Here is a 142,605-nt window from a genome sequence, read left to right on the forward strand (position 1 = left end):
GTGCCCTTTAATTAATATGTACCTCAGTTTCGGGGCACCTGGGGGGCTCAGTCCCTTAAGCATCTGACTCTTGGTTTCAGCTCAGGTCATGATCTCAGGGCCGTGAGATTGAGCCTCCCCCCATCAAGCTCTGTGATTAGCCAGATGTCTGGCGGAGATTCTCTCTCTCCCTCCTCCTCTGTCCCTCCACCCCTCTCTGAAGTAAAAAAATAAATCTTTAAAAAATATGTACTCCAGTTTCCTCAGCTGCCAAATAGGGTAATAATAATACTAATTCCATAGGCTTTGTGGGAGTTAAGATGGAGGAGTAGGGAAACCCTTGGGTTGTTTTTTTTTTTTTTTTTAGATTTTTAAAATTTATTTATTTGACAGAAAGAGATCACAAGTAGGCAGAGAGGCAGGCAGAGAGAGAGGAGGAAGCAGGCTCCCCGCTGAGCAGAGAGCCCGATGTGGGGCAGATCTCAGGACCCTGGGATTATGACCTGAGCAGAAGGCAGAGCCTTTAACCCACTGACCCACCCAGGCACCCCTACCCTTGGTTTTTTTTTTTTAATATTTTATTTATTTATTTGACAGACAGAAATCACAAGTAGGCAGAGAGGGAGGCAGAGAGAGAGGAGGAAGCAGGCTCCCCGCTGAGCAGAGAGCCCGATTCAGGGCTCGATCCCAGGACCCTGGGATCATGACCTGAGCCAAAGGCAGAGGCTTAACCCACTGAGCCACCCAGGTGGCCCTACCCTTGGGTTTTTGATAAAGATTAATACCATAGATACAAACAGGGTAATACACAATAATGCTTACACATATGAGCTTGTGTTCCTTAAATGCAAATGTAAGGTTGTATGTCCTTTATTAGTCATTGTGTTTTCTCAACTGGTCAGATGGCAGACCATCACAGTGGAGTCAGAAAAAATGATGAAGGTGAGAAACCAGAGAGAAGAGTCCGCACTGATGTATGGATGACCAAGAGCCTTCCTCACACTCACCTGTGTCTGGGGTAGTTTTATAATAATTGATTGGTATTGGCTGACTGGCTATGATAACCTAGTGTACTTTGAGAAAGCTATCTATATTATTAACTAGGGACTGGAATGTGAAATTATGTTCAAAAACCTTTTCTCTCTTGATTGTCCTAGCTCAAGTCTTGGAATACCTAGGCTGTCATTCAAAGAGTCATTCATTTTTTTTCTAGTTTTGTCTTAAAAGTATGGACTCTGAAGCCAAACTACCTAGACTCAAATTCTGGAGGTACCATTTGATAACCATGTTGCCTTAGGCTATTTATTTTACCTGTCTGTGCCTTGATTTCCTCATCTGTAAAATGGCCACAGTAATAGTGTCTCCCTCATAAGATTGTCATGAGGGTTGAGTGAATATTCCCCCATGGTACTGGATATTTTTATCTTTCTACCTACACATACTGTCTCCCCAACTAGGTTGTAGCACATTCCATTGAGGCCAAGACCTGTGTCCTAATCATCTTTGGAGCCAATGTCCAATAGGCATTCCTTGTTAATTATGAAGAAACCTAAAGTAGTATTTTTCCTTTACACATCAACATTGAAAGACAGATCCCTGCAACTGACATGAGGTGGGTTTTAGTTGACAATTTCTGTTTAAACTGAAAGTAGGTCAATGAAATGGGTCACCTGCCACCTTAGCTTTACAAAACAAAACCAGACATTTCTCGAACAATAATGACTACCTTAACTACAACTTAGAACCCAATGCACAGCATGAAGTTTTGACTTCATTTTGAAGCAATTTTAAAAGGTCAAAGTGTTTTTAGCAAAATAAAGGATTTCTACTGCGGTTTTGATAATCTAGGACTTTTAGGTTTGCTTCCTAAAGAAAGTGTGTTGCTCTGGAGAGCATGTAATTGGCTACAGATGGATCTATCCTGATTTGTTGCCTAGTGACGGCCAAAGGAAGTCACCCTATGGTGAACCGCAAGTCTGTTTGCCATTACAGCTACGCACAAAATGGCCTCATAGCGATGTTTGATGAAAGCAAGGCAGTGCTCATTTGATCTCAAAATGGTTTCCTTGGGGAGGTCCTACATTCTGAACCCCTGGTTTGCTCTGGGGTGCCTGGGACTACCAGCAAGATTTGGGATGACAGAGGAAAGAGTCCCATGGCTCCAATGAAGCCCCCTAGTTACTCAGCATCAGCCCCTACAAATCTGGGGCTTTCAGAAACTCTGGGGGAACTGATTATTCTGTATACACCCCCAAGATTACCTAACTTCCTCAGGGGTCTGGACCCAATTAGAATCTACTCTTTAATCAACTCCTATCCTTCAGGCTCTTTGACTCCCTTACTCTCCACATACGTAGTGTAAGTTTCCTAGGGCTTCTGTAACAAGCACCACCAACTGGGTGGCTTAAAATAACAGGAATTTATTGCCTTACACCTCTGGATGCCAGAAGTCTGAAATTAAAGTGTTAGCAGGGTTGTGCTCCCTCTGAAAGCTCTAAGGGATTCCTTCCTTGCCTCTTAGAGGCTTCCAGTGGGTTGCCAGCAATCTTTGGTGTTGCTTGGATTATAGGTGCCTCACTCCAATCCTCTGGCTTCACATGGCATTCTTCCTGCATCTTTATGTTGTCTTGCCTCTATGCATGTCTGTCTCTGTATCAAATTTCCCCATTTATAAGGACACAGAAAGTCCTGTTGGATTAAAGTTCACACTAATGACCTTGTTTGAACTGGATTACTTCTGTAAAAGATCCTATTTCCAAATAAGTTCACATTCTGAAGCCCTGGAGATAAGGACTTCAGCATCTCTTTTTTGGAAGGTACACAATTTAGCCCATAACACACTGTTTGTTGTTGTTTTGGTTGGGTGGTTGGGTGGGTGGTTGGTTGGTTGGTTGGTTTTTTGGGTTTGCCTTTTTAAAAATCTCACCAAATTTAAGTCCCCTGATTCTTCCATTCTCTCCTACTCAATTAACCCCTTTCTGTCTTTAATTCTTTCCCAATCTAGACTAAATGTACAATACATCATTTGATGACTCCCTATCCTAACCACCTTGTATTTCTATTCCATTTCTCCAAAACTCTGATCCCATATCAATCCAAATACCTCTGCCTTCTTTCTGCCTCCTTATCTAGGGCTGCTGAACACTGCAAGAGAAAATCCTGCAACCACATTGATGGATGGACTACAGATTCATGGTCTCCGACCTCAACTCAGTCCTTGATGCCATCCCTCAATTCTTCTCTGTATCCTAAGTCAGCAGACTCAATCTCTCTCTCTAGATCTCTTTATGTTGTCTAGATTCTGTCAGAGTTCTCCAGATTCTGTCAGAGTTCTCTTTAGAAACATAACCAATAGGATATATCTCTATTATCTATCTATCCATCTATTGAGAAAGAATGATTGTAAGGAATTAACTCACATGACTGTGGAGGCTGACAAGCTGGACAAGCTGAAATTTGACAGGGTCAGCCAGCATGCTGGAGACCCAGAGAAAATTTGATGATGCAACTTGAGTTCAAAGGCAGTCCATTGGCAGAATTCCCTCCTCCCGAGGGGACCTTGGTCTTTTGCTCTTAAGGTCTTTGACTGATGAGGCTCACCCATATTATGTAAAGTAATATCCTTTACTCAAAGTCCACTGATTTAAACACTAATATCATCTGGGGAAAAAAAAAATTCATAGCAACATCTAGACTAGTGTTTGGCCAAATATCCTGGTATAGTGACCCAGCCAGGTCAAAACATAAACTAACCATCACATTTTTCCATGCCCCACAAGAACTATTTGAAACCTTCTCTAATTTTAAACCTCAGTTGTATCTAAAGGACTTTCCTTCCGACTCCACAGGGAAAATGGACATTGTTGGGCAAGAACCCCCTCAGCTCTCTACCTTCCTGGCCCTAAAAACTCCCCCACTTCATCAGCCATCCTTGTCTCCTCTCTCTTTGTCACAGCAGAAGATGGGTTGCTTCATCTGAGTCCAGTCCATCCATCTGTGCTCTGGGTCTTGATTACCACTGCATTTTCAGGATCTATATAATGTGGAGAATATGGTAGCCCCTCAAACACTTGTTGACTGACTGATTGAATTCTTTTCTGATTCCTCTCTTCCATTTCCACCCTTTACCCTCTATTTTCAATCTCTTCTCCACCCTTTAATGTTTCTCACCAGCATTTAAACAAACCCAAGTCTTTCCCATTAAAACAATACCAACATAATCAACATCTTGACTCTGGCACTCTCTATTATTCTTTCTTCTTCCTTCATGGTCATGCTTGTCAAAAGAATCATCTGTATTTGCTGTCTCCAAATCTTGCTCTCCTATCCACTCCTCAACTATTGCAATCTGGATTCTACCCCTATTGCTCAGTCAATATTGGTCTTGACACAATTCAGTCCTTTTCTTTCTGGTCATCTCCCTATTATTGAATGCTGTTGACCACTGTCCTCCTTCCCAGTGATCTCAAAATTATCTTTCTGTGATATGACTTCTTATCTAGGTTGGATGCCTGGATAAATTCCAATCCTTCTATTGCTTTCTTGCTCAATTTCTGCCTCCCTCTTACCCTTTGGTCTTACCTACTTGGAAGAATCCCATCACACTGCTGTTACCGAAAGACCTTATGGTTTCCTCCACTGTGTTCATTTTTCCTCACCTGTAAAGAGTAATAAACCCAACTTGTTCAACTACAGGTGTGCTCCTGGTAGTCACTGGCTAGAGGGCACTAACACTTTCAAACCACCTAAATATTTGGGGCATAAGCACTAGCAGACATCAGAAAAACTAAAATTGAAGTATGGAAAATTTTCACTCATCCACCGCCATCTCACAATCCAACATTACTTGACACACATTCAGTTGAACTTATCACAAGAACACAATGATTCCATTCTTCCATCATAGACTAGTGGAAGAATCCCATACAGAAATTGGTTCCTATAAGTGTGGTCTGGTAAGGGCCAGTCTGAATAATGTAGAATTGACTAAAGAAAAGTTGGGTGGAGGACAGAGAAAAGCTCTCTGTCTTGTGTTAGAAAATGGAGAACCTGGTTATATTACTTCAATACAGGTATCCTTTTGGTTGCTCCTTGTGGCATTCAAAGAGGTACTATAAGGAAGAGACAAGTTTTGGATGATGAGGTTGATCCATCTTAAGACAGACAAAGATGAAAATACAGCTGTCCTAATAGGACCCCTGCATCCTAATTCCAAGATGGTTGAATCAGACAACAGTGCAACGTGGACAAAGTCCAGTTATCTGCCCCAAGGTGAAGGTAGAACCAGTTAAGGCAGAAACCTAAGAGGAGCCAAGCCTGATCCTCCAAGCCTTTTCTATGCAACTCAGGCTGGACATTCCTTGCCTGGAAAGGATATCAATTATCCCCATAAACCCTCTCCATCCCAGGTTATTGTTTTGAATTATCCTATAGCAGAAATCAAAGGTCATTAAGCTCAAAGCCAGGGGATTGGTCTTAGCAACAAGGACTGAAAAGCCACACACCCTGAAATCTATTGTTTGGTAACTGTCTTCTTTAATCATTAGTCTATAACATTGACCAGAAGCAAAGAGATCCCCCACCTCCTAATTTGATAAAGGGGTCATCTTGCTGGAGAAATTTCCAGACTCAGAATCAAAGATCTGAAGGCTTACCCCACCATATACTTACCCTACCATCAGGAAGGAGGCTGCCACACCCCCAGAAGAGGACTCCTTCCCTGTACCTTATTCAGATGTGGGCAGGACAAGGAGGGACAAGGTTTATCTTCACAGAGAGCAGAAACCAGGGGCAGCAGAAATGTGGCTCAAGCAACTCACTCTTTCATCAGAATGGGGAGTCCCTGCTTTCTCCTCTCTAGCAGAGTGTGGAGAGATATGTGGCATTTTGAGGACCACCATGAGTGATTTCTCCCCTTCCTTTTCTTTTTTTCAAATGATTTATTTATTTATTTCAGAGAGAAGGAGAGCACGGGTGAGGGGAGGAGAAGAGGAAGAGGGACAAGCAGATTCTCCATCGAGCACGGAGTCTGATGTGGGGCTCAATGCCGCCAGGACCCTGAGATAATGACCTGAGCAGAAATCAAGAGTCGAAAACTTAACCTACTGAGCCATGCAGGCTCTCCTCTCCCTTTCCTTTTCTAAATCGACATGGTATTACAGATATTCTGTTATCTTACTCTCATCTTGTATTGGGACTATTGGGAGTGGGTCACGCTCTCCTTTAAACTGCAGGCGAAATTATGAATTAAGAAGTGCCACATCTGGGGGCACCTGGGCGGCTCAGTTGGTTAAGCAACTGCCTTCGGCTCTGGTCATGATCCTGGAGTCCTTGGATCAAGTCCCACATCAGGCTCCTTGCTTGGTGGGGAATCTCCTTCTCCCTCTGATCTCTCCCCTCTCTTGCCCTCTCTCTATCATTTTCTCTCTTTCTCTCTCAAATAAATACATCAATAAAATATATTTTTAAAAAGTACTACATCTAGAAATGAACAAAAGCAAAGACCATCACCTGGAGGTATTGCACTTGAAACTTGATAAAAAAGAAGGATGAGACTTTGGGTTGTCTCCTTTGAGAAAAGGGTGAGTGCCTTTGGCACAGTGAATATGATAGTGACACAGGGTTCATTTTTGCAAGTAAACGAACAGAAAGAAGAGCATGTGTGGATGCTGGGCAGCTGCGGGGCCTGGAGGGGAGGGGTTGGACTATAGTACATCAGTTGTTTTGCATACTTTATGAATCATTTTTCCATATTCTGGTGAGATCGGTGTCAGAGGGATGACAATCCGTTTATGATGAATTTTCAATCATCTGGGCCATTTCCTTAGGATAGAATCTCCAAAATGGAAATCACTAGGTCAGATGTTACAAACAGCTTCATGGCTTTTACTAAATATTTGAAAACTGCTTCCCAAGAGGGTTCAAACAATTGGCTTCCCTACAAGAAGATGCGAGACTGTTCCTGGATATGTCATCAACCATTTCTGAAGTTTGATGCTCCATGAACACATCCTTCAGCTTTGAAGGTACAGGTGAGCCTCTATGGTGATGATCCTCCACCTAGACTAAGAATGGTCTCCCGAGGGGCGCCTGGGGGGCTCAGTCAGTTGAACATCCGACTCTTGTTTTCAGCTCAGGTCATGATCTCAGGAGCAGGAGCTAGAGCCCCGTGTTGGGCTCTGCACTCAGCAGGGAGTCTGCTTGAAGATTCTCTCCCTCTGCTCCTCCCTCTGTGTGCTCTCTCTCTCTCTCTCTATCTCTCAAATAAGTAAATAAATAAATTTTGTTTTAAAAGAATTGTCCCCCAAAGGTTTATTTGATTCATGTGATAAATTTGCACCTCCAAACAGGATCTTCACCCAATTTCCTTCAGGTCAATTCTACTGCCTTTACCAGAGAAATTAATGCATCTACTTCTCCTCTGAGGGCAGCAATTTTCCGGTTGCAGCTCTGAGCATCATGCCACTTCCAGTCCTTTCCTCTCCAGCATTTCATTCAATCATAATGATCTGAGACATCAAAATCTACTCTACTGTCATGTGGCAGGAGGCATCTCAGGGCCCCAGGTAGATACACTATATAGATGACCAGCTTAGTTCCATCTTACTTGCACAAATTAGCTCCAAAGTCACACTTTCCTGACTTTTGGAAACATAAACAAAGGTTTTAAACCTGAAACTCTGAAAGATATATGCTCGGGAGTGTCATTAGTCCCAAACTCACAGTCTGCAGAGAAGGAAATGGGATCTCAAAGGGCTAAGGGCAAAGTGCACACAGTTAGTGAGCCATGAACTTGGGATGCCAGTCAGTGCTCCCTGTATGTTATGCTTCTGCATTGTTCCAGCCCATTTCACTCCAGGCTGGGTAGCGTCTCTCCCTCAGCCCTGGCGCTTGGTCCTATCTTTGCCGACTCCAGAGGCAATTCCCCTGAATCCAATAGCAACAGGATCTATGATGGTTCCTAACATAGCGGTTACTTATTGCCTGGGCCACACATCCAGAAACACCGAGCTTCCCTCTCCTCTTAGGCTCCACAGCCTAAGACTGGGGTTACTTTCAAAGCTAGGACAGATCCTTCTCCCTGAAGATCCTTTCCAGGTCAGGAGCTTGGAAGCACCCTTCTGCCTTATCATGTTTTCCTCCCACCAGCTCCTCTCCCAGGGCTTCATCTGTAGGGAAGGAAAAATTCTTTCCCTACTCTTCAAGTTCTTCCAGCTGGAATAAGAATTAAATTGACATGAGACAGATCAACAGGAGACAAAAAAAAAAAAAGTTTTATTAATGTGCACGGAGGACCAGTAATGAAATTAAGACCTAAAGAAATGACCAAGGCAGGAAGTTTTCATCCTTTTTAGAGAAAGAAACAATAAATCTATGAGGCACGGGCAGGGCAAAGAAAACTTAACTTTGGGAGCTTCCAGGAGGAAGGAATCCTAAACAGAATTTGGGCCAGGGTCGTACGTTAGTACAAAGTAACAAGGGTTGTTTCTATAACCTCTGTGCTCTGAAATTCCCAGCTGTGGCGATAAAGATGTCTCTTTGCCTCCTGGTCCAGGAAAGGTTCCTTTCACATGGGATATTTGGTTTGTGCTTTCAAAGGGACAGAGGAGGATCTGAGTGTTCTCCTCATGCAGGCTATCTCTTCAATAACTTTTATTTAAAATGATGAAGTTGCCAAAAATCTTCAGGTACAAGGATTATCCCAGACTCAACAAGGTCTTTGAAGAATCTCGGGAGGAGGTGGGGGGAAAGGAATGCCTTTCATCGGTCTGGTACTTCCTACTTTCAATCCAGCAAACCCTCAGATCAATGGACCTTATATTTCTTTTGGCCACGAGCCACTTCAGGAAACTGATGAAAGCAGTGGACCCTCTCCCAATTCACATTAGCCCCAAACTGCATCTACAGCTTTAGGGCCATCAAAGAAGATCCAAAGCCTATCCATGGTCAACAGGTCACTGTGGGGGATTTGATCACAGTGGTTACTTCCTGGTCTTAAGCAGAGATACTTTCCAATAATTATGGGAGAATTTGAACCCTGCAGGTTACTTCCTGGTCTCAAACAAAACATGAATAACTGTTGTGTCTGGAGTGGGAGGCGGGGGATTTTATTCCTGGCAGGTTTTTTTCTTCAGCTCATTCATACAGACAGCCTTCGAAATAATTGTGGGGATATTATCACAGCAGGTGGCTACCCAAAGCCCTCGCTAATGTACCTCTTGGGCCCTCGATGCATTATTCTCAATCAAAAATAGTTTCAGCCTCCAGATTGGCCTATCACAGTGGGCACAGAAATCTGCTTATGATGGCTTCTGGTTAGCTGTTAGTATTTTTTTTTAAGATTTTATTTATTTATTTGACAGGGAGAGAGAGATCACAAGTAGGCAGAAAGAGAAGGGGAAGCAGACTCCCTGCTGAGCAGAGAGCCCGATGTGGGGCTGGATCCCAGGACCCTGAGATCATGACCTGAGCCGAAGGCAGACACTTAACCCACTGAGCCACCCAGGGGCCCTTAGCTGTTAGTTTGAAAGATAAATTGAAATAGTGATTTCTGCAAACAGTAGTAGAGCCAGGCTGCCTGATAACCCCGTGCCCTGGTTGTTTCTCCCCTTGCTACAGTTATGTCCCTGAAAACCACCATGGGAGGAGAATTCACACCGGACAAACTTAGAATCTTATAGGGGAAGTAGAGTCAGGAACCAAAGGTCAAATTGTGAGTTTATAAAAGCTGTTACAAACTTTTCTATTCTTTTCTTTTCTTTTTCTTTTTTTCTTTTTTTTTTTTTTTTTGGAATCTCACTAAGACAAAATGTAAAAGATGGCATATCAAATAAAAAGGACATGGTTGTTTTATACAGGTCTTCAACTAGAAACAGTCATAAATAGTTCTATGCAGTTTCTATCTACCATTCTTTAATCACTAGACCATTTTCAGGAACTCCACCCCCATTTGCTCTTTTGTTTTACTATTTATTTTTAATTTAACACTCTTGTGAGGCGCCTGGCTGGCTCAGTCAGTAGAGCATTCGATTCTTGATCTCGGGATCGTGAGTTCAAGCCCCATGTTGGGGTAGAGTTTATTTAACAACAACAAAAAGTAATACTCTTCTAACAATTTAATAGGATAGAAATGCTATAAAGTGAAAAGCAAAGGTTGCTCAAATCTCAATCCCCAATCACATCATCACTATTAACAGAAGGATATTTGGACTGCTTTCCATTTTGGCTTTTTTTTTTTTTTTTGGCTTATTTTCTAGGTGCCTGGTTTTTATAGTTAGAGAGATTATAAGGCTAGATTTGAAGACTCTCTTGAAGCTGGGGAAAAGGGGACAGGAATAGTCCAAGTTAAAAAGACACTAACCCTCTGTGCTTGCTGTGGTTCAGCACTTTTTCTCGAATCAAAGCTCCTCAGGTTGTTGCAAGCCTTGGGCGAGCATCCGGAGTCCTGAACATGTTGACTTTGACCATTGCTGCCAGTGTGTTTGTGGCTTTTTGGAGGAGCAGGCTCATGAAGGTCCTCACGCTGCCATTCCAGACTGATAGGAATAGTCCAAATTCTTAAGACCTCACTGGACGGATGGAGGCTTGTGCTGATCAGCAGCCACGCTACTAATAAGCCACGTCATCACACCAGCAAAAGGACTGGGACAGAGACATGCATCTGGCATTTGGGAATGCTGCCCATGAGACCTCTCATCCAGATGGTGAACGGTACAGAAAGAACCTCACTCACGGTCACACCTTGCCAGCTCCCTTTCTTTCTTGCACAGTTAGAGACGTGCATGGACTTGAGCTGGGAAACATTCCTAACAGCTGCTTAACATAAGTCACTCACTTCCAACAAATCATGCCCCGAATGCTTCAAGTCATTTCAAGGGGTCATGGGCTCCTCCCAACTCCACACCCACAATCCCCTTTCTGCCCTTCCACTGCGAGGCTTCCAAGAGCCCTGAGGCCACTCAGACCAAGCCCAGGAGGAGGAGGAAAGAAGAGCTGGTCTTTGTTTCCTTCCCTCCTCACCTTCTTCTGGTAGACTTGCATTTCAGGTGTGTATGAGGTCTGGGCCTGCGGCTGGCCCCAGGGTACCAGGACCTGGGATCATGATCTGAGCTGAAAGCAGAGGCTTTAACCCACTGAGCCACCCAGGCACCCCAATAAATAAAATCTTTAAAAATAAAATAAAATAAAATAAAATGGTCTTTAGAAGGAACAAGGCTGAAATGTCTGTTGCCGGTGGCAGGGATCTTGCCTGACAGACGGCTTTGGCGGAGGCAGAAGCAATTGGGGATTGCATGGCCAAGAAAGTGGACCACAGTCCCCACATTGCTCATCCCAGAACCTGCCAGAAACTGGAATCCTAGTCTCGAACTCAAACCCACCTGGGAACACCCTAATTGCCAAATGTCTAGCCTCTAAGGATTTGGCCCAGGAGGCTGCCCGACTCATCAAAAACAGTTTTTAACAAGGACTGGTGTGAAGAATGTGTTGAGGGGGGGAATAATGGGGCCATTTTTGACCCCAGTTCTGCAGGAACTTGGCACTAGGTAAGGTAGTTATAGAATAAGATGCAAGGACACGGGACAGGGTCCTGCTAGTGGCGCCAGGCAGAAGGCTGGGGCTTGGTTGAAGAAACAAAGCATGTGCCTGGCCTCTGGGACCCAGGGAGAAACCTGCCTTAGGGTACAGACATGCCTGGACTCAAGGTCAGGCAACCTCTCCCCCCACCTTGGCTCTCCCATCCGCTCCCGTTGTCTAGCTCTGTGCCTGTGCCCATGAGCCTGCTTTAGTTCAGTTGTAAAACCAGGAAGCTCACTAATGGGGCCTCAGAGTCACCAGCCCCCAGGTGCTGCTGTTGCTACCGGTCCCCAGACCATACTTGAGTAGTGAGCAAGCCTAGGGGACTGCCCGGTGCGGGTGGCTCACGGACTGGTGTGGGTGAAAGGCCAGAGGCCAAACTCCCATGGCCACATGGCCAGCCCCCCAAGCTTCAGCCTGAGCGGCATCCCTTGGATGTATTTCACATATTAAGCTTCCACCTACATATTGTTTTACATATTAAGTTTTTTCCACCTTGTTTGAAAAAAAGAGGGGTTCCTTTTGTTTATTTTTTAAAAGAGCTTGAAAACCATTGGATTACAGCCCTTCTAGGGTAGAAGATACTTTAGCCAACTTTTATTTTGGAAAATTTCTCTTTTTTAACATTTTATTTATTCATTTGACTGACAGAGAGCACAAGGAGGTGGGCCAGAGGGAGAGGGAGAAGCAGACTCCCCACTGAGCGTGAAGCCTGACACAGGGCTTAATCCCAAGACCCCAGGATCAAGACCTGAGCCAAAGGCAGATTCTCTATCGACCAAGCCACCCAGGCACCCCAATTATGGGAATTTTCAAACACACAGCAAATTCAAAAGAAAAGCCTAACAATCTCTGGTGTACCCACTACCCAGCCTCAGCACGTACCACCATTTTGTCAACCTCATTCCACACCCAGCTGACAGGAACTCTGAAAACCCAGGCACAGTACAGCCCCAGTCCGGCATCTGGCGGCCAGCTCTGTTGAATGAAACAATTTCTACGATGATGGCTGACTGGATCCTCATTTATGCTGTAATGAGACTGACTTTAGACAACATGAACTGTAGCTTCTAAAGGACACATCTCTAGAATGAAAGAGCCAGCACGTGGAGCAAAAAGGCAAAGACCAAGAAGGCAACATACCATGTGTTTGCCATGTTTGACCAGCCACAGATTTAGGAATTCAAGGTCTTCAGCATGACTGATCAGAACAGAGATGGTTTCATCAACAAGGATAATTTGCATGCTATGCTCACTTCTCTAGGGCAGAATCCAACTGACGCACACCTCAATGCCATGATGAAGGATGCCCTAGGGGGCCTGTAAATTTCACCTTGCTCCTCATGATGTTTGGTGAGAAGTTGAATGGCACAGATCCAGAAGACGTCATCTGAAATGCTTTTGCTTGGTTTCGTGAAGAAACAACAGGCATGACTCAGGAACATTATCTGAGAGAGTTGTTGACGACAATGGGAGATCGGTTTCTAGACAAGGAAGTATATGAGCTGTACAGGGACTATTGATAAAAAGGGAGATTTCAATAACATTGAGTTCACATGCATCTTTAAACATGAATCAATGGACAAAGATCACTGAAAGAACTCCAGATAAAAACTTCCAACTGCCATGCCCTACTTCCTTTTCTCTCCTAGATGCTTACCTTCACTCTCACAGAACCTGTTGAATGAGATCAATTTTCACAACTTTGCCTTTTTAAAAAATGTATTTATTGCAGATCTTTCTGCACTTAGCACTGGTATAATAAGACTGGAAACAGGGGTGAGGTTGTAAGTTATATTGAAAAAGATCGCAGGGGTGCCTCAGTTGAGCATCTGACTCTTGCTTTCAACTCAGGTCATGGTCTCAGAGTCATGAGATCGAGCCCCACATTGGGCTCTGTGCTAGATTGGGAGTCTGCTTGAGAGATTCCCCCTTTCCTTCCCCCTCTGCCCCTCCTCCCCTCACCCTGTTTGTGCATGTGTGCACTCGCTCTCTCTCCAAAAAAAAAAAAAGAGAGAGAGAGATTGCAAATAAAAAATCAGCAAATGTGAAAGCCCAGGAAAATATATTCATATTTCTGGTTTTGCTGGATTTTTATATTTTTATATAATGAAAATGATGTATTTTGAAATAAAGATTATTCTGACTCAAATAGAATATAATGACAAGTTAAACAAATGAGTGGTTAGGGCACCTGGGTGGCTCAGTCGGTTAAGCATCTGCCATTGGCTAGAGTCATGATCCTGGGGTCCTGGGATCGAGCCCCTAGTCCGGCTCCTTGCTCCACTGGGAGCCTGCTTCTCCTGCTCCCTCTGCCCTACCTTGTACTTGTGCACACTCCCTGTCAAATAATCAAATTAAATTAAATTAAAATTAGTGAAAGCTGGGGATAGTCTTTTTTCCAGATTTCCAACCTCATATAATTCAAATTTCATGGTAAAATGGATTTTTCACGTATGTGGGACAATGTTCTTCAAAACTTTTAAGTACATTTTCACTGCGTGCATTGAAAACTGGTTGTGCCTTTAGTTTTTTCTATGCTTCTAATAAGTTATATGTTTGAACTACTGAATGATAAATATAAGATGTATCTGAGAAAATATTCAATATTTTATTGATTTAAGATTCTTTTTTAAAAGATTTTATTTATTTGTCAGAAAGAGAGCACAAGCAGGGGGAACAGCAGGCAGAGGGAGAAGCAGACTTCCCTCTGAGCATGGAGCCCTATGTCGGCTCGATCCCAGGACCTGGGATCCTGACATGAGCTGAAAGCAGATGTTTAATCCACTGAGCCACCCAGGCGCCCCTTGATCTAAGATTCTAAGAATCAGCAAAATTCTGAACATTTACTATGCACAAGGTATTATACATACATGATTTTCACTGACTCTCCCCAACAACTTTGTAAGATAGATTTTTATTAGCTCCATATTTTAAATGGGGAACTCATTTGTTTCTTTTTCTTAAAGATTTTTTTTTTAAGTTTTAAGTACAATCTACCCCTCATCATGGGACTCAAACTCAAACCCCAAGAACAAGAGTCCCTGCTCCACCAACTGAGCCAGCCAGGCACACCATTAAACGGGGAGCTAATTTAAATGAGTCCCAAGTAGTTGAATAATTGGTCAGCGTCACTATTAGTAAGTGAGAGTTGGATTTCCAACGGAGGGCACCGAAGTCCAGAGCTTATAGTGCTGGAGCACTGTGCTGTCTCTACAAAAAGCCCCAAATGCCTAGAAGAGGCAAGACATTTCCACTACACTATAACATGATTCTGTAGTTACTATTGAGCTTTAATATAATTGGGATAATTATATGAGTAGAATTTCAGAAAATTCTATCCCAGGTTTTAAAAAAAGCAGAAGACAATAGATTCTAAGCAATGCTATTGTATGTTGAAAGGCAGTGCGAGTATTGTGGTCCGAAAACCATGTCGACAAGGGTGCTATGAGCTCACGTAAAATCCTCAAGGCCAAACAACTTGAGAAATAGATGAGAAAATTTTTGAAAAGGAAAAAAGTGCCTTTAAAATGAAGTCTCCTATTGCTGTTCAATATCTCTTCCCTCTTCTGAAAATGTCTAATTGGTGTTGATTTTTAACTTTCTTTTAAAGACTTCTATTAATTTATTTTAGATAGGGAGAATGTGGTAGAGGGAGCACGAGTTGGGGGGAGCAGTGCAGAGGGAGATGGGGAAGATGGCTTCCGCTGAGCAGGAAGCCCGATGCAGGGCTCGATCCCAGAACCCTGGGATCATGACCTGAGCCAAAGGCAGATGCTTCACCAACTGAGGCACCCAAACGTCCCTTGAGATGGTATTTTATCTGTCTAAAATCAATCCATTTACACATTGTTTAGGACTTGTGCTTTATAGCTTGGGTACCTACACAAATCTCTGCTCACTTACTACCACCTAGTTTTTCTGGACTTCCACTTCCTCATCAGTCCACTCTTGTGGTCTAGGATAGGGCTGCACAGTTCAGAAGAGCTTTCCCATTTATTATCCAAACTCACAGCCTGGAGGTAAGTAGACTTGAACCAAGCTAAAGTTTAGAACTGCAGAAGCACTTAATCACAGTTCCTCAAGTACAGGAATTCGTATCTGGTTCCCTTTTCCACTTACGAGCTTAAAGGCACCAGGAAGCAGCGCAAAACCACATGAAGAATCACCGTATGCTTAAGGAAAAGGGAAAGAAAACCCAGTGGGACTATCTTGATCATCATTAAGCCAATATTTATCAATCACCTGTTACGTGCCAGGCCCGGTTCTAAGTGTTGGGAATAAATGGGGGGCAGGACAGACAAGGACACTGCCCTCCTGGGGTAAACATTCTCTAGTTGAGAGACAACCAAGAAGCAGGCGGGGCACAGGGTGGTCAGCAACACCTCTTTGAGATGTCACATTAGGTAGAGGTCCAAATGAGAAGGAGGTCCCGTGAAATGATCAGAGTGAGCCTCTCCCTCCAAAAAGGACAGCTCCTCTCAAGGCACATCTGGGAGAATCACTGGCAGAACACAAGAGAACAGCAGAAGGAAGGGACCTACTGTGTGGCCTAAGTGCCGAATCCTAGGGCTTAAAGCAGCAGAAGAAACATGCTTTCTGGTTTTTTGTTTTCGTTTGGTTTGTTTTTTTTTCCTTTAAATTCAATTAATTAACATATAGTGTATCATTGGTTTCAGAGGTAGAGGTCGGTGATTCTTCAGTCTTACATAATACCCAGGGCTCACTATAAGCTTCCATTTTAAAATACTCAGCCCTGGAATGCTGGGTGGCTCAGTGGGTTAAAGTCTCTGCCTTCAGCTCAGGTTATGATCCCAGCATCCTGGGATGGAGTCCCGCATCGGGCTCTCTGCTCAGCGGGGAGCCTGCTTCCCTCTCTCTCTCTCTGCCTGCCTTTCTCCCTCCTTGTGATCTCTGTCCATCAAATAAATAAATAAAGTCTTTAAAATATTCAGCCCTAAAAAAAGAAACAAAAACAAAACAAAACAAACAAACAATTCAGCCTTGCTACTGTATGTAGGACAGAGGGGCAAGCATAGAAGCGAAAAGGCTTCCAGTTTAGAGGCTGTCGCTATCCCCCAGCAAGACACAAGGGCAACTTGGACTCAGGAAATGCTTTAGGTGATACCTGTAAAATGCCTTTTCTTGCCTGCCCCATTTCCTCCCCTCTATGCCTTCTGACCATCTTTCTGGCATAATTTTAACCTCATTTACTCTATTGCTTTGCTTAAAGCCAGATTGAAAGATCGAGGGGAGGGACACCTGGGTGGCTCAGTTGGTTAAGCCTCGCACTCTTCATTTCAGCTCACGTCATGATCTCAGGGTAGTGAGATGGAGCTCCAAGTCTGACACTGCTCTCAGCAGGGAGTCTGCTTGAGATTCTCTCGGCACCCCACCGACTCACCACCGACTCACCACCGACTCACGTGTTCTTACTCACTCTCTGTCTCTCTTTCTAAAACAAATAAATCTTTTTTAAAAAAAGATTGAGGTGGTGCACCTGGGTGGCTCCATGGGTTAAAGCCTCTGCCTTAGGCTCAGGTCATGATCCCAGGGTCCCGGGATCGAGCCCCGCATCGGGCTCTCTGCTCCGCGGGGAGCCTGCTTTCTCCTCTCTCTCTGCCTGCCTTTCTGCCTTCTTGTGACCTCTCTGTCAAATAAATAAATTAAATCTTAAAAAATATAAAAAAGATTGAGGGGTAAAAAGCTTTCAAGATTAAAAACAAAAAGGCTGGGGTGGCTCAGTCGGTTAAGCATCTGTTTTTGACTCAGGTCATGATCCCAGAGTCCTGGGATGGAGCCCCGCATCGGGCTCCCTGCTTCTTCTCTCCCTCCTCTTGCAGCTTCCCCTGCTTGTGCTCTCTCTCTCTCTCTGACAAATGAATAGACAAAATATTTAAAAAATAATAAAGATTAGGAAAAAAACAACTTAATTGTTTCTTGGGTGCCTTATGTCTGAAGCTGTTGCCTCTCACCTACATTGTCTATAAAGAACACTATGGGTGCGCCTGAGTGGCTCAGTGGGTTGAAGACTCTGTCGTCGGCTCAGGTCATGATCCCAGGGTCCTGGGATCAAGCCCTGTATGGGGCTCTCTGCTCAGTGGGGAGCCTGCTTCCTCCTCTCTCTGTCTCTGCCTGCCTCTTTGCCTACTTGTCTGTCAAATAAATAAATAAAGTCTTTTAAAAAAAAAACACTAAGGAATCCAGTACTAGAAGGTACCTATGCCAAGGCCTTGTTCCTCTTCAGCGTCCAATAAATATTATTAGCGATGATGATCAAACCAAACCAAATCAAATGAGGATCAGCAGCAAAGAAACATAAAGATTATCTTTGGTTTCTGAAACGCTGGGATTCCAAATTCTTCCCCCACAACAAACAAGGCGGGCTGGAGCGCCGGCGGGCTGGAGCGCCTCCCGGCTGGGCTGGACACAGAAGTGGGGAGTAAGTGGGCCCTGCATAGAGAGCTCTCAGGAAGCAGGGACAAGAACTTCGAGGCATGGCAAGGCCTGGTTCTCCCTGGCAGGAGAAAAGTTGAAATCACAGGAAGGAACAGAGTCGGGGCAGGAATGTGGCCAGGCTCTTGTGCTTCAGAGCTCCCAGAGGCACTGCTGAGAGAGACAGACAGACGGACAGCACCCAGAGTCTTGCTGCTGTGGCTGCTGGGGGCCAAGCGGTCAGGCACGCTAGGACGCAGGACGTTTCCAGCAAGGCCGGGCCCAGAGGAGACCTGGGAGCTTCGGGGCCCTCCCTGCAGACGGGAGCTGCAGGACAGCCATCAGAGTCACAGGCGGCTGTCTTTCCCAAAGGGGGACCCGTGTGGACAGAGGGAGTGCCCTCTGCTTCAGGTTCTCCTTCTCTCCTTTTCCATCCCTGTTGTCCCTCCCAGTCCTCCACCCCGCAGCGCAGGGCTGGCCGAGGAGAGGGGCCAGCCGAGGTGCGGACACCGCCAAGGAAAGCCAGATTGAAAGATCGAGGGACCAGAGCGCTAGGGACGGTGCTCCCGGTGTGCAGGGCGCCCCAGCGGCTGTGACCTCCGCGGCCCGTCCCCTGCGCCCGGCACCCCCGCAGCATGGCGACATCCGGACCCCGAGACAGCCTGCCTGGAGGATGTGGCCCGTGCTCCTCTCGCCGGCCACGAAGCTGGGGCTCAGGGAGCCGCCGGGCTCTTCCCACGGCCACTGGGAAGCTGTCCCGCTGCTGGACCCAGCGACGGAGTCCACGGCCTTGACACCGACACTGGGCTTCCTTTTGGCTTCCCGGAGAAGGAGCAGCCTGTATGACCGGCTACGAGGAAGGCTCCTAGCCAATAGAGACCAGTCCTCCTTCCCCAAGACCGCTCCCACGCGCCGGGCTCCGTGCCCAGGGCTGACTCCCTGACCTGCCTGACTTCCCCGATTGCTCACAGGACCTCGGAATTACCAATCCGTGTGCCCAGGAAGAACGTGAAGGGCGGAGAGTACGAACGAGGGGCCTGGCACCCGCCTCATAGCCCGAAGAGCCGGGGTTCCAGCCCCGCGGCTCTCCGCTCCCAAGCCGGCTGGAACCGCAAGGCGCCTCCTTTCTAGACGGGACTGGCCGTCTCCGGGTGCTGATGGAGTTCTGAACAGACCTGGGGACACCGGGGGCCCCGGCTCCCCACGCTGGGTCGGAAAATCACGGTGGTAGCATGCATGTCATCGGAAGCACATGGTCCTTCCTGGGTCTTCTTCGCTCGAGATCTTGCGTCTCGGGTAACGAAAACCTACAAATGTCAGCCTCGTGTTTTACCCATTTACAGGAAGCGAATGCTGCCCAAGCGGGATGACCGGCTCTTTGCTCCGGGCCCGGTCTGGCTTGTGCTACGAGAGCGCCGCCACCTGCTGGCGACTCCCTTGAACTACAGCAGAAAGCCTGGACGGGGCGGGTCGGCGGGCAGGGGCCCAGCCCCGCAGAGCAGGTTTGGATAAGGGGAAGGGAAGCAGGTCTTGGGGCGACTAAAGGAGGTCGGGGATGTGGGTCTCAAGGGGAGCCTGCAGGGCATCTGCTTTAGCCGGTTCACTGTGATGCCCGGGGTGATCGGGCCTGACTTTTTCTGAAATTTGACGTCAGGGAGAAGCCGCCCCGCGGTTCAGCTGAGCACCGCAGTCCCTGCAGGGGCATAAGGGGTGGTTTCCTCTCTGACACGCACGGCACGGCTTTGAGGTAAGTGCTCTCTGTGATGTGAGCTTAGGGTCAAGTTGCATTTTTACGGGCGTGTTTTTCCAGGGATGCCAGGACTTTCTTGAAAATAGGATCGTCTCTCTATTGGACTGCCTGGGTGCTTCTATCAAAAGCCCGTCCTCCGCGCAGTTCTGAGCATATTCTGAGCTCTCGGTTCTGTCCACTGATCTCTATCTTTCCGCAGTAGCACAAGGCCTGGATGAAGGCTGTGAGTCTTGAAATCAGGTACTGAAAATCCCGAAACTCGGTTCACTTTCCAAATTGTTTGGCTCTCCTCAGCCCTCTGCATTTATGTGCAAACGTTGGAATCACCTCGGTCATCTCTTTAAGAAGCCCTGATATCACTTTTCCTTTCCAATCAGAATGCTTGTATTTGGTGGTGGTGGGGGGGAATGAGGAACTTAGTGCACTGGCTAGGATCTCCCCTATAATGTAGAATAGAAATGGCAAAAGGGCACAGCCTGCATTGTTCCCGAGGGCAGAGAAAATATTCATTCTCTCACCATTAAGTGCTATGCGCACGGTAAGATTGGGTAGACCCTCCTTACTGGGCTGAGAAAATGCCTTTCTATATACCAATTTCGCTGAAAATGATGCTCGTGGACGGGTGTTGGATTTTGTCAAATCTTCTGGCACCTACTGTAAGGGTCAGGTTTTCCCCCTTCTTATATTAATATGGAGTAAACTGTGAATTGACTTTAAGATGAAATCAACGTTGCATTCCGGGAGAAATCCCACTTGGTCCCGGTATGTATCTCCAGGGTGTTTGGACCCAGCCTTGCCTGGTCTCTCCACTTTCCATTCACACAGCATGTGGTCCCAGTGGCTGAGAAAAGAGAATTGCATGGTTGGGGGTGAAGAGCCACCAGCATGTTCTAGGGCCGCAGCCTGGCTCGAAAGCCTTCCAGGACAGGCTCTCATCTTCCCAAGGCCCCCACCGAGGAGCCCCCCGGCCCCCTCAAGCGCACACAGGGGCACCGGCCCCAGCCCATTTCTCTACGGCCAGCATATTGGCTGTCTCAGCAGGAGCGGAGGAGACAGACCCTCCTTGCCCTCCACCTCTCAGTGGCCACGAGAGCCGGTCTGCTGCCTCCCCACTGCCTGGATGGTGGCAGGGGCGGGCCCTACAGGAGGCAGGCTTAGAGGTCTGGAGCTTGGGGCCCCTGCGACGGCAGCAGTGATCCTTGTGGGTACAGAGGCTGAGGCACAGAAGCAGGAGGCACGGGCCCTGACAGGCTGCTGTGACCACAGAACATGCACAAGGTGGACACTGTGAGAGAGGCAGGCCTTCTGCTTTGTTTCGTGTGGCGGGCCACGCGGGTGCTGGTGACCTTGGGACCTTGCTCGGCCTTGGGACCAGGGCTGTGGCCTTCCTCCACGGGAAGGTGGACCCTCAGAGGGCGACAGCCTAAGGCAGCTCGGTGCCCTGCCACGGACTATCTCCGTCCTTCTGACCCCACTCAAGGATCTTCTCCAGAGGGGCTCCCCTAACCCGGTCCCGGCTACAAGGGTGGCTCCATCTCGTGGTTATGGGGGAGGCGTGTGCCCCAGTCCCCGACAGCTGGGTCTGCATTCTCCTAAGCCTCTGATTTTCCTGTCCCACCCCAGTGCTGACAATGCTGGCAGAGAAGCCTGTGGGGGGAGGGCTTCCCCTCCCCTGCATGTCCCCAGCATTTCCAGCAGACTCCTTCCTGAGTCCCCACATGCTGGGTCTCCCTGATTGGAGGGTGCATTTGACTTTGTTTCCCAAACACACGTGTCTTTGACGCCAAGTGGTCAAGTCCTAGGTCAGTTGCTGGAAGCAGGCTTGGGGCCACATGGAAGGGGCTGCGCTTTGTATCCTGAAATCCTGCCCCAGAGTTGGGAACTGAAGGGGGCTGACTCAGGGGACACCAGGGCAGGCATCACTATGTCAGGGGCACCCACGAACACCGAGAAGTTTTGCTGGGGTAGACGGCAGTCCTACCCTGACACATGGATCCGATGAGCTGAGCCCGTGTCTCTGCCAAGCACCGGACTCAGGGCCGTCCAAGCATTATTGCCACACGGCCCTCAGAAAACCCTGCAGGGAGGTGGCAGTGTCATCATGTCCCCGTTACAGCCGGGGGCAGGGGACACATGCCCAAGGGTGAGGGGGCACCCGGTGGAGTCACCCAGACCCCGAGGCCCAGCAGCCATTGCCTGCTGTGGGCCTCCACCATCCTCCTCAGGATGAGCACATGGCAGGCCCAGAGCAGAAAAGAGTCCGCTCTGTGGTTGGTGTCATCCCCCCAGCAACAGCCTTCCTGGTGCCTGAATCTGCCGGCAACTCCTCTGCCCCAGAATGTGAGGGCCGCAGAGGAGGCCGAGTCTAGGGGACTGGGCCGTGGAGCACTGCTGCTTAGCCCTCTTCTCTCCCCTTCCTCCGAGGTGGAGTCGCGGGGGCAGCGCACGGAGGGGAGATGGGATGGGGGCTGCAAACCTGCCCAGAAAGGGTGGGAAGGAGGCCCGTGGAAGCTGGGACCCCAGAGAGGAGCAAACGGGAGTCTCCCACAAAGGCTGCCCACAGAGGGTCCTCAGCACAACGGTGGGAAGCAGCCCAGAGACCGAAGATACCTCGGGAGTGCTCCCCATGGGGGAAGCCAGCTGCAAACACGGACAGGTGGAGACAGAGGGGATCCTGGGACGACCCCTGTGCTCCACATGAGAACCACACAGACCCTGTCCTCTCATGGTTGGTGACAGACATGGGAATAAGATCTTCTAAACTCTGAACTCGAGTTTCTCCAGTAACAGGGGGCCACGGAACCTTGGAGGAGTGGCGGAAGCAAAGGCATTTCCCATTTGCAGCCAAGCAAACCAAAAAGCCACACATGGAACAGGACAAAGAGGGGCTGTGGATTGTGGGAAAGCCTGTGCACCAGGGAGACGACCTGTCCCGGCCCCAAGTGCAGCAGCCACAGCAGGGAGCACTGGGGAGGAGGACACAAGAGAACAAGGAGGCCAAGCGCTGCAGACAGCCGGGAGGCAGGTGCACTGCGCCAGGAAACTGACCCATGAGCCTGTCTTGTCGGCGTTCGTGTGAGGACGTGGCCACGCACCCACCTGCCGGGATCAGGGGTCTGCACGAGGCCCTCACTGGGGTCAGTCCCACGTGCTGTCCAGGTGGGCTCAGCCACACCACACTCTCTCAGGGCTGCGACCTGGGTGGGAACCGCTCCTCATGGGGGGCGAGGGGTGGAAAGTCCGCTCCAAGGACAGGGCAGGAGGTGAGGAGCCTCCAGTTGCTCGGGTCATGCTCCTGGGTCATCCTGGGACCACAGCTTCGCCATGACCTCCTCCAGACGTGGCCGTGGGGATGATGGGCGAGAATCAGGGAAGAAAGCCCCCAGCAGGGCCCCGGGGACTGGGCAGGCTCTCCACACCTGCCTGTTCCCTCCGCTTGCTTTTCTCTCCTCATACACACGAGGCTGCTCCGCATGAGGCCCGAACAGATGTTGAGCAGCCACCGGCTCCCTGAAGGCCCACGGCCACCCTGAGGTCTCCCTACTGGCAACACGAGAGTACACGTGGCCACGCAGCAGACCGAGGAAGAGCTCGGCTCAGAAGGCCACCCTGAGCCAGAGCGGAAGCTGCCTGCCTTCCTCCGCAGCATGGAAGGGTGGTCCTCCCTCCCCAACGTGCCTGGGACCCCGAGCTCTGGTCTGACCCTCCTCTCTTGGTGGCGCCAGGCTGCGTGACCCCTGGACTGGGTTTGGGACCAACAGGGACTGAACAGAACCGTCTGGACTAAGCAGAGGGAAGCTCAGGGTGCTGGCAGGGACTGGGGTCAGTCCCTTCTGTGGTGGCAGGTGTCTGAAGGCTCTGCTTTGTCAGGGTGCTTTGGCCCCTACTAGTTCCCAGCGGGCAGAGCACCCCCAACGCCCTTACCCCAGGCTGTGAACCTCCGGGGACCATGACTCTGCACCCTCAGGAGCCCTCCCCCATGGGGATGGGTCGGGGGGCTTCCCTTCCTCAGCCCCTGGGCCCCCCGGGGACCCTCCCCATGGCCAGGCTTCTCTGGGGACTCACTAGGCTGGGGCTCTGAAGGCACAGTTCGGGTCTCAGCCGGGGGGAAGGGCAGCAGGCTTCTGGTCCCCAAGGTTTTATCTTTTCCAAAACTGGGCGCCCACCTCGCCAGCAGGGAGGCCAGGGGCACCTCCCCACCTGCTATGGCAGACGGACCCCGGGTGACCCAAAATGATGTGCAAGGAGCTTCCTTCACCCCATCACCCCAAGCCCACACTCAAGCTTCCACTGTAGTAAGCACTTTCTGAGGCCGGGCTCTGAAACAGAGAGAACACCTAGGTCTCCGGTTATTCAAATAAAGGTTGAGAACGAGACAAATCGCCACTGTCTGGCCAGGCCCGTGCAGCAGCCTTCTCCTCTAGGGCCCCTGGCCTGCAGGTGGTCCCCCAGCATCACTGGGCAGGCCCCCACCCTGCAGCCCTCCCTGGCTCTCCCTCCCCTGCTCCCAACCCCCCAGGGGACCCCACACCAGGAGAGGAGGCCTCCAATTTGACTGGATTTTATTGAACTCAGGGAGGGGTGTTTCTTTTTAACTTAGAGGGACAAGATTTGACAACAGCAGGAACGCGAGCATTTCTCTGAGCAGCCCGTGCTGACCAGGACAGTGAATCACACACAGGAAAGGGACAGTCATCTTCTTCAGCCTGTGTCTCGGATTTTGCAGAAGCTCTGCTGTCTGGAACACAGACTGCAAATAAATAAAGTGCATGGAGAGCCTGTCAGGCAGCCAGGGCCCAGTGCGGGCGGGGGTGGGGGGTGCAGCTCGATAAGTACTCAAGACCAAACCCTACTTAAGGCCAATCCTGTCCGAAAAGCAGGGGCAGGACCACAGGCTGAAGAAGTGCAGCCCCTGACCAGTCCCTCAGGGGCCCTGCTGAGACTTCCTGGGCCCCCGGGGCAGGCTGGCATGGGCTGGGGTGCCCCACAGGGCAGGGCTCTCAGGGCAGGGCCCTGAGGCTTCCCCCTCTCTCTGTGAGGAAGAGGATTCCCAGGCCCCAGGCAGCCCCAGCCGGGGAGCGAGTCACCCTGAGGGTGAGACGGGGCCTTGCAAGGGGCACATCTGTGGATCGGCCCTAGGTAGGCCCCACGGGGCTCTCGCACGCTGTCCCATCTGTGGATGGAGTCGGCAGGCCGGCAGGCTCCCAGACGTGGTGCTGGGTGGAGAGGATTGGGGTACAGCAGGTGCCACCGGGACCCGGGACCGCAGAACCCTTGGCACGAGGTGAGAGCCATCACACCCTGTCTGTGGGAAGCTGCAGGGCACACATGGTGGCCTCATTGGGCCTCGGTCCCCGGGGTGAGGCAGGCAGAGCTCTTCGCTCAGGACCCGTCCTCTAGAGGGCGACTAAGGAGGGCAGAAGGGTGACACAGGGCCACTCTGTCCCTGGGGCTGGACAGACTGCTTCGGTTTTCAGTCCCAGGAATTTGGAGCCTGGGGACCGAGAGCAACTGGGGACAGAGTGGCTGGGGGACCGGGGTCTTTCCTGGCCCCCTTGAGGCCATAGCTGGCCATCCCGGTGGGCCAAGGAGCCGCACATCTGGGGCCTCAGGGCCAATCAAGCCCATCCAGAGGACGTTCTCTGGCCCGATCCCAGACTGGGGGGTGACGAGCCCGGGGACCCATCTCAGGTTTATCCCTTCACCCTCCTGGTTCCAGCCTGTGCCCAGGGGCCCTGCCACCACCCCACCCCCACTCTGCCACCCAAACCGAGAGGCCCGTGCCACCCAGCTGCCGAGGAGCTCTTGGTCCAGCCTGGGGTGGGGTGGCAGGGGAGGCCAGGCTCTGTGGGTGGAGCCCTCCGCTCTGCAAGGCATTCTAGGACTCTCCCCTGTGTCCATCTCAGCTCTGACGGTCTTCCCTGGGGCCTCCCACACCACCCCAAGAAGAGCCAGTTCCCCACATTCCCTACCCTGGACCTCGTTCTCTCCCCCTACGTCCCCCAGGGGGGCCTTGAACTCCCCTCCCCCACAGAGCCAGATTTTCTCAAAGACGGGGCGCAGATTCAGCCCCACTCCATTGTATCTGTAGGACAAGGACACATCTCTCCCAGTCCCAGAGCCAGCTCTTCCAATCATCAGGTGGGGAGCGCAGAACGCCCTCAAAGTGTCGTCGCTAGGAGATGCAGCGCTGAGGTGACAGGGTCACGTCCTTCCCCATGCCAGAACGGGACCACCGGCTACCCCAGCAGCCGGTGCCTCTGCCTGGAAGGTCCTTTCTCTCCTCCCGGGCTAGGCCCTTTGCCCAGCAGCTCCCCAGGCAGCACTGGGCCCAGGGGCCGCCTCTGGGCAGGGATTGCAGTCTCTCGACAAGGCCACGGAAGGGGTGGGTCACCACCTACAAACACTGGTTCCTGAAAGACAGAGAGATGGAGACTCCACAGTGGTCCCACAGAGTGTGGGGCGCCTTTCCCCAAGGGCTGCCTCCTCGCAAGCCGCTGCTCCACCCGCTCTCCGCTCCCCAGCCTGCGAGCTGCCCTGGGCTCAAGGAGACCCCCATTTCCCTGGCTCCTCTGGGCGCACAGGGACTGCTGGATGCGGCCTTCAGTGGCACCAGGAGGGCAGACCTAGGGGCAGACCTAGGGGCCGGTGGGAGGGTGGCGGCAGGGATAGGGTCGAGCGGCCTTCCCACTCCTCTGGGTCTCCAAATGGCCAAGTGCCCAGCGCCAGAGGACGCCCCCAGGACGGGAGGGGAGCCCCAGGCACAGAAGGAGCAGGCCCCCAACACAGGGCTAGAGGCAGCTGCCCAGACCCCAGGGGCCTGAGGGTTTAGAAGAGGCACCCACCAGGGCTTTGGCCAAGAACACAACCCCCCTCCCTGTCTGGCTCCCCAAGGGGCTGAAAGGTGGCAACATCTTTTCCTTCTGGAGCCTTCCCCGGCGCCTCCCCCAGCCCATTCCCCTCCATTCCCTGGGGTTCAGGTGGCAGCACCAGGGCCTCTGGGGAGAGCAGGGCGGGATGGGCTGACGCTCCGAGATGCCCTCGCCGCCCCCACCCCACCCCTCCGGGAATGAGGACCAGAGAGTATGGGGCGCCTGTGGCCTCTTGCCTGGGCAGCTCAGGGGCTGGCTTCCTGGGGTCCCGTCCACAGTGCCCCCTGCCACCGAGACGTCATGGCAAGCGCCGCCGCCAGCCCGCGGGTCCAGCCTCTGGCCTCCTACCTTGTGGATCGGGGCCAGTCAAGTCCCTGCTGCAGAATTTTTCCTTGCGGCTTCCCGGGCTCTGGCCAACGTGAGGCAACAGGTCGGCCGCCCTCGAATCGTTTTTTGGTTTGTTTGGTTTTTTCCCCTCGAGCCCGACAGTAAGGGCCCGTTTGCAGAGTTTCTGTGCAATAGGTCACCGGCCACGCCGCGGGCGGGCGGCCGGTCGTGGCCGGGGCCCGGCCGGGTGGCTGGGCGGCCGGGTGGCCGGCGCCCCCCCGCGGAGGTCTAGGGCCCGCGGGCCCGGGCCGCCCCGCCTCCTGCCCCCGCCGCGTCCCGCCGGCCGTCCTCCATGCCGGCGCCCCTGCCCGGCGCGGCCCGGTGCGCGGGACCCTCCGGAGGGGGCTGCGGCGGCGCCCGCTCACTCGATCCGCACCTGCAGGCGGACGTTGAGCATCACCGAGGCCACCACGTAGAAGTAGGGGAAGTTCATGCGCAGCCGCCAGGCCAGGTCGAAGAAGGTGATCAGCGTGCGCGTCAGCCCCTTGCAGAAGGCGCCGTACGAGCCGCGGGCCGCCGCCGAGCGCGACAGCCGCACCGCCAGGCCCGACAGGGCCGCCGCCGCCGCCGCCGCCGACAGAGCCGCCGACGCCGCCATGGGTCCGGGCCGGCGCAGGCCCCGCCGACCCAGGGGAGAGCGTGCGGCCGGACAGGTGGACGCAAGGCCTGAGGCGCCCCGCCGGCCGCCGGTGCCCTCCCGCCCCGCCCCCGTCACTCCTTCCCTGGCTGGGTCCGGGATGCAGCCTCCGCGGCCGCCTCCACGCCTCCGCCGCCGCCCCTCCGGAGCAGCCTAGGGCGAGCCCCGCCCCTCGCCGGCTGCCGGGGCGGCCGCCGCCAGCGTAACCCCGCCCCTCGTGTGGCCACGCCCCCTCCCGGGCTCCGCGGAGCGGCCGCCGCCGGCCCGGGACCGCCCACAGGACCTCCCCGCCAGCGAGCCCCGCCTCCTCCTGGGCGCCCAAGGGCAGAGCTCGAGGGCAGGAAGGGGTTGGAAGGTGGTATCCCCGGGGATCGCTTTTGGGGCGTGTCCTTGAGCGGACGGAGTGTTTGGACCACCATGCTCTTAAGGTGCAGATGGCTTACTGGGAAGGCCCCGCATGTTTACTGTATCCCCCTTCCCCGCTGTCTCCGCACAAAACCCGGCCAGGCAACCCATTGTACCTTTCTTTAATCCGCGTTTCTCTGCTAATTCAGCGGCACTGAAGTTTCACCAAAGCATGGGCGCGTTTTTTTCTTTTTCGTGTATTTGCTAGTCATGTGTATTTCTTTTTTGGTGAATTGACTCGTTACCCTCATTGTCTTTACCTTTCACCCCACAGTGATTTCTAAATACTCCTCTTAAGTGTATGTTTGCCCTGGACACGGCACAAGGTCTTTTCCTGTTTTCATTTGCCCTTGTTCGGGGCTGTTTTCCTTGCTGGTGGGTTTAAAAGCCCTTTCATGGTTTCATCTTATCTTTATTCTAAACCAAATCCAACCACAATCGACCACTTTTCAAGACTATTGAAATGATCAAGCTTCATTATAGTCATGACTTTTTAAAAGCTGTCTGCAAAAAGTAGATTCATCATGACCTCATCCCTGTTTTCAACAAGGAGGGCTGGCCTGAGTATTCAGGCTCTCTCAAAATGCCTATCATCATCACACTTGAACATGTGTGGCATCTCTGTAACAGGAACACAACGAGTTATATACACTGGCTGAACAGTGGTCATGCCTACATGGTCATGGAGAAAAAAGACAATTTCTTTTTTTTAAGGATCATTTATTTATTTTATTTTATTTTATTTTATTTTAAGATTTTGTTTATTTATTTGACAGACAGAGATCACAAGTAGGCAGAGAGAGAGGAGGAGAAGCAGGCTCCCTGCTGAGTAGAGAGCCCAATGCAGGGCTCCATCCCAGGACTCCATCGCAGGACTCTGGGATCATGACCTGAGCCGTAGGCAGAGGCTTAACCCACTGAGCCACCCAGGCGCCCCCATTTATTTATTTTAGAGAGCACTGAGCAGGGGAGAAGCAGAGGGAGAGGGAGAAGCAGACTCCCCGCTCAGCAGAGAGACCCATGCGGGCCTGGGTCCCTGAACCCTGACATCATGATCTGAGCCAATATCAAGAGTCCCATGCTTAACGGACTGAACCACCCAGGCACCCCAAAAGAGAATGTCATAAACATTATGTTTTTGTGTGGCATCATGACTTTATCCACAACATAACCATGCGTGGGTGTGAATGCATATAAAATGCCAGGGCAGATGTATCAAATTACTCAACATTGTTTACCTCTGATTAAGTCAATAGAAAGGAAGATGCACTTTTTACTCTCTGTATATATGTATGTATATCCATTTGTATATCTATATTTGTGTAGTGCCACGAAAAAAAATTAATCATTTGAAAAAGAAGGGGCCACAGTAAAACAGGTTTAAGCCAAATAGAAACCCTTTGTTCCAGACTGAATCCAGCCTCATTCATATGCATCGCTTGTGCCTTCTAATCATTTCTGAAACCCTTCCTTGGCCTCATCTCATTTATTTTTAACATTTTATTTTGAAATAATTATGGACTCACAGGAAGTTGCAAAAATAGTACAAAAGAACCTTGCGCCCAGCTTCCTCAATGGTTACATTTTCTATAGATGCAGTATAATATCAAAACCAGGAAACTGGCATTGATACATTACTGTTAGGTAGACTATAGGCCTCATTCAGCCTTCACCATTTTCAGAAACCTCATCAATGTGTGTGTGTGTGTGTGTGTGTGTGTGTGTATCTCCATCCATTTCATCCCATGTCGGGATTTCTGTAATCACCACTACAATCAGTACTCACTAAGCCATGTGTACATATTTTGCTAGAGTGGTATCTATTTCACTTTGGAGTGACTGTAGTACTATGTGTTTAATTTCAGTTTCCACATGTTCATTGTTAGTATATAGAACTGCAATTGAATTTTTAGTTTTATTTTGAGATAATCATAGATTTACATGCGGTTGTGAGAAAAAGTACAGAGAGATCCCACATACTTTTTCCTACTTTCACATAGTCATAACATCTCTCAAAAGTGGTACAGTATCAAAATCAGGATTTAATACATCTATCTGTTTTGTTTCTGTCTGTCTTGTTTCCCCTGGTTTACTTGTTTGAATGTGTGTGTGTTTGTGTGTGTGTGTGTGTGTGTAGAATTGCTCTATGCAATTCTACCATGGGTATAGATATAGCATATAGTTCATTTCTTATTTTTTTAACAAAAAGCTATAGCTTAAGGATTTATTTATTTATTTGAGAGGGAGAGAGAGAGTGTGCACATGCACAGAGGGAGGGCAGGCGGAGAGAATCTCAGGCAGACTCTCGGCTGAATGCAGAGCTCGTCTGGGGGCTCCATCTCATGACCCTTGAGAACATGATCTGAGCCAAAACCAAGAGTCTGGTGCCCAACTGACTGAACCATGCAGGCGCCCCTATAGTTCATTTCTTTTTATTGCCAAGTAGTGTTCTTTGGTATAGTTGCTTCATAGTTTGTGTGTCATTCACTCATGAAGGCCATCAGGGTTGTTTCCAGTTTTTGCCACTATGGATAAAATTACCATGAGTATTTGTTTATAGGTTTTCATGGAAACAAAAATTTTTATCTGGATAAATCCTCCAAAATTCAATTGTTGGGTTGTATAGTAAGGACATGTTTGGTTTTCCAACTCTGCCGAACTATTTTTCCAGAGTGGCTGTAACATTTTATTTTGCCATCATCAATTTATGAATATATCCAGTTTCTCTGCAACTTCGTCAGCACTGGGTATTATCACTGTTTGTTTGTTGTTTTTGTTTTCATTTTTGCCATTCTGACGGAGTGGTCTTTCATTGTGGTTTTTATTTGTATTTCCCTGATGGCTAATGATGGCAAAAATCTCTTTATGTGTTTATTTTCTATCTGTATTTCCTCTTTAGTGAGATGTCTTTTGTCATTTTCTAATGGAGCCATTTGTTTTTTATTATTAAGTTTTGTGAGTTCATTATATATTCTACATATGAGTCCTTTGTCAAACACGTAGTTTGCAAATATTTTCCTTCCAGTCTGTAGGTTGTCTTTTCATTCTTGATTCACAGAGCTAGATTTTTAAATTTTGATGAGGTCCAATTGATTCATGTGTGTTTATGTGTTTAGAAAACCTAACCTATGCTATAAATAGTGTTAAACTTAAAGACCACTTACAGGGAGAATTGACATTATTTCTGTTTGAAGTCTTCCAATCCATGAACACAGTGTGTCTCTTTATTTATTTATGTAGATCTTTGATTCCTTTCACCAAAATTTGTAGTTTTCTGCATTTGATCCTATACAAGTTTAATAAATATATTCCTGGGGCACCTGGGTGGCTCAGTGGGTTAAGCCGCTGCCTTCGGCTCAGGTCATGATCTCAGGGTCATGGGATCGAGTCCCACATCGGGCTCTCTGCTCAGCAGGGAGCCTGCTTCCCTTCCTCTCTCTCTGCCTGCCTCTCCGTCTACTTGTGATTTCTCTCTGTCAAATAAATAAATAAAATCTTTAAAATAAATAAATAAATAAATAAATAAATATATTCCTAAGCATTCCTTCTCTTTGAAGCAATTATAAATGATACTTTTTAAATTTCAGTTTCCACATGCTCATGGTTACTATGTAGAAATTTTGTTGAATTCATTAGAAGTGTGTTGTTTATTTTCCACATGTTTGGATATTTTCTGGTTAATTTTCTGCTATTAATTTCTAGTTTGAGCCCATTGTGATCAGGAATCGAACTCTGGATGTTTTCAATTCTCTTAAATGTTTTTAGGTTTATTTTCTGATTTTAAGAAGAGCACTACTCTGCCATGTCTCCAGAGGAAGTCAGTGTGGATGATAAAAGAACTAGATCCATTTCTTGTGATGAATGACTGAAAGAAATGTTCATAATTTAGAGAACATAGACATAAAGGAGATGTGACAGCTCTTTCAAATACTTGATGGTCCGAAAGTCTGGGTCACTCAGTCGGTTAATTGTCTGCCATAAGCATCTGCCTTTGGCTCAGGTCATGATCTCAGGGTCCTGGGATAGAGCCCCACATCCAGCTTCTCCCTCTCCCTCTGCTTCTCCCCCTGCTTGTGCTCTCTCTCTCAAACAAAATAAATAAAATATTTTTTAAAAGTCAGAGATGTCATGGACAACCTGCTTCTCCCTCTCGTCCCCACTTGTGCTCTCTGTTGCTATCTCTCTCTCTCTCTCTCTCAAATAAATAAATAAAATATTTAAAAATACATACATACATACATACATACATACATACATGTACCTGAAGGTCAGGGCACCTGGCTAGTTTGGTCGGTGGAGCACATGACTTTGATTGGGGGAGGGTGGGAGGTTATGGGGGTGTTGTAAGTTGGAGCCCCATGCTGGGTGTAGATTACTTAAAAATGAAATCTTTTTTAAAAACACTTGAAGGTCTACTATGCTCAAAAGGGATTAAACTATGGCTTTACTATGGGGTGCCTGGGTGGCTCAGTCATTAAGTGCCTGCCTTCAGCTCAGGTCATGATCCTGGGGTCCTGGGATCAAGCCCCACATCAGGCTCCTTGCTTGGCAGGAAGCCTACTTCTCCCTCTCCCACCCACCCTGCCTGTGTTCTCTTTCTCACTGTGTCTCTCTCTGTCAAATAAATAAATAAAATCTTTAAAAAAAAAAAACACTGTCTTACTATTCCATGTTTTAGAATTTAGACCAATCAGCTGAAACTGTTCTTGGCCAACATAAGAAATGGACAGCCCTAAGAAGTAATGAGGCTCCCATCATCTTGAGTGTCCTAGAACCATCTGTAAATTAATCATTGGTCAGGGATATTGTTAAATTAAGCTTTCTGATGGGGCCATTAAACTTCAGTGGCCTGAACAATCCTTTACAATTCCAGGCTCTTTTGCTTCCAAGTTCACTCATGTTTATGTTCATTACAAAGTTAAGCAATTCTATTTTGTAATTTATTTGGAAGCATATTTTTTGTATAAGAAGCATAAAATTATGCTTAAAGGTGAATAAATCTTTAATGTAAAATTTGTAGTGGCACTCTTGTAGACAGCATAGAGTTGGATGATGTTTGTAAAAAAAAAAAAAGCTACTCTGTTAATTTCTTTTTTTAAAGATTTTATTAATTTGAGAGAAAGAGAGCACAAGAAGGGGGAAAGAGCAATGGGAGAGGGAGAAGCAGACTCTGGGGGAGCAGGGAGTCCGACATGGGGCCCCTGGGATCATGACCTGAGCCGAAGCCCCTTTTGATTGTCATTCTTACACCACTTACATTTAAAGTAATTATTGATATGTTAGAGCTTAAGTCTGTCATTTTACTGTTTTCCATTTGTTCATTTTGTTTCTCATTCCTCTTTCATTTTTCTTATCTTCTTATAAGATACTTGAACATGTTTTAGGAATCCCATTTTTATTCAGTTATAGTGCTTTTTAGTATATCTCTCTGTATAGATGTGTATCATTTTGTTTTCTTTATTTTATAGTTTTAGTATTTATTTCATAGTTTTTCAATGTAATATACCTGTGTACCTATCACAGTTTACTGGTATCAGCCCTTAAAGCTGTGGAGTGACATAGAGAGAATTTACTTCAATTGAGGTCCCTTCATCCTCCTCCCCTTTAAATAGAAATAGGTTGGCTATTTTCCTCTATGTATACTGAGTCCACATCAGATGATGTTGTAGCTTTTGCTTTAACCATAAAACAGGATCTTGGGTGCGTGGGTGGCTCAGTTGGTTGGGCGACTACCTTCAGGTCAGGTAATAACCCTGGATTCTCAGGATTGCGTCCCTCATCAGGCTCCCCGCTCAGCAGGGAGTCTGCTTCTCCCTCTGGCCTTCTCCCCTCTCGTGCCCTCGCACTCTCTCTCAATAAAACAATAGCAGCAGCAACAACAACAAAACAGGCTCCTAAAAACTCATGAGGTGATGGTGATTCTATTCTATTTGCTGCTACCTTTTCTCACTCCATCCATCTGCCTTACTGCCGGGAGTGCCATCCTCCCTGATTCCCTGTAGCCATTCTTTAAGGGTAGGTCTTCTGGCAACCGATTCTCTTGGGTTTCCTTCATCTGAGAATGTCCTTGATTTGCCTCATTCTTGAACGATATATGTGCTGAATATGGAATTGGTGGTTGATGGTAAGTGGAAAAGCAGAAGTCTAGATCTGTCTGTTGTCAGGAGGGGGTCATGGAAGGGGGACTGAAGGGCGGCGCCCCACCCACCCTGCTGAAACTGAGAGGAGGAAGGTGGGTATTGTCCAAAAGGTGTCCCGTTGGGGTGCCTGGGTGGCTTAGTCAGGTGGCTGGGTGCCTGGGTGGCTGAGCTGCCTTCAGCTCAGCTCGCGATCCCAAGGTCCTGAATTTGAGCCCAGAGTGTCACGCTCTCTGCTCAGTGGACAGTCTGAGTCCCCCTACCCCCTCATTTTTGTGTTCTTTCTCTCTCTCTCTCAAATAATTAAATAAAATCTTAAACACACACACACACACACAAGGTGTCCGATTCTGCTAGGTCACCCTTTTCCCAGCCTTGAGCCAGGGAACAAGCTTTTCTTGAAGCTTTTCTTCGCTGGCAGTTCAGGGCTGCTGGCTTCTCCAGCAGCACATTAGGCATATATGGCGGGCGAGGGGCAACCCAAGAAACTCATTGTCGTGTCCTTCCTCAAATCTCAAGTTCCCCGGGCAGCCTTACTTCCAGGTTTCAGAGTTTTTCTATGTTTGAGGAGCCATCAACATACAATGAAATGCAACTCTATTATTTTGAGAAGTTCTGTTTAAGTGATACATCTGTGTAGTCCTCACTACAATCAAGATAGGGAACATTCCATCACAACAGAAAGTGCCCTGGTGCCCCTCCCAGTCCCTCCTTCCCCCCACACCCACACCTAGGCCATCCCTGGTCTGTTTTCTGTCATCACAGATTTGGCTTCACCACCTTGAATGTGGGCAAGACTCACTGACTTAACATTGAACAGCAATGCTCGCTAGTGTCTTTTTTTTTTTTTTAGTGTGAGTCTTTTTAATTTTAGCCATCCTAAGGGGTGCGTCTGATATCTCACTGTGGTTTTCTTTTGCATTTCCCTTATGACTAATGATGCCAAGTATCTTTTCATAGGCTTGTTTGCTATTCAGTATCTATTTTCTCTTAAAGTGGCCATCCAAATCTTTTACCCCCTTTTAAACGTTAGGCTGTCTATTACTGAGTTGTAAGAGGCCTTTACCTACTTTAGATACCAAGCCTTTCTGGGATAGATGTTTTGCAAATATTTTGTCCCAGGCTGTAGCTTGCCTTTTAATTTTTGCTGTGTATTTCTGTCATGAGCACAATATGACAAGCACACGTGGCTTGTGTCTTTCCACAGTGTCCACTTTATTGCGTCCTCGAGCAAAGCTAACATAATTAAAAAACAGGTTCAGCATCCCACACTCCATGACATTTCACCACGTATTTGACTTGGCGTCTTACACGGCACAAAAAGCAAAGCACAAGACAAGTCACAAGACAAGTAAGATAGAATGGTGGGGGGGGGGGAGGGTAGGAAGCTAAGGAAACAAAAGGGAAGTCAGTCTGTGTGTGTGCAGTTGAGATAAGGCTCCAGTTCAGGTCAGCTCTCGGGGTTCACTGTTTCTGGTGTTCCAGCAGCCAAGGATCTCAGGTCTGTTCTGAGATCGACTGGGCAGAGCCTTCTGCTGAGTGTGTCACCTGCTGATGCTGGTCTCGCGATATCTGATCTTAGCTGTTCCATCATTGCTTGACACAGGCCCCTGCTTGACAGGAGTGACTCCATGTTGCTCTGGACAGTTTCAAAGACCAGAAGTTTTTAATATTGATAAAGCTTCATGGATCAGTGCTTTCTTTGGGGTGCATGGTGTTTGGTCCTGTGTAAGAAATCTGTGCTGGTCCCAAAGTTACCACAATCTTCTTGTATGCTTGATTTTCGAAGTTTTTTAGTCTCGGGGTTTCACTTTGCTCTACTACCCATTTTATTATTCGATTAAATATTTATTTATGTATTTGAGGGAGACAGATTGAGAGAGAGAGCATGTGCCCACACGGGCGTGTAAGTGAAGGGAAGGACAGAGGGAAAGAATCTGAGTGCGGAGCCGGACAAAGGGCTTGATCCCACCACCTAAGAGATCACAACCTGAGCCGAAACCAAGAGCTGGATGCTTAACTGACTGAGCCACTGAGGCACCCCGATCTGTTACTCCTTTTATTTTTTTTTTCTTAAAGGTTTTATTTATTTATTTGACAGAGATCTCAAGTAGGCAGAGAGGCAGGCAGAGAGGGGGGGGGAAAGCAGGCTCCCTGCTGAGCAGAGAGGCGGAATACAGGACTCGATCCCAGGAACCCGAGCCGAAGGTAGTGGCTTAACCCACTGAGCCACCCAGGCGCCCCTCTGTTACTCATTTTAGAACAATTTTTGGTCTTCCTCCATCCAGCATGAGTGGTGGCTGGGCACTTTTGACCCACCATGCAAAGGTCTGTCAAGAGAGTGGGAGGGTGGGGCTTCCCAAAGCTTCTGCACGCAGGCAGAGAAATTTCCCGCTCTGAAAAATAATAATATGTGTGTACAGCCTGAGATAAAAGATAAGGTTCATTTCATTTATCAGACACCATTATTCATGTATAACTGACATCCCATATATGCGGAATGTTTAACATGTATAATTTCATCAGTTTTGGCACACGCATATCCCTTTGAAACCATCACCGTGCTCAAGTGACTACGTCCATCACCCTCGAGTCTCCTCTGGCCCCTTTGTAATTTCTTCCTCTCATGGTTTTCTAAGCTCACCTAACCACTGATGCATTCTGTCACAACAGATTCACAGGAGGAAGTCCCCACTCCACCAGAAGCTACAATGTTGGACGGACATAGCCGCTGCCAGAGACGCAATGACAAGTCAGGGCTGCAGGAACAGTTGATGGAAAAAGTCCAGCACTGGGGCACCTGGGTGGCTCAGTCAGTCAAGCGTCTACCTTCGGCTCAGGTCATGATCCCAGGGTACTGGATCAAGTCCCACATCGGGCTCCCTGCTCAGTGGAGAGTCTGCTTCTCCCTCTCCCTCTCTCTGCCTGTGGCTCTGCATACTTGTATGCTCTCTCTCTGTCAAATAAATAAATAAAATCTTTAAAGAAAAGGTCCAGCACTGGTCAGCCTCTGGCCTTCTCATGTGAGGAGAGTAGAACCAGAACTGTTGATCGAGACCAGCCAGACAAGTAAGTGCATTTCTATGTAGTGAGAGGTGAGGGGCGTTGGGCAGAGGGTAGCCCCTCTCTCCTGTTTCCTGGGCCATCATTAAAGATGGTGCTGAAATCCCATTTCTGGGTCTCTAGACATGGGAATTACCAGCAGTGGTAGGGTCACTACTGGGCATTTCTACAACCTACTTTTTTATTGTGTGGTGACTCCTTTCTCCAGTTCTTATTCATGTTCCTCTGTCAATTGTGGGTGCTACTGTTACAGACATCTTGAGGTTATTAAATGGTTCTCATTTAAAAATAAACCTCAATTTGAACTCTTAAGCACCCAAGTTTTGTTTTGTTTTGCATTATTATGTTCTGTAGTGTTCAACGATCTATCAGTTGGGTGAAACACCCAGTGCTCATCACCACACGTGCCCTCCTCAGTACCTGTCACCCAGATACCCCCTCCCCCCACTCCCCTTCCCCGTTCAACCCTCAGTTTGTTTCCTGAAGTCCAGAGTCTCTCACGGTTTGTCTCCCTCTCTGATTTCTTCCCATTCAGTTTTTCCATCCCTTCCTCTATGGTCCTCCATGCTTTTCTTTGGCACCCAAGTTTTGATCTTTATTTTTCTCCTTTTTTCCCAGAAAGCCTTGCCATAGCAGGAAGCAGCAGGAAGATGGGCTGGATGGGATTGTGGGAGTACCACTCAGGTGCCTTTGTTGCAGGGGCCAGGATGTGAATCCAAATGTCCTTCAAAGCCAGCTCTATCTAGGAGAAAGGGAAAAGATGGGACTGGCGGACCAAGTGGAGAGCAGGGAGTGGTCTGCCCAGCCTCTCCCTGCAGTGGTGGTGTGGGGTGGGTGCTGCTGGGGGTCTTGGAGGCATAGGCTGACAATCAAAGTAATAAGTACATGAGTATCACTCTAATCGTCACCTTTGATAGATCGTCCATTTTTATTTTTTTTATTTAATTTTATTTTTGCTTTGCAGACATTGATGGAACCACAAATCATGTCTTATTCACAAGTCCCCCATGTCTGCCGCGTCTGGAAGCCCCTTGGCTCATTCCCTGGAAACCTCAGCTTCAAGCATGAATTTCCTCAGCCATGAAATGGGAATCACACTGTGCTGTGAGGAATGTTGCGAGGACCCGGGGTGATTATCTTTGAAAGGTGCGTAGCATGCAGGAGATAGTCAAGGTATCAGTAGCCTCATATCCTTAATCTATATTTGGGGCAGCACATGAATGGTGCCTAGTCAAGCATTTCTTCCTACCCCGTCTTCTTCCCACTCCCTGTCTCCCACCCCCCCACACCCACTCCCCACCCAAGCTCTTCACAATCAGTCATCATTTCCTTTCATTGTTTGTGTCTTTTCCCAGGGCCAGCCGCTTTCCTTGGGGATGCAAAGGGCTTCTCTTTGGAAACCACGCTTCTATAATCTTGCTCTGAAACAAGAGGTGGCCCAGGACCCCAGGCTTCTTCTTGTGCTGAGCCCCATTCCGTCATGCACCACTTGGACACTTTAAGTGGAGGCTTCTGTGGCTCAGAACCCAGCACCTGGGAGGACTACCCAGGATGGGGACACTGCACAGGCCCACGGTGCCTGTTAACAGGCAGTGGCAGAAAGCGTTCTGCTCTTTCCCTTCTTATATAAGGTCACTTCTTTTCTGGGCAGTCATTAATGCAATGAAGATTGCGTGAAGACTTGACACTTTGAGACTCAGGTTAGACTCAGTAACGAACTGTTAGGAAATGTTCTCAAAGAGAACTTTGACCTTCATTCTCAACAGACATCTCTAGCTAGTCTGGTTTTCTGGAGGCACGGGTTTGATTGCCAGGGTGACGTCATACCTCTGAGGTCAGGAAAAGCTACAGAATTGGCAGGTCCTCCGTGCAAAATGAAAAGGAGAAGTCTCCTTTCAGGAGTTACTAGGCATTCCAAGAAACCAATAGCAAAGCCTCAAACTGAGCCCGGGGCTTTGCTTCTGCACCTGAGATTCAAACCTGTATACTTCTATCTGACCAGAAATCAAACACCTGACCTCAGTTTGACAGAGGACGTTGACATTGAAAAGCCTTTAGATTTATAACAATTGATTAAATAATGTAAAAACCTAGGAACGTGGGGATCATTCTACTTTCCACCTGTGAAAAGCTGAGGCCTTATGTATTTAGAAAAAGTTGAAGCCTAAACCACTAATTTGAACTGTGGCAGCCAAGTTCATGTGCCAGGTGCCTTGATGGTGACCAAGGGCCAGTTACCACCCAGATTTATCATCGGCTCTTGACTAAAATGTTGCTTATTTGCTAGGGCAAGAAAGTTGTGAAAGAGAAATGTATCTTTAAAACCTCTTTTACCAGGTGTCTGGGTGGCTCAGTCGGTTAAGCATCTGCCTTCAGATCAGGTCGTGATCCTGGGATCCCAGGATTGAGCCCCATGTCGGGCTCCCTGCCCCGTGGGAAGTCTGTTTCTCCCTCTCCCTCTGCTGCTCCCCCTGATTGCACTCTCTGTCTCTGTCAAATAAATAAATAAAATCTTGAAACAAACAAAAACTCTTTTACCTTATAAACTCAGTCATCTTGAGTGCCTTTATCGTAGGCTGGGGGAAGGCCTCCCTGACTGATTTGGTTTAATGAGCAATCCCACTGAGAACTGGCATTTAAAAGAGGGCAGGGGTGCCTGGGTGGCTCAGATGTTGGAGCATCTGACTCTTGATTTCAGCTCAGGTCATGATCTCAGGGTCGTGAGATCGAACCCCGAGTTGGGCTCTGAACTCAGTGTGGAGTCTGCTTGTCCCTCTCCCTCTGCTCCATGCCCCACTCGTGTGTGTGCACTAAAGAATTTAAATAAATTGGGGCACCTGGGTGGCTCAGTGGGTTAAAGCCTCTGCCTTTGGCTCAGGTCATGATCTCAGGGTCCTGGGATCGAGCCCCGCATCAGGCTCTCTGCTCAGTGGGAAACCTTCTTCCTCCTCTCTCTCTGCCTGCTTCTCTGCCTACGTGTGATCTCCATCTGTGGCAATCCCAAAACTGGAAGACCACTCCCCCAGGGAAAGGGAAGGAGGTTACTTTCCCCCTTGGATCACTCTCAAGGAGTTGACTCTTAGACAAGCTTTTGACTTTTCACTCATGGACATCCCGCTCAGTGGGTGTTTCCTCACTGGTGGGACTATTCATTTGCTATAAATTAGGGGTGATGTACCCCACAGCAAACAAAGTACCGGATTAAGTGTGTTGTCCTTCTCTTTATTATCATCCTTATTGACAAGAGAATGAGGCCTTAAGACAAGGGCATTGACTTAAACCCTGTGGACTACCTAGCGGGGGAGGCCCTTTTGCTAGTAACTGATGAAACAGCACAACGTCCAAAAAGTCTGGATGTGCTCAATTTTTGTCCTTTTTAACATTTTAGCTTTTCAAACAATAGATGTGATATGTGCTTAGGTAGAAGGTCTAGAGGCTTCAGAAGTATATAATGAGATTTTAAATCACCAAAAATTGGGGTACCTGGGTGGCCAAGTTGGTCCAGTGTCCTACTCTTGATCTTGGCTTAGATCTTGATCTCACAGTGGTGAGTTTGAGCTCTGTGTTGGGCTCCATACTGGGCATGGAGCCTGCTTTGAAAAAAATATAAATAAATAGAATAAAATAAAATAAAATCACCAAAAATCCACCTACCTAGAATTATACCCACTGTTAGCATTTTAGCATATTTGGAGTTAAGCTTCCCTAACTCTCCAGTTAGACTGGGCGGAAAGTCTTTTTGTTTCGACCATGCTATTGCATAAAGTGGCACAGACTAGCCTAGTAAAGGGCAGATTTCCAAAAAGCAGACTTACAAGCTTCTGCCAGAGCTCTCTGATGATGCAGTAATTGAGGTCTGGGCAAGGACTTCACCAGAGGGGGGCAGCTAGAAGCGTTGTGGGAAAGGTGCAGAGAGAGACCAGACTGTTCCTAGGGCACCAAGGAACCAGCGTAGCCTCCCACTCAAGAGGGTAACTCTATCCCTTCTCTAAATGAACCATCTATGGGGCACCTGGCTGGTCCAGTAGGTGGAGCATATGACTGATCTCAGGGTAATGAGTTCCAGCCCCATGTTGGGTGTGGAGCTTACCTTGGACAAATAATAAAAATAAACATAAATAAATAAATGAATAAATAAATAAATACATATACTATCGACCCAACAAATCCCAATTTCTTGTTTTTGCCATCTTCCCCTTGGCTGCTGAGTAGCTGTCTCTCTCGGGATCCTTGTGAGGTGAGGGTATATGCCAACAGTAGAAGACGAGAAGAAATTATATGTGGGGGCAGGGGTGGAGGGGAAGGCACTCCTCCCCTCTGCCCTCTGCTGGAAATTTCAGGCCTGTACTTGCTGCCCCGAGTGCCATCTTCAGTCCTCCTAATGACTAGGTTGTTTTTCTGGACCTTAGGTTCAACCACAGGTGGGAAACATTAGCCTTGGGGGCAGAAATGTAGCTGTGTGTATTCTTTCCTGAGAGAGAAGGGGTTCCTATTAAACCAGTCAACACAGGAACCCACAAAGCAACTGTTCTTTTGAAAGAGGCACTAGGGCCGCCTGGGCTGCTCGGTCAGTGAAGCGTCCAGCTCTTGATTTCCACTCAGGTCCTGATCTCATGGTCCTGAAATCGAGCCCTGTGTCAGGCTCCGTGCTGAGCGTGGAGCCTGCTTGGGATTCTCTCTCTCCCTCTTCCTCTGCCCCACCACCTGCTCACATGTGCACTCTCTCAAAAAAAAAAAAAAAAATCCAAAAAAAGCAAAATGTTTCAAAAAAAAAAAGAAAGAAAGAAAGAAAAAGAGGCCCTAACTTGCTGGAAATGACCATTTGATGGTGGTGATGGTAACAAGGAGACAGCCAGAGCCCCCAATGACTCAAAGCCTAACTAAGACCAAGAACTGTACTCAACTCCTCATCTGTCTCAATCTTTTCAAAGCCCCTATGGGATACACAACCACGTTTATCTCCCTTTAATCTCCCCAGGAGATTGACTATTCCAGCATTAATCATTACATTTGATACCCGCCTCGGTCCAGTCGCTGTCTACGTGCGAGCTATCACACATCGAACCTTAGTCTTCTCTAGTAGCCATTTTGCTGCCCGTAGTCTCCTGTGGGACTGTAAAATTATTCCAGCAGCCATTCTCATGGCTGTCAGGCTACAGCGAACCCTCCCCTTACTGTAGCCTCTCTTGTTGTGTTTGCTACCTCACAGCGAAGCTCCTTATTCAGGAGACCGCACTGTGCTAGCCGCCTCCCACTGCGCCTTGACCTCACTGGGGTGCTCATCTTTGTTCCTGGCCCACAGTGCAGTGTGAGCCTTTGAAGTGGTTGTCTTCATGCCTGTGGTCTTGCACTGAATGAATTACCTTATTTCAGCCTTCATTGCCATGCTGGGGTCAAACACACAACTTCAAATTATTCTGGCGGTCATTCTCCTCGTTAGTATCTGCTGCCGAACACTGTTCCTACCCCAGCAGTCCTCTTCCATCGTCATGCTGTTTGTCTCACCTGAATGTTGCCCCCTTATTCCAACAGACGTCTTCTTGGTAGTTATGCCACACTGAATGTTTTTTTTTTTTTAAGATTTATTTATTTTTATGTGTGAGAGAGAAACAGAGAGCAGGAGGAGGGGCAGAGGGAGAGACAGAGAGTCCCAAGCAGACTCCACACTGAGCACGAGCCTGACTCGGGGCTTGATCCCACAACCCTGAGATCACGACCTGAGCCAAAACCAAGAGTCTTACGCTTAAACAAATGCCCCACCCCGGTGCCTCTGTGCCACAAAGAATCTTAACCTATCCCATCAGTAGTATTCTAGATTGTTGACACACTTTAAACCTAACCATATTCCAGTGATGTTAATGTTTTGGGGGTCAAACTGAGCTTTGGCCTTTCCCCACCAGTACTTGGTGGTTTGTGTTGCCTTGGTGAACCTTAACTGTATCCCAGCACTTATCCTCATCCTGGTTGCCACTCACTGGACCTCAAACTTATTTCAGCATCTTCTTTGTTAAGAAACCTGGACTGGATCATCCCATGGAAGAACCAAGCAGCACTCGTACATTTTGGAGGATCAGAGGTTTATTTAACACCAGCGGGCTCAGAGGATAGTGATCTCCAAAGGTCTGAGCCCCGAGCACAAGCAAGGGGGGTAATTGATACACTTCTACTTCTGCATACTTCACACTTTTGCTGCACAAGGGAAGCAGAGCAGGGAGAAGAACCCATAAGAACCCTGGGGCAGGGACTGGGACTCCCCCACTGGCTCACTCAGCCATCTTAGGAAACGGATTTTTCCTCTTCTTCTTCATGGTCTTATTTAGACTGTATAATTCACTCTATCCCAGCAATCGACTGAATGCTTCATATCTCCCATGAGGCAAAACATTCTTCCACCGGTCATCGTCACCCATTTTGTGTCATACTGAAGCTCACCCTTACTCGAGCCGTCCCCGTCATGCTGGCTGTCTCATGAGGAGCTTTCATCTAACACCCGTGGCCATGTCGACGCCTGTTGTCCCTTGTTCAACTGTAACCTGATTCAAGCAATCATGATTCTGACAAGGTTCAATCTTATGACACTTACCCTTACCCTGAACCCCAGGGATCATCTTCGGGTTTGTGGACTCCCACCGAACCACAGCGGTGATGACAGGGGTCAGCTTCAGGCTTGATGCCTCACAGTCAACCTTATCCATACTCCAGTGGTCTTCTGCATCACTGTAGTCTCACATGACCTTATCCCAGAGGCCATGTTCACACTTGTCTTCTCACACTGAAGCCTAACCTCCTCCAGCAGTCATCTTCATCTTGTTGCCTTGCACTGAAGCTGTACCATTTTCGTAATTCATCAACTTGCTTCTTGGTTGTGCACTGAAGCGGACCCTTATTCTGGCAGATATCATCATACACAGTGCCACGTGTTGAATGTTAATCATCCATGTGCTTGTGTGTCACACTGAGCCACATCTTCATTCCAGCAGGAATCAGATCAGCGCAACTCATTTCTCACAGCAACTACCACTGTCTTCCAGCACTCAATTCCTAGCTTTTCTTTTTTCATTTTAAGCATAGTTTATGTATTATTCAAACTGGTTTTTTTTGAGTTCTAGAACTCTGTCTTTTTTTGATTGAAGTCTAGTTGGCATAGAACGTTACATTAGTTTCAGGTGTATGACATAGTGATTGGACCAGTCTATACATTATGCTGTTCTCTGCACAAGTGTGGCTTCCATCTGTCACCATGCAACACTAATCCAGTACTGCTGGCTATAGTCCCCATGCTGTGCCTTCCATCCCTGTAACATTCATTCCATAACTGGAAGCCTAGACCCCCCATCCCAGCTTTTTGTTGCATGCTAAAAATAACCTGAATTTAGTGGTTATCTCTATAATCACTGACTCACACTGAACATGAACCTCATTCCGGCTGCCATCTTCATGCTGTTGTCTCACTCTGATCCTTAACCATAATCCATCAGCCATCTTCTTGGTTGTTGGGTCACACTGAACATTAGCCTATCCCTGCAGTGATCTTCTAGCTTATGGTCACACTCAAACTCTTTGCCTTCCTCCAGACAACAAGTTCATGGTTGTTGTGTCTCACTAAACTTTATTCCCCCAGTAACCTTCTTTCTTGGTGTGTCACACCAAACCTAACCTCAGCCAGCAAACAGCTTGATGCTCTCTGTCTCACACTGAGGAGTAAATTCACTCCGGCATTTGTCATTAGCTTTGTGTTACGCTGGAACAATCCTCTCTCGAGCAGCCATCTAATGGCTTTTGTCGCCCAGTGAACCTGAACATTCCCATAGACATCTTCAGGATTGAGGACAGGCTTTTTCCATTGCTCATCTGAATGCTTAGTGTCTCACACTGGACCATAACCTTGATCCCACTGATCATACAAGGAACAAGTGGTCGTCTTCGTTCTTCTGCTTTCTTTTTTTTTTTTTTAAAGACTTTTTTTTTATTTGTCAGAGAGAGAGGAGCAAGAGTGAGCACAGGCAGACAGAGTGGCAGCAGAGGCAGAGGGAGAATCAGGCTCCCCGCCGAGCAAGAAGCCCAATGTGGGACTCGATCCCAGGACATGTGGGATCATGACCTGAGCCGAAGGCAGCCGCTTAACTCACTGAGCCACCCAGGCGTCCCTCTCGCTTCTGCTTTCAACCTGAATCTTAATTTCACTCCACTGGTCACCTGTTTTCAAACCCTGAACCCTCAGTTTATTCCGAGTGCCACGCATACTGGCCGTCTCACTCTGAACGTTAATCTACTTCATGGAAGTCATTTTAAAAAGTAAATGTGAGGAAGTGGGAGGTTGGGGGAGCCAGGTGGTGGGTATTATGGGGGGCGTGGAGCACTGAGTGTAGTGCATAAACAATGAATTCTGTTACACTGAAAAGAAATTAATAAAAAATAAAGTAGATGTGACTTTATCTGTTTGGTGCTTAATATTTAAAATAAAATTGCTGTAGTTTAAAAATAAATTTTTCCATTCTCTTTTAGAGGCCCCCTCCAGGGGCGCCTGGGTGGCTCAGTTGGTTAAGCATCCGCCTTTGGCTCAGATCATGATCTCCAGGTCCTGGGATCCAGCTCCAAGTGGAGCGCCCTACTCAGCCGGGAGCCTGCTTCTCTTTCTCTCCCCTGCTTCTCCCTCTCCCCCTGCTCGTGCTCTGTCAAATAAATACATAATTTTAAAATATTTTTTAAAAATATAAATCCTGCAGCACAAATTAACTCAGTAGGGAGTAGTGAAAACAATTATATTTAAAATACATTTAGAAAACGGGGTGCCTGGGTCAGTTAAGAGTGCGACTCTTGGTTTTGGCTCCAGGGGTGATCTCAGGGTTGTGAGATCCAGCCCTGTGTCCAGCTCCGTGCTCAGCACAGAGTTTGCTTAGGACTCCTGCTCCCTCTCCCTCTGCACCTCTCTCTCAAACAAATAAATAAAATCTTTAAAATACATTTAGAAGGGGCGCCTGGGTGGCTTAGTTGGTTAAGCATCTACCTTCGGCTCAGGTCATGATCTCAGAGTCCTGGGATCAAGCCTTTCATCGGGCTCTCTGCTCAGTGAGGAGTCTGCTTCTCCCTCCCCCTGCCCTCCACTCATGCTCTCTCTCACTACCTCTCTTTTTAAAAAATAAATAAAATCTTAAAAATATAAAAATGTATATAAGTAGGAAAAACTGTCCCTTGTTTATTTTTACCCCAAAGTTTCTTCTATATTCAGTAAGAAAAAATTGTTACTTTTCCGAAGTCTATGACAGCGCTAATGAATTTCTCACTTTAACATTCACATTTCATTTTGTGATACATGGGTTCGGTATTCATGATGCATTTTCGCATCGAATAATTTCAGGCTGAGCCCGCGCTGCGTCCGCAGAACCCGAGAAAGCTAGTGCTGCTACTACTGCCCTCTAGTGGGAGCGTCTGGCACAGGCCCGCCAGCGCAGCCACGGAAGCCACAGGAGGGGGCTGCCCTCGTTTCTTGGATTTTTTCTTCTTCGGCCTTGGGAACGCCAGGCACGGCAGAGGAAAGCTCAGTCTTTTTCTTTTCTTTTCTTTTTTTAAAAGATTTTATTTATTTACTTGACAGAGATCACAAGGAGACAGAGAGGCAGAGAGAAAGAGGGAAGCAGGCTCGTTGCTGAGCAGAGAGCCCGATGCGGGGCTCGATCCCAGGACCCTGAGATCATGACCAGCTCAGTCTTTTTCTATAAAGGGTCTTCAGGAAAGGATTCCTCCACATTTATGGGGCCTGATGACATCTGCTGATTCGGAAGACTCCGCCGTCTCTGTAGCTTCTACTGCCCGAACAGTGTGCGTTTGCAGATAGAATAACCGAAGGCTGCGGCCTCTGTTGCTCGCGGGTCACAGTCACGGACGCCCCTGCCTGAAGGTAACTTCGCACTCCAGACTTATGGCTGGGGAGCCTCGCCCAGCACCTGGGCCGGCTGCAGAAACGCGAGCTGAAGCAGGGCTTGAATGCGGACCAGTCTGACCTCTGCACTGCACCCCACGCTACCTCCCCCGCCCCGCCACCTCCCCACCCCCGTTAACCACCGCCCCCCCACCCCACCACCCCGCTGAGAAACACCTGGCACTAGGCAGAACCTTTGGCAGAAGGGCGAAAGGGCTTCTGGTTGGGCCCTAGGGGCCTGGCATCGTGTGTTGAAAGGGTAGATTCCCTCCTGGACACCAGAATCTGTTCCAAACTGTTGAGATTCAGTTGTTTCCATGATCATTTGTCTTAATATATTTTTTCCTGCCAATTTTGCTCCTCATTAAGGCATTTGTAATCAATGCTATACTCCTTCTTCAGTTCATTCAATGATCCAGGGGTGACGTGATTTCTGTAGGGGACCTGGTCACTGAGTACAGACAGAGGAGGGGGAGATGAGCTGCCCACTGTCCCTTGGGAGCAGCACCCTGCCCCCGGCCTCCCAGGCAGCTCCGATGTGCTGTTGTCGCACACTGGACATTCTCATTATTTGAGTCTTGGTCATCATGCTCCTTGTCTCTCCACCGGGAGCTGTTCCCAGTATTATCATCATTCTTGTTGTCTCACAATCACCCTTAAACTTACTCCACTGACCATCCCCGTGCTTATCTCACTTCTAACTTAAACTTCTCCCAAGGCCAGCTCCATGCTATGTCGTAGAGTGAACCTTACCCTTTCCTGAGCTGGAATCCAAGGGCACCTGGAGAAAACACGAGGGCCCCAGCACGGTCCCAGGCCAGGTCTGCAGGCTGGCTGCAGGAAGCTGCTATTCCTCGGTGCCCCCCAGGGCCCAGAGCTACAGGCTGCTGCAGGCGCAGGAAGAGGCTTGATAGCAGGAGAATTGCTAAATGTCCTGAACCACACAGAGCTCCCATCCAGCATGATTATGCCAGGAACCACTAGACCATGACCAAGAAGCAGACCACCTCTGTATAAGTTTATTCGATGTGGTTTCAAGTCTTAAGTAAGACACTCCTGAGGGCTGCCTGGGTGGCTCAGTGGGTTAAGCCTCTGCCTTCACCTCAGGTCATGATCTCACGGTCCTGGGATCGAGTTCTGCGTCGGACTCTTTGCTGGGCAGGGAGCCTACTTCCTCCCCTCTCTCTCTCTCTCTGCTTGCCTTTCTGCCTAATTGTGATCTCTCTCTGTCAAATAAATAAAATCTTTAAAAAAAGACACTCCTGAAACCAATATTGCACAGTACATTAACTAAAATTTAAAATAGACTTTTTTTTTTTTTTAAGTAAGATTGGGCACCTGGGTGGCTCTGTCGATTAAGCATCGACTCTTGGTTTTGGCTCAGGTCATGATCTCAGGGTCGTGAGATCGAGCCTCATGTTGGGCCCAGCCTGCTTAAGATTCTCTCTCTCCCCATCTAAAAAAAAAAAAAAAAAAAAAAAAAAAAAAAAAGACAATCAAATCCTATAAACCCACCTGAAACCATGTATTGTTTACTCCTCAAGGGAACAAGGCTGTTACACTATCAGGTGCAGACAAGAAAGGGTAAATGAGTTTTGTAAAGCGAAATGCAGAAGACCGAGGCTTCACAGGTAAAGCTCCAATAAGCAATACGCCTTTGAGGCAATGCAAGGGTCCCTCTGAGAAGATCCAAACGACAACTGGGTTGGGACTGCCAACAGCCAATGGCTTTTAGCAGAGGAGAAAAGGAGAGTGAGCCATTTTCTCGAGGGCAAATCAAGTTCTCCATACTAAGGACTAAATCCTGTGGTAACACGCACCTTTACTATGAACGAGTGACTTGTACTAAGAGGCTTTCTGGCATCACTTGAGGAATGGAATTTTCAGTTCCACCTTTATACCAATATGAGGACCCCTCGCCTTGTTGTTTTTTTAAGATTTTATTTATTTATTTGACACACAGAGAGATCACAAGTAGGCAGAGAGGGATGCAGAGGGAGAAGCAGGCTCCCCATCGAGCAGAGAACCCAATGTGGGGCTCGACCCCAGGACCCTGAGATCATGACCTGACCCAAAGACAGAGGCTTAACCTATTGAGCCACCCAGGCGCCCCAACCCGTCACCTTGTATATGGGCTATGGTCTTGGTGCGATGGCTCTGTTAATCCAAAGAGTTGTTGATGCTCTTAACATCAGAGGCCTTTAAAGAGATGAATCAGAACAGAGATCCACGAGAGACTTAAGACATAGCTTCTGAGGGAAAACCAGACTCCAAAGTATGGAGATTTCACTATCAGAATGCAGCACATGGAGAAGTAGGTCTGAAAGGAACTTGAAGATTGCCAGAGGAGGTAGAAGGAGCGCCCTGGCTTGAATTCATCCCTCTCAAGGAAGGTGGTGTGAACACAACACATTTATTCCACTTCTTATAGCTCCTCAGCAGCTGGAGTGGTTGAAGGCTGAGGGATGTTAAATTCAGGGGGTGGTTTGGTTTCTGTATTTCACACTTTTGCCTTCTCTAGATGCATGAAATCTAGGTCAGTTTATGTGGGAGTCAGAGCAGGGGCTTTGGTGAAGCTCAGAGAAAAGGAATCTTGGGGCGCCTGGGTGGCTTCGTGGGTTAAAGCCTCTGCTTTCGGCTCAGGTCATGATCCCAGGGTCCTGGGATCGAGCCCCACATCGGGCTCTCTGCTCAGCGGGGAGCCTGCTTCCCCCTCTCTCTGCCTGCTTCTCTGCCTGCTTGTGATCTCTGTCTGTCAAATAAATAAATAAAATCTTTAAAAAAAAAAAAAAGGAAAGGAATCTTGTTTTGAAAGGGATTATGACAAAGTGAGTAGTTCAAGGGACATAAAAAATCTGGCGTGATGTACAGCGTATTATTCATCCCAGACATTCTTCTTTAGCACATAGCACTTCAAAATGCCGACTATGTGTGGGTGCCTGGGTGGCTCAGTCCGTTGAGTGTCCAGCTCTTGATTTCAGCTCAGGTCATGATCTCAGGGTCATGGGATCGAGCCCTGCATCAGGCTCCACGCTCAGCTTGGAGTCTGCTTGTCCATCTTCCTCTGCTTCTCCATCACTCCCCCATCACTCTCTCTCTCTCTCTGTAAAATAAATAAATAAAACTTTTTAAAAAAGATTTTATTTATTTATTTGACAGATAAAATATTTAGGGCCACCCAGATGCCCCTAAATAAAATCTTTCTTAAAAATTATTTTAAAAAGAACACAAGGACGCCTGGGTGGTTCAGTGGGCTAAGCTGCTGCCTTTGGCTCAGGTCATGATCCCAGGGTCCTAGGATCGAATCTTGCATTGGGCTCCTTGCTTGGCAGGGAGCCTGCTTCTCTCTCCACCTCTGCCTGCCTCTCTGCCTGCTTGTGAGCTCTCTCTCTCTCTCTCTCTCTCTGACAAATAAATAAATAAAATCTTTAAAAAAAAAAAAAACAAAAAGAACACAAAATGCAGGCCATATTGAAAGGTGAAGAGGTGGTAAGGCGTCCAGGAGAGGGAGGCTCATGGATGGGATCTGCCTAACACATGAGTAATAACCTAATCCCCTCAACATATGAATCAGGATTTCAGGCAATCCTTGGAGATAAAACTTCAATTTTGCGTATCAGTGTTTCATGTATATTGGGTGTTGTGATGGGTTTCCCTCATTCAGAGGAAAGAGAAATATTATTTTCATATCTTTCGATCCGCAAAGAATGTGAAATTCGGCCTTGTAAGACCTCTGAGAAGTCTGGTCTGACAAAGCAAGATGGAAAAGGCTGGACAGAGACTAACTTATCCATCACTCTGGTAAGAAAAGCAGCTACCACCACCCTTCAATCCCAGTAGTTAAAATTCCAGAATTAGGGGACCGGGGACATTGATAGCTGGGCACCTAGGAACAACTGCTATATGACATGCAGAACATAGTCCAAAGAAACCTTTCACCGAGGGAACAGGGGGTCCAAAAATGCAGGGAGGCAGAACGGGGAGCAAGCCAATCTCTTCTGTCTCACTGCCCCTTCACACACATCAAGGACACCCCTGAAGATACTAAAGTAACTGAAAGGTTCCAGACTGTTTTCTAAGTGTCTGCCTTACATCTAGAACCCTGGTTTTCCAGGGCTTTAGGATACGAACTAAATTTTATCCCATATAACTCTTAAAAAAAAAAAAAACAAACCTAAATGGGGGCACCTGGGTGGCTCAGTCAGTTAAGGTGCCCGACTTGGTTTCGGCTCAGGTCATGGTCTGAGTGTCCTGAGACTGAGCCCCTCCTGGAGCTTCCCCATCCCTCTCCCCCTGCCTTTCCCCTCCCCTGCTCTCACATGCATGCGCACATGCGTGCACATGCTCTCAAATATTTTTTTTAAATATAAATGAATCTTTTTTCCTAAATGAACTTTAAAAGCAGAAATAGGATGAACCTAATATTCTAATCACAGTGCGGCAAAACGGGAAAAGTTAAAAAGAAAATAGCAGGGCGCCTGGGCGGCTCAGGTCATGATCTCAGGGTCCTGGGATGGGCCCGCATCAGGCTCTCTGCTCAGCAGGGAGCCTGCTTCCTCCTCTCTCTCTCTCTGCCTGCCTCTCTGCCTACTTGTGATCTCTCTCTCTCTGTCAAATAAATACATAAAATATTTTAAAAAAAGAAAATGGCAATATCATATAGCTTTGAATCAAAGAGGAATTATAATGAAAACTGCAATTATGAATAATTCTGAAATCATCAGTAATAACACCGTGGTGATTAATTTAATGTGCCAACTTGACTGGACTACGAGATGCCCAGAGAGCTGGTAAAACATTATTCCTGGACTTGTCCGTGAGGGTGTCACCAAAAGAGATCATTAGCATTTTGACTCTGTCTCAGTAAAGCGATTTGCCTTCACCAGGCGGGTGGGCTGCACCCAAACTTAAGGGCCTGAACAGAATGAAAAGGTGGAAGAGCAAATTGCCTTGCTCTCTTCTTGAGTTAGGATGTCCTGTTCCTGCTCTTGAACACTAAAGCTCCTGGTTCTGTGATTTCCAGCCTCTGGGACTTACACCTGCGACCTCCCAACCTTGGACTGGGAGTTACCACATCGGCCTGGGAGTTACATGTTCCAACTAGAATTGAATTGTATCAGCAGCCCCCCTGGCTCTCCAGCTAGCAGACAGCTGATCACGGGACTTCTCGATCTTTGTGAATGTATGAGCCAATTCCCATAATCAATCTGTCTCATTTTCTTGCTACACACACACACACATACACACACACACACACACACCATGGGTTCAGCTTCTCTGCAATGTCTCTAATACAGACATTACCGATGAAACTATAGAATGTGGGGCGCCTGGGTGGCTCAGTGGGTTAAGCCTCTGCCTTCGGCTCAGGTCATGATCTCAGGGTCCTGGGATCGGTCCCGCATAGGGCTCTCTGCTCAGCAGGGAGCCCGCTACCCCCCCTTCCCTCTCTCTGCCTGCCTTTCTGCCTACTTATGATCTCTGTCAAATAAATAAATAAAATCTTTTTTTTTAAAAGAACTATAGAATGTGACTAAAGCCATATTTAGAGGAAAATCTGTTAAGTGTTTTTATCATTAAACAGAATGAAAGCTTATACCGTGTAAGGCCTGGACAAGAAACATTTCATTTAACCCTCAGAGCACTTGTGAGGTGGCTGATGGTTTTTGTCCTTCATGGCACTGTGGAGGTAGGGACTGTATTTTGCTATTACCTTTTGGAAACGTTCAGAAATAGAATTAGGAACATCCACTGGGACATCTGTTTCCAAGAACTACTTCACCTATTTCTTGACTCAGTGCCACAAATATGGGTTAATGCCTGTTACATACAGGATACTAGAACAACGATAGGTAACAGACATTCTCTCACCAGCAAAATCCAGTTGTGCGTTTAGGCTATAGATGGGCGGGGGGGGGGCTCATGTGATGATGGCAGCTAAGCCTCCCAGCTAAAACTGACTGTATTAAATGTTCAGCACTGTGGTAGGGACTGCGACGTAGGGTGGGAGCAGGAGTCAGTCGCAGTGCCTGTCGCCACAGCTCAAGGAAGTGGTCCTGAGTTGCGCAAACCACTATATAAATATGACTGAAGCAGGAAGAGCATACACATTTCCACTTTATTAAAATATTGCATAGATACAGAGCAGTTGGGCACATCCATTCTAAGGCACTGTCCTGGTTTGAATGCAAGTCCACAAGAGAGAAAAGAGAAGCCGTTACATTCCGTATTGTTCATCTCTACATTCAGACTCCTCCCACGTTATGTGTTTATTGCTACTGGGATCTCAACGTGAACCCCACACTTATAGCAGCATCATACAGGGACCCGGATGACAAGAATTAAAGACACACCCTGGCTCTAGCACTTGGTATGATTTGGCACTTAATTCCAAACTCTCTTGCATTGTTCTCCATGTGTTTCCCAACTCTTGTTTAACTAACGATATCATAAACTCCTTATGAACCGGACTCATGGATTCATGTCTTTACTGGTTTCCATTAAGCCTGGAACAGGAGTAGTTGGGCACATAGTAGTTGCCCCCGAAATATGTATAGTCAATATCACTTCCGAGAACGACAATGGAATAGAAAAAATATATATATACTTTCCCTCATTCTTGATTAGGGAAAGGATGACTGGTGTCTTCAAAAAGGGAAAATTCTTGAACGTCCTACCTCTTGTGTTTCGTAACAAGGAACTAGGCTGAATGATTATTTTCAGGTACCAACAGCTATAACTGACAAAGAGAGTTCTTCCCTTGTTATAGGACTTTGAGTCATTACCATGATTACATGAGAATGTTTATATAAGTAGCAATATGTGTGTGTGTTTATAAGTAAATTCCAAAGAGGCTGAGAATCACTGAGTGATGTACAAATGATCTCAAGTAGTGACCCCCACCTCCTTAATGATGTGTGTATTACATAAAAAAAAATGTATATATGTAGAAAACTTTTCATAACACCCCTGAAACAACTGGAAATAACTAGGTTTGGGAGCAACAAGACTATACTGATAGCTACAGATATATTTGTTAAAGACAGTGTGTTCCAAGGAATATTTGCAGGATACTAGTTCCGTGGGTTATTACTGGGTGTACATGACAAAGGGTTCTGGGGTCAAATAGGCTGGCAAAACACTGTGCCAAAAGAGGTGCTTTTTTCCACCTTTACCGGAGGGCCTCTCAGACACTCCCACAGGCTGATGGGCACTGTGAATCTAGAAAGTGGAGACAGCAGGGAGTCCTGGAGTTATTTGTAAAATATCTTGCAGAACTAAGTGCCCTATGACATACAGTTAGGGGGCCACTGAATTAAAGAATGGGTAAAATTTTAAAAGCACTAAGAGACGCATTGGGTGAATACCAAAGGAGAGTACAAAGCAAAGGACACTGGTTCCTCAGTCAGTCTAAATTGAATCGGATTCTACATCAACCGTCAAATGGACTCTTCCACAAAGAGCTTACTTACTCTATGAACAAAAGAAATCCTCAATGGAATACTCAGTTCTATGTAGCATCACCCCAGACCGCCAACTAAGCAGACTAGCAAACTCTGCACAACTCATAACTAAAGGTTAAAATCTTAATTTCCTTAAAAATAAAAACTTCCAATGGACATAACCCCATTCTTACCAGGCACATGTGTTCCCAACACATTTCTATCATTTGACAAAATACACTGTCTCCTTTCTTGCTACTTAGGACACATAAAGCTTTGAACTAATATAATCGCCTTTAACAATGACAGCAGAAAAATTCTGGGGCTGCTATAGGAGATACGTTGATGGACATGGTTATCCATCATATTAACACTACCCCGAAAAGGACTGTCATCGATTATATGCTTTATGCTTTATATCTATGATGCGGTTGGCCTGGAACACAAAACATTTCATTGTAATAAAAAAAAAGTAAGAGACAGAATAAATCAACTCTGGGAACATTGCAAAGGTAGATGGATACTCTAGAATTCAAATACATTGGAAGTTGGGGTTCAGAATAGTTTTTAAAACCTGTTCTCACAAGCTCAAACAAAAAGGTTCTTCAAAGACAAACAGGCTGCTTTAAGTTAGTGTCAATTTCTTTTTTTAAAATTTTATTTTAGTTAGTGTCAATTTCTGTGGCAGCCTGTTGCCTTTAACAATTCTCAAAGAAGTCCTCTAAAGTGAGTGACCTGGTGCATAATGAGGCCTGCCCTCTGCCTGAAGCTTTTAGAACAGTGACTGCACTTGTATGGCTTCTCCCCTGTATGAATTCGCAAATGAATAACAAGGCTGGGTCTCTGTCTAAAACTTTTCCCACAATAATTACATTTAAAAGGTCTCTCTTCCGTGTGAGTTCTCTGATGCAAAGTGAGAGCTGTCAGTCTACTAAAACTTTTACCACAACTGTGACATCTGTGAGGTTTTTCACCTGAGTGTGTTTTCAGGTGTCTTTTGAGACTCGATCCATGACAAAAGCTTTTCCCACACTCCAGGCATTTGTACGTTTCTTCTTCCGAATGGGTTCTCTGGTGGCCAATCAGGTGCGACCGCCGAGTGAATCTCTTGTTACACACGGTGCACTCATAGGGCCTCTCCCCTGTGTGCAGTCGTTGGTGTCTATATAGGTCTGAACTACGGAGGAATCTTTTTCCACACTCGGGGCATTTATGGGGTTCCTCTCCTGAGTGAATTCTCTGGTGCCCTGTAAGTTGCGACTTCCGAGCAAAACACTTCCCACACTGAGGGCATCGGTGAGGTTTGTCCCCTGGACTCTTTTTCTTCTGGGGCCTGGGGTTGAGAGGTTCTTCCAAGTTGGAATTTTCAGGTTTCTCTCCTGCCGAGGGCTCCTGCTGATCTACCAGTTTTGTTAAATCTGTCTGTAGGTCCTCTGGGGGGCTCTCCCACTGATTCTCCAACGGCACATAGTCCTTCTGCAAAATGGGACCATGGAGAGCATTCCCCTCTAGAGTAACAATAAATGGGTACATGCTCTCCAGTTTTTTCTGTTTGGAAGTTTCATCTTCATTTTCTATCCCAATCTCAAAACCTGAAAGAAGAAACAAAAACAGCAGCTGTCACCGTGTCCCACAGAGGAAAAAACCGTGAGGGAAAGTGAAGAGTTGTATTAAACCACCTGTAGGAAGGCAGAAACTTTGAGGAGAATCCCAAACTCTTTATCCTGATCAAGGTTGAATTTTTCTTTTTGCTCTTCTGTGGGATCCGCGAATAATTACTTACCTATCTTGGAATCAAGTAATTGCTTCATTTCTTTGGACTCTTGTAGTTCCTTCACCCACGCTTCTTCCCGAGGCTCCAACGGAAAGCTCACGTCAAGCTTTGGTATTGGATATCCTGCCCGTAAGAAAGACGAGAAGTGTAACAGTTGACGTCACCAAGGTTTTTCCTTGATGGTATCTTGGACATGTGGCTGCTTAATGTCTACTTCCTCCCCAGTTAGAATGACTTGACCCCCAACTTCTTACAAGAGTCTTTTTCAAAGATGAGACAAAACATGAAATTCAAGGCTACTCTCCTCTAATCTACTGAAGGGGAGTACATTTTTCTGTGTTGAAATCAATGCACTAAATGATTTCTGTATCTATTTTGATATTCAATTATTCAGGTCAGAGCCAAAACGGGAAGTAAATCTTCACAATGTTCTTGCATATTAAAACCGAGAAATGCTGCTCTTGAGTACCAAGCAAAGAGAGAGCTGAAAGTAGGGGTTATGAAACTGTTTACTAGAATAACTTCCATGGAGATTTTCAAATTAAAATGGAAAAGGATGAAGCTGGCAATGAGCAAAAGCAGTGTTTGTTTCAGCCCAAGTCCAGAAGTGCACTCTCTTGAAATGAACCCAAACAACTCTCAAAGTGTTTCTCACTGCCAGTCTAAGAACAACTCAAACAAGAGAGCGCCCAGGGGGCTCAGTCTGTTGAGCATCTGACTTTTTTTTTTTAAAGATTTTATTTATTTATTTGACAGAGAGAGATCACCAGTAGACAGAGAAGAGGAAGCAGGCTCCCTGCTGAGCAGAGAGTCGGATATGGGACTCGATCCCAGGACCCTGAGATCATGACCTGAGCCGAAAGCAGCAGCTTAACCCACTGAGCCACCCAGGCGCCCCAAGCGTCCGATTCTTGATTTCGGCTCAGATCATGACCTCAGGGTTGTTACATCAAGCCCCGAGTCACACTCTGCACTGAGCGTGTAGCTTGGTTAAGATTTTCTCTTAAAAAAAAAAGAACGGGGCGCCTGGGTGGCTCAGTGGGTTGGGCCGCTGCCTTCGGCTCGGGTCATGATCTCAGGGTCCTGGGATCGAGTCCCGCATCGGGCTCTCTGCTCAGCAGGGAGCCTGCTTCCTCCTCTCTCTCTCTGCCTGCCTCTCTGCCTACTTGTGATCTCTCTCTGTCAAATAAATAAATAAAATCTTAAAAAAAAAAAAAAGAACTAGGACAAGGTTCTACACTACTGTTCCCTACCACCCCTTTCCTCACTGAGAGCTGCTGTGGCTTGTGTTCTCTTTCCACAACCTTTCCTCACCTTCCTCAGCTCTGGCGAAGTGTATTGGTCTGCAATACAGTGTGGGATGGAAATTGCTGATTTTAAATCTAAATGGAGGGGCGCCTGGGTGGCTCAGTCAGTTAACTGACTGCCTTTAGCTCAGTGCATAATGACAGGGTCCTGGGATTGAACCCCGTGTTGGGCTCCCTGCTCGGCGAGGAGCCTGCTTCTCCCTCTTCCTCTGCCTCTCCCCGCTGTGTGTGCGCTCACTCTCTCAAATAAATAAAGTCTTTTAAAAAAACAATATAAATCTAAATGCAGGATGCTGTTTAAATATCAGTATTAGGGCACCTGGGTGGCTCAGTCAGTTAAGCTTCTGCCTTCTGCTCAGGTCATGATCCCGGCGTTCCCAGATCAAGACCTGTGTCTGGCTCCTTGCTCAGCGAAGAGTCTGCTTCTCCCTCTGCCCCTCAACCCACTCGTTCTCTCTCTCAAATAAATAAACTCCTTATAAATAAATAAATATTAGCATTATCTTCTTAAATATTATCATGATTAAAATAACATTAGCAAGTTAATGACAATTTAAGTTTCAAAACATGTCAAAACAGCAAGTGGACTAAAATACCTTATTTTATATTTTTATGGAAAAAAGACCTTTTAAGATTAGCTCAAATGCATTTCAAATAAAATGCTATTTAAACTCATATTGTTTTTGCTTAGATTTCAAAGCTATGACTGGGATCAAAGGGTCATAAGGCACGGGGAAAAGTGAGAGCAAACAGAAACTTGAAACAAGCAGAGTTAGCAAAGGCATATGCATAAAATACGGATTTATGACCTAAACGTAGCAGGGGAGATGGACTTCCAGCATAAGACCACGAGGAGCTCTGTGGACTTACCTCCTGGTGAAACTGGTGAAAAGTATTAAAAATTTTAAAAAACAAAAACTGGTCCTAAGGGCCTATAGCAAACCAGGAAACATCTTTTTTGGTTAATCTGCTAAAATTCACAAATAATAGGGAGAGTCTTAAGATTTTAAACCGCAACAGTGTCTTCAGTGCCTCTCCCAGCTCCACTCTAGACTGGCACAGCTAAGGGTCCGGGGGAGCCGCTCCCTGTCTCCCCTTCAGAGGGCTACCTTCCTGGGAAGAGCAGGATGTCAGCACTTCTCATCCTACACCACCACCACCACCACCACCACCACCCCTCCCCGCGGCTAACCACTGTTGATTCTCCAATCCAAGCAATGGAGGCTGAGAGGCTGGAGGCTCCTTATGCACCCAGCCCCTCTCAGTGGCAAGAATAATCTACCCCAGGTACTAAGAATCCGAGAGGACTCCCAGATGGTCCTTGAAAGGCAAATGGGACTCAAAGGCAGTGGTTCTATGCCTGCAGCAGCAACCCAGAAAGGCCTGACACTGGGACCTCAAGCTCAGCTCCTAGAGTGACAAAGTTACTGGGAGACTTCACCCACCTCCAGAGCGAGGGATCAGAGATTTGGCCTGAGGGGCGGGGGAGAAGCAGGCGGCAAAACAGGCAGCTCCTAACATATTCGCACAGTAATGGATTCATTTGCAACAGAGAGTGAAAACAGTTGAGCCTAAGGATACTCTCAAAAAGAGGAGAGGTTACAGTGCAAGGCAACCGGAAAGAATCTGACAGATTTATTGACTATACACCCTGAACTGTAGGCTGACTAGTTTGTGGGAGAGAACTGGGGAGAAAGACAGCTAGGAGGAGCACTCCTGGGATCAGAACAAATCTCAGAAATTGACCTCAGTTATTAGCCCAACAAAGGTATCTGAAATGGACTGGCTTCCTCTCCCAAGAACTTATGCTCTGGAGCACTGTTGGAAACAGTAGAGCAATTGTTGGCAATTAATGGCTAGGTCAGGTCAGAGAAAGAGACAGCCAAAGAAAACCCTGTAAAAAGTATTGTCATTCAAGGGTGACAGTGACTGTGTGCACACCCAGGGCTGGGCTCCCTTATGAGCAACATCGAATGCTTAACATTTCAGAGTGGACTAGACCTCACTAAAATAATACAGCCACTTACCAAACAAATAAACAACCAACAATAACAAGCCCTGGGGAGAAAAAAGGACAGAGAATTGGTACAATATATTATCTAAAATGTCCAGTTTCCAACAAAACATGCTGAGACATGTATGTGGACAGGAAAGTATGACTCATACTCTGGGGAAAAAAAAAGGGGGGCAGGCAACAGAATCTGCCTATGTTAGTGACTACATACTAAATTCGACAAAGACCTGCAAGTAGCCATTATGAGTATGTTCCAAGAAGGAAAGGAAACCCTGATTAAAGAAGTAAAATTGGATGACAAACATCACAACACATCAAACAGAGAATATCAATAGAAAGTATAAAAAAGCATCCAATGGAAATTCTGGAGTTGAAAACTACAATAACTGATATGGAAAATTCACTAGAACAGCTCAGGAAGAGATTTGAACTGTCAGAAGAATTAGTGAACTTGAAGATACATTAATAGAGACTATATTATCAGAACAGAGGAAAAAAGAACGAAGGGAAATTAATGGAAGCTCAGAGAGAAGTGGGGAGCCACTCAGTGCACTAACAGGTATATAATGAGAACCAGGAGAGGAAAGAAAGGAGCAGGGAAAAAAACGGAACAAATAATGGACCCAAACTGCCCAGATATACTGAAACACATTCATCTACTCATCTAGGAGGCTCAATGAGCTCCAAGAAGACAAACAGGAAGAGACCTACAAACAGACGTATGATAGTAAAAACTCTTAAAAGTCACAGAAAAGAAAGAAAACCTTGAAAGAGAGGAAGAGAAAAACGACTTGTCATTTACAAGGGAAGCCAAATGAAATTAAAAGCTGAGTTTTCATCAGCAACAGTGAAGGCCAGAAGATAGGAAGATAGCATATTCAAAGTGCTCAAAGAAAAATGAAAAATGCCAACCAAAAATCTTTATCTGGAAAAGCTAGCTTTAAAATGAATGTGAGAAACCCCTAGGTGGCCCAGTCAGTTAAGCATTAGACTTGATTTAGGCTCAGGTCATGATCTCAGATTCATGAGACTGAGCCCCATGTCAGCCTCTGCACTGGGCAGGAAGCCTGCTTGAGCTTTTCTCTCTCCCTCTGCATCATGCCCTCTCCCAACACTCTCCTCTCTTTCAAAAATAAACAAATAAATAATAATAAATGAATGTGAAATAACATTTCTGATAAGCAAAAGAGGCCCGGTCAGTTGAGCATCTGCCTTTAGCTCAGGACATGATCACAGGGTCCTGGGACTGAGTCCCGCATCGGGCTCCCTGCTCAGTGGGGAGTCTGCTTCCCCCTCTCCCTCTGCCTGTCCCCTGCTTGTGCTCTCTCTCTCAAATAAAAAATTAAATCTTTAAAAAAAGAAAAACTGAGAGGGGGTGCCTGGGTGGCTCAGTGGGTTAAGCCTCTGCCTTCGGCTCAGGTCATGATCTCAGGGTCCTGAGATCGAGCCCCACATCAGGCTCTCTGCTCAGCAGGGAGCCTGCTTCCCCCTCTCTCTCTGCCTGCCTCTCTGCCTACTTGTGATCTCTCTGTCAAATAAATAAAATATTTTAATAAAATGAGAGAATTCATTGGTAGCAGTCTTGCCTAACAAGAAATACTAAATAAAGGAAAATCCTCAGTCTGAAAGCTAGTGATTCCAAATGGTAATTCAAATACACACACAAAAGGGCACAAGTAAGGGTGATTATATAATTATAAAAGACAATATATACTAATTTGTTTCTTTTTTCTCTTAAAATATTTTCAAAGCAATTGTATAAAACAATATATATGTAGTACATATATGTAGTATATATGCTGGGCAAATAATCTAGAAATGTAATATATGAGAGCAGATGAGAGCAAAATGTACTGGGCTAAAGAAATGACTCCAGGGGCACCTGGGTGGCTCAGTGGGTTAAGCCTCTGCCTTCAGCTCAGGTCATGATCTCAGGGTCATGGGATCAAGCCCCATGTCGGGCTCTCTGCTCCACGAGGACCCTGCCTCCCCCTCTCTCTGTTTGCATCTCTGGCTACTTGTGATCTCTCTCTCTGTCGAATAAATAAATAAAATCTTTAAAAAAAAAGAAAAAGAAATAACTCCAATTAATAACTAAAATCTACAGGAAACCCCTAGGGCCAATAATACATTATATGTTAATTTAAAAAATAAAATTAAATAAATAAAAAATAAATACATCTATAGGAAAAATGAAGAAAACCAGAAATATAAATAAGGTTAATATAACAAAAGCTATAATATCTATTTGTATTCCTTCTCTCTCTAGCTCTTTTAGAAGTCTTAAAATTACATAAACTAGTATCTTTAACAATACACAGTTGAGTTTCTAACTTTTTTTGAGTTTCTAACATTTTTAATGTTATATGTATGATAGCAATATCACAAGAAGGGAGAAAAGAGAATACAGCTATATAGGAAAAAAATTTTTAGGGGAGGGAGGGGCAGAGAGGGAGGGAGAGAGAGAATCTTGTTTTTTTTTTAAATTTTGTCAGAGAGAGAGAGCACAAGCAGGGGGACCAGCAGGCAGAGGGAGTAGCAGGCTCCCCACTGAGCAAGGAGCCCGATGTGGGACTCGATTCCAGGACCCTGGGATCATGACCCTAGTGGAAGGCAGACACGCAATAGACTGAGCCACCAGGTGTCCAGCGAGAGAGAATCTTTTTTTTTAATTTTTTATTTTTTATAAACATATAATATACTTTTATCCCCAGGGGTACAGGTCTGTGAATCACCAGGTTTACACACTTCACAGCACTCACCATAGCACATACCCTCCCCAATGTCCATAACCCCACCCCCCTCTCCCAATCCCCCTCCCCCCAGCAACCCTCAGTTTGTTTTGTGAGATTAAGAGTCACTTACGGTTTGTCTCCCTCCCAGTCCCATCTTGTTTCATTTATTCTTCTCCTACCCCCTTAACCCCCCATGTTGCATCTCCACTTCCTCATATCAGGGAGATCATATGATAGTTGTTTTTCTCCGCTTGACTTATTTCGCTAAGCATGATACGCTCTAGTTCCATCCACGCCGTCGCAAATGGCAAGATTTCATTGCTTTTGATGGCTGCATAGTATCCCATTGTGTATATATACCACATCTTCTTGATCCATTCATCTGTTGATCGACATCTAGGTTCCTTCCATAGTTTGGCTATTCTAGACATTGCTGCTATAAACATTCGGGTGCATGTGCCCCTTCGGACCACTACGTTTGTATCTTTAGGGTAAATACCCAGTAGTGCAATTGCTGGGTCATAGGGTAGTTCTATTTTCAACATTTTGAGGAACCTCTATGCTGTTTTCCAGAGTGGTTGCACCAGCTTGCATTCCCACCAACAGTGTAGGAGGGTTCCCCTTTCTCCACATCCTCGCCAGCATCTGTCATTTCCTGACTTGTTAATTTTAGCCATTCTGACTGGTGTGAGATGATATCTCATTGTGGTTTTGATTTGTATTCAGAGAGAGAGAGAATCTTAACCAAGCTCCATGCCCAGTGCAGAGCCCAGCACTGGGCTTGATCTAACAACCCTGAGATCATGACCTGAGCTGAAATCGAGAATTGGATGCTTCATCAGCTGAGCCACCCAGGCACGCCTGGAGAAATATTTCTGTATTTCACTAGCATTAAATTAATGTAAGTCCAAAGCTGATGATAGTAAGATGTATGGCTAATCTCTAGAGTAACTACTAAGGAAATAACCAAAAATAAATGCTGTAACTTCACTTATGTAAAGTGCTACATTCAAAATAATTACTTTTGTGCCAAAGAAATCAGCAAATGAAGGAAAGAGAAACAAAAAAGATATGAGACATATAGAAAACAAAAAGTAAAATGGCAGGTGTAGATTACACTATATCAAAAATAAGATTAAATATGTATGGATTAAACAATTCAATTAAAAGGCAGAGACTGTCCTACTAGATTTTAAAAATCCAAGTACACGGGATGCCTGGGTGGCTCAGTGGGTTAAAGCCTCTGCCTTCGCTTCAGGTCATGGTCCCAGGGTCCTGGGATCCAGCCCCGCATTGGGCTTTCTGCTCAGCGGGGAGCCTGCTTCCTCCTGTCTCTCTCTGCCTGAACCCTCTGCCTACTTGTGATCTGTCAAATAAAAAAGTAATAATTAAAAAATAATAATAATTAAAAAAAATAAAAATCCAACTACATGCTGCCTATGGGAGACACTTTAGATTCAAAGATAAAGAGACCAAAGTAGAGGGATGGACAAAGATGTATCATCCAAAAAACACAAGACAGCCAGATTGACTACACTAAGAGCAGACAAAATGGAAATCAAAACAAAAAAAGCTACTAGAGATAAAGAGGATCGTTTTATAATGATAAAATGACCAATCAATCAAGAAGATAGAATGATTATAACCATATAAACACTGAAAAACAGAGTACCACATGCATGATTGCAAAAACTGACAGAAGTAGTAAAAGCAGTATGACAACTGAGCAATGACAGTTGGAGAATGCAATCCCTCTCTACACTGCTGGATAGAAAATTAGGCAGAAGATCAACAAGAGAAGACAAAAACTTACAAGCCAACTAAATGTCACAGACATTCATAGAACACTCCAACCAAGGGCGCCTGGGTGGCTCAGTTGGTTGACCTGAGCTGCCTTCAGCTCAGGTCATGATCCCAGAGTACCGCAATCCAGTCCTGTATCGGGCTCCCAGCTCCACGGGGAGTCTGCTTCTCCCTCTGACCTTCTCCTCTCTCATGCTGTCTCTTCCTGTCTCTCAAATAAATAAATAAAATATTAAAAAAAAAAAAGAATACTCCAACCAAGAAGTGTAGAATATGCATTCTTCTCAAGTGCATATGGAAAATTCTCCAGGGCAGTCAAAATGCTATACCATAAAACAAATGTTCAAAAATGTAAAAGCCATACCCTTAGGCCATTTCTGCTTCCAAGCAAAGTGAACAGCCAGATAAACCACTCGAAACAATGTTCTCGGAGGCGCCTGGGTGGCTCAGTCAGTGAAGCATCTGCCTTTGGCTCAGGTCATGATCCCAGGATCCAGGGATTAAGCCCTGCATTGGGCTCTCTGCTGAGCGGGAGGCCTGCTTCTCCCTCTCTCACTCCCCCTGCTTGTGTTCCCTCTCTTGCTGTCTCTCTCTGACAGATAAATAAATAAAATCTTAAAGAAAAAGAAGTAACACTGATTCTACATAATGTCTCACTGAACAAAAGAGAATGCAATACTTTCCAACACTCTTTAATGGCATAAGGAAAGAAAAATGTATCGATGGAATAGAATCAATATTTAAGAAGTATCAAATATCCTTGACATGTATTAGCAACTGACTTGTTATAAAGGTACCAAGACAATTCCATGGGGAAAGAACAGTCTTGTCCACAAATGATGCTGGGACAACTGGATGTGCACAGGCAAAAGCATGAAGGTCCCCCTCCTCACATCACATACGAATGTTAATTCAGAATGGATCAATGACCTAAATTTAAGAGCTAAATCCACAAGACTCTTAGAAAGAAACATAGGTATTAATCTTCATGACCTTGAATTAGGCAACAGTTTCTTAAATATGACATCCAAAGTATAAACAACAAAAGAAAAAATAGAAATTCTCCCTAAACACTTCCAAAAACTAGAAAAGGAGGGAAGACTTGGCCACTCATTCTATGAGGCTGGTATTACCCTGATAACAAAATCTGATAAAGACAGGACCAAAAAAAACTATAGACCAGTATCTCTGATGCAAATGGATCCAAAAATCTTCAACAAAATACTAGCAAACCAACTCCAGCAACATATAATATGAATTATACACCAGGATCAAGTGGTATTTATCTCAGGAATGCAATGTTGACTTAACATTCAAAAGTTAAAGAAATAGGGGCGCCTGGGTGGCTCAGTCAGTTAAGCATCTGTGTTCAGCTCAGGTCACAATCTCGGGGTCCTGGAATTGAGCCCCATATCGGGCTCTCTGCTTAGCAGGGATGCCTGCTTCTCCCTCTCCCTCTCCCCCTGCTTGTGTTCCCTCTCTCGCTGTCCCTCTCTCTGTCAAATAAATAATATATTTAAACAAGAAGTTAAGGAAATATACCATTACAAAAGAAGAAGAGTAAAAACCACATGGTCATCTCAATAGACACATAAAAGACATGTGACAAAATTCACCAGTTTCTTGATAAAAACACTCAATATTCCATGAGTAGAAGGGAATTTCCTCATCCTCATAAAAGGAATTTATGAAAGACTCATAGCTAATATTATAAATAATGACAAAAGACTATGTACATTTCCCCTGAAATAAGGAACAAAACAAGGATGCCCAGTCACACCATTTATGTTCAACATTGTACTGGGGGTCCTAGTCAGGGCAATCAGGAAAAAAAAAGAAACAAAAATATATCACTCTGTGGAAGGCTCTTCTCCCAGAACTTGATGTGACTGGCTCCTTATTAATCAGGTCCAGCTCCAATGTCACCTCCTCAGAAATAACTTCCCCGACCAGAAATAAAACAGCCCTGTCAGATTTCAGTATCATCTCCCTGTTTTACTCTCTGACATTTACTACTTTGTAACATTCATTTGTTTGTAAGTCAGTCTCTTCCATCTAGAATGTAAGCTTTGTGAGATCAAGGACTTCACTTATCTAGGGGCGCCTGGGTGGCTCAGGAAGTTAAGTGTCTGCCTTTAGCTCAGGATGATCCCAAGGTCCTGGGGCAGAGTCCCCTGCCAGGCTCCTTGCTCAGCAGGAAGCCTGCTTCTCCCTCTGCCTGCCACTTCCTCTACTTATGCTCTCCCTCTCTCTCTAATAAATAAAATCTTTTTAAAAAAAGAAAAAACAATTCCACTGACAATGCTATTAAGAAAGAATAAAATACTTAGGAACAAATTTAATAAAAGCAGTTTAAAACTTACACTGCCCTATGACCCAGCAATTGCACTACTGGGTATTTACCCTAAAGATACAAACGTAGTGGTCCGAAGGGGCACATGCACCCGAATGTTTATAGCAGCAATGTCCACAATAGCCAAACTATGGAAAGAACCTAGATGTCGATCAACAGATGAATGGATCAAGAAGATGTGGTATACATATACAATGGAATACTATGCAGCCATCAAAAGAAATGAAATCTTGCCATTTGCGACGGCGTGGATGGAACTAGAGCGTATCATGCTTAGCGAAATAAGTCAAGCAGAGAAAGACAACTATCATATGATCGCCCTGATATGAGGAAGTAGTGATGCAACATGGGGGCTTAAGTGGGTAGGAGAAGAATAAATGAAACAAGATGGGATTTGGAGGGAGACAAACCATAAGTGACTCTTAATCTCACAAAACAAACTGAGGGTTGCTGGGGGTAGGGGGTTGGGAGAAGGGGGGTGGGGTTATGGACATTGGGGAGGGTATGTGCTTTGCTGAGTGCTGTGAAGTGTGTAAACCTGGTGATTCACAGACCTGTACCCCTGAGGATAAAAATATATGTTTATAGAAAATTAAAATTTTTTTTAAAAATTTAAAAAAAAACTTACACTTGGGAAATTATAAAATATTATAAAATCTGAAATAAGATCTAAATAAATGGAAAAGCACCCCATGTGCATGCATCACAAATTTAATATTGTTAACACGGCAATACTCCCCAGATTGATCTACATGGTTGAACACAACCCCTGCCAGAAACCCAGCTGACTTATTTGTAGAAAGTGATAAGCTGATTCTAAATATCATATGGAGTTGTAACGAACTCAGAACAGCCAAAGCAATCTTGAAAAATAGAAAAGTTGAGAGCTGTCACACTTTCATGTTTCCAAAATATTACAATGCAATAATAAAGACACAGTGGTATTTCCAAAAAATAGACATATACATCAGTGGAATAGACATGACTGTCCAGCAAAAAACCCATATACCTGTGGTCAACTGATTTTTTTAAGTTTTTGTTTATTTATTTGAGAGAAAGAGCATGAGTGGGGGGAGGGGCAGAGGGAGAAGCAGATTCCCTGCTGAGTAGGGAGGTCCCCCAACCTGGGGATCAATTCTAGGACCCTGGGATCATGATCTGAACCTAAGGCAGAGGCTTAACTGACTGAGCCACCCAGGTGCCTCATCAACTGATTTTTGACAAGGGTTTCAAGGCCTTTCAATGTGAAAAGAACGACCTTTTTAGTGAATCATGCTAAAACAACTGAATATGCAAAAATATATATAAATAGGGGTGCCTGGGTGGCTCAGTTGGTTAAGCATCTGCCTTCAGCTCAGGTCATGATCCTGGGGTCCTGGGATCAAGCTCCATGTCAGTCTCCCTGCTCAGTGGGGAGCCTGTTTCTCCGCCCGCCCCCACTGCTCGTGCTTTCTCTCTCTCAAATAAATACAATTTTTAAAAATATAAATATACATATACATATTATTTGGACCCCTACTGTGCAACTTACATAAAATTAACTGAATATGAATTAAGTGGTTAAATGTAAGCTAAAACTATAAACTCTTAGGAGAAAATTTAGGGGTCAATTTTCATGACCTTGTATTAGGCAATGATTTCTAAGATCTGACATAAAAAACATAAGCAACAAAAGAAAAAATAATTAAATTGGACTATCAAAATTTTTTTAAAACTGTGCTAAAAGAACACAATTAAGAGAGTGAAAAGAAGGGCGCCTGGCTGGCTCAGTCACTGAAGTGTCTGCCTTTGGCTCAGGTCACAGTCCCAGGGTCCCGGGATGGTGTCCCACCTCTGGCTCCCTATTCAGCAGGAAGCCTGCTTCTTCTTCTCCCTCTGCTTGCTGCTCTCATTCGTGCTCTCTCTCAAATAAATAAAAAAAATCTTAAAAAAAAAAGAAAGTTAAAAGACAAACCACAGAACATGAAAGAATATTTACAAGTCATATATCTCGTAACAGACTTTATCTAGAATATGCAAAGATCATATGCAATTCAATAATAAAAACACATATAATCCAATTTAAAAACAGGTAAAAACTCTAAATAGGCATTTCTCCAATAAATATATACAAATGACTGCTAAGTCCATGAAAAGATGCTCATTAGTCTTTGAAGAAATGCAAATCAAACCTCAATTAGATAGCACTTAACACCTACTAAGATGGCTAGAATAAAAGTGTCAGATTCTTTTCAAGTGCACCTGAGACAATTTCTGGGATACAGACTGTATGTTAGGCCACAAGTTAGTTCCAATATATTTAAAAAATGGATATCATTCAAAGTACATACTCTAACCACAATGGGATGAAATAAGAAATAAAACAAAGGGAAAACTGTAAAACTGACTAATTTGTGAAAATTAAACAACACCTCTTACACAACCAATGTATGCAAGAAGAAATCACACAAAAAAATTAGAAAATACTTAGAAATAGGGGCACCTGAGGGGCTTAGTGGGTTAAGCCTCTGCCTTCAGCTCAGGTCATGATCTCAGGGTCCTGCGATAGAGCCCCACATCGAGCTCTCTGCTCAGCTGGGAGCCTGCTCCCCCCCACCCACCGCCTGCCTCTCTGCCTACTTGTGAGCACTCTGTCAAATAAATAAATAAAATCTTAAAAAAAGGAAAATACTTAGAGATAAATGAAAATGAAAATGCAAAGTACCGGCAATTTATAGTTATAAGTACTTACATTAGTAAACAAAAAAGATCCCAAAACAATAACATAACTTTATAACTTAAGGAACTAATAAGAAAAAAAAACTAAACCCAAAGCTAGTAGAAGGAAGCAATAAAGAATAGGCAGAAATAAACAAAATAAAGACTAGAAACACAATAGGGAAAATCAATGAAACCAAAAATTGTTTTTTTTGTAAAGATCAATGAACTTGAGAAACCTTTAGCTAGAAGAACTAAGAAAAAAAGAAAGGCTCAAATCATTAAAATTAAAAAGGGAAAATAGGGGCGCCTGGGTGGCTCAGTGGGTTAAGCCGCTGCCTTCGGCTCAGGTCATGATCTCAAGGTCCTGGGATCGAGTCCCGTATCGGGCTCTCTGCTCAGCAGGGAGCCTGCTTCCTCTTCTCTCTATGCCCGCCTCTCTCCCTACTTGTAATCTCTCTCTGTCAAATAAATAAATAAAATCTTAAAAAAAAAAGGGAAAATAAAATAAGATGAAACAGAGAGGGAGGCAAACCATAAGAGACACTGAACTTTAGGAAACAAACAGGGGGAGGGGAGAGGCAGGATGGGGTAATTGGGCATTAAGGAGGGCATGTGATGTGATGAGCACTCGGTTATTTGTAAGTGACAAATCACTAAATTCCACCTATGAAACTAATATAGTATATATTAGTATATGTTAACTACACTGAATTTAAAGAATTTTAAAAATTAAAGCGGTGATATTACCAATGATTCTACATAAATAAAGAGAATTTTAAGAGTACTATGAACAATTGTACACAAACAAATTGGATAACCTAGATGAAATGGATAAATTACCAAAAACACAAAACCCACCAAGACTAAATCATAAAGAATGAGAAAAATCTGAACAGACCTATAACCAGTAAAAAGAGATTGAAGCAACAATCCCCTGACAGGGACGCCTGGGTGGCTCAGTTGGTTAAGCAGCTGCCTTCGGCTCAGGTCAGGATCCCAGCGTCCTGGGATTGAGTCCCGCATCGGGCTCCTTGCTCAGCAAGGAGCCTGCTTCTCCCTCTGCCTCTGCCTGCCATTCTGTCTGCCTGTGCTTGCTCTCTCCCCCTCTCTCTCTCTGATAAATAAATAAAATCTTTAAAAAAATCCCCTGACAAAGAAAAGCCCTAGACCTGATAGCTTCACTGGTGGCTTCCACCAAACATGTAGAGAAGAACTAATACAATTGTTCTTAAACTTCCAAAAAGGCATGTCTGAGTGGCTCAATCAGTTAAGTATCTGCCTTCCGCTCGGGTCATGATCCTGGAGTCCTGGGATCAAGCCCTGCTCTGGGCCCCCTGTTCAGTGGGGAGTCTGTTTCTCCTTCTCCTTCTGCCCTCTCCCTGTTTGTGCTCTCTCTCTCAAATAAATCAATAAATACAATCTTCTAAAAAAAGCTTTTCAAATAAAGAAAAAAATGAGGGGAAGGAGACACTTCCTAACTAACTTATTCTCTGAGGCCAACATTATCAATACCAAAGCCAGAAAAGTCACTATTAGAAAATGACACACCAATATCCCTTATGAACACTTATTTTTTTAAAAAAAAAAACCTGAAAAAATTTTAGAAAATTGAATTCAGCAGCATATTTAAAGGATGATACATCACAACCATGTGATATTTGTTCCTGGAATGCAAGAATGTTTCAACATATGAAAATCGGTGAATACAATATGCCACATTAACAGAATGAAGGGGAAAAAATTATCATCTCAAACGATGTGAGGAAAGCAACTGACAGAATTCAACATCCTTTCATGATAAAAAAGAGAAACACTCAACAAAATAGGAACAGAAGGAAACTGCCTTCACATAATAAAAGCCATACAGGAAAATCCAACAGGGAACTTTATACTCAATGGTGAAAGACTGAAAGCTTTTCCTCTGAAGTCAAGTAGAAGGCAAGGATGCCTGCTTTGGCCACTCTATTTAACACAGTACTAGAAGTTCTAGCTAGAGAAATTAGGTGATAAAAAGAAAAAGGCATTCAAATTGGAAAGGACGAAGTAAAATGGTCTCTATTGGAAGATGATATGATCTAATATGCAGAACTCTTGAAGTTTCTACTAAAAAACTGTTAAAATTCATAAACAAATTCAGCAAAATACCAGGATACAAAATGAACTTGCAAAAATCAGTTCCATTTCTATATACTAACAATGAACAATGAAAAAATCTGGAAACTATGAAAACAATTCCACGTATAACAGCATTGAAAAGAATAAAATACTTAGAAGTTAACTTAAACAAGTATGTGAAAGACTTGTACAATCAAAATTACAAAACACTGATAAAAGAAAATAAAGAAGATATAAAGGAAAACACATCCCATGTTCATGGACTAGACAACTTGATATTGTTAAGATGTCAATACTCCCAAAAGTGATGTACAGATTCAATACAATCTATCAAAACCCCAATGATACTCTTTTTTCCATTAATAGAAAAACCTGGGGTGCCTGGGTGACTCAGTGGGTTAAAGCCTCTGCCTTTGGCTCAGGTCATGGTCCCAGGGTCCTGGGATCGAGCCCCGCATTGGGCTCTCTGCACAGCAGGGAGCCTGCTTCCTCCTCTCTCTCTGCCTGCCTCTCCATCTACTTGAGATCTCTATCTGTCAAATAAATGAAAATCTTTAAATAAAAAATATATAATAAAGAAAAAAAGAAAAGCCCAGGAGTGCCTGGATGGCTCAGTCAGTTAACCATCCAGCTCTTGATTTCAGCTCAGGTCACGAGCTGAAGATCATGAGATGGAACCCCACATCAGGCTCCGCCCTGGGCATGGAGCCTATTATAATTCTTTCTCTTCTTCTCCCCCACAACCACTGCTCACTCTCTCTAAAAAAAAAAAAAGAAAAGAAAAATCCATACCTAAAATTTATATGAAATTTCCAGGGATGCCCAAATAAACAAAAAAAAAAAAAATTGGAAAGGAAGAATAAAGCTAGAGGTCTCATACTTCCTGATTTCAAAACTTATTAAAAAGTGACAGTAATCTGGGCACCTGGGTGGCTCAGTGGGTTAAGCAGCTGCCTTCGGCTCAGGTCATGATCTCAGGGTGCTGGGATCGAGTCCCGCATCGGGCTCTCTGCTCAGCAGGGAGCCTGCTTCCCTCTCTCTCTCCACCTGCCTCTCTGTCTACTTGTGATTTCTCTCTGTCAAATAAATAAATAAAATCTTTAAAAAAAAAAAGGGACAGTAATCAAAAAAAAGTGACAGTAATCAAAATAGGTTGGTACTGGCATAAAGACAGGCATATAGACCAACAGAATACAATAGACAGTGCATAAATAAACCTTCATATATATGTGGAAGTGATTGTTACCAACAATACCAAGATCATTCAATAGTGAAACATTAATCTTTCAACATACAATATTGGGAAAACTGGATTATGCACATGCAAATAAATGAAGTTAGAACCTTATGTAAGAGCACATGCAAAAGTTAACACAAAACGGATCAAATTCCTAAAATTAGGACCTAAAATTATAAAACTTGGAAGAAAACCTAGAGGAAAAGCTTTGGCAATGATTTCTTGGATATGACATCTAAAGTACAGGCAACAAAAGAAAAAAGTGGGCACAGAATACTTCATGAAAAATTAAAAAATTTATCCATCAAAAGCTTCAACAGAGTAAAAAGGCAACCGACAAATGTGAAAAGTATTCGCCAATTCTATCTGATATGGAATTAATATCCGGAATATATAGAGAACTCTGAAATTCAATGGCAAAAAGCAAGTGGATTTTGCAATGCGCAAAGGACGTGAACTGAAAAGAAGATATCCAAACGGTCAATCAGCACATGCTCAATACTATTAATCACTTGAGAAATGCAAATCCCAACTACCCTGAGAGGCCACCCCACACCAATGAGGAATGCTGCTATCACAAATCGGAAAGCAACAAGTGTTGGTGAGGATGTGGAGAAACCAGAAAGGTTATGCACTGTCGGGCGGCATGGAAACTGGTGCAGCCGCTGTGGAGGCTGCTCTTCAATTAAAAATAGAATTCCTGGGGCCCCTGGGTGGCTCAGTGGTGAAAGCCTCTGCCTTCGGCCCCAAGTCATGATCCCAGGATCCTGGGATCGAGCCCCGCATCGGGCTCTCTGCTCAGCAGGGAGCCTACTTCCCTCTCTCTCTCTGCCTGCTTCTCTGCCTACTTGTGATCTCTCTCTGTCAAATAAATAAATAAAATCTTTAAATAAATAAATAAATAGATAGATAAAATAGAATTCCCGTATGATTCAGCAATTCTACCTCTGGTGTGTGCCCCAAAGAAGTAAAAGTGGGGCCTCATAAAGGTATGTGCACACCCATGTTCATATGGGCACTACTCACGACAGCTGAAACACAGAAGCAACCCAAGTATATGCCTATGGAAAACAGATCAACAAAATGTTATTTAGCCTTTACTTAGATAGAAACACTGACCCACACTACAACGGGCATAAACCTGAAGGACATTCTGCTAAGTGAAATAAACCAGTCTCAAAATGACAGATACTATATGATCCCGTTTATACGAGTTACATAGCGGAGTCCAATTCAGAGAGATGGAAAGTTGAATCGTAGTCTCCAGGGGCTGGGCAGATGCGGAGGTTTTGTTTAAATGAGTATGGAGTTTCAGTTTTACAGAATGAAAGTCGTTATGAACATGTATGGTAGGGATGGTTCCACATTACGAATGTATTCTATACCACTGAACTATACATGTCAAAATGATTAAAACACCAAATCTTGGGATGTGTGTATTTTACAATAATAATAAAAAAAACACTGAAAAGAGAAAAAAAATAGGCTTCTTGAGCAGGGTCATCAGCTGAAGGGGTTCTGAACCCCACTTGATGTCCCCCACTCTGTTCCCAGCTATTCCCAGAGGGCACCCCTCCTCATACTCCTGATCCCAGTGACCCGCTTCCATCCGGTAATCGGTGTTTCTAACCCAACCCCAAACCTGGGGAGCTCTCAAGCTCTCAAAAACACGAACCACAGAAAGGAAGTGAACCCCTTGCCTTACCAGGGTCCAGGAAGGGCTGGCAGTCCTCAGCAGCTCCGTAGCCCAGCTCTGGCAGCCCTGCTTGGGGCATCCAGGCCTCAGCACCAGGGGCGTCCGGGGCAGGTCCCATCACCTGCAGCGGGGGCGACTCCAGGTGGATGTTTGGTGGTACATGCGCCGGGCCCACTGGTGCCAGCTCCTCCAACAGCATTTCCTGCCTATCGATCTGGGGGAAAGGGCACATCCCATCACTCTCCAGTCGACACCGGCGCTGCCCAGGGACAACAAAAGGAGCCACCCATGTGATTTTAATTTTCTAGGACCCACATAAAAAAAGACACTGGTGAAGTTGATCATAATGACATGCACGATTTCACCCAGTATGGCTAAAATACCGTACTTCCAGAATATAATCAATATGGACAAGCATTCATCAGACATTTCACCTACTTTCTCTTTCTGACTTGGTCTTCTGAATGGGAGGAGCATTTTATACTCACAGTGCATCTCAGTGTGGACTAGCCACATCTCTAGGTGCTCAAGAGCCACTCTTGGCTGGTGGCTACCGCACTGGGCAGTGCACAATGAGGCCAAAGGCAGATAAAATCCTAGAGAGCAAGCCAAAGCCAGCAGACAGAGAAAGAAAGGGAACACCATGATTTCATTCTCTCCTGGGGGCTGGGGGTGGGCGACAGGAAACTTTGGAAGACTCTGGCTCTGGCAGGCTACCTGCAGATACCTCTCAACACACGATGCCAGGCCCCTAGGGCCCAACAGGAAGCCCTTTCTCCCTTCCGCCAAAAGTTCTGCCCCATGCCAGGGGACTCTGAGTGGGGGGCAACGGCGCCGCCACCAAAGGCTGATGCGGCACCGTGGCAGGTGACTGTCTGAATTTAGCAGACAGAGATGTGAGTCTCATTCCCGGTGCGGAATTGCTCTGGGCCCCCACCAACTCTGGAGTGTCCCCACAAACTTTCATCTAGGGACAAAGAGCCTGTCAGCATCTCCCCAGTACTCATACAGTCACGAAATATTTCTGCATGATTTAGCATGACTCGAATCTTCTGGGAATGCCCTACTTTGGACATCAGGCAACCACTCTATCACTTATTGTTCAGCCTGACTAACACGTGTGGCCACTTGGGAAAGTCAGAGACTAGCCGAGCCAGTGGCTGTCGCCTTTGTGGTGAGTCTCTGCATAGACGTGAGCATGTGACAACCTCATGAGGTTTTCTTTCGGGTGCGGTCAAGCCCCAACGTGTATGTTTGCACACTCATTCAATGGTGACAAACTACATTACTTTATATCTTTTCTGGGCTCAACTTCACTCAGGTTGGCAACATCTTCTTATAGAGTTAGTTAAGGGGCGCCTGGGTGGCTCAGTGGGTTAGGCCTCTGCCTTTGCCTCAGGTCATGATCCCAGGTTCCTGGGATCGAGCCCAGCATCGGGCTCTCTGCTCAGCACGGAGTCTGCTCCCCCCAACCCCGCCTGCCTCTCTGCCTACTTGTGATCTCTGTCTGTCTAATAAATAAATAAAATATTTTTTAGAAAGAGTCAGATAATAAATAATTTACACTTTATGGGGCATGTTAGTCTACTGTGTCCCGTTCTTGTATTAACAACCCTCTAAAAAGGTAATAACGAGGGGTGCCTGGGTGGCTCAATCAGTTAAGCATGATCCCAGAGTCCTGGTGTCAAGTCCCACATCAGGTTCCTTGCTCAGCGGGGAGCCTGCTTCTCCCTCTGCCTGCTGCTCCCCCTACTTGGGCGCTCGCTTGCTCTCTCTCTCTCTCTCTGACAAATAAATTTTTTAAATCTTCAAAAAATAAAAATTAAATGAATAAATAAAATAAAATAAAAAGTAAAAATAAAAAAGGCAATAATCATTATTAGCTCACAGGCTGCAGAAAAGAGGCCATGAGGGGCATTTGGCCCACAGACCACAGAGCACAGACCACAGAGCACTTCTCATAGTAATGTTTTTGATTTTGTGTACGGAAGCAGGTTACATTCTACATAAATTTCGTTTCAGGATAGTAGAAGGTGCAGTACCAAATATTTGTTCCAGAATAGGAGTGGGGTTTAACAGCTGAGAATTGCTGAGCCATATCTGCTAATTCCAGCAGAAGGGAAAAACGAAAATCACTTCAGGGAAAGCACGGAGCTCGCAACAGAAAATGTCTGCTCGAGTATCAGATGTCTCTGCTACTTCTTTTTGTCTCATTACCAAGATCCCAAACTCCTTTCTCACCTGCTGCTCTGGGATCTCCAGTTCTCTCTGTAAGTCTTCTATCAATGACACAACTCTTTCTCTATTCTCTGGGCAATGCTCCCTCACCCACGTCTCTATCTCTGTGGGCAGGATGGTTAGGAACTGCTCCAACACCAGCAGCTCCAGAATCTGCTCCTTAGACCGCATCTTTGGCTTCAGCCACTGACAGCAAAGCTCCCAGAGCTTGTTGAAAGCTTCATGAGGCCCAGCTGCTTCTTTGTACTGGAACTGCCTGAAGCGCTGACGGAAGACTTCACAGTCGGCATCGTAGTCTTGAAACACGGAGCCCTGATTCAACGAGGCCTGAATGGCACAACCCAGGGCCACCGCCATCGCCCCGCTCTGGCCGTGTACACTTTCTCTGGGGCCTGAAGTCTCAGATTCCAATGTGCTCCTCTCTTTAGGCGTCAAGGGGGAGCCACCCACAGCTGAGGACAGGACAAAACGAGAAAGGGGGAACAGCAGTGGTTACCAGTGGCCATACTCAGCTCCCTCAACTTGCTCACTTTCCACCACGCCCTAGAGCAGCGGACCTTAATCTTGTTGGTGATTTTAAGTATCTAATGAAGGCCATGGAATCACTTTCTAGAAAAACACACAGACATATCGAATTCTGCATCCATTTTCCAAAAATTTACAAAATGTTCTAGAACATACACAGACCCTCTAGAGCTCCACTACCCGATATGGTAGCCACAGGTTCCATGGGGCTGTTTCAGTTTAAATCCATTGAAACTGCACATTCAGTTTCTCATTCGAACTAGCCACATTTCAAGTGCTCCAAAGGTAACACTGTAGAAGGTTCTACCAGACAGCTCACCTCTAGAATTCCTTTGATCCAAGGTTGAGACCTCTTCCTATAAATGACCCACCATAGATGTGCTGGCCTGTAAACTAACACCCAGTCTAATACAAGCTATCTTGTGTCTCCAAATATATATACAGGCCACAAAAGAAACAGGGGAGCACTGATGAATGACCGTAAAGTCCATGTGCCTTGCAGTGACCCATGGTCACCTTCAGCCATCAGCATCTCAGCTAGAGCCTTGCCTCCACAGGCTGCCAATGCACAACCCTTCATTCTTCTCCACTCAACCTACATATACTTCCGCCCACATCAGCCTGACCCTCGTCCTGTGATGGCAAGTCAGAGGACTTTCTCATGACAACAACACACTGCCACAGGGCAGGCCACCAGCCATCTGGTCTGCACGGGTAACCAAGGACACTGATCACATTCATGACACTATGTCCCAGTGCTGTTCCAAGTCTCCCTTACGTGGCAGGTCACGTGGTGCTCACCCAGAGCGAGCAGGTGGGGACTAGCATGATGTCCTGGGTACAGATGAGCCGACTGAGGCTGGAGGCTCTGGAGCACTGAATAAGCTGTCCCGGGTCTCATGGTCAATGCCAGAGGGAAATGGTTGAGAAGGTTAGAATGAACAGATCTGCAACATTCATATCTAAAAATCATCCAGATGTTCTCAGTGTAATGTCTGAGGTCACCGCCTGGTACAGACCAGGTCTCAACACCAGTAACCACCCTATGCTATGGATTCTCTCTCTCTATTCGCCAAGATGCCTCACATAACCGTCCTCTTCCTTGGAGTGGCACAGGGCAAAAAACACTCATAATCTCCCTACTTAGTCATCCCAAACGTACACCGTGACCCTATATCTTGATAGTAACCTGAACTTTTAGCAGCAGACCCATCCACATGTGATCACCTGCTCGCTTTGTGACCCTAACACCCAGTTTCTCCTTAACATGAAAATAATCATAGTACCGAGTTCAGAAAGTGCGGTGGCTGCAGCTGCGTGGAAGCGAACAGCAGCCACGCCTGGCCTGGCCCGGCCCAGAGGAAGCGCTCGAGCAAGGTTACTGCTCCCCACGACTCATTCCTAGAAAGCCTCCACGTCCCCGCCTGGGCACCGAACCCTCTCCTTTGGAAGGCATCCAGGAACCGGGCGGGCTTGGGCTGTGGACCCGCCCTGACCCTGCTCAGCCTCGCAGCCCGCCGCCCTCCCCAGAGGGGCCCGAACCCTCCACCGCGTCCCGCGGGGCCCTCACTGCCCCGCCGTCCCTCCACCCGCCCTCCCGCGGGGAAACCTCGCTGCTGCACCCCAGGACTCACGGCTTCTCCCCAGACCGGCCCGGGCGAGCCCGCGCTCACACGGCCCACGGATAAAGAGGGTGTGTGCAAAGCGGGCACTCGCGGAAAGGCGAGGAGAGACACGTCGCGGGAACGTCTAAAAGCCGGTTACAAATCGGCTGCCTGGGGCGCGGGCACGGCCCCCGCGGGCTCCCCACAGGATGTCCCGGCGCCCCGACGGGCGCCCTGGCCCGGGACAACCCCGGGAAGGCCCGGCCGGGTCGCAGGGAGCGGCGGCGGGGACCCGGGCCGGATAGGGGCCCGCCGCCCGTCGCTCGTCCACGCGGCCGCCGCCGGATCAGGGTTGGCGGCTGCCGTTTGGTGTAGCCCTAGCGGGATGTGAGCCCCGCCGCCCTCGCCCGCGCCCGCGCCCCAGGGACGGCCACGCCCTCTGGCCGCTCGGGGACTCACCGCCTCGGCGCCCACGGCTCTCCCAGGCTCCCTGGGGCAGCTGCGCAAGACGCAGGCGCGCGCCCGCCCTGCGGACTACATTTCCCGACAGGCGCCAAGACACGCTCCTCGCTGACTGGGCCCCGGAGCCTGCTGACGTGGGAGGGGCCGCCACTTCCTTGGCCTCCTAGGGGCCTCCTGCCGCTTTGGAAGCGTAAGCGTTTCCGGTCTTAAGCGCTTCCAGAGCCCAGGGGCATGGGTGGGACATCCCTGGTTCCTGATCCTAGCAAGGGTTTCTCTTACAGCCGCCCCGGAGTAACCCCAGCGGTAGGGAACTCCTTTAACTCTTTTACTCCTGGGTCACTGATTCTCAAGCCTCTTAGTGCACAAGAATTTCTTGGGAGAGGCCGTAGTTAAACTAAAGATTTCTGGGCCCCTTCACATCCCTGACACACCGCATCTCCCGTGAGCTGAAGAATTCGCATTTTTTTAAAGATTTTACTTATAAGAGAGGGAAACAGGAGCAGAGGCGGGGCGGGGAGGGGCAGAAGGAGAGAGAGCAGTAGACTCTCCACTGATCCGGGAACCCCAGGGGTTCCATCCCAGGACCCTGGGATTATGACCTGAACCACCCAACCCTCCCTCCCCCGAAAATTCGCGTTTTATTTTATTTTGTATTTATTTATTAGATAAAACAGTGAGTGAACGCAAGGAACGGGCAGAGAAAGAGGGAGGAGCAGACTCCCTACCGAGCAGAGAGCCCCACCCAGGACTCCATTCAGGGAACTCAGGACCAAGACCCCAGCCTAAGGCAGACGTTAAACCAACTGAGCCAACCACGCGGTCCTCGCATATTGATAATCTTTCTTGGGCTTATGCCTTTGGTCTGTTCTTGCTGATCACATTGGCCTAGAGCTTTTTAGTTTCTTCTCTTGAAGACCCCAGCTTCGACCTTGCTACCCCGACCACTCCTCTCCTAACCGCGGCCACCACCAGAGGGCTCCTGGGTACTTGGGTCACGTCCGCGGCCCGCCTCTTGTCTTCCAGTTGGCTACACCGCTGGGGATCACATTTTCCCTCCTGGGTGAGTTGGCGCGAGGGGAGACGTCGTCCTCACACTGGTCCCCAGCTGGTGCCGCTGCTGTTGAGACACCAGACTTGAGTGCTAGGACTTCCCTGGTGGGCCGGGGACCCAGGAGAGAGACGCCTGCGGTTGTGCCCTCCAACCCCGGGCCAAAGTGGGTCGAGGGGAAGGCGCCCAGCCGCCACCAGCCCACAGAGGCCATAGCCCTGGTGACAGCTCCGTGGGGACGGGGATCCCGGGGCACGCCGATCCTGCTGGCTATTGTCCCCCGGGGTGCAGCTGGTTTCGGGGTCAGAAGGTCCAGGAACCTGACCCTGGCGTCCCGCCCAGGCTACCAGGAGCGAAAGGTTCCTGATGAAGACACCCCAGGAGTGACTCCGTCTGCCGCCAAGAGGTGCCCCCGCACCCCCACCCCAGGGCGCAGCCTGGTGGTCTCCCTCCTGCGCTAGTGGCTTCTGTCCCTGGGCCCCGGGGAACCGTCAGGCGGCGCCTGGAGCTTTGCCACCGCTGAGATGCGCACCCTGGAGCAGGTCCTAGCGCTGTTGGGGTCCGAGCGGCTCCTGGCCCTCCTGTCCCGGGAGATCCACAGCCCGGTGCAGAAGCTGCTTCCGCAGAGCCTCGAAGAAGCTGTGCCTCCTGCCCCGTCCACGCAGAGAGCTTGCGAGATGAGGGAATCGGTCAGGCGGACAGACAGCGAGAGCGGGCTTTTACATGGTTTGGGTTGGTCCCGAAGACTGAGACACCGCGGACTCTTACTTCCCAGTTCGGGTTTTCTGGATCGCCCCGAGGCGACCATACTTGGGCCAGTGGGTTTTTGTGGTTCCATCTGGGACTTGGAGCCTCCAGATTTGCGCGGGGCGCAGAGGGAGCGCGAAGAGCGCCTGTCCCCGCGGGGAGGCGCTGTTGCGGCGGCAGTCGTGGCGGTCGGCTGGACTTGGAGCCCAGGGGTCGCGATCCCGGCTCTCGAGGCCCCTGGCGGTGGGACTTTGGGCAGGTTACTGCCCACCACCCCCTTGGGCCTCACTTCCCCGTGGCTCAGAGGCTCCGGGAAGGTTTGGAGGACGGAAAGGGGAGCAGCGTGTACGTTGGACGACCCTGCCGGTGTGTAGCTGGTGCTTCCAACTTGCCGTCCTGCCGTGCTGGCCGCGCCCGGAGACCCGCGCCTCGGGAGGCTGAGGCGGGAGGACCGGGGAGCCCGGCAGCGGGCGCGGCGCTGCTCGGGTGTGCGGGCGAAGCGCGCAAGTTCGCCGTCGCTCTGGCTAAGCTCCCGGGAGCCGGAGGCCGCCGCGTGGCCTGGGGAGGGGTGAAGCCGACCGGGTCGGGGACGGAGCGGGTCCAGCTTGGCGTGGGGACCGGCAGCGGCCCCTGCCCGTGAGCAGCCTCCGCATCCAGCCTGGACAGCACAGGGAGACCCGTCCCGGAACGAACGCAGCCTTCGCTGCGGTTCTGTTAGGGACAGCGGTCTGGTCCGCCCGCGGGGCCCGGTCTCCGCTGACGGGGAAGTCAGAAAAAACCGTTTGGCCCTGAGGCTCGAGATCAGCTTACCTTGCAGTGAGGCAGGGGAGCAGCGGGAAAGGCGGGGGGAGGGAAAGAGGGCGTGCAGGACAGCAGATGGGGGGGGTGTCCTGCGAAGGGGGTCCCCCCACGCCCTCCACTCACAGCCACATACACACATTTTCACTCACCCTGTTGTTTAAACTGTTCTTGTTCTCTTGTTGAATGCGAAGGGACAAACTGTGGTCTTAAGATTGTATTTATTTATTTGAAAGAGAGAAATCACGAATGAAGGGGAGGGGTTGCTGAGGGAGAGGGAAAAGCAGACTCTCCGAGGGGCTGCATCCCAGGACCCTGAGCTTGTGACCTGAGTGGAACGCAGATGTTTGCCGACTGAACCACTCAGGCGCCCCCAACCCGTGGTCTTCTATTGAAGGTCTCCCCGAAATCTCTCTTAAGAATTTCCCTTGCTTTGGGGCCCTTTTCTGGTGATAAGTGATGGCAGATTGACTTCTGATCAGAATCAACAGGCCAGGAACAGAAATCCTTTTGAAGGAAACTATGCCTCAGGGAAGAGCATGAAGGTCACTGAGCTTCCAGCTGGAGCCAGTGGACACTCAGGGGAGCTTGAAGTCTGGAGGAGTTGCTACTTTTTGCTCACTAGATCCAGTCAGCTTATCTTCACCAGTCCTAGTCCTTTGTGATATCTTGTGGAAGGAAGGTTGACCAAGTTCCCAGGAAATAAAGCAGGACACAGGATTAGAAAGTTGAGATATCCGTACAGTGGGTTGATGAAGATATATTGCTGGCCTTGCCAGTTGACCTCAAATGGTTTCTGTTGTTTTTACTAACAGTTATTGAGGAATCAAAGAAGCATTAGCCAGATCACTAGAGGCATAGCAGCTACCAGGTTATCTGTTTATTTGCTCCAGCAATGAAATTGATGTGGGAAACAAAGGTAGAAGAAAAATTATGAGATTCCCTTACTACCTATAGCCCACTGACAAGTCCTTGAAAGAGGCAGAGTGACATTCCTCTACGGACTCAACTGCCTTAATGTTGATACTTTGCTAAGGGCAAAAGGCAGGCTTAGCCTGACCTCCCCATCAACACAACCACCAGGGTCCTCTAAGTCTACTTTAACGTATAAAAATTGCTTTGGAAACTTCCTTTATCTCTGAACCCCCCGAGATATGTTTTGGCAATCATTCCTCAATCATATGGCCCACCAATATACATCTGAAGGGTCTCGTGACTAAGGTTTTATTCGACAGTAATAAATGATCTTTTCCCAGCAATTGCTAGCCCCCTCAAGGTGCTGGAAACCTTGCTTCCAAAATTCCTTAGAGACTTGCGATATCCCTAAGCCCCTCCCAACTTGGAAGTCCATAATGGACCACTCCTCAGGACCTCAGTGCGGCTCTTTCTGCCCATGGGTTTGTCCCCGTGCTTTAATAAAATCACCTTTTGCACCAAAGATCTTTGCACCAAAGAAAGAATTCTTTCTTGGCCATCTACTCCAAACCCTAATAACATCTTTCCTTTATCAAAATCACATCTGAAACAGTAGCTACAACTGGAGTCCCCACCTGCTTAAGTTTACAATAAAGCACTGTGTCCCTGAGATCGCCACCCCCCAGCCAAAACCAAGAGTGGGGCGCTTAACCTTCTGTGAAGGAGCCCCAAGATATATTTGTTTTCTATGCGAGCTAAATATGCAAGGTGACTAAATGGAATTTAAATAAAAGTTTGAAAAAGAAGAAAATGTGCAAGGTGACTTGGAGTGTAGCGGGAATCACCATTCTTGCATGTTTCAGGTCCTTGATGGCAGCGCTACCCTCTGAATCCCTTGAGGAATGTAGCGTGGCTTTTGGATTACTCATTTCCTAGGTAGTGGAAGTTCTAGGTTTCCACTTGCCCTTTCTTACCATAAGAGCTGTCACTCCACAGGTCAGGGAACCAATGTGGGTATCCTGCCAGTTGCTGAGTATATCTATTCCAGTTACAGTCTGGAACTGGGGAAATAGGAGAGGGTGAGTTTGGGGACTTAATGGGCCCACGGTGAGTCATGACTGCACTACAATTCCACTGATCACCTGACCTCAATGAGCCCCCACTCAGATGGGGGCGGGGCGCAGCAATGCCTGGAATTAGCGCCAGCTCTGGGACAGTGTTCACTACCTCCCCACAAATCTGGTTATTTCCTTCTCCCTAATGCACCGTGACCCTGGTAATGGGCCATAGGTCCCTTTGGGAGAAGGCTGGCTGAAAGATCTCCGGTATGTGTCTCCAGGCACCTGGGTGGCTCAGTCGTTAGGTGTCTGACTCTGGCTCAGGTCATGATCCCAGGGTCCTGGGATCGAGCCCCTCATTGGGCTCACCGCTCAGCGGGAAGCCTGCTTCTCCCTCTCCCGCTCCCCCTGCTTGTGTTCCCTCTCTCGCCATCTCTCTCTCTCTCTCTGTCAAATAGTTAAATAAAATCTTAAAAACAAAAACAAAAACGGGGCGCCTGGGTGGCTCAGTGGGTTAAAGCCTCTGCCTTCAGCTCAGGTCATGATCTCAGGGTCCTGGGATCAAGCCCCGAATCGGGCTCTCTGCTCAGCAGGGAGCCTTCTTCCCCTTCTCTCTCTGCCTGTCTCTCTGCCTACTTGTGATCTCTGTCTGTCAAATCAAAAAATAGAGTCTTTAAAAAGAAAAAAACAAGAAAAACAAAAAACAGTATGTGTCTCCAGCTGTGTAGTGAGATCTTTCTAAAGAGGACCTGGCCTCCCTTTCATCGAGGGATTTCGGGTCTATAAACAGACTCAAAGGGGCGCCTGGGTGGCTCAGTCAGTTAGACATCTGCCTTCTGCTCAGGTCACGATCCTAGGGTCCTGGGATCAAGCCCCACATCAGGCTCCCTGCTCAGCGGGGAACTTGCTTCTCTCTCTGCCTGCCACTCCCCTGCTTTTGCTCTCTCTCTCCCTCTCAACCTGACAAATGAAAAAAATCTTTTAAGAAAATAAAAATAAAATAAACTGGCTCAAATCTGGGAGTCAATTGAGGGGCCATGACTCTGTTTTGATGATTGAGATTAGATTTAAGTGCACTCTACCAGACACTCTTCCATTTAAACAGCTCAAGTGAGAATTTGGTAGACTCCCATGGGTTTCTCTTCAAGGGACACCACAATCAGCTATGACAAAATGCTAATCACTGGATTTTGGTGGAGAGTATACTCTGTGCACTGTCCAAAGTTGGGGAAGGTTTTGTTTTAAAAAATCATGGTTCCTTCTCACCCAGGGACCCACAAAAAGGGAAAAACCCCATAAAACAAGACCCATGAACCTTATGATCACAAGCGCATTGAAGCACAGGGAAGACTAACCCTTCCATCTGCTTCCATGCACCAAGTACAGGAAGCGAGTCACAACTGTCAAAACATCGCCACTAGCTCTGCAAAGGGGTCACCGCTTCTGTTTCCTTTCACTGGGACGGTCTCCACTGTCTCCATGTCACTTTTCCACCGCTATGCGGCCCGAAGTGGAGCCCAGCCCCTCCGGGAAACACCAGATGCTGAGAAGAGTCTGGATCCCCACTTCCTGGCGCTGGACTTGTGTGAAGCCCATCTGCTGGCGGGGGAGGGACGTTTGCTGCTCCTCTTTGTAACATAGCACCCACCAGCTGGGGTGTGCATTCTTGACTTCACTTTCCTGTGCACCCCAGATCCCTTTCTGGGTACACGGCTTTTTATTTTTTTCCTCCTGGAGTTTCCCAGTCACATGTAGTTCTATTGCATATGGACACATAAAAATTAGGATCTTGTAATCATATCAAACTCAGGCTCCAAGGAGTCACCTCTCCTCCACACTGTCACCTCCCCCCAGGCAAACCTGCCCGTGTCATCCAATGTCAGTTGCTCTTCCTGGAGGCCTTGTGCCTTGAGCCCAGAAGAGTGAGGAGCCCCAGGCACTGGAGAGGCAGTAGAAAGGCACCTCAAGGGGAGCCCTCGCCTGGCCCCCAATCTTGCGCCCCTGCTGGCAACTGTCTCAGGCAGAGCTGTTCTCTGCTGCCTGCATCACAAAACATCACATGTAAAACACTCAGCACAAAACAGTAAAATGAAATGAATAAAAGAGAAAAGTAAAACAGCACAGAGCCTGGTGCGCACACGTGTGTGTGAGCTGACTGGGGGCAGATCAAGCTGGCAGATCTTTCTTCTAAGTCCCTGCCCCTGGGGTCAGGGTAAGATAACACTGGCAGGACCTTCAGGGAATAACCTGCCGTGGGAAGTCAGGATGGATGTCCTCCCATTCTCTCCTGGCTGGATTTCAAACAGCAGGTCCAAGCCCCTTCCTCTAGGATCCTGTGACATCACTGCAAGGGACAGCTAAGTTTTTTATATTCTTACTTGGGCATCACATACTATGCACTTTTATGCTCTAATATTCCTGTAAAATAAACCAGAACAAATCTCAACTGGTTTGATATAAAAGCGAGATCGATGCCGAGGACAATAAAGATCCGTGTCCCTTAAGACCCAGTGGACACAAGAGAGTATCTGGGAGACATGAACGGACCCTGCAGGAGAGCCATGCCCCTTGTGGCACGGGTAGCAGGAGAGGATGGCAGGAGGCTCCTGGGCAAAGAATTGGTACCACATTTATATAACATTGGAAACAAAGCCCTAGTAGCAGATCTAGGGCAGGAGGTGGAAGACGTTTTATAAAAACAAAAATCACTGGATTGTTTGATTTTTTTCAAGAAGTTACATTATCTAAACATTTTTACAGCAGCAATTAAGGAATGTATAGATCCAAACATCATAATCAGATATTTGAGGTTTTAGGGGTGCCTGGGTGGCTCAGTCGGTGAAGCTTCTCCCTTCAGCTTTGGTCTTGATCCAAGAGTCCTGAAATGCAGGCCCAACCGGGTTTGGGCTCCCTGCTCAGTGGGGATTCTTGCTTGACCCCCTTCCTCTGTCCCCCACCCCACACCCCCCCCACACTCTTTCTCTCTCTCCTCAAATAAATAAATAAAATCTTTTTTAAAAAAGAAATTTGAGGTTTTAGACTCAGCAGCATTTTAAAAAGAGGTTAGAAAGATTACTGTAGAATCACAGTATCCACACACAGTTTTAGAATGTGCAAAATCACCCCAGAGGTTTAAGAGTTACAACTTCTCAAAACATTTCCCAAGGCGTTGAAATAACTAAGTCTCAATTTATATTACAGGAAGACCTACTAGCAAATTGCTTAGCAATAGAGGAATTCCTGACTCTGAATGTCAGGAGCTCAAGAATATCAAGAACAGCTGAAGGGAGGGGAAATGCATGTATTTTGAAACATATTTTAGCCTTCAATCTAGCTTGCAAGCACTTTTAATAAAAACTCACTTCCTTTCTTGGAAGGAGGTCTCATTTCTTTCTGATAATATGATTTGTTATAAAGAGTGAATTATAGGGGCGCCTGGGTGGCTCAGTGGGTTAAGTCTCTGCCTTCAGCTCAGGTCATGATCCCAGGGTCCTGGGATGGAGCCCTGCATCGGGCTCTCTGCTCAGCGGCGAGTCTGCTTCCTCCTCTCTCTCTGCCTGCCTCTCTGCCTACTTGTGATCTCTGTCTGTCAAGTAAATTACTTCCACAAGAGTAAAGACATAAGATTACCACTTGCCTGGTGGTAACACATAGTCGGTGGGCAGAGTATGGCTTAGGAAAGTTCAAGTGTGTCACACAATGGTTGCTGATGAAAAATATTCAGACGACCCCAAAAAGAAACCTGATAAATCTTTCAATGAACATTAACATCCTCAGTTTATTCCTCAACCTCATGAAGAGTATCTGTGAAAAATCCATAGCTTAATGGTGAAAGAATAAATGCTTCACCACCCCCCATGATCAGAAGTGAGACCAGGATATTTTATAGATTTCCCCATTCTATGAATGGAATCATACAAAACGTGCATTTTGTTTCTGGCTTATTTCGCTTAGCACAATGTTTTTGAGGTTCATCCATCTTGTAGCATGGATCACTATACCATTCCCTTGCATGTCCAAATAATATTCCACTGTATGGTTATACAATTTGTTTATCCAATAAGCATTTGTTGGACATATGAGTTGTTTCTTCTATTGGGCTATTACGAATAAGGGTAAAATTCACATTTATATGCAAATGTTGGTGTAGACATATGTTTTCATTTCTCTTAGATATATACTAGGCCATTGGGAACTCTATGTTTACTTGTTTGAGGAACTGCTAAATTGTTTTGCAAAGTGTCTGCACCATTTTACATTCCTGTAATGTTTGAGGGTTCCAGTTTCTCCATATTCTCTCCAGCACATGTTAATTTCTGTTTTTTGTTTGTTTGTTTGTTTGTTTTTGGCTAGCCTAGGGAGTGTGAAGTTATACCTTATTGTGGTTTGGATTTGCATTTCCCTAGTAACTAATGATGTTGAGCATCTTTTCATGTGCTTGTTGGCCATTTGTCTATCTTCTTGGAGAAATTTCTATCCAAGTCCTTTGCCAGTTTTTAAATTGGGGTTTTGATTTGTTGTTGTTGTTGTTGTTATTCAGTTGTAAGAGTTCATTATATATGCTGGATATTAGGATAATCAACTGATTTTTGCCAAAGACACCCAGACCATTCAGTGAAGAAAGGAAAATCCTTTTAATAAATGATCCCAGGACATCTGGGTAAACACATGCAAAAGAATGAAAAGACTCTTACCTCACACCATAGACAAAACTTAGAATGGATCAAAGACCTAAATGTAGTAAATAATTAAAAATTTTTTTAATTAAATAATAAAAAAAAAAACAAACTATAAAACTCTTAGGAAAAACATAGAGGTGAATTTTCATGACCTTGGGTTTGGCCCTGGTTTCTTACCTACATTCCAAAAGCACAACTAACAAAAGAAAACAAACAGATAAATTGTGCTTCATCAACGATTTTACAATTTTTGCATCAATGGACAGCAGGAGCCCCAAGGAGATGTGAAGTAGGTGGTGTCAGTTGCTCTGGGGCGTCCCGAGTGCCACCCGCTGCTCCAGGTCGGGGACCTGTGCGCACAGCTGTGCGCCCACGCCGCCTGGCACCAAAAGGTCCATGGCCACGGCTCTCTGCGCCACGCGTCCCGTCGCTCGAGGTGGCGGCTGTGGGACTTGTCCCAAGCGCCCGTCGCGCCTCTCTTTGTTGTGAGCCGCGCGACAGCGGGTGCGCAAAGCCGCCCCTCCCGCGACCCCGGAGGCCAAGTCAGACGGCGGCGGCACAGGGGACAGGCCCGGGGAGGTGACTGCATGTGGAGGGCTGCAGCGGTTGCTCTTAACCGCCGGTGGGAGGGACACGGAGGAGCGGGCGTCCCGAGCTGCGGGCAGGCGCCTGTGGGGATGGTGGAGGACTGTGCCCGCCCGGTAGGGGGCACAGGGACTGGAATCATTCCCCGCCTCCCGGGACAGGGGAGCCCACGGCTGCGCTGCTCCCACGGCTCTGCCCTCGCTCGGGTGCCCTGGTCGTCGCCCCCTCCCATCCCCCGCGTCCCCACGGCGCACGACGGCCCACTTCTGCACGCCCACGTCCTCACTCAGCCCCGCACATTCTCCGCTGCCAGCTGCCGCCCACCAGGCTTTACCCCACCCTGCCGAGGGGGTCCCCCAGGGGACAGCGAGAAGATCCAGTTGCCTTCAGGACTCTTGGAGTGTACTGTATTGGAGAACTGGTTCCCAACTCAGATTCAGCTGCTCAAAAGTCAATACTTGAGAGACAAGTGATGGTGGGAAAGGAAAGGTTGCTTTATTCAGGAGGCCAGCAGCCTGGGAGATAGCGGGCAGAAGTCTCAAAGACCATCTTCCCCATCCAGGAGGAGCCTGACCATTTTCAAAGAGAAGACTCAGGAAAAGGGGGTGGGGGCGAAGCTGTGCACGGGAGAAGCAGACAGACTTGGACAGACTTGCTGGCACCAGCCCGAGCTGTTTTCCCAGGCCAACAGGCCTTATCTCCTGGGAAAGTCTGGTCCTTCACTCCTCAAGGCCAGCGGTCTGCAAATCTCAAGGAAAGAGGTTAGTTCCACCACACACCAAGGGGCTTAGGTCAGTAAGCAAGGAGCCCCTAAGCTTAAGGCAAGTTCACCCCTAAGACTGGCTGGAGTGTGCTGTTACAATGGGACATTGCCATATTCAAATGCCCAGTGCTCTAAATTCTTTTAAATAAAATAGAGCCAGCAAAGAAGTAATGCTGTAGTTTCTAAATGATAGTCTCATGAGCCTCAGAATTTAAAATATGGGTGTCCTCAATTTTCCAAGGGCTTGAACCCTGTTGTCAGACAATGTGTTTCACCAGGGTAGCGACTAGGTTTCCCAGGGGGCCACACCCAGGCCTAGGGACGGGAGTCTCGGCTCTGGAAGGACCCACTTCTGCATCACCATTCCCTGACTCTTGTTTCAGGTTAAGGTGGACGAGATGGGACCTGCTATGGGATCTCACCACCTCCCAGGCCGGGAGAGCCCCAGCATTCCGCATTACCAGGCACGGAATCCCCAGAGTAACTAACCCAAGAAAGCTGCTTGGTCATAAAAACGTGTCAAACCATGGGAGTGAAAATGCAGCTTTTATTTGAACAGCTGAAGCAAGGCTATTGTTATTCTAAACCGGTTTTTTGCATTTTCCAAAATTGCACGGAGGCATGAGCACATAGGTTATGTGATTTTTTGGCAAGGGCCACCTCCACTCTGGTGCGGCTCGCGTCAGCATCCACAGCCACTTGGACAGATCCAGATCATTTCTGTGGCTCCCTAACTGCCTACCGAGTAAAAAGCTCAGGACGTTTTTGGAGCCCAGGGTGGGTTTTAAGTATTCGTCTGCCTTCCTCTTGATGCTCGGGATGGGTATGCTGGGACGGACTTCAGAGCATACCCTCTCCATGACTCGTTGGCGCTACGGATGGCTTCACAAAGAGCACAATGGAGGAAGCCTGAAAAAGATGAGTTGATCCAGTGAGCCCAGGGGTCCCTTCCCCTGGCCACCTCCCGCCGCACACATTGTCCCAAGTCGTCGGAGGCACCATCTGTCTGGGAAATGCCAACCTTGTCATTTCTTCCCTTCTGTTGTGTACATGGGTCTGTGTCTAGAATCTGTTCAGCTCCACTGGCATATTTTCAGTTCCCGTTTTAACTGCTAACTAAGTCCGGTGTAGATTTTTGTAAGCTCACCATCACAGCTAACCCCACATAGGTTCTCCTCTATTGAATTGAATAATCAGCTCGTTTTATTTCATGGCAAATGAAACCTGGTGGGATTCATGACTGTGCTGAATTCGTGGATTTATTTTGGGGAAAATTTAGAGGATCACAACAATGCATTTTCCTCTCCAGCAAGAAATGGTATTTTTTTAAAAGATATTTATTTATTTGTATGTGTGTGTGTGTGTGTGTGAGAGAGAGAGAGAGAGAGAGAGAGAGAGAGACGGGGTGGGAGGCGGGGAGGAGGAGGAGCAGAGGGAGAGGGACAAGCTGACTCTACACTGAATGTGAAGCCCTAACCGGGGCTCGATCCCACAACTCTAAGATCACGACCGAGCTGAAACCAAGAACCAGACACTCAACAGACTAAGCCACCCAGACATCCCCAAGAAATGGTATTGTTAGCATCAAAACAGTTGGCTCGCTAAAAAGCTTCATGCATATTTCCCTCTATTTTTTTTTTTTTTAAATCAGGGGCACCTGGGTAGCTCAATCAGCTAAGCTTCTGATTTCAGCTCAGGTCATGATCTCAGAGTCCTAGGATGGAGCCCCACATCAGGTTCCCCATGAGGAGTCTGTTTGTCCCTCTTCCTCTCCCTCTGCCCCTCCCCCTGCTCATGCTCTTGCTCACTCTCTCAAATAAATAAATAAAATCTCTTAAAAATAAAATAATAAAAAAATAAAATTCACATGTCTTATGGCTAGTATGAGCTGCATATATTATTTCATATTTTATTCTTGGAAAAGTATACAATATCTTCTTTTTTTAAAAAATAGATTTTATTTATTTATTTGAGAGAGAGAGAGAGAGAGGGCATGCTGAGGGAGAGGGAGAAGCAGGCTCCCCACTGAGCAGGGAACCCGATGTGGGGTTCAATCCCAGGACCCCAGGATCATGATCTGAGCTGAAGGCAGCAGGTTAACAGACTGAGCCATCCAGGTGCCCTCCAGTATCTTCCTTCATGTCTTTAATTTGTATCTAACCTTAGTTTTTGGTAAAACCTCTAGGTGAATGATTTGGCGATTCCAGAAACATTTATTTAAGAAGACAAAGGCAATTTTTCAAGTTTCCTTATGTAAATAAAATCTAATATCTCAATAATATGAAATAAGATTCAGCTATTAAAAAGGGTAAAGAAGGGGGCTCCTGGGTGGCTCAGTCGGTTAAGTGTCTGCCTTCAGCTCGGGTCATGATGCCAGGTCTTAGGATCAAGCCCCACATGGAGCCCCACATAGGGCTCCCTGCTCAGCAGGGAGTCTGCTTCTCCCTCTGCCCCTCCCCCTTGCTCGTGCTCTCTCTCAAATAAATAAAATCTTATTTAAAAAAGAGTAAAAGGGGTCCTCTATGTACCCACAAGGAAACAATCTCCAAGAAGTAGTCATTGAAGGAAGAAACTTGAAAAACAGTGTCTTATGCCCTCTGTTTGTTCTTCACAGAGTCATCTATACAGATAAAAGTCAATGCAAAGAGTAAGATCTGAAAAGTTTACAGCAAGCTGCTAATGCTGGTTCTTCTGGTGCAGGGCTGTAAGATGCTGGAGCACAGGAAATGAAGGGGTTATGAATTACTCCCTATAAATGCAATTCTTGTATTTTCTCCAACAAGAATGCAAAAATACGTGTAAGTGAGTTCTGCAAATTTCTTTAAGTAGAACAAGATTCCTCAGAAGCATAAGCTTAAGACAAAGATGTCAACACCAGAGTTGTTCTCCAAGGTTGCTCTGCTTGTTTCCTCCAAGGGAAGGGCACTGGAGCTCAGAAGAAAGGCACCAAAACCCAAATCAAATAAACAGGGAACCAACCTGTAAATGGAGTTCAAGGCTAGAGAGCTGACCTAGCCAGGAAAGATTCCCCACCCTTGTCTGTGACTCCAAGAAGTTTCACTCTGGAGGGAGTAAAGAGGTTTTGACACCCACTGTCTGGTCTGTTTCGCACAATAGCTCATTTAACGTCTCCCAACGTTGGTGGGTGCGGCTGTCACACCCATTTACCCAGGAACCGAGGCCCAGGAAAGGTATGGAACCAGCCCAAGGTCTCATAGCTAGCCTGTGGCACAACCAGGATAGGAAGCCAACCGGGCTGGCTTCAGAGCCCCATCCTTCCACGCTTTCAGGATGCTTGCCCTTGATCCTCATGGAAGTCAAGGAGACAATTCCCATTGTATCTTTACATGGTCTTTCAATTCCCAGAGTATCTTTACATGGTCTATCTGGGATGGGAAGAAACCAGGACAACTGAGAATTCCCTGCCACTCTGTGCCTGAGTCTTCAGCTGTTAGGTGAGACTGAGTGGGGCAGCCAGTGGGGAGGCAAATCACATCTCATAATAGTCATTTGCGTCCCTCAGTGCAGTAGCTCTACAGCAAACACAAAATCCCGTCCTCCCCATCAGTCCTCCAGCATCCTGTGAAAACCCATGTCCTACCTCCAGACAACACCCACACGGTCACACTCGAATGTCAACAATACAGCCGTGGGACTACTTGGCTGAGGTCCGTGCAATGGCATGTGCCATGGATGTGAACTGCCATTTAAAAAGCAGGAATCAAAAACTTACGACGTACTGTATGGTGACTAAAATAACGTAATAAAAAGATAAACAAATAAAAAAGAGGAAATCTAAGAGTCATGACCATGAGCTGGATCCAGAGATCGGGGAAGAATGGAGAATCCTACCTGGGACTGAGTTCCCTTGCCGCTCTCACTGGGTGATTGGATCTCGAGGCCAGAGTCACTGACCATTGCCCAGTGGACCTGTTGAAATGCATTGAACACCGTTAGGACAGTGTGGTGAGCCCCACAGGGAAAATGTTCACGGAGAGATTTTGCATCATCCGGCGAAGAGGTCTGACATAAGACAGAGTGGTGCATCGCAGGGAGCGGGTATGGAAATGGTACCCTAGGACCTGTAATAGCTGACCCCCCTTCCCGTGGCACTCCCCCACTCACCGTGTTCAGCCCTGAACCAGAAGTAACCCAGGTGGTGTTAGTCAGTGTCCATAGCCTGCCATTCATTGCATGTGGTCACAAAGTTTTGAGAACCATTGTGAGTCACCATGACTCCTCTCTGGGCACTTAACCAATCAGGCCCTGGGACTTAGAGAAAAGTAGAGGGAAAAAGAGGAAAGGGAAATCCCCCCCCCCTTCAGACCAGTTGTTACTCCTGGAGGAAACACAGTGACTGAGAACAGGCCCTGTGGGTCTGGGTAAAACACAGCCAGCCCATGCCGTGTTTTCATCTGCCTCACAAAATAAATTGACCTGATGCCCCCCTCACCACCACCCCTGCCAGCACTGCTGGGTGATAGTTGCAAGGATGATTGACTCTTGCCCACGGGAGTAAGATGTTGCTGCGTGAAGCGGTTAGGAACCTAAGCTCAGCGGACAGGACAGGACAGAACTCCTGATTCTCAGGATTATTGGGGAAAAGCACTCATAGCACCCCTGTGACACAACCAAGGGGTTAATTCAAACTTGACTTAGGCCTGGGCTCCTTAAAGCCAGTAAAGCAATCATTGCCATAAAGGAGGACCCTAACTTTAGATAGAGAGCAAACTGGGGTGCCTGGCTGGCTCAGTCGGTAGAACATGCAACTCTTGATCTCAGGGTTACAAGGTAGAGCCCAACGTTGAATACAGAGTTTACTTTAAAAAAGAAAACCTGGGGCGCCTGGGTGGCTCAGTGGGTTAAGCCGCTGCCTTCGGCTCAGGTCATGATCTCAGGGTCCTGGGATCGAGTCCCGCATCGGGCTCTCTGCTCGGCAGGGAGCCTGCTTCCCTCTCTCTCTCTCTCTCTCTGCCTGCCTCTCTGCTTACTTGTGATCTCTCTCTGTCAAATAAATAAATAAAATCTTAAAAAAAAATTTAAAAAAAAAAAAAGAAAACCTGGATACAGAGGGAAATTTTTTTTTAAGATTTTATTTATTTGACAGAGAGAGACACAGTGGGAGAGGGAACACAAGCAAGGGGAGTGGGAGAGGGAGAAGCAGGCTTCCAGAGCCTGATGCGGGGCTTGATCCCAGGACCCTGGGATCATGACCTGAGCCAAAGGTGATATACTTAACGACTAAGCTACCCAGGCACCCCTACAGGGAGAAATATTAAAAATCTGAAAGAGGGGAGTCTCTGGGTGGCTTAGTCGGTTAAGCAGCGTCTGCCTTGGTTCAGGTCATGGTCTCAGGGTCCTGGGATGGAGCCTACATCAGGCTCCCTGCTCAGGAGGGAATCTGCTTCTCCCTCTCCCTCTGCCCGTCTCCTCATGCGCTCTCTCTCTCTCAAAAATAAATAAAAATCTTAAAAAAAGATTTTCCCTCTCCTCCACTCCTCCACTTCACCCCCATTCGCTCTCTCTCTTTCTCTAAAAAAAGAAAAAGAAAACAGAGAGGTTCATAGTTTGACCCAACTGGAAATCTAACATTTACTAGAAAAAAATATATATATATGTATATATATAAAATTAAAGGATGCTGATGGACTTTTATGTTCTGGGCTTGGAATGAAATTTATCATCAGCTGGTGAAACTTCACGGCCTTAATCAGTATTGGGACTCAAAGTACAATTGTACCTGGGAATCTCACTAAATGTAAGCAAAGTACCTCCATACTCTTAGGGTAGTTACCAAACATAAAATACAGGCAAATAAGTGTTCCATGGTCAAAAGTCCCATTGCCCTCAAATATCCCATAGTGGGCATGGACACTCTGACCCACTGAGTAAAAAATTAGAATTAAGTCTTTGTCGCTTACAATTGGCTTGACAAAATGGAACCCCATGGAACTCCCCTCTCCCCTGCCTGAAATAGTTGATGAAGGCCAATATGAATTAAAATAGGGCCTTAGTATTGGAAGCTATTATGCATGACCTATTTATAGAAGTCATAATTCTCCCTGCTGCCTCTCTATGGAACAGTCCACCCTGGCCTGTTCTTAAACTTAGAAAAAAAATGAATGGCACTCCACGGTGGGAAGAATCCATTCTCTTGCCTTTCCAGCTTCTAGAGGCTGCCCACATTTACTGGCTAATAGTTCCTACCACTCCAACCTCTGCTTCTGTCCTCACAGCTCCTTCTCTGACTCTGACACAGCTCTGACTCCGACACGGCTCTGACTCCAGTCACAAACCTCTCAGCACCCACAACATTAAAAAAACAAAAACCCTGCAACATCTTTTAGTCACTTTTGGTTTGTGGAAACAGCATATTCCTCATTTTAAAACTTCATTTTAAAAAAATAAAAATAAAGGGTGGCTCAGTCAGTGGTTAAGCATCCAACTCTTGATCTCAGCCCAGGTCTTGATCTCGGGGTCATGAGTTCAAGCGCCTCATTGGGTTCCATGCTGGGCATGAAGCCTACTAAAAAAAAACATATATAATAGTAAGATAAATACATAAAAATTTAAAAATGAAAATTGTATTTATGCCCATTTATGCTGATACTTTCAAATAAGCGCACTTTGAATGCAGTGCCCTCTAATACAAGACCCCAGAATCTGTCCAAATTGCAATACAGTGGGCACTCCTATTAGTGCCCTCCCCCACAGAGGCCCTTTCACTGTAGAAGATTTAGAATAGTTTTTTGTTGTTGCTGTTTTTTGTTTTGATTTGTTTTTTACTGCTTGCAGTCTCTGGACCATATGTGAGTCCATGATCTTCTAATGCAAGCATGTGGCTCCATGCTACGTGCTATAAGAGGGCCAATCAGCGGCCACATAGTGGGCTGTCCCGGAAATAGGCCCTGAGCCTATGACTCTCCATATCCAGCTATCAATTATGCCTTGGGTCATGGAAGCAGCACCCCGCAAGCTGGGCAGACACCAAGATCTCCTTGCTATGTGGTACAGCCAAATCTGGTCCCTCTGGCATATCCTACCTGCAGGAGAGGGTGGCACTCTTGGCCTTCACTCTCTTCCCAGAAGCCATAGTGCTGAAGTAGGTCATCCTTATCATGGAACCCTTGACCTAATGCGGAAGCCCATGGGATCAGCTGGCTGAAAGGCAAAGGGAATTTACACACCTTATCACCACCATCGTATGCAGCGGAACTTGACCAAGAAGATTCTCACAAGGCTGAGAATAAACACATTTGATCAAACTTCAGACAGTTGCCTTAGGCTAGATGGCCTTGCCAATGATCTCCTGAATCTGCTAATTATCACAGGCTCTTTGGCCATTGCCAGTGGTCTGGCCATCTGATCCAGCCAATGGCTGCAATAAGAAGTTCTTATCTAGGGTTTCTGACATCAGGGTAAAGAATTCTAGTAATTCCTTGCCTCACAGATGCCAAAAACATTAATAAAGTATCTAAGGCTCATTCAACATTTGAAGATTGATTAATGTCATCCATCACATCAAGGAGACGGGGTGGCAACAGAAAACCTGGTCCCGGGGCACCTGGGTGGCTCAGTGGGTTAAGTGTCTGCCTTCAGCTCAGGTCATGATCTCAGGGTCCTGGGATCGAGCCCCGCATCAGGCTCTCTGCTCCGCGGGGAGCCTGCTTCCCGTCTCTCTGCCTGCCTCTCTGCCTGCTTGTGATTTCTCCCTCTGTGTCAAATAAATAAAGAAAATCTTTAAAAAAAAAAAAGAAAGAAAACCTGACCCCATACTGGAGGAGACAATGAAGAGCATCAGCCGCTCTAGCCAACTTGGGGTTTCATTGATCCTCTAGAGCCAATGGCAGGAGGAGGAAGGACAGCAAAGACAGTCTTTGCTGCAAGCCCTGTTATGCCCTGTCACAAAAGGCAGGTGACACTCAGATGGCATTGCCAGGGAACAGTCCCCAGCCACAGATGTTGAGTTCTATAGTAGCGTCTATGGTGACACACGTCCAGTCATCTGGTTCTTCTAGAAACCAAAAGGCCTCCAGATGTGATGCCTGGGAATACCACTTGGTTTGTTCGTCCCTAGAGCTGACTTTACACTTGTTCCTTGGGAGCATGTCCTGGAAAGAAGTCATTCTCAGACACAATTAGCTGACATATATTCTGAAAACTATGCCAGGATGCTGGAGACACAATTTTGGGAAGGGACATAAGTCATCCTCCAGAGCTCACAGCGCAACATGGAGCACCAGAGGTGGTTCTAAAGCTAATGAAAGTGATACACAGGCTGGGGCCCCTGGGTGGGTGCAGTCGATGAAGCAGCTGACTCTTGGTTTCAGCTCAGGTCATGATCTCAGGGTCATGTGATCGAGCCCTGCATCAGGGTCCACACTCAGCTGGGAGTCTGCTTCAGATTCTCTTCCCCACTCCCTCTTCCTGCCATCCCACAGCTCATTCTCTCTGTCTCTGTGCACACAGGTCTATTTTTTTTAAGTTTTTTTAAATAAATAAATAATTTTTTAAAAAGTTATACATAGGGTAAGCTGACTTTTATCTTCTAAATTTGTCTTTCTGCATACCCTGATTTTTCTTCCAACTTTTAGGTTTTAAAGCTTTCAAACCTACAGAAGAATTAAGAGAATGGTATAGTAAACACCCATATACCATTTACCTAGACTCAGCAATTGTTCCAAGTTTACTGTGATTGACCCTCGGACTGTATAAGTTTGAACTGTGCACACAGGTCTACATATAAACAGTTTTTTTTTCCAAAAATACAGTATGGTGTAAATACAACACAGTATATAATACATATAACATACAAAATATGTGTTCATTGACTGTTTATGGTATCAGTAAGGCTTCTGGTCAACAGGAGGCTATTAGTAGTTAAGTCTTGGGGGAGTGAAGAGTATTAAAATTTTTTTTTATTTAGTGTAGTTGACACACAATGTTATATTACTTTCAGGTGTACAACATAGTGGCTGTTCACCACAGCATAAATACCACCTGTCACCATGCAAAACTATTATAAGATTAGTGACCATATTCTTTATGATGTGCTTTTTTTTTCACAGATTCCTGTGATCTATCCATTCCATAACTGGAAGCATGGATCTCCCACTCCCCTTCATCCATTTTTGCCCATCCCCTCACCTCCCACCCCTCCAACAAACATCAGCTTGTTCTATGCTTTTTGTTTGCTCAATTTTTTTGCTTTTTTAAATTGCACGTATGAGTGAAATCATATGGGATTTCTTTTGCAGTCTGACTTATTTCATTTTGGATAATACACTCTACGTCCTTTATGTTCGTAAATGGCAAGATCTCATCTTCTTTATGGCTGCATGATATTTCAATGTGCACATGAAACAATCTTCAACATCACTCAACATCAGGGAAATGCAAGTCAAAAACACAATGTGATATCACCTTACACCTGTTGGAATGGCTAAAATAAAAAAGACAAGAAATAACAAGTGTTGGTTAGGATGTGCAGGAAAGGGAACACTTGTGCACTGTTGGTTGGAATGGAAGTTGGCACAGCCACTGTGGAAAACACTAGGGAGTTTCCTCAAAAAATTAAAAATAGAAATACCATATGATCCAGTAATTCCACTACCGGGTAGTCAAGAGTCTTACTCAATTTTTTTAAAGATTTTATTTATTTATTTATTTGAGAGAGAGAGACAGTGAGAGAGAGCATGAGCGAAGAGAAGGTCAGAGGGAGAAGCAGACTCCCCATGGAGCTGGAAGCCCGATGTGGGACTCGATCCCGGGACTCTGGGACCATGACCTGAGCCAAAGGCAGTCGTCCAACCAACTGAGCCACCCAGGTGTCCCTTACTCAAATTTTTTATTACGCATTGAGGAGGGATGGTTGGTGCTCCAACCACCGTATTGCTGTTCAAAGATCAACTGTATATTTTGGTCTTCTCTCTCTCATTTTGTGCCTCTCCGTTTCTGTTTCTCTCATTCTCTCTCACACAAACATACCTTTATAGTTACAATTCTTCTATCAGCCCACAATTAAAATTCCCCAATTGTCTCAATATAATCTCCTTTGTACCTTGTTTCTAATCAAAACTATACAAAACATTTACTCGTCATTACTCTATAGTCTAATTCGACCTAGAAAACATCTGCACTTCTCCAGTATTTTTTTCTTACAACATAGTGATGTTTTTGAAAAGTTCATTATAAGTATAATTCCTAAATTTTGATTTGTTTGATTTTCTTTAGTATCAGACCAAAGTTAAACATTAAAGAGCCTCAAGATTTCTCCATTGTAATTGATGGAGAATATTCTGTTTATAATAAATAAGAAATCTAAGAGTGTGTAAATCCCTGATTTTCTTACAATCTTTTTACTCAGTGATTTTAGCATCCTTTAATGCTCTTTTCCTGAATAATTTTAAGGGTGGTTAAAAATGATGATGTTTCTAGGGTGCCTGGGTTGGTCAGTCAGTTAGGCATCTGCCTTTGGCTGGGGTCATGATCCCGGGGTCCTGGGATCAAGTCCTGCATGGGGAAATTCTCGCTCAGTGGGGAGTCTTCCTCTCCCTCTGTTGCTTCCCCTGCTTGTGCTCTCTATATCTCTGACAAATAAATAAAATCTTTTTTAAAATGGTGATATTTCTAAGGAGATCTTTTTCTTCTCCACCTGTTAGTTAACATTATTAGCTCATCACAGCTTAAACTTTCTGCACTTTTCATGAACCCTTCAGCTTAGAGATGTTGTGGAGGGATTCTGTTTGTTTGTTTAGATTTTGACCATTTGATTACTTTTGAATATGTCAATCTTCACAAGCTAGGACAGAATCAAACCACAGCAATCTAGTCTTCTTGGGGTCCAGGCCCCATCTTTCCCTCTTTAGTGGAGTGACAGGCTAAAACAAGGTGCTAAGAACAGAATTTTAATCTCTAAATAATACCTACTTATCTACATTTTCCCTCAGGAAACACCCCCGGCAAGGTCCAGTCATTAAAGGCAGGATACACAGAACATCTTGATCTACGAAGGACAGAATGACCCCAATTATACACTTGCCAATGGACCGGTAAACTAAATTAGAGGTGGGCAAGGACTGGCGAACAGAGAAAGTGTTTACATTTTGAAAACTGGCTCTGAAGTTTTAAAAATTGCCTGTTACCAGGGCATCTGGGTGGCTTAGTCGATTAAGCGTCAGACTCTTGATTTTGACTCTGGTTGTGATCTCAGGGTCGTGGAATCGAGTCCCGCATGAGGCTCTGTGCCAGGTGTGCAGTCTGCTTGAGCTTTTCTCTCTCTCCCTCTCCCTCCATCCCTGTCCCGAACCCCCTCTCCCTGTGTAAAAAAAAAAAAAAAAAAAAAAAAAAAAAAAAAAATTGCCAATTACCATCAAGAAGAAAGCAAGGAAAAAATATTGCAGATGTGTCTATGTGGATACTTGACTTTGCCAAAGTCTACCACTAGAACGCAAAGTTAGAGATGAGTGTCAGGGATCAGATGCTTAGATAGTTTCAAAATACACGCTTTGAGCAGTGGCAGTATCATAGCCAATGGGGTTTATCCAAGGCGTGGTTATTGCTAATTGAAAACTTTTTCCAAAATACAATCCTTAGTAATAAGAATTTGACCTACTGCATCCCTCCATCTGCCACCCGAACACATAATGACAGACCATAAGGACTATTTAAAAGAAATGCTCAAGTCTACAAAGGGTGGTGGAAGCCATACGTCCCACTACAAAATAACCTCCAACTTTCCTGTCAGAGTAACAGGGCTACTCTTCCGGAATGGACATTCCAAGTGGCCAAACTTGTCGGCTGCGTTCGCCAGGGCCGGGAGGTGAAAAATAGAGCTAAAAAGTGTCATCCGCTCAATGTAAAATCAGGGTCAGCTAACACCCTCAGAACAAGTTCAGAATCTGCCCATCATTTGTTAAACATTTGCAATAAAGGCCCTCTGTGCTATCTCAGGAGGGCTTTTCTTAAACTGAAGGTCAGTATAGTCTGTGCTGGAGAGCCTTAAGCATTTGGCTTTACTATTGGGGATTCCAGCAGCCAGGCTGGTTCGAGAAGTCATCCAACAGGGCTGCCTCGGCGACAGTCAGAGCACGCCAGCCAGCCCACCCTGAGCTCCTCATGGCTGCCCTAGGCCACCTAGCAGGCCTCACCTAACTGCCCCAACCTGGCCACCCCACCCCCAGATCCAACCAGCAAGACACCCATCCATCTCACTAGTGCTCCTGCTAGGCACTGTATGCACGGGGTTTTTAAAGATTGAGATACTCACCCAGAGCCAGAAGTCAAACTCCTGAGTCCTTTTTATTCAATTTGAGACCACTTGGCCTGTGTGTGTTTTATATTTCATAAGAGGACTCGATCCTTTGGGTGTTTTCCAACAGCTCTCGATACAGAGTTCACTGAACTGTGTTACTACAAGAATACCCGAATCCAGCACATTTCATGAAAATGTATGAACCCCAAAGAGTATTTATAATGCAAACAGCAGATACGGAAACTCAGGTTGCCCCGGAAAGATGTTACTGGGCTCTCACTGGGACCAGGAAGCACCGAAAGGACCCTGAAGGTAGCTGGCTCAGACCCAGCCTCTGGGGGCTAAGGATGGGACCGTCATGCGAAGAAAGTTCCACACAGGGAAGCGGAAGCTCCTGCAGCCTCCCACCTGCTTGGAACAACCACGGCAAATCTCACTGGAGTCTAAGACATCTATGAAATCATCTGAAATGCCCAAAACTTTTGAAAGCAGGATGGACTGAAATAGTAGAAATTTCTTTTTTGAACCAGGGAGCAATTAAGATCCACGTCACTGAATGTATCGCTATCTCATTCCTTTTTTTTTAAAAGATTTTTTATTTATTTGACAGACGGAGATCACAAGTAGGCAGAGAGGCAGGCGGAGGGGTGGGGAAGCAGGCTCCCTGCTGAGCAGAGAGCCTGATGCAAGACTCGATCTCAGGACCCTGGGATCATGACCTGAGCTGAAGGCAGAGCTTTGACCCACTGAGCCACCCAGGCACCCCTATTTTGTTCTTTTCTGTAGCTGAAACTCCCCCATTGTATGGATTTACTATGTTTCTGTATACAGTAATAAACTGCTGTGCATGCAGGGTTCCGCAGGCCAGCATGAATAAAGGTGCAATAAATATTTGTATACAACCACCTGTGTGCACACAGGGTTAGAGTTGTGTTGGATATATACTAAAGAGTGGGATTTCTGGGTTATGTAGCAATTCTATGCTTACCGTTTTGAAATATTTTAATAATTTAAAATTTTTATCTGGTCCATGACGTCCCTCAAGTTTAAGGTCTCTCATGTGTCTTAATTAAGCAAAAATAACAAAACCCAAGAATGCCAATTTGGGCGCACTGGGCCAAATCCCCAGGAACCCTTATTAAAATGCCCATGTTGAAGCCCCTGCTGGAGCCAACGCCTCAGGGCGTCCAGGTGTGGTGAAGAAATCGGAGTGTTTAACAAGCTCTCCCAAGAGCTTCTCCCCTGGCTAAGGGGAAGGTAGACAGTGCTGAGCCCAGATTTAGGAGGTAGTGGGGTCCCTGCCCAGGCCTGCCCCTCTCCTCCTGCCGGCCTCCAGCTGAGCCGGCCCTTGCTTGGAGTTGGGGGGTGGGGGGGAACAGACCCACTGGCCCTCCCTGGGGCCACCAAGGGGACTCCCCGCCTGGCCTCAGCGGCTTCCATTGGGCAAGGTCATGCCAGGCGACTGACCCCAGCAGCAGCAGACCCAGCACCATCGAGAGCCTGGGGCAGTGAGGCCTGGGGCCAGAGGCGCGGACTCCCCGAGGGCCAGTGGCAGGGCTCCCTTGGGTGGCTCACAGCCTGCGACGGCCGCTTCCAGTGCTGACAGACAGGCGGGCGCCGGTAGAACAGCACAAGGGCAATGCGCGTCTCCAGGTCCGGGAATGGAAGGGGCGGCCGGTCCCTGTGCGCCCTCATCCGGGAACGAAGGGCCACGGCCTGGCGGGTCCCTGTGTATCCGTGGGCTGGAGGATGGAAGGACTGACGCGTGGATCGCCCCTGTGCGTCCCTGGACAGAGGATGGAAGGGGCGCGGGTCCCTGAGCGTGCCTGGGCGGGGGAATGGAAAGACCATTGCGGTGCTTGAGCCTGCGCATCGCTGGACGCCGGAAGGAAATGGTAGACAGGTCCCTGCGCGTTCCTGTGAGCGGGAATGGAAGGGGCAATGCGAGGCGGGTCCCTGTGCATCCCCGGATTCAGAGACTGAATGAGACGAAGGGCACTGTGTGTCCCTGGGCGGGGAAATGGAAGGGGCGGCTCGTAGTGGGCCCTGTGCGTCCTAGAGACGCTTGCTTGCCCAGGGAGTTGGGACTCCTTTGTTCCCTGAGGCCGAGGGACCTGGTTGCCTCCAGCCCTGACTTGGGATTCAGTGGGAGTAGGTGCGACCTGTGACGCACCTCTGTCCTTCCAAAGAGCCCACGGATGAGTGACCAGAGGGCGGTGGGCTCCTGTCCGGCCCAAATCCCTGCCGCCGCTCCCTGGGACCTGGCTGGGCCTTCCCGGGGTTGTCCCGGGCCAGGGCGCCCGTCGGGGCGCCGGGACATCCTGTGGGGAGCCCGCGGGGGCCGTGCCCGCGCCCCAGGCAGCCGATTTGTAACCGGCTTTTAGACGTTCCCGCGACGTGTCTCTCCTCGCCTTTCCGCGAGTGCCCGCTTTGCACACACCCTCTTTATCCGTGGGCCGTGTGAGCGCGGGCTCGCTCGGGCCGGTCTGGGGAGAAGCCGTGAGTCCTGGGGTGCAGCAGCGAGGTTTCCCCGCGGGAGGGCGGGTGGAGGGACGGCGGGGCAGTGAGGGCCCCGCGGGACGCGGTGGAGGGTTCGGGCCCCTCTGGGGAGGGCGGCGGGCTGCGAGGCTGAGCAGGGTCAGGGCGGGTCCACAGCCCAAGCCGGCCCGGTTCCTGGATGCCTTCCAGAGGAGAGGGTTCGGTGCCCAGGCGGGGACGTGGAGGCTTTCTAGGAATGAGTCCTGGGGAGCAGTAACCTTGCTCGATTGTTTCCTCTGGGCCGGGCCAGGCCAGGCGCACTGCCTCTGGCTTCCACGCAGCTGCAGCCAGCACAGGACATTTTCTGAAGCTGACATTGCAAGCAGAGACCCCGGGTGTCCTTGGAGAAACTGGCGCAGGGGGGGCACCTGGGAGGCTCAGCCGCTGGAGCTGGTTTCAGCTCAGGTCCTGATCTCAGAGTGGGGAGGTCAGGCTGCAGCCCAGCCCCAAGTGGCTGGACAGTCTCTCTGTCTACCTCAGCACCCCCCCCCCAAAGAAACCAGTTCATGTTTCAGGAAGAGACACTTGCCCAGGGATGGGCGGGGAACAGTGCCGTTCTCCGAGACTGGGCAGCAAGAGTCCCGAGGATGTTTTCACCTGCTCCCCTGCAGGGGAGAGGCAAGGTCCCCAAGTTGTGGGTGGGCAGCTGGAGAGAGAGCGTGAGGCCGGGTACAGGTCTGGAGACCTGTGGAGACGCATGTCCCCACCTCTGTCACCACAAGCGTGGCCTCAAACGTTGCACGTAGAACACTTGGATGTTTGCGGACATGGGCATCACCAGGTCGGTGCATTGTGGCCTTGGCACCGTTTCCCTCTGGCACTGACCGTGGGACCTGGGACAGCTTACTCAGTGCCCGTCAGCCTCCAGCCTCAGTCCCTCCATCTGTACCCAGGGCATCGTGCGAGTCCCCACCTGCTCGCTCTGCCTGAGCGCCACGTGACCTGCCACATGGGGGAGACTTGGAACAGCACCGGGACATAGCGCCATGAATGTGATCAGTGTCCTTGGTTCCTGGTGCAGACCAGGTGGCTGGCGGCCTGCCTTGTGGCAGTATGTTGCTGTCATGAGAAAGCCCTCTGACTTGCCATCACAGGACAAGGGTCAGGCTGATGTGGGCGGAAGTACAGGCGTGTTGAGTGGAGAAGAATGAAGGGTTGTAGATTGGCGGCCTGTGGAGGCGAGGCTCTAGCTGAGACGCCGATGGCTGAAGGTGACCGAGGGTGACTCGGGGCCACATGGACTTTCAGGGTTATTCACCAGAGGTGTCGGAATTGCTCCCCATGCCTTCTGTGGCCTGTGTATCTACCGAAACAGAAGAGAGCCCACATTAGCCTGGGAGTGGGGTCTCCCGCCAGCATGTGGATGCTGGGTTTTCCTCAAGGCAGGTGTTCTTAGCCTTGGTGAAATTCTAGAGCCAAGCCGCTTGGGAGAACTTCCTGCCCTGATGGCTGGGGGGCATGTGAAGTGTAGCGAGGACAAGAACTGTACTTGAATCACTCTGCACTTTATGTCCCCATGGCTCTAGTGGCTGCCCTATGGGACAGCACAGTGCTAGAGGGTCTGGGGATGGGCTTGGACATTTTATGAACCTTTTGGAAACTGGACGCAGATTGGATGTGTCTGTGTACTTTTCTAGAAAGTGAGTCCAGGGCTTTGCCATCAGCGTCTCTGACCCATCTGAAAGGTCAGGGTCGGCCGAGGGAGGGCTTGGTGGAAAGTGAGCAAGTCAAGGGAGGTGAGTATGGCCTGGGGTGATCACTGCTGTTCTTCCTGTCTGCTTTTGTCCTGCCGTCCACTGTGGGTGGCTCCTCCTGACGCCTGCACAGAGGAGCACACTGGAATCTGAGACTTGGGGCCTCAGAGCCATCAGAGCTGTGGCATCCCGCCAGAAGAGGGCAGTGGAGGAGGCCATGAGTTGTGCCATCCAGGCCGGCTGAAGATGGGCTCCCGGTTTTGAGACTGTGATGCAGAATGAGAAGCCTTCGCTAGCGGTCCAGGCAGTTCCAGTACAAAGAAGCAGCTGGGCCTCGCAGACTCTGGGAGCTTTGCCATCCGCAGCTGAAGCCAGACCCGCACTCTGAGGACCCAGTCCCGGAGCTGCTGGTGTGGGAGCCGTGACTCAGCATCCTGTCCTCACAGACAGAGAGCTGTTTGAGGCCCCCAGGGCTGCCGCACAGAGAGGCGTTGTGTTCCTGAGGAAGGGCTTCTGCCCAAAAGCCGAGCCACCAGGGCTGAGGGTGGGCGTCGCCTTTGGCGTCTTGGGGTGAGACCCCGGGAAAGGAGTGGAGCCGGCTGCCACTGTGTCAGACGTCTGTCTCTGCATCCCGTTCGGCCCCAGGATCTCCCAACGGACCTTTCTATTTGTCTTCCTCTCGGATCAGTGTATGGCTCGTTTCTCCCGGTATCAGACCCAGCCCCCCTCCGATGATAGTCTGTCATGTCCCCTTCGATACACTCAAATGGAATTCCTAGGGAACACAATCTACCCACCTCCATCCTCCAAGAACATCAATATCGTGCTGGACGGGGTGCGGGCCAGATCCGGCTACAGCCTGTGTTTGTAAACCCCGGGAGCTACAGCACATTTAACCCGTGAGATGGTTGTTGTTGTTGTTAAGATTTATTTATTTAGAGGCACCTGGGAGGCTCAGTGGGTAAAGAGTCTGCCTTTGACTTAGGTCATGATCTTGGAGTTTTGAGATGGAGCCCCTGTTGGTCTCCCCCGTCAGTTCAGAATATGCTTTTCCTTCTGCCCCCTCCTCTGCCTCTCCCCTTGCTCATGCTCTCAATACTTTCTCTCTCAAATAAATAAGCAAAATCTTTAAGAATTGTTTTTCCAAAAGGCTTATTTATTTATTTATTTGAGGGGGAGAGAATGAGCAGGAACGGGATGGGCAGAGGGAGAGAGAGTCTCAGGCAGGCTCCTCGCTAAGCACAGAGCCCGTTGTGGGGCTCAATCTCAGAACCATGAGATCAAGAACTGAACCAAAACCAGGAGTCAGGTGCTTTACTGACTGCACACCCCCGGGTGCCCCCAAAAGGTTGTTTTTTTAAAACAAGGAAGAAGGACAGTAAGGGGCAGACTGAATGTGGCCCACAAAGTCTAAATTTTCCCTGTCTGGCCCTTGTTTTTTAAAAAAAAAATTTTATTTATTTATTTGACAGAGAGAGAGCGGTCATAAGTAGGCAGAGAGGCAGGCAGAGAGAGAGGGAAGCAGGTTCCCCACTGAGCAGAGAGCCTGATTCGGGGCTCCATCTCAGGACTCTGGGATCATGACCTGAGCCAAAGGCAGAGGATTAAACCCACTGAGCCACCCATGCGCTCCTAAAGTAGGGCTTTTCTAGAAGATTAAAGTCGTGCTAAATTATGCAAAAATACTATGTGTTTATATGAGCACAAGGTGAGGTTCTTTTTTATTTATCTGACAGATCACAAGTAGGCAGAGAGGCAGGCAGAGAGAGAAGAGGAAGCAGGCTCCCCGCTGAGCGGGAGCCCCGATGTGGGGCCTGATCCCAGGACCCTGGGATCATGACCTGAACCAAAGGCAGAGGCTTTAACCCACTGAGCCACCCAGGCACCCCTCAAGGTGAGGTTCTTGACAGGTTCTTTTACCTTTAGTACGGTTTCTGTGAGTATCACCCGGGATAAGTGGGTTGATTCCTTTTTCCCCTGTACTCTGTTCCAGTTCCAGTTTTCATTGTCAGACAGGACTTCTCAGAGTTCTAGCGCAGGCTAGGTCCTCATGGTGAGGGTGTTAAGGTTCTTGAATAAAAAACTGTTACAAATATAGTGATAATTTTTAAAAAATCAAAAAATTTTTAGACCATGAGAGCATGAGCAGGGGAAGGAGGAGAGAAGGAATCTCAAGCAGACTCTATACTGAGTGCAGAGGACAATGTAGGGCTAGATCTCATGACCCCAACATCTTAACCCAAGCTGAAATCACGAGTCAGATGCTAAATCAACTGAGTCACCCAGATGCCCCAAATATATTGGTAATTTTAAAGATTTACTTCCATCAGTGTCTTTAATACCCGAAACAAGAATAGGTGCTGGCAGAGAAGCCTGTGGGCGGGGTGCTTCCCTTCCCCTGCATTTCTCTAGCAGCTCCAGGAGACTCCTTCCTGAGTCCCCATATGCTCAGTCTCCCTGATTAGAGGGTGCATTTGATTTCGTTGCCCAAACACGCGTGTATTTGAAGCCAAGTGACCAAGTCCTAGGTCAGTTGCTGGAAGGAGGTCTGGGGCCACATGGAAGTGGCTGCTCTTTGTATCCTGAAATCCTGCCCCAGAGTCGGGGACTGAGTGGGGTTGACTCAGGGGACACCTGGGCAGGCATCACGGTGTCAGGGGCACCCGTGAGCACCGAGAAGTTTTGCTAGGGTGGACAGTGGTCCTACCCTAAAGCATGGATCCAATGAGCCGAGCCCGTGTCTCTGCCAAGCACTAGGCTCAGGGCTGTCCAGTCATTACTGCCACATGGCCCTCAGAAAACCCCATAGAGAGATGGGAGCATCCTCATGTCCCCATTATGGCCAGGGGCAGGGGGACACATGCTCAGGGGAGAGTGCACACCTGGCTGGTGTCACCTAGAACCCAAGACCCAGGAGCCATCCCCTGCCATGGACCTCCACCTCCTTCTGCAGGATGAGTGCACCGTGGGCTCAGAAGGGTCCCTTCTGTGGTCGGCGTCACCCCCCAGCAGTGCCCTGGTCTGCCTGGTACCATAATCACCTGTCAGTTGATAAGTAAAGCTTGCTACTGAGTTTGCATTACAGGGCACTGTGACCTCTGGACCATCCAGTGGTTAGTTCCTCTCTCTGTGGGTATGTAGTAGGAGTGCGTATCCTGTAGAACGTAGGATTTCACCCAATGGTTCGCTCCACAATTCTTACTGATTCCCTTTTATGTGCCAAGCACTGTTGTAGTCACTGATTTGTAGTCTTTTTTTTTCTTTAAGATTTATTTATTTATTTATTTGACAGAGAGATAGAGAACACAAGTAGGCAGAGTGGCAGGCAGAGGGAGAGGGAGAAGCAGGCTCTTCACTGAGCAGGGAGCCCAATATGGGGCTCCATTCCAGGACTCTGGGATCATGACCTGAGTTGAAGGTAGACACTTAACTGACTGAACCACCCAGGCATCTCTATAGTCTTGAACCAAGAGGACAAAATCCTCTGCCCTGATGGAACTTGCCTTCTGTTCATGCTCACCAGGCTTCCTGAGCCATAGAGTCACGGGACAGGACGGGGCAAGTGGAAGCACTGTTGGCTCCAGGTTCCCCTGAAACTCATCCTGCTGAAGCGGCCCCAGCCCCATGGGAACCCCTGAGAAGCCCACCCCCGGACAGGAAGGATGCAGAGGCCCTGGATTGTCTCACCTTCCCCCCACCCCCGCACTCTCCCACCGGGTACCTGTGGGGAGGGTGATCTTGAGACGGATGGTGGCTCACCACTGTCCTTGACCATTTATCTTGCCCCCGGCAGGGCATCACCCTGGCCTCCCTGAATGGATGGTGTCATGGCGCCAGGACCAGGGAGCAGGAAGGATCCGTCTGGGCTTTTTTAGCAACGAGGTTTTAACGAGTCACATGAAAGCCCAGGGACCCGGCACCCCCTGTTTCGGGGCCCGGGTGTTCTGCGGTAGACTTCCCAACGGGTGTGCTGGGAGTGAGTAGCTCACTTAGGGGTCAGTGCACTGAAAGAAAGGAAGTAAGACAGTCCTCTTGAGCAGAGGTTGCGAAGTATGACCCTTGGGCCTGCTCCTGAGCTGATTCTTTAAAAAGTGACATTTCAGTAATGGACCTGGAACCTAATCTGTGTGCCCTGCGCTGACCTTACTGCTCTCCCCATCTCTGGGGTGGTCATGTCAATACAGGGCCTTGAGTTCTCTCATCCTGCGTGGAATACTATTTGTATTCCTAATAGCATGTAATTTGTTAATTTTCCTGTAAGGGCGGGGCTGGGACAGGTCGTCTCCCTGGTGCACAGGCTTTCCCAGGATCAACAGTCCCTCTTTGTCCTGCTCCATCTGCGGCTCTTTGGTTTGCTTGGCTGCAAATGGGAAATGCCTTTGCTTCCACCATTCCTCCAAGGTTCTGTGGCCCCCTGTTACTGGAGAAACTTGAGTCTAGAGTTTAGAAGATCTAATTCCAGTGTCTGTCGCCAACTGTGAGAGGACAGGGTCCGGCCTTTCCCATGAAGAGCACAGGGGTCGTCCCAGGATCCCCTCTGTCTCCACCTGTCCGTGTTTGCAGCTGGCTTCCCCCATGGGGAGCACTCCCGTGGTATCTTCAGTCTATGGGCTGCTTCCCACCGTCCTGCTGAGGACCCTCTGTGGGCAGCCTTTGTGGGAGAGTCTCATTCGCTCCAGGACTCAGGGCTTTCCCCCAGACCGGCCCGAGCAAGCCTGCACTCACACGGCCCACGGATAAAGAGGGTGTGTGCAAAGCGGGACTCAGGGAAAGGCGAGGAGAGACACGTCGTGGGAACGTCTAAAAGCCGGTTATAAATCGGCTGCCTGGGGCGCGGGCACGGCCCCAGCACGCTCCCCACAGGGTGGCTCTGCGCCCCTACGGGCCCTCCCAGACCCGGACAACCCCAGGAAGGCCCGGCCAGGTCGCAGGCAGCGCTGGCTGGGACGCGGGACAGACAGGAGCCCGCCGCCCTCTGGTCACTGGTCTCTGGGCTCTTTGGAAGGAGAGACTCGCGTCGCAGGTCCCGCCTACTCCCACTGAATCCCAAGTCAGGGCTGGAGGCAACCAGGTCCCACCGCCTCGGGGGACAAAGGGGTCCCAGCTCCCTGGGCAAGCAAGCGTCTCTAGGACGCACAGGGCCCGCCACGAGCCACTCCTTTCATTCCCGCGCCCAGGGACACACAGTGCCCTACGTCCCATTCTTTCTCTGCATCCGGGGACGCACCAGGACCCGCCTCGCACCGCCCCTTCCATTCCCGCTCACAGGGACCCGCCTCCCATTCCCTTCCAGCGTCCAGCGAGGCGCAGGCTCAAGCACCGCAATGGTCTTTCCATTCCCCCGCCCAGGCACGCTCAGGGACCCGCGCCCCTTCCATTCCTGTGTCCAGGGACGCACAGGGGCGATCCACGCGTCAGTCCTTCCATCCTCCAGCCCACGGATACACAGGGACCCGCCAGGCCGTGGCCCTTCGTTCCCGGATGGGGGACGCACAGGGACCAGCCGCCCCTTCCATTCCCAGACCCGGAGACGCGCAATGCCCTTGTGCTGTTCTACCGGCGCCCGCCTGTCTGTCAGCACTGGAGGCGGCCGTCGCGGGCTGTGAGCCACCCAAGGGAGCCCCGCGGGGAGTTCGCGCCTCTGGCCCCAGGCCTCACTGCCTCCAGGCTCTCGATGGTGCTGGGTCCGTTGCTGCTGGGGTCAGTCGCCTGGCATGGCCTCGTCCGATGGGAGCCGCTGAGGCCAGGCGGGGAGTCCCCTTGGTGGCCCCAGGGCGGGCCAGTGGGTCTGTTCCTCCCCCACCTCCCCAAGCAAGGGCCGGCTCAGCTGGAGGCCGGCAGGAGGAGAGGGGCAGGCCTGGGCAGGGACCCCACTCCCTCTGAATCCAGGCTCAGCACTGTCTACCTTCCCCTTAGCCAGGGGAGAAGCTCTTGGGAGAGCTTGTTAAACACTCCGATTTCTTCACCCCGCCTGGATGCCTTGAGACGTTGGCTCCAGTATGGGCTCCAATATGGGTATTTTAATAAGGGTTCCTGGGGATCTGATCCACTGTTGAGCTGAAATTTGCGTTTTTGAGCTTTTTTGGTTTATGAAACATGAAAGACCTGAAAATATGAGACATAATGGGCCAGTCTGAATACTGTAGGATCTCACTTTTATTTGGAATCTTAAAAAGCCAGGGGTGCCTGGGTGTCTCAGATAGTTGACAGTCTGCCTTCAGCTCAGGTTTGATCTCAGGGTCCTGGGATGGAGCCCTGCCTTGGCCTCCCAGCTCAGTAGGGAGTCTGCTTCTCCCTCTCCCTCTGCCTCTCCGCCTGCTTGTGTGCTCTGTCTGTCTCTCTCTCAAATGAATAAATAAAATACTTTTTAAAACCTGCCAACTCATATAAACAATGGTGTTTGGGGGTCTGGGGTTGCAGGAAATGGGGAGATATTGGTCAACAGGGACAAAATTCCCATTACAAGATTATAACTTTAACAATTTAAATAATTATAAATCACAAATAGTTTTTTATTTTTTATATTTTTTAAAATTTTTATTTATTTATTTGACAGAGATCACAAGTAGGCAGAGAGGTGGGCAGAGAGAGAGAGGAGGAAGCAGGCTCCCTGCTGAGCAGAGAGCCCGATGCGGGACTCGATCCCAGGACCCTGAGATCATGACCCGAGCCGAAGGCAGCGGCTTAATCCACTGAGCCACCCAGGCACCCCAAATTGCAAATACTTTATAAATTTTATATTATATAGCTGTATATAATTTTATAACTTTAAATAATTATAATTAAATATAACTGAGTTCCAGGGATCTCATATACAGGAGGGTGTGTTTAGTGAACAATACTACATTATGTGTCCTTGAAACTGCTGAGAGAGTAAATTTTAAATATTCTCACCACAAAGAATGAGGTAACTATGTGCAGTGACAAAGGTGCTAACACTATTGTGATAGTCATTTCGAAATACGTGCTTGTATCAAATCACGTTGTACCCTTTAAACATATATAATGTTGTATGGCCACTAGTGCTAATAAAGCTGGGAAAAAGAGAGAGGGAAGGTGGGGGAGAGAAAGAGAGAGAGAAAAAAGGTGAATCTTCTGGAGGGGGTCAAAGCCTTACATTTCTATTTCACAAAAACTTGGCCACAAGCAAGTGGCTCCTGCTAAGGACTGAAAGTGCCCCCAGGAAGAGAACGGCTGGACGGTCTTCAGCAGCCCAAACAATAGAAACCCCGTTATTGCTTCTGCTTCTCCTCCCGCCTCCCCCTCCTGTGGGTGACCCTCGCTCCTGTCCCCAACCCAAGTTCTGGATGTGCATTTCTGGTCATTCTATTTACTGTTGGTCAGGAAACCTAACAGGGTGTGTGGTTTCTATGCCCTTTTTCCTCTGTCTGGGATCCCCCATTGGCCCATGGAGATAGTTATCTCACTTTTAGCTGTGGATATATCTTTTTTACTGCTTTATAAAATATAACTCCCATTTGCAACAGCACAGATGGAACTAGAGGATATTATGCTTAGCAAAATAAGTCAACCAGAGAAAGACAATTACATGATCTCACTCATATGTGGAGTTTAAGAAGCAAAACAGAGGGATGCCTCGGTGGCTCAGTTGGTTGGACGACTGACTTCAGCTCAGGTCATGATCCTGGAGTCCCGGGATCGAGCCCCGCATCGGGCTCCCAGCTCCATGGGGAGTCTGCTTCTCTCTCTGACTCTCTCCTCGCTCACGCTCTCTCTCACTGTCTCTCTCTCAGACGAGATGGGGCGCGTTCAGGGTGGTATGGCCGTAGACTCACTGTCTCTCTCTCAAATAAATAAATAAAATCTTAAAAAAAAAAAAAGAAGAAGAAGCAAAACAGATCATAGGGGAAGAGAGGAAAAAATTAAACGAGACAAAATCAGACGGGAAGACAAACCATAAGAGACCATTAACTCTAGGAAACAAATGGAGGGTTGCTGGAGGGGAAGGGGGTGGTGGATGGGGTCACTGGGTGATGGACATTAAGGAGGGCAGGTGATGTAATGAGCACTGGGTGTTCTGTAAGACAGATGAATCATTGACCTCTACCTCTGAAACTAGTAGTACATTATATGTTGATTAGTTGAATTTAAATTAAGAAAATAAACAATTCTGCAGTGAAAAAAAACATAAAATGTAACTCCTGCATCATTGTCAGGGACTTTGGGGGAGATGGGAGGGCTTTTGCCCTTGAAAGATGACCATCCTGGCATGAATTGACCTTTTCTCCCCTCCTGTAACATATCAGAAATCAGGACTTGTATTATGATCAATGACATTTAGGGAAAATGTGATATAGAATTATACAGTTTGTTAATATTTGGCTTATACTATGCTATGTATACATAACTGGCCAGATTTGTAACATTTATCTATAACCTCTTTTGGTTTTGTCTGTTTCAAAGCAGAGAAAAGCAGAATGCTTTAGCAAAGGATTGATCTGATGATATAAAGGTTGGATTGTATGTGTATATATATGTATGTACATATTATAAAGAATTATATCGCAAGATAATGGAGGTTTAGAAGTCCCAACACCTGTAGGCAGCAAGCTGGAGACCCAAGAGAACCAATGATTAAGTTCCAGTCCACGGGAAAGAGAAGATGGATTGTCCTGTCTTAGGGAGTCAGGCAGAAGTTCCCTCTTACTTGGCTTTTGTTCTATTTTGCTCTTTAACTGCTTAAATGAGGCCCACCCACACTGGGGAGGCAATCTGCTTTACTCAGTCTACCAATTCAAGTGTTCATCTCAACCCAAACTGCCTGCATAGACACATCCCAAGGAATGTGTGATGGAACATCAGCGCAGCCTGTTACCCAGACACTCTGATGCCTAAAATTTACCATCATGCCTTCCTGAACTGTGGTCTTTGCAAAGTGAGTGGTTCTCTTTCCTGTTTTCCTAAAGGACGGGCCAGTTTTAGGAATTGTGAAGAGACAGGCATCAAACAGAAAGTTTGGCAGCCTTGTCCCTGTCAATGAGATGTGCAAGAAAGGGTAGGGTGACTGTGTGTGTGCACGTGCGTGTGCGCGTGAGCGTGTGCGTGTGAACGTGCGGCCTTTGGTGCTGCCTGCCCTGCTCTCAGCTTCTTGTAGAGGGGCAGGGCCGGCCTCGGGTACCTGAACCAGGTTGCGCTTCCAGCAGTGCCAAGCCTGCTCCTGGCCCCTTAGCACTTCCTGTCTCCTGGCATCATCTTTTCTTGAAGTGCCTTAAATATTTTACAACCTGCACAGTCACACTAGGGAAATCAAATGCCAGCCCGCCCTGCCGAATCACTGCTCCTTCAGAGAAGGCGCTCACTCACCTCCATGTTGCTGTTCCCAAGTCCATCTGCAGCGGTGACTGGAGGATGGCTGTCTCCGCCCCTTCCTCCCCAGTGCTGTCATGGGACCCCACTGCGTCCTGAGGTGACGAACTAGAAGCCTCCCAAGTCGGAAATGTTTGCACAGTTGGACATTCACAATTAATTCAATTAGATGTCTGTAATTCTTCGGCGGTTTTTTCCTTCTCCACTGCACAGTACGCTCTGTGAGGTCACAGACCTGTGCGCTTTGCTCGTGCTGTAATGCAGCGACTTGTACACACGGTAGATACCCAGCCGCTACTCCGTGTGCACAGACTGAGCCTTTCCTAATACAAATGGTGTCCCATGGAATGTTGATTTCCCACAGGGAGAGTTTCCTCCGCAAAATTAATCCACACGAGGTCAAATTATGAGAAAAACAATTGAATATCATCGCTGCTAGTTTGCACATGCCTTTCCTCTCTTTCTCCTTCCCTGTGCTTCTCAGTAACAAGGAAAACCAGAGCCTGCACTGCCCTTCTTACCCTCGCTGCACTGGGGGAAAAGTCGGTGAGAACGCAAACTGCTCGACCAGATGATGAGAATGGTGGAAATGATAACCTCCGATATTTGTAAACCGATTCAGAATTAAAGTGTGATTTCCCAGCCGTAAATGCGATCCTAGAAGCCATCCGCTAAAGCAAGCAGAGCACGTGTGACCACCTTAGCTTAGAGAGGCAGAAACTCCGGCTCATCCACAGAATGAGACTTGCTCCAGACCTCGCGGGTCCACAGGAAACGAGGACACCCAGTTCTCTGACCTTTGACTCTTATTCTAGCACCCTTTCCACCTGGTCCCACCACCCCTTAGCACCTCACAGTGGAAGAAGTGGACACAAATGCTAAGATACCCACGTGTCTTCACTGCCGAGGGCTGCCCTGAGGAAGTGCCACTGACCCAGGGCCAGGGAGGGGGTAGTTTAAACAATAGAAAGTGACCATGCGATTCATGATGACAGAGCTGCACACCGAGTCAAAACTGGTCTGGCTTCCTAGAGCTCCGAAGCTAGGCCTGCAGGTCTGTGCTGTCCTTATTTGCATCAGACATATAGAGGCTGTGACTTTCTTGCATGGGGACTCTTGATGGCTGATGCCCGCTTAGCTGTCCCTGCCTCTGATCTGGACTCAGGGGAAAAAGGAGCAAGATGGCTCACCTCATACTGGCTACATGGAGAACATGAGAAGAGTTGGAGTAAGAGGAGAAATGGGAAAATAGGGATCTGAGGAGGAGGCCAAGGTATGTGACAAAAAAGAAAACATTCACGGCCTTATTACAGATCGTTGAGAGCTTGCTCAGAAGAACACGGAGATGTGTGTTTATTTATCCAGCAAACATTCAAATGAGCTCCTTCTGTGAGGCGGGCGTTGGCTGTGGACCAATGAATCAAACGTGATCGTTGCCATCCTGCGGCCTCACAGCAGACTGAGAGGTCCCACCAAATAAGTAGTCAGCGGAGTTCGGTTTCTGTGGCCCATCATCCCTCTTGAATGAGGTAGCAACAAGCAGAAAGTTTCATAAAATTAAATCCAAATAGTACTGGCCCCCACAAACAACTTTGAAAGGAAAAAAGGTACAATTTGTTGTTTGGGTTTAAGGGTGGGGGCCTTGACGAGTGCTGGGTGTTCAGCTCTTTAAAGCATTTTCTGGCTTTCTGCTATAAGCCAGGTCCCGGGCTAAGTGTTGAAGGTGAAAACACTGACTAGCACATATTTTTTCATTATAAGAAAGAACGCAGGGGCACCTGGGTGGCTCAGTCAGTGAATCTTCTGAATCTTAATTTCAGTTCAAGTCATGATCTCAGAGTTGTGGGATCAAGCTCCACCTCTGGCCCCACGCTGGGCATGGAGGCTGCTTAAGATTCTTTCTCTCTTAAAAAAAAAAAAAAAAAAAAAAAAAAAAAAAAAAAGAATCTTTCTGTCTGCGCTGCCGGGAGGGCTCAGTCAGTTGAATGTTCGGCTCTTAGTTTTGGTTCCAGTCAGGACTCAGGGTTGTGGGATCAAGCTCCTTGCTCAGCAAGGAGTCTGCTTCCCCTCCCCCTCTCCCTCTCCTCATCCTCCCCAGCTCTCTCACACCCTCTCTCTAAAATAAATACATCTTTTAAAAAAAGATTTTATTTATTTATTTGATGGAGCAAGACACGGCGAGAGAGGGAGCACAAGCAGGGGGAGTGGGAGAGGGAGAAGCAGGCTTCCCGCAGAGCAGGGCTCCATCCCAGAACCCTGGGATCATGACCTGGGTCCAAGGCAGATACTTAATAATTGAGCCACCCAGGCACCCCATAAATAAATCAATCTTTTTAAAAAAATCTCTCTCTCCATCTGCCCCTTCCCCGTTTTCTCTCTCTCTAAATAAAAAAAAAAAAAGAGAGAGAGAGAGAGAGAGAGAAAGGCCCACAATAAAATGGAGGCAGACATGCATGTAAACTAGAAAACAGATCTTATAAAATGTGCGGTTCCAGAGTGGACCACGGAATGCTACTGGAGCACAAAGGATGTATTTAAAGCAAACTTGGAAGAAGGAAAAGGTTTCCTAAAAGACATGATGACCATTGAACTGAATTTCAGAGGGTGTGGTGAAAAGGAGTTAGCTCAGTTTTCTAAAAGGCCGTGAAAGATGAGGGGAGACATTTAGAAAAAAGGAACAGTTCTTGGACGAGGCATAGATTTTCCAAATAGTGTATTAACAAGTTTGATATGACTAGAAGTTAGATCACTTGTGGCTAAGCGGACAAAGATGAGGCTAGAGAAGTAGGCAGAGGCCAGATCAGGAAGTATCTTGTGTCCTAAACTAAGGCATTTGAACTTCAAGCTGAAAGCACCAGATATGTGCTTTCAGATATGAATTTTCAACAAAGAATGTTTTCAGAACTGTACCCTGTTCTACTCTGAAAAGCGGTGTACAGGAGGCGTTGGAAGGGGCCAGAGCAAAAGTAAGGAAATCAGGAGGCTAAAGTAGACACAAGCTCTTTGTCCAACATCGTGGTCATCAAAATACCAACTCTTTCCCATCCTCATATCCTTCTCAGCCCACGTGACTCAGGTGGGGTTGGAATGCTTTCTTCCAACCTCAGAAGTGGACAGATGACCAGAGGCCTGAACAATCACAATACATCTTTATCAGCTTCAGCCCTGCTCACTCTTTCGCCCCAGTGATTGGGCTGGGGTTGGGCACGTAGCCCAGCCCAAATGATAAAATGGCTTTTGCTGAAGCCATCAAGGAAGATGCTTTTCTCTTTTTTGGAATAGCTAACCAAAATGCTTGTGTAGGTTTAGGGCTGCCAGTGCTCATCTTCCTCTTGATGGAAGGCTGCTGCTGGAGACACAGGGTGGGGAACCGAGTCCTGGCAATGCGATGTGAACCTCTTCATTCAGGAAAGCCTGAGAAAAATTCTACTCTTCTGACTCCTCAATTACACAAGCCAGTAAATTTTTCCTCATCTTCCTCCTCTTTTTTTTTCCCCTTTCTTTTTGTGCTTAAGTTAGTGGGAGTCCAACTTCTTGGACTGGAAACCCAGAGTTCTTATTAATCCAAGGTCCACTACAGTAATCCAGACCAAAAATAGAATTAAAATAGGGCCAAAGTGGGATGAAGAGGGAAAAGAGACACAAGAAAAAAAATAAGGAAGCACAATCTATAGGCTCTGGGGGTCGATTATATAGTGGGTGAGGAGAGGTAAGGGTCTTTGATTATGTCATACTCTGGTTTGGAATGCTGTGTGGACAGTGGTGACGTCAAATGAGAAAGTGAATATAGGTGGCAAAACAGGGTTCAGAGGAAAAACAGCGAGTTAGCTTTTGGGTATGTTTATGCAGATAAGGGTTGGAGACTTAAAGAAATGGTCCAGACGTGGGTTCTAGCTTTAAGAGTGGTCCACGGAGCTATCACTGTAGGCGTGTTCAGCCAGGGTAAGTAAGGAGAGCAAAAACATCACCTTCCAGTGAAAAGACAGCCTCAAGGACAAAGCCCAAGTCAATGACTGTTCCAGGACAGTGAGCAGAGAAAAAGGAGCCACAAAGGAGGCTGAGGAGAAGACACTGGAGAAGCTGTACTAAAACCAGAGCGTGCGTCTCAAGAAGCCTGACAGTAATTGAGGAGTGAGAGTTTTAAGAAGTCCTGAAGATTTATTCAGTAAACTCAGTGTAATAAAACAAAACAAAACAAAAAACAAGTGAGGGGCACCTGGGTGGCTCAGTCAGTTAAAGGTCTGCCTTTGGCTTGGGTCATGATCCCGGGGTTCTGGATCGAGCCCCACATCGGGCTCCCTGCTCAGCGGGGAGCCTGCTTCCCCCTCTGCCCCTCTCCCCTCTCATGCTCTCCCTCCCTCCCTCCCTCTCTCTCTCAAGTAAATAAACAAAATCTTTAAAAATATAAAAAAGAAAGAAAAAGTGTCCTTAATGAGTTTTAAAAAATCAATTATAAACAAAAGAAGGCAGTATTGGAGGAACTGAGGAACAAAAAGATATAAGATATATAGAGAACCATGATAAAATGGCAGAAGTCCTTCCTTACCTTATCATACTGACTTTATTCTTTTTTTCAGTACTGACTTTAAATGTAAATGGATTAAGCTCTCCAATTAAAAGGCAAAGATCAGGAGAATGGGCTTAAAAAACAAACCATGTGGGCACCTGGGTGGCTCAGTGGGTTAAGCCACTGCCTTCGGCTCAGGTCATGATCTCAGGGTCCTGGGATCAAGTCCCGCATCGGACTCTCTGCTCAGCAGGGAGCCTGCTTCCCTTCCTCTCTCTCTCTGCCTGCCTCTCAGCCTACTTGTGATCTCTGTCTGTCAAATAAATAAATAAAATCTTTAAAAACAAACAAACAAACAAACAAACCATGATCCTTCCATTGTCTGTCTACAGGACCCGCATTTTAGACCCAAAGACATAAACAGGTTTAAAGTGAAAGGATCGAAAAGATACTCCAAGCAAACTGAAATCAAGAGACCTGAGGTGGCTATGCTAATATTAGACAAAATAGACTTTAATCAAAACATGTTACAAGAGGCAAAGAATGACCTTACATATTGATAAAAGAGACCATTTATCAAGAATTAATGTAACAATTATAGGCATATGCACACCTTACAAGAGAGTCCCAAAATATATGAAGCAGTATTTGACAAAATCAAAGGGAGAAATAGTTTTACAATAGTCCAAAATTTCACTTCTCACTTTCAGTAATGGATACAACACCCAGACAGATCAATAAGGAAATAAAGGACTTGAACAACACTATAAATCAACTTGACCTAACAGACATATGTCCCACCCCCCAAAAGTACATTTTCATGTGCACATGGACTATTCTCAGGATAGACTATATGTTAGGTCACAAGTCTGTAGCCTGCCCACTTTTTATTAGTTTTTGGTTTTTTTTCTTTTTTGTTTGTTTGTTTGTTTGTTTTTTGCTGTTAAGTTGTAGGAGTACCTTATACATTTTGGATGCTAACCCCTTATCAGATATATGGTTCACAAATATTTTCTCTCATTCCATAGGCTGCCTTTTAACTCTGTTGTTTCCTTTGCTGCGCAGAAAATTTTTAGTTTGACATAGTCCCACTTGTCTATTTTGGCTTTTGTGGCCTGTGCTTTTAGTGTAATATTTATGAAATCATTGCCAAGACCAATGTTATGAAGCTTTCTCAATATATTTTCTTCTAGGAGTTTTAAGTCTCACATGTAAGTCTTGAGTACACTTTGAGTTGATTGTTGCATAAAAGTGTAAGATAAAGGTCCAGTTTAACTATTTTGCACGTGGATATCCACTTCTGCCAATACCATTTGTTGAAGAGACTTACTTCCCCACAATGAACTCATGCCACCCTTGTCAAAAATCAGTTGACCGTACATACACACATTTATTTCCAGGCTCTCTATTCTGTTCCACTGGTCTATGTGTCTACTTTTATATCTGCACCATACTGTTTTGGTTACTCTAGCTTTGTAATATATTTTCTAATAAGGAAGAATTATGCCTGCACCTTTGTCCTTTTTTCGCAAGACTGACTTCGCTATTCATTGTCTTTTGTTGTCCCATATTAATTTCAGAAGTTTTTTTCGATTTCTGTTTTTTAATTTTTTTATTATTTTTAAAAAGATTTTATTTATTTATTTGCCAGAGAGAGCGAGAGAGAGAGAGAGAGAGTGAACACAGGCAGGTCAAGCGGCAGCAGAGTCAGAGGGAGAAGCAGACTCCCCGCTGAGCAAGAAGCCCGATGTGGAACTCGATCCCAGGACCCTGGGATCATGACCTGAGCCGAAGGCAAACGCTTAACCAACTGAGCCACCCAGGCGTCCCCAATTTCTGTTTTTTAAAGAGCCAGTGGGATTGTGATAGGATGGCACTGTATCTGTAGATTGCTTTGGGAAATATGGACATTTGAACAATAGTAAGCTCAAATGTTCTAATATTAAGTTCAAAAAAGTTCTAATATTAGGTTGAAAAAGTTCTGATCTATGAATATGGTGTGTCTTTCCATTTGTTTGGGTTTTTAATTTCTTTCATCAGTGTTTTGTAGAAAATAGGCTAGAACTTGAACAGACATTTCTCCAAAGAAGACATACAAATGGAACAGCAGATATATGAAAAATGCTCAAAATTACTAATCATTGAGAAATGTAAACCAAAGCTATAATGAGATACCACATCACACCCATCAGGATAGCTATTATTTTTTTAAAAAAGACAACAAGGATTGGCAAATATGTAAAGAAATTAGAACCCTTGTATACTGTTGGTGGGAATGCAAAATAGTGCAGTCATATGGAAAACAGCATGGAGGTTTCTCAAAAAATTAAAAATAGAATTACCATATGATCCATTAATCCCATTTCTGAGTATTTTTCCACAATTAATGAAGTCAGGGTCTCAAAGAGGTATTAGCACTCCCATATACATAGAAGCACTATTCACAACAGCCAAGATGTGGAAACAACCTCAATGTTCAATGACAGATGAATAAAAAAATGTTGTATATACATGCAAAGGAGTATTAATTGGCATTAAAAAAAGAAGGATGCTCATTTCAGCAGTACATACACTAAAATCGGCCCTTTACAGAGAAGATGAGCATGTCCCCTGTTCAAGGAGGGCATGCAAATTTGTGAACTGTTCCAGATTTTTTTAAAAAACACCACATAAAAAAGGAAATTCTGCAGAATATGACTATATGGATGAACCTCAGGACATTCTGCTAAATGAAGTAAGGCAGTCACAGAAAGACAAATACCATGTTATTTCATTTTTAGGAGGTTTCTAAAATAGTCAAATTCACACAGAGTGGAATAGTGGTTGGCTGGAGCTGGGGGGCAGGGTGAAATGGGTAGTTGCTAATCAATGGGCATAAGGTTTCAGTTAAGCAAGATGAGTAAGTTCTAGCTGTACATATATTCAGTGATACTGTATTGTACACTTCACAATTTTTAAGAGGGTAGATCTCATATTCAGCATTTATAAAAATTAAATTGAATTTAACTTAAAAGTCCCCCCAAAAAGTCCCTTAAGTTTTTAAATAACTGATGGGGCGCCTGGTGGCTCAGTGGGTTAAGCCGCTGCCTTCGGCTCAGGTCATGATCTCAGGGTCCTGAGATCGAGCCCCACATCAGGCTCTCTGCTCAGCAGGGAGCCTGCTTCCCCCTCTCTCTCTGCCCGCCTCTCTGCCTACTTGTGATCTCTCTGTCAAATAAATAAAATATTTTAATAAAATGAGAGAATTCATTGGTAGCAGTCTTGCCTAACAAGAAATACTAAATAAAGGAAGTCCCGCATCGGGCTCTCTGCTCAGCAGGGAGCCTGCTTCCTCCTCTCTCTCTCTCTGCCTGCCTCTCTGCCTACTTGTGATCTCTCTCTGTCAAATAAATAAATAAAATCTTTAAAAAAAAATTTTTTAAATGACTGAAATCACATAAAATATCTTCTCTGACCACAACAGAATGGAGCTGTAAGTCAAAGCCAGAAGGAAAACTGGAAAATTAACAAATAGGTGGCAATTAAACATGCTCTTAAAAACACTGAGTAAGGGGCGCCTGGGTGGCTCAGTGGGTTAAAGCCTCTGCCTTTGGCTCAGGTCATGATCCCAGATCCTGGGATCAAGCCTCACATCAGGCTCCCTGCTCAGCTGGGAGCCTGCTTCCTCCTTTCTCTCTCTCTGCCTGCCTCTCTGCCTACTTGTGATCTGTCTGTCAAATAAATAAATAAAATCTTAAAAAAAAATTGAGTCAAAGAAGAAACCAGAGGGAAAAGAAATGTATGAAATTAAATCACAACATAACAAAACTTAGATGTACCAAAGGCAGTGCTCAGAGAGAAATTGAGAGGTGTAAAGATACACATTAAAAAAGAAGAAATATCTCAAGTCAGTAACCTGACATTACACTTTAAGAAACCAAGAAAAGAAGCTCTAACTAAATACAAAGCCAGTAGAATGAAAGAATGAAGATTAGAGTAGAGATAAAGAAAAGAGAACAGAAAACTATTACAGCGAATCAACAAAACAAAAAGGTAGTTCTTTGAAAAGACCAAAGTTGACAAACATTTAGCTGAAGTAAGAATAAAAAGGGGAAAGGCTCAAATTACTAAAATCAGAAATGAAAGGGGTGACCTTACATAAATATAAAGGATTATAAGCAAATACTATGAATAACTGAACACCAACAAATCAGGTAACCCAGATAAAATGGACAACACTGTACATACTGGAAGTTCTAGCCAGAGCAATTAGACAAATGAACAAACCAAAAAACCCTCAAATTGGAATGGAAAATGTATACATATATTCATAGATTTCATGATCCTATAGATAGAAAATCCTCAAGAATTCACACACAAACTACTAAAGTTAATAAACAAATTCATCAAAGTTGCAGGATAAAAGAGCAACACACAAAAATCAGTTGTATTCTTTTTTTAAAAGACTTATTTATTCTAGGAGCAGCTCAGTTGTTAAGCAGTTGACTTTGGCTCAGGTCATGATCTCAGGGTCTTGGGATCGAGCCCCACATCAGGCTCCCTACTCAGTGGAGAGGCTGCTTCTCCCTCTCCCTCTGCCTGCTGCTCTGCCTACTTGTGCGCTCCGTCTCTCTCTGTCAAATAAATTCTTAAAATCTTTTAAAAAATATTTATTTATGCTATTTGAGAGAGAGAGAGAGAACATGAGGGGAGAGGAGCAGAGGGAAAGGAAGAGAATCCCAATCAGGGCTCAATCCCACAACCCTGAGATCATGACATGAGCTGAAATTAAGAATCAGATGCTTAATCAATTGAGCCACCCAGGCACTCCAAATCAGTGGTATTCATATATAGGAGCAATGAACAATCTGAAAAGGAAATTAATGAAATAATTCCATTTATAGTAATAGCAAAAAGAATGAAATACATCAGAATGAATTTAGCCAAGGAGGCTCAAGAGTTGGAACATAAATATTACAAAACACTACTGAAAGAAATTTTAATATACCTAGAAAAATTAAAGGACATCCTATGTTCACGGAGTGAAAGACTTACTGGTAAAATGGTAATACTGGGGGTGGCTAGGTAGCTCAGTCAGTTAAGCAGCTGACTCTTGGTTTCAGCTAAGGTCATGATCTTGGGGTGCTGGGATCAAGCCCTGCATCAGGTTTTGAGCTTAGTGGGAAGTCCGCTTGGTGATTTTCTCTCTCCCTCTCTCTCTGTGCCTACCCTCTTTCACATACTCTCTCTAAACCAATAAACCTTTAAAATAAATAAAATGACAATACTACACAAACAATCCACAAAACTCAATACAATTCCTACCAAACTTCTGATAGCCCTTTTTACAGAAACAAAAGCCAACCCTAAAATTGATATGAAATTGCAAGACAAGTCAAAGAGTCCAAAGAACCTTCAAAAAGAAGAACAATGTTGGAGGCCTCCTACTTTCTTTTTTTTTTTTTAAGATTTTATTTATTTATCAGAGAGAGGGAGAGAGCGAGCACAGGCAGACAGAATGGCAGACAGAGGCAGAGGGAGAAGCAGGCTCCCTGCTGAGCAAGGAGCCCGACGTGGGACTCGATCCCAGGACGCCGGGATCGTGACCTGAGCCGAAGGCAGCTGCTTAACCAACTGAGCCACCCAGGCGTCCCGAGGCCTCCTACTTTCTGATTTCAAAATTTATTATAATCAAAACAGTGTGGTACGGGCATAAGGATATATACAAAGAAAGTGAATAGAACTGTGAGTCTAGAAATAAGCCTGTACACCTACAACTAACTGATTTTTGGCAAAGGTGCAAGTTCATTCAATGAAGAAAAACAGGCTCTTCAAAAAATGATGCTGAGACAATTGGATATGCACATGAAAAAGTATGAAGCTGAATGTCATACTTTACATATATGCCCCAAAATTAATTCAAAATGGACCAAAGACTTAAATGTTCAAAGAGCTAGAACTTTAAAATTCCGAGGAAAACAAAGGTCAAATCTTCATGACTTCGGATTTGGCAGTGATTTTTTTAGATATGACACCTAAAATACAATCAACTAAAGAAAAAATAACTTGGATCTCAGTAAAAGTAAAAAAGTTTTGTGCATCAAGAAAGAGATGCACTTCTCCAGAATGGGAGAAAATATTTATAAATCATACATGTAATAAGGGCCAGCTACTCAGAATATATAAAGAACTATTACTATTCTACTATAAAAAGACAAACTGCCCAATTAAAAAATGGGCAAAGGGCTCAAACAGACATTTGTTCAAAGAATATATACATGTGACCAATAAGCACACGAAAAGATACCTGACATTATTATTAGTCATTGGGGAAATGCAAGTAAAAATCACAAAACCTCACACCCACTAGTATGGCTATAATTAAAAATGAAGGGAAACTAACTAGTCTTGGCGAGGCTGTGGAGAAATTGGAATCCTTGTACTTTCTGGTGGGAACGTAAAATGGTGCAGCTGCTGTGGAAAACCATTTGGAGGTTCCTCAAAAAGGTAAATATAAACATAAACATTTAATTACTTAACTGATTCAGGAATTCTTCTCCTAGGTATATACTGATATAGAATTGGATTCCCAATTACTTTGAAAATTATTTCAATTATTTTGAAAACAGACAGCCAAACAAATACTTGTACACGATTTTTCATACAGCGCTATTCACAAAGCCAAAAGATGAAGGTAAGCTGAACGTTCTTCAGCGGATGAGTGAATAAACAAAATATGGTATATCTATTCAGTGGGATATAATTCAGCCATAAAAAGGAATGAGGAACTGATACATGTTCCAATGCAGATGGACCTCAGGAAAAAGTGTACAATTAAAGTAGCATTTGGTACCTTTGACATGCTGTGTATCCAACACATCTACTTTGAAAACATTCTCATTATCCTGCAAGAGACTCCCACCCACCCGAGCCTCTGGCAACTGCCAACCGGTATTCTGTCTCTATGGATTTACCTATACTGAATGTTTCATATAAATGGAACCACACAGTACGTGACCTTTGGTGTTTGGTTTCTTCTACTTAGCAGATTGTTTTTTGAGGTTCATTCACCTACACATTGTCCACATGTCCTATATCCAGGTGACAATATTACATTCCTTTTTTGGCTATACAATTAGCTACTGCATATACCACACTGTGTTTAAGAAGTCAATTCCAGATGAATTTTAGATCTAAATGTGTAAGGTAAAGTAATATGACTTGTAAATGACAACACAGGAAAATATCTTCATGACCTTGGCATAGGTGATACTTGCTGCACCAAGACTCCAACAGCACTAATGATAAAGGAAAATACTGACAAACTAGAAGACATTACAACTGGGAACTTTCCCTCCTTGGCGGACATCAAGTGAGTAAAACAGCAAGTCATGGAGGGGCAGAAGGTACCCGCAGTACATGCAGCCAACAAAAGACTCAAATTCAGAATCCACCAGATCAGTAAGAAAAAAGAGCCCAATAGAAATACCGGCAAGAGACTTAACAGGCACTTTGGAAAAAAAAAAAAAGTATACTCAAATGCTCACTAATCACATATTAGACATGGGGAAAGGTGCTCATCTTAATCAACTGAGGAAATGCAGATTAAAACCATAATCCTACTACTCACCAGGGTGGCTGAAATAAAAGCCCATTTCAAATATTGACAAGGACAAAGAGCAACGGAAACCCTCCCATGCTGCTAGTGGGAATGCAGATTGTTACATTTTGAAAAACATTTTGGCAGTATCTAAAGAAGGCGAACATATCTAAACCCTATGGCCACCCATCCCACTCCTAGAGTGCAACTAATGGTCTTTTTCTTGATCTGGGTATTAGTTACAAGGATGTACCCTTAGTGAGATCACTTTTACTTCTTGAGCATTTTCTGTTTGTGTCCAGCTTCAGTAAAGTTTCTTTTAAAATACATATAAATGGGGTGCCTGGGTGGCTCAGTTGTTAAGCAACAAATGCCTTTGGCTCAGGTCATGATTCCAGGGTCCTGGGATGGAGCCCTGCATCGGGCTCCCTGCTCTGCGGGAAGCCTGCTTCTCCCTCTCCCACTCCCTCTGCTTCTGTTCTCTTTCTCTGTCAAACAAATAAATAAAAATCATTAAATAAATAAATAAAATAACATAAATGGAGGGGGGATGTCCTAAGACCATGAGGTTTTAAGTGTCAATGTGTTTCTTTTTATTATTATAAGTATTAAATGCTCTTAATTAAACAACATAAAGTTGGGTGCTTATAAACAAAAAATATGACAAATATATGTATTTATTGAAAATGCCACTCCTAATGATATAGATGACTTCATTGAAATTAGTTCATATCATGAATTAATATTAGTTATTTCCAGAATGAGGCCTGGCTCATCACCAATTATATCCTTATTTCTCATTTTCAGAGAAGATATGTCAATGGGTGTGGACAGAATTTTGTTATAGCGGGGTCACTCAAAATTTTAAATTTCCGTTAGAGTTACCTGGCATCAATCAAGTACTGAGCCATCACCAGTGTCTTCCCCAGTGATCTATCAGCTGGCCTGTTGATGAGTAAGTCCTTCAGTTCTGTCTAAAGGAAACTGTCTGATATGCAGGATTCCCTGCCCGGCATTCGTCAGTCAGTTTCCCAGCCAGGATATCTTTTTTTTTTTTTTTTAAGATTTTATTTATTTATTTGACAGAGAGAAATCACAAGTAGATGGAGAGGCAGGCAGAGAGAGAGAGAGGGAAGCAGGCTCCCTGCCGAGCAGAGAGCCCGATGCGGGACTCGATCCCAGGACCCTGAGATCATGACCTGAGCCGAAGGCAGCGGCTTAACCCACTGAGCCACCCAGGCGCCCCCCAGCCAGGATATCTTAATGGCTGTTCGGCTCCTCAGACATGTTAAACTCTGCGCCATGGGAAGACCAGAGCAGACGAGCGGATGGAGAGCCTCCCTTCGGGCTTTCCTCACATCAGTTTTAGGAAGAACGTATGGAACTAAGGGTTCAGAAATAGATTCCTGTGGAACTATCCAGGCCCAGTCTCCCTTGGATGGTCCTGACGGACCCCTGCCCAGTGTAAGTGAACCTTAGTCACTACAGGGCTCCTCAGAGTCACCTGGGTGACTCAGGTCACGATCCCAGGATTCTGGGATCGAGCCCCGCACTGGGCTCCCTGGTCAGTGGGGACACTGCTTCTCCCTCTCTGGGACCACCATCCCCCCATCCTACTCATGCTCTCTCACACGCACTCTCTCTCTCTCAGATAAAAAAAAAATCTTAAAAAAAAAAAAAGAGGTTACTCAGGCTGCGTCTCCCAAGAGGCTTCTCTGGGTCCTGATCACCCAGGCCGCTGCTGACCTACAGGGGCTGGGGAGCTGCAGGCCACAGCGAGGGTGCAGAGTCTCCCTTACTGCACCAATTGCCGAGTTCACCTCTGGAGCACTGGATGGTTCTTGCCCCCACCTATCTCCAAAATGAGGAAGGCATTAGGAGCACGCAGAGAAAGGACAATCAGCCTCCCTGGAGACCACCAAGCCCCTGTGCTTCCCTCCTGCCTCCTTTTGGGCTGCTCGATGACCTCTGCCAAGGTCAATTCCAGCAAGGACAGCCTGTTGGGCAGGACACTGGAGGAGACACAGCATCAAGACGGAGAAAAACCAGTGTGTGGAGGTGCTTCCAAGGTGTTTCGGTCAGAGCCACTCCCAGGGGCCACTGGAGCCCAGAGGTCCTCACAGCGCGACTGGCCATCTTCACGGTGACTGATCCACCAGGGCACAGCCAGCATGGGCCTGTGTCCAGAGAGAGGCAAGGAGGGCCAGCACGCCGGCCATCCCAGAGGCTGAAACAGACGGCAAGATCAGGCAGATGGGAGGGAAGCTGCAGAACTCCGGAAACACCGAGAGCCTGGACAGCCAGGCTTAGCTGTCGTAGTCATTTGCCAATTATAGGAGAGTAAAGTGCAGATTAAAATCCCATTTAGCCCTAAAGTGATCAGCCCCAGGCATTCAGGGAGCTTACATTGACATCTAGCCTGCGCCAGCTGTTGCCAGTGACCGAGGTTCTAAGACCATCCCTGTTCTGAGACTGCGGTTCTCAAACGGGGCGTGCTGGAGCATCAGCACCACGTGGGGTCTTGTCAGAAACGCCTATTTTCTGGCCCCACCCCAGGCCAACGGAGATAGAAATTCTGGGGCTGAGGCCCAGCAATCAGTGCTTTAAGGAAATCTGGGTTTTAAATGCTGTTCTAAGAGGACAGTTGGTATGGAGTGAGTTTGGGGAGCAGGAGGAGGAAGATGTGGTGTGACATTGGAAGGATTTGGACAGGTCAGGAGGGCCTCCTGAGGGCTCAAAATCAAAGACTAATTGAAAGTGCATTCACAGCGTGGTTCAGCGTTGGGTCTGTGAGCGGGAGGGGTGGGGGGACAGGAGAGAAAGGATGTGGGAACTGGGGGCTGCTGGAATCTTGAATGAATACAGTGCTGGAGGAAAATTCTGGAATATGTAGCACAGAAATAAGGACGTGGGGTGTTCTGAGGAGAGGCTGCGACTCCAGGATGCGTCCCCCATGTCCAGCTCTGCCTACGACTCTCCTACGGGTCCCACACCCCTCTGGGCGGGAGAGCAGGTGGAGGGGGGATGGTTCCTGGTCCTAGTCTATGGACAAGGACAGGATGTGCTTCTGGAGGACTGGCACCTCGTTAACGGGGCAGCTCTTCTGTGAAGAGCTCAGACACGGAACCTCCAACCTGAGGGTTATCTTGAGAGAAGAGGGTTTGGAGTCCTCCGAGAACAAAGCCGACCATAGCTTAAAAGGGATTCCTTGCCCTGCGGGAGAGAGCCAAGAAGCTGAAGAAGGACCCTTCCCAAGAAGCCACTGCTGCGAGCTGAATGTATCCCATCTGGGGAGAGAGAGGCCTGGGCCCACAGAGATCATTTCAATCCTTCCCTCTCCCTCAGAAGGGAAACCCCCTGAGCTCCAGGGGCCTCTTCTGTAAAGTAAGGAGTGGTGGTGTCCTCAGCTTCCAAGGGCCCTTCAGCCACAGTGCACTACGGGACTGGAGGGCATAGGGAACACAACCCTAAGCAACTGCAGTGGTCACTGCGGAGGGACCTCAACAGGCTCTTGGGTAGCGGCCGTGCCATGGTTTGCTGGGAGAGAGAAGGTCAAGACCTGGGTCCTGCACAAATGGGCCTGGACCCAGACATGCCCTTGGGCCTCAGCCAGAGCAAGTGGTGGCGCTGCACTGAGCCCCAGACCTCCCCACTCTGGCCGTCCAGATGAAGACCCGGGCGGCAGAGGGCAGCTGGCCTCTGCTTACCCAGCCCATCTTCCCCGTGACGCCCCTCACTTCCCGAGGACAGGAGCACAGACACTGGGGTATGAACCCACAGCCCTCAGCTCGGGCTCAGGCCAGCTTGTGTCTCCTCAGGCCCGTCTCTGCCTGTGGGATCTGAACTTGGAGCCTTCTGCCTCTTTGCTCTGCCCCTTGGATGACTCATCAGCTTGTGTTTTCTGCTCTCCAAGCTTCTGTGCGCTGTCCTCCTGTCTCGTCCTCAGAAAGGCCGCAGAGCTGCCATCGCTTAGCCATACGCTGGGGACGTGGCAGGCCACATGAAGCAGCCTGACGTCTCTCTCCTTTATTCCGTTCTGCCATCTCTCTCCCTAGTGCCTGAGGTCTCTCCTCCTTTGTCTGAGACGGTCAGGGCTGACATGAGTGGTCAAGGACGCTTGGGAAATGGCGCCCCGGGAAGCTATGTCAGAGGGCCGAAAAGGAAAAAAATAGGTACTGAGAGGTCAGCCAGGAGCCTCAGCTTCTAAATCCTGTCCCACAACCGCAGGGACGAGAACGTCCTTTCTTCCTGGAGCCCTTGCCTCCGAATTCAGAACCGGGAATCCTTAGTTCTCTTCCTGTTTCTGCCCGTTCGCATCGGAAGGCCTTCCTGCTGCTTGCCTTAAATGACTGGTCTCTACAATAGGCCCCAGATCCCCGGATTCTGACCTCTCCTGGGGATGCCAGTGTAGACGAGGACCTCCAAAGGGGCTTTCAGCCTAACAGGTGTGATAACAGGGTTTGGCAGCTTTATGACAATGGGCATGGCCTTTTGCAGACTCACGCTCGGGCCCTCTATGGAGTCTCTGAAGCGGGCCATACCCACTGGCTCCATCCATGCGGTATCTCCTTCACTTCCCGAATCAGTCTCCTCTTCCTATATGCAACTTGAATGAATGTCCTTTGAATGGTGCTATGACAGCAGCCGCCCAGGGTGGTACAGGACACAGAGCCACACGAAGAGAGTGCCCTCTGAAAGAAGCTGAATGTCCCCTTAATCCCAAGAGCACAGTCACAGATAGTTCTAGAAGGGGTGGTGGGGCCATCAGTCTCCAAGCCTTCAGAAATATAATGGGATCCTTTCCTTCCAGGTCACTTCCTCCTCTGGGCTTAGAGCTTGCTTTCTTTTTAGTGGCCATTCTAGTCACTTCTTTCCTCTCCCATCAGTTTGAGGATGGATACACCCAAGAGGGCAAATATTTCCACAAAGTGTCCTGCCCCTCGCCATCACCTCCCCGCCACAACGCAGGGATGTCAAGTTGGGGGCTTTGGGTTTATTTTGATCTGTTATCTGCTAGCAGTATACCCAGCTCAACGGGGACATTAGCTTATTGCTTCACAGTGCCTAGGGAGATTTAGCTCTAGAAAAGACTGGTGTACCAGGCTACCCTTCAGACCACCAGGAAGAGGCTTAAAAAAAAACGGCTGGGAATGATGGAAACACCATTCATTAAGGATGCTCAACTTTTCTGACTAATTGAGCTTCTTTTCAAAAGAGCTGAGGGGGCACCTGGGTGGCTCCGTTGATTATGCATTGCCTTCAGCTCAGGTTACGATCCCAGGGTTCTGGAATGGAGTCCTGCATCAGGCTCCCTGCTCAGCGGGGAGCCTGCTTCTCCCTCTGCCTGCCACTGCACCCACTCTGTCTCTGACAAATAAATAAAACTTTTTGAAAAATAGCTTAAAGGGATGCCTGAGTGGCTCAGTTGGTTAAGCGTCTGCCTCCAGCTCAGGTCATGATCCGCGGGTTCTGGGATCAAGTCCCACATCAGGCTCCTCGCTCAGTAGGGAGCCTGCTTCTCCCTCTCCCTCTGCCTGCCACTTCCCCTGCTTGTGTTCCCTGACAAATAAATAAAATCTTTTTTAAAAATAGCTGAAAGATGAAGGAAGAACGTTCCAAATGCTTATGAACACCTACTGCAGTCCATCAGTGTGAGGCAGGTTCACATCTCATTAGATCCTCACAGCAGCCAAGAGGACGGAGTTATCATTTTGCAAGCCTGAAAACAGACATAGAGCAGTCTCCTGATGGGAAAAAATATCTGGAGAGATCTATGCCAAAAAAGTGACTGTCCTCTCTGGCTGATTCACTAACCATGGAGTTTTGTTTCATGTTTAGTATGAAACAACATTCCGTATCATTAAAAAAGTAAAATTTTATAATAAATATATTGAAGCCTTGGCCAACATCTTAAACTAGGATCTGACATAGCTACAAATCCATGTCCTCCAACTTCCCTGCCCTGCCCTTGACCTGACATTGTCTTTTCCAGAGATAGATAATCCCTGAGGCCAATGGGGGAGGAAGAGAAGCTACCAGTATCACAACACAGTTTCCACCTGACATCGTTCTCACTGGGGCCATGTCTCTAGGCCTGACTTTGCTCTGACACTTCTGGATGTTCCCTCCTGCTATCCAATGTGTGCTAAGGCCGTAAGGCCACCGGGTTTACCTTGCCATTCTCAGCACCTCCCTTTGCAAAACTTCCAGACTTTCTTGCAGAGCATCCAAAGCATATGGCGTTGTGGCTGAGCAGCCATATAATACAGGCTTCCCTTGAGGCTCTGGAGCAGTGTGGCACCAATCTGAAAGCCTTAGTCCACAGGGTGAAAAGTTAAAAAAAAAAAAGCCATTTACCACTGTCCTGGGCCTTCTATAAAGAAGTACGTATGTGGATAAGGGCCCGGAGTGCTTCCTTCATCATTTCCTTCTATCAACGTCAGTGTTGAGAGGATCAGGTGAGGTATGAAGCACTTGCAGGGTCCCTAGGTCTGTGGTGGCATTAGAGGGCTTCACCTGCTGCTTCCAACTCCTTGATAGAAACCACGGCGGCAGTGGGCCCTGAGGGGAACGGCCTGGGGACACTTCTCCCAGGCGAACACCAAATGCTCCCTTCCTGCTGGAGAATCAAGTTCCCTCACAGCCCCAGGCTTGGCTGTTCCTGTCGAAAGAATAATAGCCATAGAAACTCTCTCCAGCTTAGTAATTCTCTCTAAGCTCCCTTCAGAGGACCTGAATACTCTTATTTTCCATCTCTCTGGAGAAAGAATGAGAGTAGGACTCACGGCCATTACGTGTCTGCTGAGCACCTGATACTTGAAGAATTCCGATCACCGAGGGTGGGGAAGCTGAGTAAGCAGACAGATACACAGACAGATAGATGAACAGATAACTATAGATAGATGACAGCTGTATTTCCACTCTTTTATTGATCAAGTACTCATTGCGTATCAGTCTTGTGCTAGGCACTGAAGATACAATGCTGAACAAGAGAGACGGCTTAGATTCCTTTCTGTGAAGTAGGCCATGGACCCCTCCCACATTTCCTGTGGGTGCCAAATTCCTATCATTGGTGCCTCATAGTTTTATATTCTTTCATCACCTCTAGGGTCAAGATCCGTTTGGTGACTTTCTTCAGACTGGAGACACCGGACAGGATTCCCTTCTCCTGTGGAGTTTCTGGTGTCTAAGAAGGCTGGAGCGCCGGCTGAAGTTTCTCCTGCACACGCTACAAGTATATGGCTGCTCGCCTGTGTGGGTTCTCTGGTGCTTAATAAGGTGGCAGTTCTGAATGAATCTTTTCCCGCATTCGTAACATTTAAAGGGCTTCTCTCCTGTGTGAATTCTTAGGTGTGTGTGCAGATTTGTATTGTGACTGAAGCTTTTCCCACACCATGAGCATCTGTACGGTTTTATTCCTTGGTGGGCCATTAAGTGCTTATTAAGATCTGAACTCCATCTAAACCTCTTATCGCACTGTTGACACTTATAGGGCTTCTCTTCAGTGTGAATTCTCTGGTGCTTAATGAGGTCAGAGCTAACTCTGAAACTTTTCTCACATTCCTGACACTTAAAAGGTTTCTCCCCTGCATGGCTTTTCCCTTGGAGATCCTTATGTTTTGGAAGCTCTTGTTTACAAGTTGAAAGTTTCTTTCTTTTCCTGCCTAGAAAAGCTCGGTGCCGTCTCCGTACCCTGCGTGTCCCGCCATGATTTTCTTTGCCTGTTGTTTTCTGGGCAACTTTCATTCTGGCCTTTCTTAACACTCTGCATTCTGATGCTTGTATTTCTAATGCAGAAAGAGATATAGGTTGGTCATTTCCAGTGTCATTTTTGAGCTTTAACCCTGTTGGAATAAACAGAAGAGTCAGCCGTCGGTGTCCCAGAACAAGAAAACTATAGGAATGGGGAGAAAAATCAATGATTGCTTTAAAAAAAAAAAACACAGAACAAGTGATTTCTGGTCCAATATGGACAAAACGAAACTGATGCATTTCCTCCTGATCCTCCCTGCTGGGCACGACAAGCCAATGAAAGAATGCCAGCCACAACCAACAGAGAGTTCCAAGACACGGTAAGGAGAAAGCAAAATGGTTTGGGACGCCAGGACTAGCAGAATAACACAGCAGGGCGTCCTGTATCCCCAGAGCCCCAGAGGAAGGCAACCCCAGCCAGCATCTTCCAACCCTCAACCCAGTAACACAAAGCTGCCTGGACAGGTTTATCTCTTCAGCAGTTCGAATGGGAACACCTGAACCCCAGTTGGGAGACACCGAAGTGGGCAGGCAGAAGGAGCAAGAGGCACCTAGCCACGGTGGCCTGGCCCCCCAAGCCTCTTCGTCCCTTTCCGACTGAGAGGCACTCTGGGCCTGTGTAAATCCCTTCCTCCCCCTCAGTAGACAGAAGCAGGGACATACAGGAACCCTAGCTGTACAATATAAACCAAGGAAACCACAGTAACACCAGGAAGGCTCTGAACATAAAACTGTCACTGGAGGGGCGTCTGGGTGGCTCAGTGGGTTAAAGCCTCTGCCTTCGGCTCAGGTCATGATCCCAGGGTCCTGGGATCGAGTCCCGCATCGGGCTCTCTGCTCAAGCAGGGAGCCTGCTTCTTCCTTTCTCTCTCTCTCTGCCTGCCTCTCTGCCTACTTGTGACCTCTGTCAAATAAATAAAAAAAATAAAAATAAAATAAATAAACTGTCACTGGAAGTGTAACCCCCCAAACTAGGAAAGAACCTCTGTGCTAAAGTAAAACAGGGTGACTGAGGAATTAAAATAGTTAAAAAGGACCCCGACCCTCCTAACCTAATAGACAAAAGGATCAGAATACAAGCAAACAAAAATGGCACCAGACTGGAAATCAAAGACATTAAGACAAGAGGAAAATCTAGAAATATGTGGAAACAAGCAGCGCCTGGGTGGCTCAGTTGGTTAAGCCTCTGCCTTTGGGTCAGGTCATGATCCTGGCGTTGGATTCAGGGATCAAGCCTTGCACTGAGCTCCCTGTTCAGCGGGCGGTCTGTTTCTCCCTCTGACCCTGCCCCCTCTCATGCTCTCTCTTTCACTCTCTCTCAGATAAATAAGTAAAATATTTTTTAAAAAATATGTGGAGGGGCGCCTGGGTGGCTCAGTGGGTTAGGCCGCTGCCTTCGACTCAGGTCATGATCTCAGGGTCCTGGGATCGAGCCCCGCATCGGGCTCTCTGCTCAGCAGGGAGCCTGCTTCCTCCTCTCTCTCTCTCTGCCTGCCTCTCTGCCTACTTGTGATCTCTCTCTGTCAAATAAATAAATAAAAATCTTTAAAAAAAAAAAAAATAAAAAAATAAAAAATAAAAAATATGTGGAAACAAAAAAAAATACACTTCTAAAACCTCCACAGTTCAGAGAGAAAGTCACAAAGAAAACTTAAAAATATGTAGCTGAATGAAAATCGAATTCCAGGGCGCCTGGGAGGCTCAGTTGGTTAAGTGTCTGCCTTTAGCTCAGGTCATTACCCCAAAGCCCTGGATCGAGTCCCACATCGGGCTCCTTGCTCAGTGGGGAGCCTGCTTCTTGCCCTGCTTGTGCATGCTCTCTAACAAATAAATAAATAAAATATTTTTTTAAAAAAAGAAAAAAAAGGAAATAAAATTCCAGGGGCACCTAGCTGGCTCAGTTGGTGCAGCAGAAGACTCTTGACCTCAGGGTCATGAGTTCAAGCCCCACGTTGGGTATAGAGATTACTAAAAAATTAAAAATACAAATAAATAAATAAAGAAAGAAAGAAAGAAAGAAAGAAATTACAATGTATCAAAATATGTGGAATGCAGCTAAAGAAGTGCTCAGAGAAAAAGGTATAGCCCCAAGTACATACAAAAGAAAAGGGGAAAGGTCTCAGATCAATAATCTAATTTCTACCTCAATAAACTAGAGAAAAAAGCAAACCCAAAGCAAGTTAAAGAAAGGAACTAATAAAGATCAGAGCAAAAGCCACAACCAAAGAAAAAGCTTGTTCTTCAAGAAAACTAATAAAATTGACAAACCGCTTTCACAACTGACAAAAATAAAAGGAGGGAAAATCCAAATCACTAGTATCAGGAAGGAAACTGGATATATCAGTACACCTTCTGCCATAACTGAAAAGATGGTAAGCGGGGCAGCCGGGTGGCTCAGCCTTCGGGCGTCTGACTCTTGACTTTGACTCAGGTCAAGATCTTAGGAACTTGAGATCAAGCCCTGCCTCGGGCTCTGCCCTCAGCAAGTGGTCTGCTTCTCTCCCTCTCTCTCTGCCCCTCCCCCTGCGCTCTCTCTCTCAAATAAATAAATAAATCTTTTAAAAAGATAAATAATAAATAAAAGGATGGTAAGATAATAGTATAAATAACCTTACGTTCATGACATTTTATTTTCTAAAGGTTTTATTTATTTATTTATTTATTTGACAGAGAGAGAGAGAGAGATCACAAGTAGGCAGAGAGACAGGCAGGGGAAGAGGGGGAAGCAGGCTCGATCCCAGGACCCTGAGATCATGACCTGAGATGAAGGCAGAGGCTTAACCCACTGAACCACCCAGGTGCCCCTATTCATAATATTACTAATAGAATTCAACCAACATGAAATAGATTTCTGAATAGGACTATCACCATTAAACACACTGAATTCATAGTTTAAAAGCCTCCCCCCAAAATCCAAGACCACATGGTGTGACTGGAGGATTCTACCAAATATTTAAAGAATTAACACCAATTTTACACAATCTCTTCCAGAAAGGAGGAGGAAATCCTACACAACTCATTTTATAAGGCCGGTATTACCCTGATAGCAAAATCATATAAAGGCAACACAAAAAGTAGAAAACTACTGGGGCGCCTCGGTGGCTCAGGTGGTTAAGCAGCCGACACTGGATTCTGGCTCAGGTCATGGTCCCAAGGTCCTGGGATTGAGCCCAACGTTGGGCTCCATGCTAAGCAGGGAGTCTGCTTGAGGATTCTCTCTCCCTCTGTCCTTCCCCCCCAACCCCGCTCATGCACGCATGTGCACTCTCTCTCTCTACAATAAATAAATCTTTTTTTTATTCTTTATTTTTTAAAGATTTTATTTATTTATTTGAGAGAGAGAACAAGCATGAGAGGGGAGGGTCAGAGGGAGAAGCAGACTCCCTGCTGAGCAAGAGCCTGACACACAACTCGATCCCAGGATTTTGAGATCACGACCCAAGCTGAAGGCAGTTGCCCAACTGACTGAGCCATCCAGGTGCCCAATAAATCTTTTTTTTTTTTAAAGAAAACTACAAACATCTCTCATGAACTTAAATGTAGAAATACTCAACAAAATACTGGCAAACAATACAGCAATATGTAAGAATTAGATACCACGATCAAGAAGGATTTACTGCAAGTATGCAAAGCTGATTCAACATTTGAAATCAATCAACATAACATACCATTTCAACAAGGCTTTGAAGATCATACTCTTACCAAAAGACACAGGAAAGTGTTTCACAAATTCCATATCCATTCACAGCAAAATACTAAGTTAGGAATTATATTGACTTGATAAAAGAGTATCAACAATAAAAAAAATTCATACTAACATAAATAGGTAATGGTGAAAAACTTAATGTTTTCATGATAAAACTGGGACAAGACAAGGATGTTTGCTCTTTCCACTCTTATTCAACATAGCAAGAGGTTGGAGCTACTACAGTTATGGCATTAAAAGGCACTGCAGAAGTGATTATCTATGTGTAAAAATCTCAAGGAATCTACAAAAAAGAACCTCTTAGAAATAATAAGTGAGTGAGCAGGATCACAGAATACAAGATCAAAATACAAAATCAGTGCCATTCCTATATAAAAATAATGAACACACAGAAACCAAAATTAAAAATAATACCATTTACAAATGTTCCAATGAAAATGAAATGCTTTGGCCTCTATTTAACAAAACAGAGGATCTGTACACTGAAAATTACAAAAAGTTGACAAAAGAAATTTGAGAAGACCTAAATAAATAGACACATGCTATGTTCACTGAGCAAAAAAAAAAAAAAATCAACATTGTAAAGACATCAATCCTCCTCAAACTAATACATACGTTTAATGTAGTATCTAGCAAAATCCCAATAAAGTTCCTTGTAGACATAGATAAGAGTACTCTAAAATTTACATGGAAAGGCACAGGCCCCAGAAGCGTTAAAATAAGATTTTATTTTACAAAAAAGAATAAAGTGGGAAGCATCAGTCTACTTGACAGACATTATGGCCTTGATACTACAGAGCTACAGCAATCAAGACAGTGTAACATTGGCAGCAGCACAAACACAGAGCCCAGTGGAACAGAACAGATGCACAGAAATACACTCAACTGCTCTTTGACAAAAGTACAAAAACGATTCAATAGAGGGGAGGCCTGGGTGGCTCAGTCGGTTAGGTGTCTGTCTGCCTTCGGCTCAGGTCAGGATCCCAGGGTCCTGGGATCGAGTCCCACATTGGACTCCTTGCTCAGGGGGAGCCTGATTCTCCCTCTGCCTGCCTCTTCCCCTGCTTGTGTGCTCCCTCTCTCTCTCTCTGACAAATAAATAAATAAAATATTTTATAAACAATTCAGTGGAGGAAAGACAGCCTTTTTGAGAAACGGAGCTGAAGCAACTGGCCCTCCATAGGCCAAAAAATGAGCCTCATCCTAAACTTCGTACCTCATATAATAAATAACCCAAAATGGATCAGGGACTTACATATAATACTATAAAACTTTTAGGAAAAAATGGCAGAAAATTTTAGGGATCTAGGGTTAGCCTGAGTTCTAACTTTGACACTAAAAACACAATGTATAAAAGGAAAAAAACTGAAAAATTGGTCCTCATCGAAATGAGAACCTTTTCCTCTGTGGAAGCCCATGGGAAGAGGATTAAAATGACAATATACAGACTTGGAGAAACTATTTGCAATCTACATATTCAACAAAGAGCTAGAATCTGGAATACAGAAACTCTCAATACTCAAGGGTTAAAAAACAATCCAATTAAAATATGGGTAAAAGATACTTCACTGACGGAAAACAGAGATGGCCAATAAGCACAGGAAAAGCTATAGAACATCACTGGCCATTAGGGAAATGTAAATCCAAATCACCACAAGGTAACTCCACAGGCCGATCAGAATGGCGAACATAAAATGGAGGTAATATAAACACTAGCAAGGACGTGGAGAAATGGGACCACTCGTCCTCTGCTGCTGGGATTGGGGAATGGTACAGTCATTGCAGAGGACAGTTTGGCAAGTGCTTAGGAAATTAAACATGTTACCATATGAGCTAGCAATTGCACTCTTAAGGGATTTACTCCGGAGAAATAAAAACGTATCTCTAAAAAAAAAAATTCTGCACACAAACGCTCAGGGCAGCTTTACTCATGCTAGCCCAAAACTGAAGATAGCAAAGATCTTTCAGTGGTTCATGGGTATACAAACTGGTCTCTCCGTATCATGCCATGCTACTCAGTATTAAAAAAACAAACAAACAAACAAACAAACAAATCAACTTTTGGTACACAACAATTCAGATCAATTTCCAGGGACTTATTCTGAATGAAAAAAGTTAATGCCAAAGGATTACACATTTTATGGTTTTATTCATGTAACACTTTTGAAATGGCAAGATTTCAGAAATGTAAAACAGATCAGTGGTTGACATGGGCCAGTGATGGGGTGAGGTACAGAGGACAAGCGTGTGATGATAAAAGGGCAAAACAAAGGTCCCTGCGGTCAAGTAACTATCCAGTATCTTTTTTTTTAATTTTTTTAAAAGATTTTATTTATTTATTTGACAGACAGAGATCACAAGTAGGCAGAGAGGCAGGCAGACAGAGAGAGAGGAGGAAGCAGGCCCTCCGCGGAGCAGACAGCCTGATGTGGGGCTCGATCCCAGGACCCTGGGATCATGACCTGAGCCAAAGGCAGAGGCTTTAACCCACTGAGCCACCCAGGCGCCCCAACTATCTAGTATCTTGACTGCAGAGGTGCATATGCAAACCTACACTTGCAATGAAACTTTACAGAACTAGGAGCCCTAGGAGAGCTGTCAGTTAAGCCTCTGACTCTTGATTTCACCTCAGGTCATGATCTCATGGTCATGAGACTGAGCCCAGTGTCGTAGGCCCCACTCAGTGGGAAGTCTGCTGGACAATCTGTCCCTCTGCCCCTTCCCCTGCACGCACACACTCTCTCCCTCCTTAGAATAAATAAATAGATCGTTTAAAAAAAACTTTATAGAACTAATTACACAGACAGAAAAATAAAATGGAAAATATAAAGGTCACAAGACCATCAGTATCAACAGCCTGGTTGTGACATTATATGATACTTTTCACAGAAGTTATCATTGAGGGGAGCTGGGTGAAATGTATACAGGTGCTCTTTGTATTTATTTTAAATCTGCATGTGAATCTACAGTTATCTCAGTAAGAAGTTCGGTAAGAAAAACATAGGAAAAACATAGGAATAGAATCCTGGAGTGTCAATCCTCTGTAACAGTTCTCATCAAGGAACATTTCTCTTCTCCCTGTGTACATATTTACCTGTAGGAGACTCTCCAAGGCTGTCCTCGAACTCTTGGGGACCTTGGATCTATTGTTCTCCTCCTAGTTCTAAGCAGATTACTTCAGGGTTGGGGGTAACAAAGATGCTCTGGGGTCATGGCTGCCATCTTAATTCCAGACTCTTTGCAGGAAGAGGGAATGACTCTTTCATACTTTCATTTACTCCGAATGTCTAAATGGGCAGAATCTTAAGGCACCTTCTTTCTAGTCTGTGGTCGTGGGCGGAGATGCAAGGACCAAGCGGAGAAGGAAGCCTCAGGAGGGCAGGAGGAACGGGGTGGGGAATGGGGATCCGCCTGCGGAAGCAGACTGGGTCAGGGATGGCGGCGGCTTGGACGAGGGTGGTCAGAGCAGAAGACGGGGAGACACGCTGGTGGT

At 46.8% G+C, this 142,605-nt stretch overlaps 3 protein-coding genes, 1 long non-coding RNA gene, 1 other non-coding gene and 2 pseudogenes across 11 annotated transcripts in view; 3 read left to right on the forward strand and 4 right to left on the reverse strand.

Annotated features, from left to right (window-relative positions):
• The first annotated feature begins 12,558 nt into the window (after positions 1-12,558).
• Positions 12,559-13,149, forward strand: LOC101676709 (annotated as a pseudogene).
• An 11,134-nt stretch (positions 13,150-24,283) lies between these two features.
• LOC123388481 (small integral membrane protein 10-like protein 2A) lies at positions 24,284-27,820 on the reverse strand. Of its 2 annotated transcripts, none has more exons than XM_045068146.1 (2): positions 27,374-27,820; positions 24,284-26,151 (listed from the first exon to the last, which is right to left on the reverse strand). In XM_045068146.1, exons 1-2 carry the CDS (start codon positions 27,593-27,595, stop codon positions 25,978-25,980), a joined length of 396 nt encoding a protein of 131 aa, XP_044924081.1. In that variant the 5' UTR covers positions 27,596-27,820; the 3' UTR covers positions 24,284-25,977. The 2 variants fall into 2 exon arrangements, with proteins under 2 accessions (XP_044924081.1, XP_044924082.1); XM_045068147.1 differs by having other exon boundaries at positions 26,959-27,820.
• A 25,437-nt stretch (positions 27,821-53,257) lies between these two features.
• Positions 53,258-79,243, reverse strand: ZNF449 (zinc finger protein 449). 3 transcript variants are annotated; one of them, XM_004778395.2, is made up of 5 exons: positions 79,161-79,243; positions 76,576-77,024; positions 74,344-74,593; positions 56,384-56,497; positions 53,258-56,192 (listed from the first exon to the last, which is right to left on the reverse strand). In XM_004778395.2, exons 2-5 carry the CDS (start codon positions 76,927-76,929, stop codon positions 55,309-55,311), a joined length of 1,602 nt encoding a protein of 533 aa, XP_004778452.1. In that variant the 5' UTR covers positions 76,930-77,024; positions 79,161-79,243; the 3' UTR covers positions 53,258-55,308. The 3 variants fall into 3 exon arrangements, with proteins under 3 accessions (XP_004778452.1, XP_044924059.1, XP_004778453.1); XM_045068124.1 differs by lacking the exon at positions 79,161-79,243 and adding an exon at positions 78,732-79,147 and having other exon boundaries at positions 74,344-74,548; XM_004778396.2 differs by lacking the exon at positions 79,161-79,243 and adding an exon at positions 78,732-79,147.
• A 10,232-nt stretch (positions 79,244-89,475) lies between these two features.
• On the reverse strand, positions 89,476-94,635 carry LOC106004290. Its single transcript, XR_001177254.2, has 3 exons — positions 93,882-94,635; positions 93,609-93,686; positions 89,476-90,665 (listed from the first exon to the last, which is right to left on the reverse strand). It is a non-coding gene; the product is annotated as an uncharacterized LOC106004290 (long non-coding RNA).
• A 6,624-nt stretch (positions 94,636-101,259) lies between these two features.
• LOC123388522 lies at positions 101,260-101,417 on the forward strand (annotated as a pseudogene).
• Positions 101,418-122,623: 21,206 nt separating this feature from the next.
• LOC123388506 lies at positions 122,624-122,730 on the forward strand. Its single transcript, XR_006603003.1, has one exon. It is a non-coding gene; the product is annotated as a U6 spliceosomal RNA (small nuclear RNA).
• An 11,834-nt stretch (positions 122,731-134,564) lies between these two features.
• Positions 134,565-142,605, reverse strand: part of ZNF75D (zinc finger protein 75D) — a 13,621-nt gene continuing 5,580 nt past the window's right edge. For 3 of the 4 annotated variants that reach the window (XM_045068106.1, XM_045068104.1, XM_045068107.1), the window contains one exon: positions 134,565-135,498. In XM_045068106.1, the coding sequence (XP_044924041.1) occupies positions 134,789-135,498 (710 nt within the window). In that variant the 3' untranslated portion in view covers positions 134,565-134,788. The remainder of the gene's footprint in view (positions 135,499-142,605) is intronic. The other variant, XM_045068105.1, reaches the window with a different exon arrangement.

Source organism: Mustela putorius, unplaced genomic scaffold, assembly GCF_011764305.1.
Source record: "Mustela putorius furo isolate JIRA1106 unplaced genomic scaffold, ASM1176430v1.1 tig00003899_pilon_pilon_pilon, whole genome shotgun sequence".
Lineage (NCBI taxonomy): Eukaryota > Metazoa > Chordata > Mammalia > Carnivora > Mustelidae > Mustela > Mustela putorius.

Excerpts from the sequence above, each read along its gene's own strand:
- LOC123388481 (XM_045068146.1), bottom strand. The coding sequence starts at position 27,595 with ATGGCGGCGTCGGCGGCTCTGTCGGCGGCGGCGGCGGCGGCGGCCCTG. Across the intron at positions 26,152-27,373 it reads TGCTCAACGTCCGCCTGCAG|GAACCAGTGTTTGTAGGTGG; the intron begins GTGCGGATCGAG and ends TCTGTCTTTCAG.
- ZNF449 (XM_004778395.2), bottom strand. The coding sequence starts at position 76,929 with ATGGCGGTGGCCCTGGGTTGTGCCATTCAGGCCTCGTTGAATCAGGGC. Across the intron at positions 56,498-74,343 it reads CCAGCCCTTCCTGGACCCTG|GATATCCAATACCAAAGCTT; the intron begins GTAAGGCAAGGG and ends TCTTACGGGCAG. Across the intron at positions 56,193-56,383 it reads ATTACTTGATTCCAAGATAG|GTTTTGAGATTGGGATAGAA; the intron begins GTAAGTAATTAT and ends TTCTTCTTTCAG.